Genomic DNA, 144179 nt, shown 5'->3' with positions numbered 1-144179 from the left:
GGACGTTACATTTCAGATGTGTTACAACCCGTGGCTCCACCCTTCTTTCGATCCCTGCGAAACCCTACATTTCAGCAGGATAATGCGCGACCGCATGTTGCAGGTCCTGTACGGGCCTTTCTGCATACAGAAAATGTTCGACTGCTGCCCTAGCCAGCACATTCTCCAGATCTCTCACCAACTGAAAACGTCTGGTGAATGGCGGCCAAACAACTGGCTCGTCACAATACGCCAGTCACTACTCTTGATGAACTGTGGTATCGTGTTGAAGCTGCATGGGCAGCTGCACCTGTACACGCCATCCAAGCTCTGTTTGACTCAATGCCAAGGCGTATCGAGGCCGTTATTACGTCCAGAGGTGGTTGTTCTGGGTACTGATTTCTCAGGATCTATGCACCCAAATTGCGTGAAAATGTAATCACATGCTAGTTCTAGTATAATATATTTGTCTAATGAATACCCGTTTATCATCTGCATTTCTTCTTGGCGTAGCAATTTTAATGGCCAATATGTTCGTCTCTTTTGTTATTACTACATCTGGTGACGTCAAACAATGGAAAATTCAGGATGGACTGTAACAATATTATGAAGAGGAGAATTGCTACTCACAATATACGGAGATTCTGAGTCACAGACAGGCACAACAAAAAGAGTCACGAAATGAGGGTCCGGGCGCCGCAGCTTCCCCCTCACCCCCACCTGGTTGCCTCTCCCATCATGCGCTACTGTTCGTAGTCTGTCTTCAGCTGCCATTTGCGTTGTTGACTGAAAGCTCATTTTGTGACAGTCTCTTTGTTGTGCCTATCCGCGACTTAGCATCTCCACTATATGGTGAGTAGCAACTATCCTTTTCCTAATATTGTTAAATTTGGTGATACTTGTGTAATATTTTATTTAGAGATGGTTGTGAATATTTTTCACAACTTACTGTATATTTTATTTCTTGTCTACATCTGTTTTATGTTTACAGTGTACTGCACCAGTTATTGGCTGCAAATATGTCTTCTGTTTTGATTATTAATTAACGACTATTTTTGAAATGTTGTTCAAGATGCTGCCAAACGATGCACATTTCAAGCTGTTAGAATGTGAGTTTATCTTCTATAAAAGTAGCATAAAAGTATCTTTGCCAGATTGTTCGCGAGCTTCTGACCCATAGTTAATTGCAATACATGGTTTATTGTAATGTAACTCTTTGATTTTCTTTCTAGCGCCACCTGCTGGCCTTCGCTTCCTTCTTTGATAGCTTAATCAACACACTGTTTGGCTCTGGTTCTCTTCCAACAGACAACGGCACTGTCAAACACGCCTACATGAGATGAGATCTGTGTTATGTTCAGTCAATGTGCTCACTTTCGTGAGCTTCGTACTAAAGTTTGATTTAAAAGTTAGGACTGTACTAATTTAAATTTCTGTATATGGAATACTAAGATGCATACTTAAGTTGTTGTGTACAGTCATGCTCAAAGTATCCGAACGACGTGAATTGAATTTAGCGTTATTCGCATGCACCCCACATAACGCAGCTGTCTAGCAGGTCCTCTAATCGCTCCTTGGTACAGTCGTTTGACTATTAAAAATGGTTCCAACAAGTCACCACTAGAAAACACTGCTCTGTACCGCAATAACTCAAGATGTAAAGGAATATCACGATACTACAAATATCAGGGAACACCTTATCACAGATAAAACTGTCCTTAAGGCTTGTAAGCTCACATTTATTACAATAAATGACAAGCCTGAAATGTTACCACTCGCATTATCACGCTAGATAGGTACTGCACGTAGTAAGTTCGTCGTATTCATGATTCCCTCTTCAAAGTAACATACTGTACTTATTATTTAACACAAAATGACATTAAAAATTAAGTTAATCCCGATCAGCTAGTTGAGAATATGTATGAACTTCAAATGACACGACGAACTGTCTCGTTCGGCATATGGATTCAAACCCAGCTCATACAGACTAAGCAGAGATTTCGTGACTGTCGGAAACTAACAGTCATTCCTGATTAGGCATACAGAGAGTGATATACCTCGATTTTAGATAGTATCAGTTAGCAAATATCAACTTTAAATTGCATAACGTAAACATTTTTAACGGACGCAATTCCTACCCAGCATCTATTGTCCTTGTTAACGAACTACGCGAGATGTTAAATATTGCTTCTTCACAAGTAACTTTCTTGAAATGCCGTGAGGTAAAGCTTTGTGTTGGACAGGAATTCGAACCCAGAACCTAATTGGATTGTCATCGAAGCACAATCAACTGTGACATATCGGATTTTCTCGGCAGTAGCTAGATGTTTTAACTGAAATGACGAGACGAAACATTAGTTTTTTCTTTCCCCGGACTCCAACCCGGCACCTATCGCTGTTATATTCTAGAGAAAACGAACGTTAAATATGGGTTTGTTACACCAGCAGTGACATGTGAGCATGTTTGAACTAGAAATAATATGACGAAGAGTTCAGTGTTGACTGGGAATCGAGCCCCACTCATATCGTTTTTGACTTCTCACAAAGATACGCCAACTACCGAATTTTTCTCCACCAGCTGCTCAGAATAACATCTTGAACTTACAGTCATCTCGCAAATAGTTCTGTGTCTCGCTGGGAGTTAAAAACGTCAGATATCGTTAGTGTTGACAACGAATGAAAATACATTAAAAATCAAAATTGTCATCCACCAGCAGATAGGTGTTCTCATGCTAGAGTTTGATAATACATAATTAAATCTTTAGTGCCGGGCCAGGATTCGATCCCGTTGGGGAGATGTTGAGGAATCTGCAGTTTTGAACATACAACAAATTGTAGTCGAACTGTGTTGTCATGAAGGGATCAAATTCCCCGTTAATGGCGGTCTGAGTTGCATTCCCAGTTCAGAACCAATTTTATGGACATACAGAAGCTCAAATAAACGATCGAGTAAGTGTCCTGTGGCCCTACATAGCGTTTGTTTCGTCACTAGAAATAAATAACTAGTATAAGAAAGGTTACTGGTGACAGAGTTTCTACATGTCGCCACTCCTGAATGAAAATGGACTTTGTCTGTTTTCGTGGAAAGAGGACATTCAGTATCGTCGTGAATATTTTTTTCCCTTTTTTAATAGTTGCTTTATTATATAAGCCGACTTGATGTTAAATGGTCCAGCACAAAACAGTGGGCGGATTCTCTACGAGACCGCGGCTCTCCCCCAGTGTCAGCTGGAGCGTCTTATGTGACGTTAAACAAAGGTGTTTTCCATCCCAGAACGAGACACCTATTTGAGGTGTTGAGGACCTGTCTATCTGTGACAGTCTGTCACCACAGCTGCGCCCCCTAACCATCAGTGGCTGCTGTGTCACTATACTGTAGACGACCAAGATGCATTTGCGACATCCGTTCTTTTATCTCCTACTGTTTAGTTAACTATACTTACTTTTGTGTTAGCGAAGGACCATCGTCTCATGGTGGACAGTGGACAGCACATGTTGCAAGGCTGCTGGTGGAGCAGCTCCCTCCCTCCCTCCCTCCATCCATCCAGCCCATAGGTGGTTCGCGGGTAGAGGGCCTCGATTTTCAGCAGTTTGTGATTTACATGTTATGTACTTGTACATTGTACATGTTATGTTCGAGTATAATGATTTTTCTGGAGACTAGAAATCTACTCTGTAGGAATCAGCACGGGTTTCGAAAAACACGATCGCGTGAAACCCATCGTCCACGAGACTCAGAGGGCCATAGACACGGGATCCCAGGTAGATGCCGTGTTTCTTGACTTCCGCAAGGCGTTCGATATAGTTCCCCACAGTCGTTTAATGAACAAAGTAAGAGCATATGGACTATTAGACCAATTGTGTGATTGGAGTGAAGACTTCCTAGATAACAGAACGCAGCATGTCATTCTCAATGGAGAGAAGTCTTACGAAGTAAGAGTGATTTCAGGTGTGCCGCAGGGGAGTGTCGTAGGACCGTTGTTATTCACAATATACATAAATGACCTCGTGGATAACATCGGAAGTTCACTGAGGCTTTTTGCGGATGATGCTGTGGTATATCGAGAGGTTGTAACAATGGAAAATTTTACTGAAATGCAGGAGGATGTGCAACGAATTGACGCATGGTGCAGGGAAATGCAATTGAATCTCAGTGTAGACAAGTGTAATGTGCTGCGAATACACAGAAAGAAAGATCCCTTATAATTTAGCTACAACATAGCAGGTCAGCAACTGGAAGCAGTTAATTCCATAAATTATCTGGGAGTACGCATTAGGAGTGATTTAAAATGGAATGAACATATAAAGTTGTTCGTCGGTAAAGCAGATACCAGATTGAAATTCATTGGAAGAACCCAAAGGAAATGCAGTCCGAAAACAAAGGAAGTAGGTTACAGTACACTTGTTCGCCCACTGCTTGAATACTGCTTAGCAGTGTGGGATCCGTACCAGATGGGGTTGATGGAAGAGGTAGAGAAGATCCAATGGAGAGCAGCGCGCTTCGTTACAGGATCATATAGTAATCGCGAAAGCGTTACGGAGATGATAGATAAACTCCAGTGGAAGACTCTGTTGGAGAGACGCTCAGTAGCTCGGTACGGGCTTTTGTTGAAGTTTCGAGAACATACCTTCACCGAGGAGTCAAGCAGTGTATTACTCCCTCCTACGAATATCTCGCGAAGAGACCATGAGGGTAAAATTAGAGAGATTAGAGCCCACACAGAGGCATACCGACAATCCTTGTTTCCACGAACAATACGAGACTGGAATAGAAGGGAGAACCGATAGAGGTACTCAAGGTACCCTCCGCCACACACCGACAGGTGGCTTGCGGAATATGGATGTAGATGTAGATGAAGACACATGGAGGAGAATGCACATTCAACTACCACCCCTTACCGGTCTTTTAGGCCGACAATTTTCCACAGAATATGTGTTGCATTATTACCCATTCTTTACAAGTGCTGGTTTTTTCATGACAATTTCGAAGTGTAATGAGAACTGTGACGCATTTTTTCCATCAGCTGTGATTGCGTCTTTTGGCTTCGGTTAGCTGGGTCGTGGAGTGATTTTTGTAGGTGTCTGTAGTGAACTCCAATGTCGAACACTGATAGATGCTGTATGCTTACAGGTAATATACTTTTTCAGTTCCTCTCTGTCCAACACCAGCATCTCGTCAATTGAACATATATCCTGCCAAAAAGAATAAAGCTTGTAGGTGTAGAGTAGAGTTTGAGTATTTCTGTCACTAGTTTCGAGTGGCATTGAGAAACATTTTCCCAGCAGGATAACACTAGTTGTATAGTATCGTCAGTTTTTCCCGTCCCATGCATATAGTTGTGTAATTAGGCTCGATCTTTGTGATTAATTACGTAATTAGGATCGATATTTGCATCAGTTGCTCTACCAAAATAAATAAAGTACACTAACCTAACCTTCCTTTCCGGCATCTGGACAGTTTCCATGTGTTATGGGGTGTGCTTCGGCTTTCCACTCAGGAGGACCAGGGTTCAAGACGCTGATATGTTGCGTTTTTTGTGTGCACTGAGTGTTTGTGTACTGCATCATTTTCGGGTGTTAAATCATTGTGAGCATATTTTCATTGGATTACACGTGCAGTATTTCGGTGATGTACGAGTAGTTTGCACCTCTGTATGCTGGGTACTGGATTATTTCGGTAATTTATGAGTTGTTTGCATCTCTGCACAGCAGTGTGCTGCATTATTTACGAATAGTTTCCAGGTCTGTAAACTGTATATTGTGACCCCAAGCACATCAAGATGAGTGTTTTTATTTCAGTGCAATAAATAGACTACGTGAAATCCGTCGCTAAATAAATTGTTCCAAAAATAAATAAAGTACACTCCTTCCTCTCTCCAGCAGCACAGTCCTTTTTCCGCCATTTTTCCCTCCAGATCTCCATGGCGGATGAGGAGGCCGGGACACATGTGCAGCTAACAAAAACATGTGATGTCATCATGATGCTGTGCTCCTATTGACTGAACTGCATGACCATGTGACCTCTTGCCACTCCTTCTAGCTGTGAACTCGCAAACTAGCTCAGTTCTTTGGTCTGCTGGATCGGAGGCAGTTGTCTCTTGTGGGGTTGGAAATTATGTGTAGGTTTTAGAAATGACAGACAGTTCCATCAGAGACAGAAGTTTCCATGTGTTGTGTAATGCATCTTTAATGCATCTCGATGCAAAGAATTTATTTGCAGAACCGCATTCTCCTCTTTATATGTTCAAGCATTAATGCTCACTTCGATTCTTCATGCAGTGAGCTATGGATGCTCTCCTTGACTGAATGAGTGCCTGTAATGCAATTATTAAAACTCTTGCAGTCTGGCACCAATGTCTCGCTAGTTGAACACATGCTCCTTCCACACTGTCAGCTCAACAAGCACTGATATCTCAGCCTCTTGTGGTGGTAACCCCACACTAAGCCGCTGCTGCTGTAGGTAGATAATAAATTTTAAGCAAATTTCAACGAATTTGAACAAATTCAAACAAATTTATACAAAGTTAAACAAATTAGATTCCAATTAAATAATGTTTTATGCAATCTCTGGGGCGGGGGGCAACACCATACTAACTCCCCTCAGCTGCAGGAGTAAGCTCATAGAGCAAAATTCCCTCCAAAATTCGAGATTACGGCCTATTTTCCAAGAGGATAACTCGCCATCATGCAAAAAGTGGGAAAGGGGGGGATGGGGGACTGCCAGGTGACCTGTAGAAGCACATAATTCAATTTACCGCCAAAATTCAAACTTCCTGCCAGGGGGGTTGTGGCAGGGGGCGTGGCACTTTCCCTCCAAAAGCCGCCATCTTGTGTAATGGTACTCGCATCATCAGCTGACTTCACAGCAGCCATCCTGCAGGTTAAGTGCAGAACAAATGGTTAATTTGTATAATTTTATGTAAAATGCAGTACAATAGTTTAAAGGGACGGGTCTTGTGAAATTCGAGAAGTGTACCAAAAAATGGTGGGAGGACATAACTAATTACATAATTTGGTATCAAATGCGGTACAATAGTTTAAGGAAATGGGGGTGACATGGAAGACCATTTAACAGAACAGTAGGATAAGTGCCAACAAAGGGTCGAACATTAGGTTAAGACACCCAGAGTACAGTGGCAAACATTAGGTTATGCAATATGTTTCCCCTATGTAATTACTTCTTACAAGACCTACATGTTTCCAACCAGCAGAGAATAATGAGCAAGAGTAATCCAACCCCCACAAACTGAATTTTTCATAAATAAACAATATACCCTTGAAATTCGTGTTATGAGATCTTTCCTCTGCACCAAAGAGCCATCAATTTCTATATATTCCATACACTGCCTTGAATCCCCTAAATTGTTGAAATTAACAATACTCCACACATTGTCTAAATTGTTTAAACAATATTCCATGCACAGCAATCGATTTCCCTCCAAATGACCGATCAACTGAGTCTTTTTCCCGCCAATTTCCAGGAGGGAGGGTGGGAGTGGAGGTGGATCTGCTGAGGTGGAGAAGTTAATTAATTGATCAGTTTAATTAAGTAGTCGATCAAACTGATAAGAGTGAGAGGGGCTATTCCAATAACTCAGACCTGAAAGTGTACCTGTAGCAGCGAGGGGGAGGGGTGGGTTGGAGATTTTGTGAGGGGGGAGGGAATTGGGAGGGGGTGGGGAGACAATAGGTTAAGTGCCTGTCAATCAAAAGGAAGGATCCTTTTAGCAGAACAATAGGTTAAGTACCTGTCAATCAAAGGAGAACAATAGGTTTGCCCCTGAGTGCATAGCTGCCCCTGATGTAGGCAACCCGCACTAACAAAAAGCGCTGATGCCGGCCTTGTTCTACTACTGTTATCTGAGGCTCTATCTGCTTCTGGATATGCTTATAGGTCAGTATCTGATTACGGAATCTCTGTATAACCTTAATATAGTCCATTTAGCCTCTTTCAGCATCTCCATGCTTTCTCGAAATATACATCCTTTCCCTGTCATTGTTGAACAGTGAATACTGATGACCCAAAGCATTATGATGACCTGTTTCATAGCTTGTTTGCCCGTCTTTGATATGAAGTACATCACTAGTTCTGCAAATCAGGGATCCAACAGTTTGTTAGTAGGTTTATGCAGGTATATGGCATCAGATGTCTATGCACAGATCACGTGATCTGCGTAAATAGCGGGCCGCTGATTTGCGTATGCGGTGATGGCGCCCGGTAACGACCCAGATGGGTTCCGTAGGAGTTGCATCAGGCGAATTTTGTCGCCGAGACATCGACGTTGAGATTACTATAATGCTCCTCAGACCACTGTAGCACAGTTCTGGGTCCGACACAGGGACAATTATACTGCTGAAAACTGACATCGCATCGCCGTCGGGGAAGACATCAAGCATAAAGGCATTCAGGTCATTCGCAGCTGCCAACGTGTCTTCGATTACTGTCACAGGTCCCATGTAAGCGCAGAAGACTGTCTCCCACAGCATAATACTGCTTCCAACAGCCTGCGTCCGTGGGGTACTGCATGTTTCGAGCAGCTGTTCACCATGATGACGGCGTTTGTGAAGCTGGCCATCGACGTAGTGCAGCAAAAATGTGACCCACACGAACAGCTGATACGTTTCCATTGAGCTACAGTCGAATTCCGATGGTCCCGTGACCACTGAAATCGTAATTGTCTATGTCTTCGGATCAACATGTGAAAACTTGGGGGTGAACAGTATGCTCCGAAGCACTTTAGGCAGAGATGCCACAGATCACCATCTGTCCTACTTTACAAACAAACCCCCGATACCCACGTTCAGTGAAGAGTCGTGCACGTCCAGCCATTTAGCGCTTAGTGGTAGTTTCACTGTCCTTCTACGTCCTTCTGTAGATATCGCGACAGTAGCACGTGAACGTTCGACCAGCGTCGCCGTTTTCGAGATACTAGTGCACAGGCTCTTCGTAATAATAATCTGTCCTTAGTCAGAGCCGCTCATCTCAGCGGATTTCTCAATTTTCAGACCATATCTTCGCTAGGGTGATTTCCGTGTCTGCTCTGCTTACATACCTTACCATGTATTGGGCACCCAACGCCACCAGACGGCGTCCGGGGTCACGGTGGGCAGTGGTAATTGTGTTTTGGCTTATCAGTGTATTTGATATTATCAAGTGACATTTACTGTAGAACTCTAGCAACCTTTTGTTCACTCACTCCTACTATTGAGCCCAAAATCATCTGCCTTCTGTGTTTTTTCGTTATAGTAGTGTAATCTCTCACAACAATTACAGTTTCATCTCTCTTTACGTATTGAATTACCCTTTCAACGATATCATACTCTCTCTCCGTTTCTTTGTCTTCCGGTAGTGACTTCTGCATGTGTCCATGATCTATTGTATTTTGCGCTGTTTTGTTGTCGATTACGGCGAGAATAACTCTCCCAGTGAACTGTTCACAGTAACTCATTCTTTGCATTCATTTCCTACTCATAACGAATCCTACTCACGTTACTCTTTTTTCTGTTTCTTTTCATATTCATCTGACGAGAAATCCCTATTTTCTTTCAGTTTCACTTCTCTGACCCCTACTATATCTATAATGAGACGTACTATTTCGTTTTTCAGATTTTTCTATCTTCTCTACCACATTTCGACTTCTGACAGTCCTCGTTGGATAAATTATCATGGCACGCTTTCAATTAAGGTCACATTTGTTGTAGATTATGTAATTTTAAAGCAACGATTTCCATTGCCTTCGCTTACCGCCAACACTGTTATAAGCTTAAAACTTCTCCCCGTGTAGTGTAACGACTGGGACTTTGTATGCAGACAGAGATTTATTAAACTATGGTTTGATAATCGGAAAGTTAAGTGCTACAAAAATTGTAACGGCGTCTAAACAATGTTGCTTCATTCATGATGGCTGATGGGAAAACAGTATAGCTGTTTCTATCGAATCAACTTATTCACAACTGTGAAGAGTAGCATGTATCAGTTAGCGAGCTTCCATATACACTGTCCGACAAAAAAAGTCAAGCACCCACAAGACAAAGAGCAAAGGAAGTGGACCATAAGGAGAGAGGGTATGTAATGATATTTCAGGGATTAGAAATGTTGTTGTTGTCGTCTTCAGTCCTGAGACTGATTTGATGCAGCTCTCCATGTTACTGTATCTTGTGCAAGCTTCTTCATCTCCCAGTACCTACTGCAACCTACATCCTTTGAATCTGCTTAGTGTATTCATCTCTTGGTCTCCTCCTACGATTTTTACCCTCCACGCTGCCCTCCAATGCTAAATTTGTGATCCCTTAATGCCTCAGAACATGTCCTACAAACCGATCCCTTCTTCTACTCAAGTTGTGCCACAAACTCCTTTTCTCCCCAATTCTATTCAATACCTCCTCATTAGTTATGTGATCTACCCATCTAATCTTCAGCATTCTTCTGTAGCACCACATTTCGAAAGCTTCTATTCTCTTCTTGTCTACACTATTTATAGTCCATGTTTCACTTACATACATGGCTACACTCCACAGAAATACTTTCGGAAACGACTTCCTGACATTTAAATCTATACTCGATGTTAGCAAATTTCTCTTCTTCAGAAACGCTTTCCTTGCCATTGCCAGTCTACATTTTATATCCTCTCTACTTCGACCATCATCAGTTATTTCGCTCCCCAAATAGCAAAACTCCTTTACTACTTTAGGTGTCTCATTTCCTAATCTAATTCCCTCAGCATCACCCGACTTAATTCGACTACATTCCATTATCCTCGTTTTGCTTTGGTTGATGTTCATCTTATATCCTCCTGTCAAGACAATGTCCATTCCGTTCACCTGCTCTTCCAAGTCCTTTGCTGTCTCTGACAGAATTACAGTGTCATCAGTGAATCTCAAAAATGTTCAATTGTGTGTGAAATCTTATGGGACTTAACTGTTAAGGTCATCAGTCCCTAAGCTTACACACTACTTAACCTAAATTATTCTAAGGACAAACACATACACCCATGCCCGAGGGAGGACTCGAATCTCCGTCGGGACCAGCCGCACAATCCATGACCGCAGCGCTCAAAACCGCTCGGCTAATCCGGTCGGCGAACCTCAAAGTTTTTATTTCTTCTCCATGGGTTTTAATACCTACTCCGAATTTTTCTTTTGTTTTCTTTACTGCTTGCTCAATATACAGATTGAATAACATCGGGGAGAGGCTACAACCCTGTCTTACTCCCTTCCCAACCACTGCTTCCCTTTCATGTCCCTCAACTCTTATAACTGCCATCCGGTTTCTGTACAAATTGTAAATAGCCTTTCGCTCCCTGTATTTTACCCCTGCCACCTTTAGGATTTGAAAGAGAGTATTCCAGTCAACATTGTCAAATTCTTCTAAGATAAGTCGTAAGGTCAGTACTGCCTCACGTGTTCCAACATTTCTACGGAATCCAAACTGATCTTCCCCGAGGTCGGCTTCTACTAGTTTTTCCATTCGTCTGTAAAGAATTCGCGTTAGTATTTTGCATCTGTGACTTATTAAACTGATAGTTCGGTAATTTTCACATCTGTCAATACCTGCTTTCTTTGGGATTGGAATTATTATATTCTTCTTGAAGTCTGAGGGTATTTCGCCTGTCTCATACATCTTGCTCACCAGATGGTAGAGTTTTGTCAGGACTGGCTCTCCCAAGGCTGTCAGTAGTTCTAATGGAATGTTGTCTACTCCTGGGGCGTTGTTTCGACTTAGGTCTTTCAGTGCTCTGTCAAACTCTTCACGCAGTATCATATCTCCCATTTCATCTTCATCTACATCCCGTTCCATTTCCATAATATTGTCCTCAAGTACATCGCCCTTGTATAGACCCTCTATATACTCCTTCCACCTTTCTGCTTTCCCTTATTTGCTTAGAACTGGGTTTCCATCTGAGCTCTTGATATTCATACAAGTGGTTCTCTTTTCTCCAAAGGTCTCTTTAATTTTCCTGTAGGCAGTATCTGTCTTACCCCTAGTGAGACAACCCTCTACATCCTTACATTTGTCTTCTAGCCATCCCTCCTTAGCCATTTTGCACTTCCTGTCGATCTCATTTTTGAGACATTTGTATTCCTTTTTGCCTGCTTCATTTACTGCGTTTTTATATTTTCTCCTTTCATCAACTAAATTCAATATTTCTTCTGTTACCCAAAGATCTCTACTAGCCCTCGTCTTTTTACCTACTTGATCCTCTGCAGCCTTCACTACTTCATCCCTCAGAGCAAGCCATTCTTCTTCTATTGTATTTCTTTCCCCCATTCCTGTCAATTGTTCCCGTATGCTCTCCCTGAAGCTCTGTACAACTTCTGGTTTAGTCAGTTTATCCAAGTCCCATCTCCTTAAATTCCCACGTTTTTGCAGTTTCTTCAGTTTTAATCTACAGTTCATAACCAATAGATTGTGGTCAGAGTCCACATCTGCCCCTGGAAATGTCCCAGAATTTAAATCCTGGTTCCTAAATCTCTGTCTTACCATTATATAATCTATCTGAAACCTTCTAGTATCTCCAGGATTCTTCCATGTGTACAACCGTCTTTTATGATTCTTGAAACAAGTGTTAGCTATGATCAAGTTATGCTCTGAGCAAAATTCTGCCAGACGGCTTCCTCTTTCATTTCTTAGCCCCAATCCATATTCACCTACTATGTTTCCTTCCCTCCCTTTTCCTACTCTCGAATTCCAGTCACCCATGACTACTAAATTTTCGTCTCCCTTCACTACCTAAATAATTTCTTTTATCTCATCATGCATTTCATCAATTTCTTCATCATCTGCAGAGCTAATTGGCATATAAACTTGTACTACTGTAGTAGGCATGAGTTTCGTGTCTATCTTGGCCACAATAATGCGTTCACTATGCTGTTTGTAGTAGCTTACCCGTACTGTTGTTTTTTTTATTCATTATTAAACCTACTCCTGCATTACCCCTATTTGATTTTGTATTTATAACCCTGTATTCACCTGACCAAAAGTCTTGTTCCTCCTGACACCGAACTTCACTAACTCCCACTATATCTAACTTTAACCTATCCATTTCCCTTTTTAAATTTTCTAACCTACCTGCCCGATTAAGGGGTCTGACATTCCACGCTCCGATCCGTAGAACGCCAGTTTTCTTTCTCCTGATAACAACGTCCTCTTGAGCAGTCCCTGCCCGGAGATCCGAATGGACTATTTTACCTCCGGAATATTTTACCCATGAGGACACCATCATCATTTAACCATACAGTAAAGCTGCTTTCCCTCAGGAAAAATTACGGCTGTAGTTTCCCCTTGCTTTCAGCCGTTCGCAGTACCAGCACAGCAAGGCCGTTTTGGTTAGTGTTACAAGGCCAGATCAGTCAATCATCCAGACTGTTGCCCCCGTAACTACTGAAAAGGCTGCTGCCCCTCTGCAGGAACCACACGTTTGTCTGGCCTCTCAACAGATACCCCTCCGTTGTGGTTGCACCTACGGTACGGCCATCTCTATCGCTCAGGCACGCAAGCCTCCCCACCAACGGCACACGGCACGGTCCATGGTTCATGGGCGGGGGGGGGGGGGGGGGGGGTGATTAGAAAATCCAGTCAAATTTACAAGGAACTTGGTAGTACGAGTCCACATATCAGCATATGCTGCAGTCGCAACTCCATCCCCCCCTCCCCCCCTTCTTGAATGCATGCACTGATTAGGTTGATAAGGATGTCATAAAACCAGTGGATCCTCTCTTGAGGCAATATGGCTCACAACTGTTGCAACTGATCTTTGATATCTCGAAAACTGGGATGGAGTAGACGTTCGAGCTGGTCCCACACATGCTGTATCGAGGACAGATAATTTTTATTTTTTTTTTTTTTTGGCTATGGGAGTACCTTAACATCACCCTGGCAATTCATAGAGAAACGTAACATCGTGGATAAGCATTGTCTCGTTGAAAAATACCACTACAATACTGTCACATGAGAGGCAACACATAAGGATGCAGGATGTCTGTGACGTACCGTTGTGCCGTCATTGTTACTTCACTCACTACCAGCCGTGACCTGACGTCACAGCCAATGGATCACCGCCACACAATAAGGCCAGGGGTAACACCGCTGTGCTTCTCTATACGCTGGTAGAATGGGACCTCCGCCGCCGTACTCGCCGACGATGCTCATCCGGAACAGCGCAGAACCAAAGTTCATAACTGAACACAATGCGACGCTATTCATCAGCAGCCCACGCGTCCCGGTCAAGGTAAGCCTTTAAATACAGCCATTTGTATTGTCATGTTTCATCTACACCTACATATATACTCCGCTAGCTACCAAGCGGTGTGTGGCGGGGGGCACAATTAGCGCCAAAGTCATATTCCCCCCCCTCCCCCCTCTGTTCCACTCACGGATCGCGCGAGGGAAAAACGACTGTCTGAACGCCTCAGTACGAGCTCTGATTTCCGTTACCTTTGAATGGTCATCATTGTGCGATATGAAAGTTGGTGGTAATAATATATGCTCTACATCCTCGGTGAAGATCGTATTTCGGAATTTAGTGAGCAGCCCCTTCCGTTTAGCGCGCCGTCTATCTGCAAGTGTGTCCCATTTCATACTTTTTATGAGATTTGTAACGCTCTCGCCATGGCTAAATGTACCAGTCACGAATCTTGTCGATGTTCTTTGGACCTTCTCAATCTCTTGAAACAGACCCAACTGGTAAGGGTCCCATACAGACGAACAATACTCTAAGGTAGGACGAACTAACGTATTGTAAGCCATTTCCTTTGTTGAAGGACTGCATCGCTTCAGCATTCTACCAATAAACCGCAATCTAGAGTTCGCCTTACCCGTTACTTGTGTAATCTGATCATACCATTTGAGATCATTTTGAATAGTCACACCCTGATACTTGACAGATGTTACCGCTTCCAAAGACTGGGCATTTATTTTGTACTCGAACATTAATGGGGATCTTCGCCTTGTTATATGCAGTAGATTACACTTAATAATATTGAGAGATAGCTGCCAGTCATTACAAAAATGGCTCTGAGCACTATGGGACTTAACTTCTAAGGTCATCAGTCCCCTAGAACTTAGAACTACTTAATCCTAACTAAGCTAAGGACATCACACACATCCATGCCCGAGGCAGGATTCGAACCTGCGACCGTAGCAGTCGCGCGGTTCCAGACTGTAGCGCCTTTAACCGCTTGGCCACCCCGGCCGGCCCAGTCATTACACCACGCATATATTTCCTGCAAATCCTCATTAGTTTGTTCACAACTTTCGTGTGATACTACTTTCCTGTAGACTACAACATCATCGGCAAACAGTCTAATGCCGCTGTCAATACCATCGACCAGATCGTTAACGTAAATCGTAAAAAGCAGCGGACCTATTACGATGCCCTGGGGAACACCTGAAGTTACGCCTATTTCTGTTGAAGTCACCCCGTTCAGGAAGACATACTGTTCCCTGTCTGTTAGAAAACTTTCTATCCAACCGCATATGTCATCGTATAGACCGTAAGCGCGCACTTTTTGGAGCAAGCGACAGTGCGGAACTGAGTCGAACGCCTTTCGAAAGTCGAGAAATATGGCATCAACCTGGGAGCCGGTACCTAGAGCCTGTTGTATACCATGCACAAAGAGGGCCAGCTGTGTCTCGCACCACCACTGTTTCCTAAAACCGTGCTGGTTTCTGCAGATCAGCTTCTCAGAGTCTAGAAAGGTCATTATGTCTGAACACAAAATATGTTCCATGATTCTACAACAAATCGTGTTAACTACAGCCCACGCATGGGACGCTAGTTCCCTAGTCCTGTTGCTGCTAGTCTCGGACCAACGGAGCAGCTGACACAAAACGCTGCAGGGAGTCCGATACTGTACTCAGATAGATGTGAAGGGGTTGCGATGTGCTTGATGCACAGTACGGCGCTACTCTCTTGTGGTCACACGTTGCCGACCGAAACCTTGTCAACAAATCTGTCTACCCTCTCGTTCATATTCAGTTACCATTGGGTCACGTCAGAAAGACGCACAAATCCCGATGTACGAGGGGCATTCAATAATTAATGCAACAGATTTTTTTCTGACAGCAGGTTGAGTTTGTTCAGGATTCCAGTACACCATACTATTCCTCATTCTTTTAGCTACAAAACCTTATTTTCGAACATACCCTCCGTCCAATGCGACAGCTTTACACCACCTTACTGGGAGGGTCTGTATGCATGCGTGGTACCACTCTACTGGTCGACGTCGGAGCCAATGTGTTGCTGCGTCATCCACGTACTGCTTCCCGTGGAGTGCACAGGCTGTCCTTCGCTGCTCTTTTTGGTATTCTGTTGAGCGGCGAAGAAGCCAGTGGGCACACACCTGTGAGTACCCCAACTGGTGAATGAGTGTGTCAGCACTAACATCAGAGACGTCCAGTTCTGTACCCAGGTGATCCGTCGATCACCTCGAATAACAGAGTCCGCCGTTCCGACATTGCAGGAGTGACAGCTGTGTGTGGTCGGCCGGCACGCAGGAGATCAGACAGGTCTGCGATGAAGACAGATGCCTCGCCCAAATATTCACTGTGCCTTTGTCCACTACCAAGTCTGTAGACATTCTGCGAGCGCCTACGAATATGTGCGACGCTTTAGTTTTCCGCCAAAAGAAACTCGATGACAGGTCTCTGCTTGGGACTCGCCTCCGTTACAGACGCCTATTTGAAGGGATACACTGCCGACAACTATCAGGACTTCATAAAACTACAGAAGGCTGAAGAGGGAATACTCCACAATGTCCCACAACAAATTCCTCATTTTTTTCGACCAAAATTAGCGGTTAAAAAAATGTATTACATTTCTTACTGAATACTCCTCGCAGCATGATTCGAGCAGCTTGCCAAAGGAAACCGAAATCAGGCCCTGTTCAGATTCCTGTCAAGTGCCAATAACATTGTCTCACACGAGTAAGCTGCATCTTTGGGTCGTCTTACAGTGACGACTCAAGATCTGACACTGTTCACGGCCTTATGCACCCTACCAAGTCTGGTGACAACACGAAACACGAACAACCTTAAAGCACTGTGGTGGCGGTTCTACCTGTCACAGAGGACTGCAACTCTGATCACTTAATACCTGCCTCTGGTGTGTACGTGTATCAAGTAAAACTGACACCCCACCATGTCTTCGGTGTACTTCACATTATTTGTCAAACAGCGTAATTGAGTCAGCTAACGACAATCTCGATGTGTGAGAGTTGTAAAGCTGTATTGCATTACATGCAATAAACAACGTTGGGACTACGCCTCCACAGTAACGACGATACCAGTCGCCATCGTTGAAACTGTGTCAAGTCCAACGTGGCAACATAAAGATGGGCGGCTTTTACAGCAGGATTTTCTGTAGCAGATATGCTGAAGTGCTCCTGAGTTATTCTCTTTGTCTCTTTCAGTTTGTATCACTTTATTGCATACTGAGTAATAACGTGATTGTATTATTTTAATGTCGCTTTTATAGAGCTCGTGGCTTCTTTTCGGAACTTCTCCATTCTTTCTCACATTTTTGCAACTCTGAAGTATCTGTATAGGGAATATTTTGATCAATATTATAATGGTGATAAAAAAACCACAAACATCTCATCAAGTAGTGCTACACTAACCGTCTTTGACGTGAGGGTAAATAACTGATGCATTACTAGCTATAGTCGCGCGGGATTAGCCAAGCGGTCTCAGGCGCAGCAGTAATGGACTGTGCGGCTTATCCCGGCAGAGGTTCGAGTCCTCCCTTGGGCATGGGTGTGTGTGTTTGTCCTTAGGATAATTTAGGTTAAGTAGTGTGTAAGCTTAGGGACTGATGACCTTAGCAGTTAAGTCCCATAAGATCTCACACACATTTAAACATTTTTTACTAGCGATACGCGTAATAACTGTGAACGTCATTATCGCTTTAAAGTAAGTCATGTCTCACAAGAAAATGGTACGACTGAATCAGTAAATCAGTTAGTAGTGGAGGCATATGCTGAATGATTCAAATCATGTGAGGGAGTATACAGCAATCAGAGAATTCGGCATACAGCTTGAAGAGAGTGATTACGGATATCTGTATGCATATTGCAGAATGAGAGTGGTCGGCGAGGCTACAATATTGTGATGGAAATCGGTTTGTCAGTTTCTGCTTGAAAATCTATAAATACGCACATTTATAACGGAAACTTAATCACTGTAACAGTTTAGAACTCTCCGCAGAGCGATGGCACTGCAACAGACGTCCGGCCCTGTCAGATAAACAGCGCCGACAAATTTTTCCTCGCTCTACACCGGAGCAGTAACACGTTCGTGCCCACGCTACAACGGCTGTTTATGGCAGCTCTTGTATATGGCTGTGAGTCTGACACTGACTATTTAAACGTTATCGTTTCTGTTTTATTTCCCTACCCGCAGTTTCCGCTGTTTCGAACTGCGGTCAGTTTTAGAGATGGAGTGTATTTGGTACAGAACTGAATTGGCGACAGGTGCATGCAGAAGCAGCTGGTTCTCTTTCCGCTTTACTATCCACATTTTGTTTCTTCGCTATGGCCGAGGACTCGCGTTAAATAAATATATAATACTGTTATAGCCGTCACAGCTATGTGCTTTTACCTGTGAATCGTTATCCGTTTCAACAGTTACTAAAAGGATGCATTATTGTCAATAAGATTTAAAAGTAGAATATGAAAGACAAATCGACATCAATAATCAGTCACAATTATTTAATGATACAATCGAGATGTTAACTCAGATAGTTTACATCTACAGTTCATCCACTCCATCTAAATCAGCGCTCCTCTGGATGACGTTACTGTAACTAGGTTGGTACTCCGCCGCTGTCCGGAACGTGTCGAAACACCTCTTCGCTGGGCATCAGGGCTTAGTTCGAAGCTGGACTCATAACTGGAGACAATTCTACTCCAGTCAAGGAAATTCCACGTCGAAGACGTGTCTGGATACTCCCCGGGCAGCAGCGAGATACCAACTTGGCTGTCGCCTGTCATACGACCCTGTAATCTGGATTAATGATCTGGGCTGCCATTTCTTTCCGTAGTAGAACCCCTTTGATTGTCATCTGCGGCATCCTTACAGTACAGCGATACGTCGACGATATTCTGCGCCCAGTGTGTTGCCCTTCGTGCGAAGCCATTCGGGGTTTATGTTTCAGTAAGACAATGCCTGTCCGCACATGGCGAGAGTTTCTACTGCTCGTCTTCGCGCTGGTCAAAGTACACCTAAAGCGTCAATTGAACAGAATTTGGCACGATATCCCTCAATGCCAAGACGAATAACTGCTTGCATGGCGGCCAGAGTTAAACCAACGCGCTGTTGTCTTGTTCCGTTTGCGAAGTTGTTTCTCTTGAATAACTAATCCAATTTTTCTGAAATTAGGTACGAGTACATCACATCTACCGATTTCCTTCCCATTCAGATAATTTTTTCATGGCACATCGTTTTCTTTATATTAGCGCGTAAATCATTGTGAGTGCAGATAGGTGCAAGGAGTATGTCGAGGGTCTATACAAGGGCGATGTATTTGAGGACAATATTATGGAAATAGAAGAGGATGTAGATGAAGATGAATGGGAGATACGATACTGCGTGAAGAGTTTGACAGAGCACAGAAAGACCTGAGTCGAAACAAGGCCCCGGGAGTAGACAACATTCCATTAGAACTACTGACGGCCTTGGGAGAGCCAGTCCTGACAAAACTCTATCATCTGGTGAGCAAGATGTATGAGACAGGCGAAATACGCTCAGACTTCAAGAGGAATATAATAACTGCAATCCCAAAGAAAGCAGGTGTTGACAGATGTGAAACTCGCTTCCCACGCCCGGGTTCCCGGGTTCGATTCCCGGCGGGGTCAGGGATTTTCTCTGCTTCGTGATGACTGGGTGTTGTGTGCTGTCCTTAGGTTAGTTAGGTTTAAGTAGTTCTAAGTTCTAGGGGACTGATGACCATAGATGTTAAGTCACATAGTGCTCAGAGCCATTTTACAGATGTGAAAATTACCGAACTATCAGTTTAATAAGTCGCAGCTGCAAAATACTAACGCGAATTCTTTATAGTAGAATGGAAAAACTGGTAGAAGCCGACCTCGGGGAGATCAGTTTGGATTTCGTAGAAATGTTGGAACACGTGAGGCAATACTGACCTTACGGCTTATCTTAGAAGAAAGATTAAGGAAAGGCAAACCTACGTTTCTAGCATTTGTAGACTTAGAGAAAGTTTTTGACAATGTTGACTGGAATACTCTCTTTCCAGTTCTGAAGGTGACAGTGGCAAAATACAGGGAGCGAAAGGCTATTTACAATTTGTACAGAAACTAGATGGCAGTTGTAGGAGTCGAGGGACATGAAAGGGAAGCAGTGGTTGGGAAGGGAGTGAGACAGGGTTGTAGTCTCACCCCGATGTTATTCAATCTGTATATTGAGCTAGGAGTAAGGGAAACAAAAGAAAAATTCGGAGTAGGTGTTAAAATCCAAGGAGAAGAAATAAAAACGTTGAGGTTCGCCGATGACATTGTAATTCTGTCAGAGCCAGCAAAGGACTTGGAAGAGCAATTGAACGGAATGGGCAGTCTCTTGAAAGGAGGATATAAGATGAACATCAACAAAAGCAAAACGAGGATAATAGAATGTAGTCGAATTAAGTCGGGTGATGCTGAGGGAATTAGATTAGGAAATGAGACACCTAAAGTAGTAAAGGAGTTTTGCTATTTGGGGAGCAAAATAACTGATGATGGTCGAAGTACAGAGGATATAAAATGTAGACTGGCAATGGCAAGAACAGCGTCTCTGAAGAAGAGAAATTTGTTAATATAGAGTATAGATTTAAGTGTCAGGAAGTCGTTTCCGAAAGTATTTCTGTGGAGTGTAATGTATGGAAGTGAAACATGGACGATAAATAGTTTAGACAAGAAGAGAATAGAAGCTTTCGAAATGTGGTGCTTCAGAAGAATGCTGAAGATTAGATGGGTAGATCACATAACTAATGAGGAGGTACTGAATAGAATTGTGGAGAAGAGGAGTTTGTGGCACAACTTGAGTAGAAGAAGGGATCGGTTGGTAGGACATGTTCTGAGGCATTAAGGGATAACAAATTTAGTATTGGAGGGCAGCGTGGAGGGTAAAAATCGTAGAGGGAGACCAAGAGATGAATACACTAAGCAGATTCAGAAGGATGTAGAGCTGCATCAAACCAGTCTCAGGACTGAAGACCACAACAACAATTTTATATTCTCATAGTAGTCCTACCCTTAAAAAGCATGCTTTCAAATAGCACTCGCCTGCACCGCTATATCTTTGGTAAGCATGAATTTGCAATAAAAGTTTCATAATGTCTATTATGAAAAACCATCTCGCCAACAAAGTAGGCCTTAACACAGGGGAGTGCAATGATCTTTCATCTGGAAGTAATCTGTTCAAATCATCGTGATACGACAAATTTTAGTCGCGTCTAGAAGAGATAGCGTACAATTTGAAGTCATCAAACTATTTGTGAATGCCCATCCATAAATCCGGAATTTCGTCGCAGTGCTCAGCGCTGTTGCTGTTTATGCATACGTCATATAGGGACATGGCGGTCCCCATGATAAAGTTCGTGATGAGGAGGTTATGTAAGGTACTGCACTGAGGTTTCAGCTACATTCTCGCTTTCGTTTCTGTTGCTGTGAATATTACCACAAACATAAAACGATAATGTGCAATCACTTAACATTCTCGATCTACTGCGCTGATGAAAAGGACACCGACGATGACTCAGCATTTAAGTTTGTCCCACTTAATTCTACAAAAATCAGACACAGCGTTTATGTTCGATTTAACAAATGGGCGTTATCTAGACGTACGTCTGTACTCGTTCACTTTTCGGTCGAGAATACTTAGCGTACTGGAATAATCTCCCCCCTCCCCTCCTTCACTTCCCCCGATCAAGTACTGTTCGCCGACGATTCACTAGCTTACGATGGTACATTTAATTTCGAAAGGATAGTCGTGACATGTTTGGTGTGGTATGCAACATTGCTCGGCCTTTAGGTATGGGTCTATAATCCAAGTACCTTGTGACTGGATGATGCTGACAGCAAATAATGAGCGCTTACCTTCTTCCTGCGTGGACGTCACGGATTTCCTCGCATTTCTCGTACAGGAGAGCAAACTGTGATTGTAAAATAATTTTCTAAAAAACCTGACGAATGTTATAAAACTTTCTGGAAGTTTAGGATCTAATCATTGATACTTTCGCCGTTCTCTTTCGTTGATAACGACAATAATACCAAAATATCGTAATTTGAAAACAGAAAAAAGTTTTTCAGTTATAAGAGAAAGGAAAGGAGTATATCACTATGGGTTTGCTGCCGGATCCTAAAATCAACTCGATTCAATATTTCGGCGATCCAACTAGTCGCCATCTTGAGAAGAACGCTGCTTCTGCTGGTGAGTCCCGCTGACAACAGTTCTCAGAGGGACTTATCAGCGTTCTCCTCAAAATGGCGAAAACTTATATCGTAGAAATATTGAATCGAGTTGATTTTAGGATCCGCCACCAAATGCGAAGAGACTTTCAAGGCTTATTACGCCGGGAAAGCCTAAGAAGTCACAATGTATCATTACGTTAGTGACTTCATTAATTCTTATTGCAGTGAGTCCTTGCGTCTATGATAGATTGTCGGAAATATGTCCTACATAACAATAATTATTTTAAAGATAAAATCTGTATCCATAGAAACAGGCCTATATAAGAGCTAAACGGGTGTATTGCAAAGAGCGGAAGATATTTCATGACTGTTAGGCCCACACTCAGTACATACTTGTCGCAGGTTGCCCACTAACCTTTTTTTCAGGGGAAAGGCAAATCGATAAACAACAATCAGTGTTCTTTGTTCTCTAAATGTTCCTTTGATATGTTATGTGGGAAAAAAAGCACAAACGTAGTTTAACGTATCAGTCTTTCATACTCGTAGATTTTCATCGGAAATTTTCGTGTCAGACCTGAAATATGTACACTGCTGTTATTATTTATTTATTATTTTGAGTTTTATGTTTATTTTTCTTGGTAAATAAGGCTCACTCTAGATCTTGTTAGATGGTAATGGACAGAGCTGTTTGTGTAATAACTACTAGTGTTATTTTTCATTTGCAGAACTGAAAATCCCAAGTGTTTTGAACAGATCTTTATAATGAGCTCTCCTACTGCGAGGGCTGTTCAGAAATTTTCAATCAGTCACGAAATAGAAACTACTCTGAAAAACCGATGACGCTTTGCACAGATGTGTTGGGCAGTGTCTTTAGTATGCCCGTCGATCGCATGTCCCTCTTTTCAGTTGTGAGCGCACTTTGAACACATAACGATGCCTAGAGAATAGTCTCTCTCTCTCTCTCTCTCTCTCTCTCTCTCTCTCTCTCCCAAGTTTGATGTCATGCGGTCCACATAACATGACTGTCATAAGGTTCCTTCTTCGTGAAGGATACTCCCGCAGCGTTTTCGGCGGAAAGTGTTTGATCACTTACAATACAGCCCGTAATTGGCTCCTGCTGAGTTCCACCTCTGCTGGAAGGTGAGAAGAGCATAGGGTCTGGACCAACGAGGAGTGAGGTCACTTTCTCCTCTAGGAGGAGAACAGACTCCGTATAATTAGTGATTCTGGACTTACTCTCACATGGCTAGACGTGGTTACACTTAGTGCTACTAGAAACATTGTCAAACATGGTCCTTTGGTGGTCTACGTGTTATGTTGGGGGAACATAATGTTGCTTGTGTGTACTGACATCCAAATCTTTGCTTGGAAGGAGAGGATATTCGGTGAATGGACTTGCCTGCCCGTTTACATCGAGAACGTGAGGAGTGCGTTAGGGAGACGCATTGTAACTCATCCACATGCGCTAACGACCATCCAGCAATTGTCAGCAGCGTTTGTGAGGGGATGGAATGCCCTACCACAAGAACTCCGTGCCAACCTTGTGGCCAGCATTGGAGGACATTGCCGAGCAAACATTGTCGTTCGTGACTATGTAACGCCCTATTAATAACCATGCCTCGCAGTTTTTAATCTCCGAATGACAATCATAAAACACGGTAGCTTCAGTATAATTATTCTCTGTTAGTAGACGTGTCGATTCTGTACGTCTCATTACGTATGTCTTTCAGTTACCTTCTCTACTAGTTCTTTCTATGCATGGTCAAGGTTCATCGAGACACAGTATTTAGCAGTGACACGTCATCCGTAAGTCGCTTTCGTCCTCGAGTTTTACACACCAGTGTGCACGCGGTGATGCTTGTCGCGTCCGTGGTATTCAATAAGCCACACCTGCCTCCTGAGTCGCATGATGGCTTGGCCGATTCGCGATTCCTGAGCTGAGGATGGTAAGCGCAGCCAGTCGTCTGTAACCGTAAGCTTTGGGGCATGCTTCAGCCACCTCCGTGCAGTCAAAGAGGAAGCGGGATCTTGGATTAACCTCCCCATCTTGAGGTGGTATAAATCTCACATAAGAAACTAAGTTCAAGGTGTACTCTTGACGATGGATGTCGAGGTCAAGCAGTCTTTAGTAGGCTGTATCTGGGACACTTGCCACACTGTAGTTGAGTAAGGCCTACCCAGGCAATTGGGATTCTGTCTGCTTGAACGCTTATTTTCCTAGCAGTTCGTGGGAGCGAAATTGCTCATGATTTCCAAACAAAAATCTTCTCCAGTGAGTCGGTTGACCACTCTTTGTATCTACCACCAAGCCATCAAAGAGAGCTTCACAGGGTAGTCCAGAGTTATCATTAATGAGAAAAATGGACTGTAATAGGGTACATCTGCCACAAAATGTGCTTACGATTATCAAATGGGACAAAGAGACATTCGAGACAGTCCCTGCTCTCTATATTCAGAGAGCACTAGAGTGTATCGCTACATCCTTAAAATCAGTAAACATGCTTGAAAATGGGATATTATTAATAGAAATAAGCATACATAAACAAGCTGACTAGTTGTTTCAATGCAAGACTCATTGCCAGACGGTGTCCAAGTACAGCCTCCTGATTGCACAACGTCCAGTTAACCATTTCTAACATCAACTTTCCTGGCAGGCGTTCTGACACTTTTTGCTCTGCTGTACATATCCATGCGTGGATAAGCTCACTGGAATGTCAGTCGCCGACCACTTTCCACTGACCAATACCGGCGATGGCAGCAGAGCATATCGTAGGATCTGTAGCACAGTCTGACCCCGTAGGAATGCCGAAGTGTGTGATCTGCCCCGTGTCCAGAAGACATAATGTTTCTGAAGAGATAAGATTCTACATAGCTCTACGTTGGGGAAAGGAAACGACGGCGTAAACTCAAGGGCCGGCAAGCAAGTCGGCAACAATAGAGAAGAGATGACTGTGAGAAGACGTCAGCCAATCGCACACTTACCGACCCCTCTCCAGAACGACAACACGACAGCAGCGGTCCCTATGTGAACAGGACATAGCGCCGCGACCGACTGGCGACGCCCAAGTTGAATAGCAGCTTCAATACTAGTTACTTCGCTTGTACTTCTATGTAGCACAGACTTGAGGTAGTTAAGTATTTTAACTGTTCATTTTGTAATAAAACTCATTAATACGATTGTTTCAATGTTTGTCTAGCGAACCTAGTAACCAGGCTTCCTACACACCACCTATTTGACGACAAGCAAGGAGACATATTACAGCAGATCGTAGATCACCACACCCCATTACCCGAATCGAAGTTCTAACAAAGGAATAATCAATGGGCGACCTGCGGAATAAGGTCTCTAATAGCATCTGGAATTCTGCATATGCACTAAAGCATCAACTGTTTGCAATATGCTTTTGAAGAGGAGATGAGAGAGTGGTATTCGTCTTTGACGAGTGTGGCTACACCACCTTTTACATCTTCCCACTGAGACCATCCTCTTTGTGGGGACTGTATCCCCTTAACACACAGGTGGCAGACTCTCTTAAAAGGGTCTCTTGAGGACATGGCCACATGGATCTGTCACGTCTCTAGACTCACCACGTGACCCCTGAACCCATTCAGATTCCGGTGTAGTACTGGAGCCATTTTATCGGCGAGGTTCTTGCAGATCTGCCTTTATTGCTTGCTATCAACATCACCGACGTAGAGTAGCTGAGGGTAGAGAGGAGGGATTCAGTAGTTCTGTCCCACACAGTTTGTAATCCAGTACCTCCATGGATGGGTCCTCTTTGGATTAATAGGTCAGCACGAGTGTTGTTTGGTCTTATCGCTTTGCTTTCTTTTTTAGTGAGACGTTTCTCTTTCAACGACAACATTGGCGGTCATGGGCGTTCTGGCATGCTATTTGTAGTATTTTGTGGCTTGATTGTGGTGTGTCTGCCCTTTTGGTTCTCTCGGTGCTCTGTGTAGCTGCTTTGCATATTACTGAAGTAAGCAGTAGTTGATATGCAGCTACACTTGCAGCAGCATGATTCGTGCTTACGCCATTGGTGTGCGATGCGTGGACATGTCGACCTTCGAGGAGTGTTTCGTAACCACTGAGATGAAGTATATCGTTAACGCGGTTGTATCGCTCTGTACAACTTTATTGCCTCTGGATAAAGTATCTGCTTTAATATTTTAATCTCTTGCATCTCCTTTTCATTCTGTAATATTTTGCCGCTTCCATTCCGTGCTTCGTATTCGCAACAGCTATTGACATAAAATTCTGGAGGGAGCAGGTTACTCCATTTTCATGGGCTGCCTTACCACATCTGTTCGTTACATGCCACACTTGTGTGGCCAGGCCGTATAAAGGCACATTTGCATGCCGTGCGTGAGTTTCCTCGGAAACGCGAAATCTTAATTAAATAATTAATCTCTGACAAATAAATAAAGCCTATGGCACAGAACTGCAGCGCTATGCCGCTGATAAAACAAAATACAATTATGACACTCTTCTACATCTACATCTACATTGATACTCCGCAAGCCACCCAACGGTGTGTGGCGGAGGGCACTTTACGTGCCACTGTCATTACCTCCCTTTCCTGTTCCAGTCGCGTATGGTTCGCGGGAAGAACGACTGTCTGAAAGCCTCGGTGCGCGCTCTAATCTCTCTAATTTTACATTCGTGATCTCCTCGGGAGGTATAAGTAGGGGGAAGCAATATATTCGATACCTCATCCAGAAACGCACCCTCTCGAAACCTGGCGAGCAAGCTACACCGCGATGCAGAGCGCCTCTCTTGCAGAGTCTGCCACTTGAGTTTATTAAACATCTCCGTAACGCTATCACGGTTACCAAATAACCCGGTGACGAAACGCGCCGCTCTTCTTTGGATCTTCTCTATCTCCTCCGTCAACCCGACCTGGTACGGATCCCACACTGATGAGCAATACTCAAGTATAGGTCGAACGAGTGTTTTGTAAGCCACCTCCTTTGTTGATGGACTACATTTTCTAAGCACTCTCCCAATGAATCTCAACCTGGTACCCGCCTTACCAACAATTAATTTTATATGATCATTCCACTTCAAATCGTTCCGCACGCATACTCCCAGATATTTTACAGACGTAACTGCTACCAGTGTTTGTTCCGCTATCATATAATCATACAATAAAGGATCCTTCTTTCTATGTATTCGCAATACATTACATTTGTCTATGTTAAGGGTCAGTTGCCACTCCCTACACCAAGTGCCTATCCACTGCAGATCTTCCTGCATTTCGCTACAATTTTCTAATGCTGCAACTTCTCTGTATACTACAGCATCATCCGCGAAAAGCCGCATGGAACTTCCGACACTATCTACTAAGTCATTTATATATATTGTGAAAAGCAATGGTCCCATAACACTCCCCTGTAGCACGCCAGAGGTTACTTTAACGTCTGTAGACGTCTCTCCATTGATAACAACATGCTGTGTTCTGTTTGCTAAAAACTCTTCAATCCAGCCACACAGCTGGTCTGATATTCCGTAGGCTCTTACTTTGTTTATCAGGCGACAGTGCGGAACTGTATCGAACGCCTTCCGGAAGTCAAGAAAAACAGCATCTACCTGGGAGCCTGTATCTAATATTTTCTGGGTCTCATGAACAAATAAGGCGAGTTGGGTCTCACACGATCGCTGTTTCCGGAATCCATGTTGATTCCTACATAGTAGATTCTGGGTTTCCAGAAATGACATGATACGCGAGCAAAAAACATGTTCTAAAATTCTACAACAGATCGACGTAAGACATATAGGTCTATAGTTTTGCGCATCTGCTCGACGACCCTTCTTGAAGACTGGGACTATCTGTGCTCTTTTCCAATCATTTGGAACCCTCCGTTCCTCTAGAGACTTGCGGTACACGGCTGTTAGGCTCTTATATTTGATTAAGAAGAAGGAGGTCTAGGAGAATAGCTGAGGCTGGAAGCACGTATATTTTATTAACTGGCACACCGCCACATTTGATGTTATATAAGAACACTGCGAGTTGCAATCTTACTAGGCACTCGATTCTGTAAAGAATTTATTTTTATGAAAGTAAGTAGAATTATTTAACTGTAGGCTTATTCGTTGAATATATCTGATTTAACTAACTGTGTAAACTTTTTATGTTCAGTAGACAGTCACCTCTGTACGACGTATTGACATGGCTGGCAAATTATTCTAATATTGAGATTTAGATTTGAGTCCGCACCTACCGCAGCAGTCTTTGGAAACGATTTAAATACGAAGTCCGATTATTTGAATCACATTTCACGGTCAACTACGAATAACATTGCATTTACGAAAAAGCCATTGTCAAGCGTCTGATACCAAATAATTAAACGTCCACGTTCCAGATAAGCAAATGTTAATTAGATCCAATCACTATCATACATATACAATAATTAATATTTTATTTATTTATTTATTTTATAAACGCTGTCACTTAAAAAAGTGCAGGCGGTTTTCATGTACGGCGACACTTTCAGTTGGAAGAAGCCTGCCCTTATATACTCGACAGTTATTCAGCAAAACTGGTGTTGCAGCTATACAAAGTCTTCTGGGCATCTACGAAGATCGCCCGTGCCCTGGTGGAATGAAGAGTGTTGTCCTGCAACCAGTTCAGGCAAGTAGCAGTGTGCAGATTCAAAGACTAACCAACTGCAGAGAACCTCGCGGTTTGCAAGTGTTGACAGCAAGATGTCGTCGTGTTATTAGGAAGAGCAGGAAGAGATCATGGCAGAAATTTATGAATTCACTAAATCGTTCTACTAGCTCAGCAGAAGTATGGAAAACCATCAGAAGAATTTTCGAAAAGCATAGTAGGCCACTAATAGCAGCTGCAATGAAGGAGGGGCGTTTCCAGACAACATACATAGACATCACCAAGATAATGGAGCAGCGTTTCGGCAAGGCTTCTTATACTATCAGGCTAGCTCCAGTATCCCGCCATCACCACATGGAAATGAAAATGGGTGGGTTGGTCTTCAGATCGCTGAGTTCTATAACAACCCATTATCCACGTGGAAGCTGGATTCATCACTGTCCAAGACTCGTGACACTGCATATGATGGCGACTGAATGAAGTACATCACGCTGCGGCAACTCGGAGCAAAATCAAAAAAAAGTTCTTCTTGAACTTTTTAATTAAATATGACAGGAGGATTTCTCAACTCGTGGAGGTAGGTATTTTTTCCGCTCCTCAAAACAGGAAAGAACTGAACAAACCCAAGTAGTTGCCGAAGCGTCGTCATAATTGTATGGGAAACACTTTGCACCTTATGGTAAACCGTCGCCTGGTCTGGGTCCTTGAGGCCCTCCTTAGCAGCTCTCAATTTGGGTTCAGCATGTATCGATCCATTATTGATAATCCGAGCATACTGGAGACAGCCATACAACAGGCTTTCCTACGAAGGTAGCACCTAGTAGGCATATTTTCTGATACAGACAAGGCGTGTGACACTGCTTGGACGCACCATGTTCTAAAATAACTTCATCAATGAAGGTTATGTGTACTCGATCGGTCCTTTCTGTACCAATGTTTTTCTTAATACCGGGATGATGAAGTTCTGTCTGACAGATTCTAGCAGTAGAATGATGTCCCTCAAGGCAGTATTTTTGTGTGTAACTCTATTCTCAGTTGCCATTAATGGTATAACGTCCTCACTAAGGAGCGCAGAGCAGTGTTCTTATTTTTGGAAGATGTTGCTCCTCTTCCAACCCTGCGACAGCATCTTACTAGATGCTGCTTACCGCCAGAAGAATGTTGAAAAATGGTTTACTCATAGCAATTTTAAGTAAGTGTGTGTGTGTGTATGTTGATATGAACCATTTTTGTTGACTTCTTAAATTTACGTGAGTTGCAAATAAGGGACATAGTTCTGAATTTCAGAGATTCGCTGATGGTTCAGGGCCTCATATTTGATTCATAGTTTTCTGCCCGTTATACCTAAGGGGCTTAAAGGCAAGGTCCCTCAAACCACTGAACATTTTGGAGTGCCTTAGTCACAGGTCTTGGGGAACAGACAGGGCTGGCCGAAGTGGCCGAGCGGTTCTAGGCGCTACAGTCTGGAACCGCGCGACCGCTACGGTCGCAGGTACGAATCCTGCCTCGGGCGTGGCTGTGTGTGATGTCCTTAGGTTAGTTAGGTTTAAGTAGTTCTAAGTTCTAGGGGACTGATGACCTCAGAAGTTAAGTCCCATAGTGCCCAGAGCTATTTGAACCATTTTGAACAGACAGGGCATGTGTACAACCCCTGCTAGATTACATGTGTACACACAGTCTATCGATCAGTGACACCTAGTTATGTCAGTGTTATTGATATTACCTGCGATGAGGGGATTAGGCTAGCCCCGGGTGCCTACAGGACGAGCCCAGTACTTAGCCTCAATACTGAGGCAGGGGAGTTGCCACTTGCCATCTGGTGGCAGATTCTAATGGTCTGTCAGGCATACAGGTACTCTGCTGTTCTAGATTTATCAGCATACCAAATCGTTGCCTGCCTTTCAATAGAAGCATTTTTTTACAAATCGTCCGCAAGCAACGAAGCCTTTTTGAACTGTGTATAGCTCAAGCTGGTGGCATTTTGTGTAGGTTAAACACCACTGAGCCAGGATCGAAGTCGAGTGCCAATAGGCCACTGAAGAATAATTTTAGATTTAATGAGGAAGAGGAGGGCCTGCACTCCTGTATAAGTTTTTAATAAGTTTGCTTTCCGGAAATTTTAATTGTACACCACACCTATATACTTGTAGTTACAAGTGGGTCTAAACAGGGGCACTCTCTTGGTTACTGAGTGATTTTCCCAGAAAGTGTCCCAGCGATTCTTTTACCAAACGAACTTACGGTTGTTGATGCAGAACTGATTGCTGTTTTGAAGTCACGGGGGCGGACGTGACGTAACTGTGCTAAGAAATTTCTCGTCTGCTACGGCTCTGTAAGTCCCACCCTATCTTTTCCAAGAATGTTCCCAACGGACAGATACGTTCGGAACATTCAGGAATCTGTCTTAACGCCAGTAAAGAGGAAAGACATGGAATTCTGCTGGATGCCAGGGCACACGGGACTTCAAGGAAATAGCTTAGCGGATCTGGCAAACAAGGAAGCATGTCTTCTAAACCAGGTGACTCAGAACGCTGTCCTTCTACATGCTATATCTTCGCTGTCGAGGTGCAGGATCATGTGTCGTCGGGAAGAAGAGTGACGGGAAGCGATCTACAACAAGCTGTGACTGCCAAACCAGCAACTCGGCCGTTGTGTGTCTCCATTCGGGCACTGAGGCGAGATGTAGTACTTCTAACTCATCTTTCGGTAAAGCACGATCTAAGGACGTATGAGTTTCTGTTCTGGCGGCGGGAGGACCCTCCAGTGTGTGGTCCTCGTGACTGAAGGACTACAGTACGCCACATGTTATATTCAAACAATTGAGCAGAGATTACTTTACCGACAGATCTGTCCTCTATTCTAGCAGACAATGAGAGCAATCTGGTGCAACTTTTAAGATTGCGTGAAATATCTGATTAGCTACCTAAACTTTTAGGGAGAATGTTTTAATGTCTGATCACGATGGTTGGCTTACCCGGGTTTTTTCTTCTTTTTTTTTTTTTTAAATAAGTGATCAGCCAGCCGCTGTTGCCTGAGTGTTCTTAAAACTTTTTTTTGTGGTTCAATCAGGATTTTAATGACACATTTTAAAATTGGCAGAGTTCGAAACTGTCATTTTTCTTGATTCGGTATGAGTAGATAGATGAATGTGTGTGAAATGAGAGAGAGTGATTGTAATTTTAAGTAAAATAACATTTTCTGCATATTTAGTTTTAATTGTTCTTAAATTGTTTTAAACTACTTTCACCATTTTTTTTAGCACAGACGTTAACAATTCATTGTTGAGCGCCCTAAATCCACAAACACACACACACACACACACACACAGACAGACATATAATAGAATGTTACTACATGAAAATTCAGGTTTGTAATGTATAAGCACTTTTTTTAAAATTTTAACCTTTCGTCTTCAAATGGCTGTGTGTACCTACAAGCTCAGAAAATTAATAATGGTTTTCATCTAAATACTTTTAAGCAGTGAGTGATTACTGGATTTTTCTGCAGAGACCAAGATCTTGTTCACATTTTTTATAAGGTTGCATCGTACGGTTTGAATAATAAATTGTTAAGTTGTTGGCTTGATTGAACTGAGATGAAATGTGTAGTTGTAAATTAACAATGATCAACAGTGGGCTCTCATGACCTGTCGTTATAAAAAAATGTTAACATAGACATCCTGAACGTGAGAAACTGCGAGTAAATGATATATTTTTTTCTGTTGAAACAAGGGCCTATTATCTTCACTGTCCAGATCTGATGTACCTCACAGAATTTGAAAATCACTGTATTCTTCAGCGAACAAAAAGCAGAAAAATTGTGAACGATGAAATTACAAATAAATTGTGCTTCATTTAGTGTTAGTATGAAGTCCGACGTCCCTCATTCTCCCACACCTCTTTGATTCTTCAAGGCGGGGAGAAGACGATGGAGCTACATCGTAGAACCAATGCTGAGATCGCTAAATACTCTCCTACATGGCAAAAATATGACTTCGTAGAATCTGTCGCGTGCATTCCCGACATAGCTACTGGTCTAGAACTGTCAATGCCCGAACATGCTCGACAGAATTTGAGGTTGCAGACTTTGCACGTCCATTCTATCGCCGTACACTTTTTCAGGCGACTTCCAACAACAGACATATACTTAAGAAAATGCACAACCAAGAACTGTATTAATATTTCTTCATTATTACTACCGGTTTCGGTAACATCATGTTATCGGTATCTATATTAGGCACAAAAACTACAGAAAAATATGCGAAAATATCATTAGGTTGAAGGATGAAAGTAGAATAATATTTACCAGAAGAGAGTAATATTACTTACATGTGATTACAATTATTGACATCGAAAACACATTTTAGCTATATACTCTTGATACGTTGTCTTGCTCTAAATGTTCTCTTTTTATATTTGGTTTTGATTGCTATGGGACGTTTTTGGGATTCGGGAGTGGTTGCACAATTTGCCTGCCACACTCACAGACTCAGAAAAAAGGGCAACTGTCTCAACGAATTCACACTTTCAAAAAATTATTATTTTATAAGGAATATAACAACCAAATTTTTTCACTGAAAAATACTGAAATTGATCTCAGAGGGGCACTTGTATCGCCCATTGATTAAAACATGCCAATGTGGTGAGCATACTCATAAGAGAGTCAATAATGAAAGGTCTCCTTTTCAAAGTCGTGAAGTTGAGAGGAGTAAGTTAAATGGATCACTTTTAGCTAATCTAGTTTACTTCATTGATCTAGAGTAGACAATATAATCAGAGATCAATGATACTCATAAAAAATATAATTTGTTATAAGACTGGTATAGTAAGAAAAAGGTAGCTTGAAACTAAAAATCGTGGAATCTTAAATATTCACAAAACGCTAAAAGACGGCTAAGCTTGGGCGTGCAACACTGTTAAACTGATTATTAACAAAAAAACTCTTCACGAACAGATCGATTTACCACATCCAATTATTTATGGGCAATTGAAACTAGTAACAAGGAAGACTGCTAGCGGACACACGGGTGGTGTTCGAGCGGCTCACAAATGCAATTAAAGGAAACTGTTGAATAGTAAATCCTAGCTCTGAATTAATGGAAATGCCATACAAGTTGCGATTTAAGGGCACGCAAGTTGCGAATTACTAAGAGGAAAAAGGACTGCGCGGCTGCAAAATTGCGACCCTTACTCGAACAGTAAATACGTCCAAGGTTTCAGACCAGCGTCTCGGAGATCGAAAATCGGACCTCATGGACCTTCTCGCCGCTCGCCGCCCTCGCTACAACCACACTCTCTCGCTCCAGAGCACCACGCCCTCGAGGGAAGAGTCTATCACGACTTCCATCCTCACAACCCAGGATTTTTCTTTCCAGCATAATCAGCAGGGGAGAAACTGATAAAATTCTTGAATAGCAGTCACTGTGTATTGCTTAGTTGTGTGGAGGCTGGCAAACTGATCTCTGTTTCGCCACTCATTGGGTAAACTAAAAAAGGGGTTGGCAATTGCTGGAGCTCCCAGAATACGAAAAGCTGTGGATGCATAAAAGGGTGGAGATGCATGCTTCAGTGCCCTACAGGGGTAGCAACGAAACTTCCTGACTTCAAAGGGAGCCCTCTGTCCTGCCGACAAACAAGAGCGATTTCAGGCACTCCTGTAGGTTCTTAGTTTCTTGGCCCTTGAGAAACTGAGGGAAAGAGCACTGTATTCCAAAGTGACCAACGCTCCCAGACACAATGCCGACTCCCCTGTGCTGTTTTACACAAGAGAAGACTGTAAATTGGCTCCCATGTAACCTAAGTGTGTCCGCTCTTTCAGGACAGTCAAGGAAACACAGATATTTTCAGATAGTATAATGATCGTATAGTACACGTAACACATTTATGTTACGTAACCCCTCTCTCTTCCTCCCTTTCTTTGTAACAAGCTCTCTTGGTAGTCATCCGCGATTGTCAAAGCGTAGGGACACTAAAAAGAAGTATAAATCTTCTTCTTAAGAAATTCTAACGCTAATAAAAGAAAAAATCCAAAATTAAAATACCCTTAACAGTCTTCCTTGAGGCAACAAAATAGGTGGGAAACTTTTTTCCTGAATTACTTATTGGTTCCTGACTTACTTATTGGTCAGCCTAGGAATAACATTCAGGCTTACTTCTGAGCAAAAACTAACATCACATTAATATGTAATAACTAATGTAAAGTACTTATTGAGATAAAAATGTCTATGATGAGTTATCAAAAGTGCACATCACAAAAATTTATAACTAATGTTGGCAAACATAAAGAGAGGTGGCTACCTCGTTTGGACAACCACAGAAAGAAAAATCGCCAACTATTATGTATTCAGTGAATCATCTTTCCGTGTCGAGCGTTGTATGTGTCATGTGTTTGGGTAGATGTGCATCAGAGATAATAGGCTTCTCACTGTCATAAGACGGATTAGTATTCCCACTCTGTCCGTCACATGTGTTGACAGCCCAGCCGCTGAGGCCTTTGAGCGAAACGGCAGACGGCGCCGCAGACAGAAGCCGCCGACAGACAATGCTCAGATTACAGGTCTTAGGCATTGTCTGAGACTATCGGAAGGATTTTCTTGGAATGCTGGCTACCTGCTTTACGCTGTTCAGGCGGCCGTCGGCCCGTCGTGATTCTAACAGCAAGCTGGCGCAGAAGGCGCTGAAACACCGGAAGCTCGTCTAGAAGCCCCATTCTCAGTCCTTCTCTCTATACAGATAGACAAAAATCTTTGCAAGTTCCTTTGCATGAATTTATTGTTGAACTTTATTATTGATAGTTTTATTGAAATAGCGAATCCGTGGAAAGATACGTTAGAATCTTTATTTTAATTTTTAAATTGTTTGAATTGAAATTTGAAAATTATTCGTCACATTTACGACTGGTCATAGGAACGTAATAGAAATGTAGAACACTACAATGATAAGATAGCAACTGGAATGACAGTTTCAGCAACAATCAAATACTGTTAAATTCTCCTCAAAACAATTAAATTAAAAACAAATTTTTCTTTTAAAATCAGCCCATTCGACTGTCGTTTGTGAGAAGGAAATTCTGTACGCTCCATTGGCGACATGGAATTTCATTTGTACACGCCGCAATATGCAAACACAAAGGCGACGGCCAAAGTTACTTTATTCTAAAAGAAGCACATCGAAAGGGATCCCGTATGGCTAGCTCAGTTCATCAATGGCTTAAAGTATCTGCCGAAAAAAAATAAAATAACAAGAACTCTTGGCAAAAAAAAAAAAGAGCGGAAATTTCCCGGTCGAGCTCAAAGTCTCTCCCGGTGGGGCCTTTATTATCATCGCCTCAATACTAAAACACTCTACCGTCATGAATCGCGTGCGGCTCATACCATCCTGAAAGCAAAAGGACCGGTGGAGACAAATCTGTCTCCCACCACAGAAGCATTCCATACGTCTCAAAAAGTAAAACGCCGATTCATAAACGGATTTGACAACACAACACATAAATGAAGCACCAAATAAAAAATGTAAAACAGAATAACAGTGTGAGAAGGAGATACACAACATTTTTACCTCAGTTTCGCCGATGATGTTCTTGAAATGAAACGAGATAAACATTTTTCGGTTGAAACTGCCGCCTATTCCAGCACTTCATCGCACCGTAGGTTAATTTAAAACAGTCCATAATAACAGGTTAAAAACGCAGATATTGCTATTCATAGGGTGAAAAAGAGTCCATATAAGAAGAGAAACCGCGTGTTCATTGACATAATACATTCAGTCATACGCAAAGCGCGCTGCTAACACAAGTTTCCACATTCAAGCAAAAGTAGAAATCTTATTAGCACTCATAGAAACACACATATTCGAAACATACTCGTGAAATTCAATCTGTAACTAGGACTCGCTATATTTGAAATTTATTTGACACACACAAAACTCAAACAAACACTGGATACGAGGGTCTCTCCAAAAGAAATGAAACTATTTTTTTTTAAATCCATCTTTTATTCTACATGTTTGAAAGTTTTACAGTGTGTAGATACATCCTTTAGGAACAATATTTTCATTTCTCCACATAATTTTCATCCCTTTCAACAGCCTTACGCCATCTTGGAACCAGCGCCTGTATACCCGCACGATAAAATTCTGGACCAACCCGTTGGGGCACTGTTTGGCAGCGTGCACAAGGGAGTCACCATCTTCAAACCTTGTTCCACGAAGAGAGACTTTCAATTTCCCAAAGAGATGATACTCACATGGAGCCAAGTTAGGACTGTAAGGCGGGTGTTTCAGTGTTGTCCATCCGAGTTTTGTGATCGCTTCCATGGTTTTTTGACTGACATGTGGCCGTGCATTGTCGTGCAACAGCAAAACTTCCTGCTTTTGCCTATGTGATCGAACACGACTCAGTCGAACTTGAAGTTTCTTCAGTGTCGTCACATATGCATCAGAATTTATGGTGGTCCCACTTGGCATGATGTTCACAAGCAAGAGTCCTTCAGAATCGAAAAACACCGTGGCCATGTTTTTCTGCAGAAGGTGTGGTTTTGAATTTTTTTTTCTTGGGTGAATTTGCATGATGCCACTCCATTGATTGCCTCTCCGTCTCTGGTGAAAAATGATGGAGCCATGTTTCATCACCTGTCACAATTCTTCCAAGAAATTGATCTCCACCATTCTCATACTGTTCCAAAAGTTCGCTTCATACCACTTTTGTTGTTTCTTTGTGAGCCACTGTCAACATCCTGGGAACCCACGAGGTTCAAACCTTTTTTAACGCCAACACTTTCAGTATTCTGCAAACAGTTCCTTCCCCTATCCCAACGTAGCGTGACAGTTCGTTCACTGTGATGCGTCTGTCAGCAATCACCAATTCGTTAGCTCTCTGCACATTGCCTGGAGTGTGTGCAGTACGAGGCCTGCCGCTGTGAGGACAGTCCTCAATATTGCTGTGCCCAATTTAATCACGTAACCTGCTTGCCCACCGACTAACTGTGCTGCAATCGACAGCAGCATCTCCATACACCTTTTTCAACCTCTTGTGGATGTTTCCCACTGTCTCGTTTTCGCAGCACAGGAATTCTACTACAGCACGTTGCTTCTGACGAATGTCAAGTGTAGCAGCCATCTTGAAGACATGCTGTGACGGCGTCACTCACGGGAAAAGGTGGAACTAAGTTTGAAAACAAGCGGGAAGGATGTATTTACACACTGTAAAATTTTCACAAATGCAGAATGAAAACTGTATTTTTACAAAAATAGTGTGCATTTCTTTTGGAGTGACCCTCCTACATACAAAAAAAACTAAAACTGTGCACAAGCAAAAAAAAAAAGATAAAGCGTCTATATCTAACTTAAACTATGACTTACAGGAAAGAAACATTAGGTAACATGTCTAAAAACCATGGATCATCAGAAACTTAACGTTAAGAGCTGGAATCTACTGTGTAAAAGAGGTTAGAGAACTGGTGATTGCCAACGATTTTCTTTGTTTGCAATGTTTCGAGCACGACACTGTTTTCTAAAACCAGACGTTAAATGCGGTATGGTCCAAAATACAGGGGGGAAAACTTCTGCGTTTTGTTTTTCGCTTTGCAGGACAGCTTGTGATTTTTTGCTAAGACCATTTGGCCTACGAAGAAGAAGCGCTGCTTCGTATTTCTCTCACTCCTTCTCTGGCGTTGCTCTGCCGCTCTTTTGGTATTTGAAATGACCTCCTCGATAATCTCTCGACGCCGTACCGGCGACTGCGGCTGAAAAGGGACCACTTTTCCTCTCTCTCTATCTCTCTCTCTCTCTCTCTTTCCTATGGGTCAATATACAGTGATACCTTGGTTGGTAATATTTTTGTGGACACACGTTTCACATCATCCGAAGCAAAAGATACATCATTTTTCAGGGGTAGTTTGACATTTACAGCTTTTGACTTCTCAGTGCTTTGTAGATGAGCGACATCCTCTTGTCGAGTAGCTATTTACTGCTGCCACTTCTTCAGAATTACCATTTTATATGTTTCTTTTTCCTGTAGATTGTATTTTCTTCTTTTTGCTCCTAACAGACCAGTAGCTTCTTGTGTTGTCGAATTTTTGTTTGCTTGGGTAACAGACATCGCAATACATCTACATCTACATTTACGCGATTACTCTGCTTTTGACAATAAAGTCCCTGGCAGAGGGTTCAATGAACCACCTTCAAACTGTCTCTCTACCGTTCCACTCTCGAGCTGCACGCGTGAAAAACGAGCTCTTAAATTCTTCTGTGCGAGCCCTGATTTCTCTTATTTTATCGTGATGTTCATTCCTCCCTATGTAGGTGGGTGCCATCAAAATGTTTTCGCAATCAGAGGAAAAAGCTGGTGATTGAAACTTGATGAGAAGATCCCGTGCCGGCTGTTGTGGCCGAGCGGTTCTAGGCGCTTCAGTCTGGAACCGCGCTACCACTACGGTCGCAGGTTCGAATCCTGCCTCAGGCATGGATGTGTGTGATGTCGTTCAGTTAGTTAGGTTTAAGTAGTTCTAAGTTCTAGGGGACTGATGACCTCTGATGTTAAGTCCCATAGTGCTCAGAGCCATTTATTTTTAAAGATCCCGTCAAAACGAAAAACGCCTTTGTTTTAATGATTGCCACTCCAATTCACGTATCATGTCTGTGACACTATCTCCCCCATTTCGCGTTAATACAAAATGAGCTGCCCTTCTTTGCACTTTTTCGATGTCATCCGTCAGTCCCACTTGATGTGGATTCCACAATGCACAGCAATACTCCAGAATAGTGCGGACAAGCGTGGTGTAAGCAGTCTCTTTAGTAGACCTGTTGCACCTTCTAAGTGTTCTGCCAATGAATCGCAGTCTTTTGTTTGCTCTACCCACAACATTATCTATGTGATCATTCCAATTTAGGTTATTTGTAATTGTAATCCCTAAGTATTTAGCTAAATTTACAGCCTTCGGATTTGTGTGACTTATCGCGTAATCGAAATTTAGCTGATTTCTTTTAGTACTCATGTGAATAACTTCACACTTTTCTTTATTAAGGGTCAACTGCCACTTTTCGCAGCATACAGATATCGTATCTAAATCATTTTGCATGTCGTTTTGATAATCTGGTGACTTTATAAGACGGTAAATGACAGCATCATCTACAAACAATCTAAGACGGCTACTCAGATTGTCTCCTATGCCGTTAATGTAGATCAGGACCAATAGAGGGCCTATAACACTTCCTTGGGTAACGCCGGATATTACTTCTATTTTACTCGATGACTTTCCGTCTATTACTACGAACTGCGATCTTTCTGAAAGAAAATCACGAATCCAGTCGCACAACTGAGGCGATACTCCGTAGGCACGCAGTTTGGTTAGAAGACGCTTGTGAGGAACGGTGTCGAAAGCTTGGGTTTCTCTCAGTGGTAAGAACAACTCCTGTTTTTGAACAACTAACTTTTTGTTTCCTGACAGTATTTTTTGCTGAGGTGACTCTACAGACTGCTGACTCCAGTTTCGTCAGACAGGTCCTTCTTTGGAGATTATCATTTTTCTGAAGAGATGAAGGGAATTTTTTTACACTCCTTACATCTCTTAACCCCCCCCCCATGAACCATGGACCTTGCCGTTGGTGGGGAGGCTTGCGTGCCTCAGCGATACAGATAGCCGTACCGTAGGTGCAACCACAACGGAGGGGTATCTGTTGAGAGGCCAGACAAACGTGTGGTTCCTGAAGAGGGGCAGCAGCCTTTTCAGTAGTTGCAAGGGCAACAGTCTGGATGATTGACTGATCTGGCCTTGTAACAATAACCAAAACGGCCTTGCTGTGCTGGTACTGCGAACGGCTGAAAGCAAGGGGAAACTACAGCCGTAATTTTTCCCGAGGGCATGCAGCTTTACTGTATGATTACATGATGATGGCGTCCTCTTGGGTAAAATATTCCGGAGGTAAAATAGTCCCCCATTCGGATCTCCGGGCGGGGACTACTCAAGAGGATGTCGTTATCAGGAGAAAGAAAACTGGCGTTCTACGGATCGGAGCGTGGAATGTCAGATCTCTTAATCGGGCAGGTAGGTTAGAAAATTTAAAAAGGGAAATGGATAGGTTGAAGTTAGATATAGTGGGAATTAGTGAAGTTCGGTGGCAGGAGGAACAAGACTTCTGGTCAGGTGACTACAGGGTTATAAACACAAAATCAAATAGGGGTAATGCAGGAGTAGGTTTAATAATGAATAGGAAAATAGGAATGCGGGTAAGCTACTACAAACAGCATTGTGAACGCATTATTGTGGCCAAGATAGATACGAAGCCCACACCTACTACAGTAGTACAAGTTTATATGCCAACTAGCTCTGCAGATGACGAAGAAATTGAAGAAATGTATGATGAAATAAAAGAAATTATTCAGATTGTGAAGGGAGACGAAAATTTAATAGTCATGGGTGACTGGAATTCGAGTGTAGGAAAAGGGAGAGAAGGAAACATAGTAGGTGAATATGGATTGGGGGACAGAAATGAAAGAGGAAGCCGCCTGGTAGAATTTTGCACAGAGCACAACATAATCATAACTAACACTTGGTTTAAGAATCATGAAAGAAGGCTGTATACATGGAAGAACCCTGGAGATACTAAAAGGTATCAGATAGATTATATAATGGTAAGACAGAGATTTAGGAACCAGGTTTTAAATTGTAAGACATTTCCAGGGGCAGATGTGGACTCTGACCACAATCTATTGGTTATGACCTGTAGATTAAAACTGAAGAAACTGCAAAAAGGTGGGAATTTAAGGAGATGGGACCTGGATAAACTAAAAGACCCAGAGGTTGTACAGAGATTCAGGGAGAGCATAAGGGAGCAATTGACAGGAATGGGGGAAATAAATACAGTAGAAGAAGAATGGGTAGCTTTGAGGGATGAAGTAGTGAAGGCAGCAGAGGATCAAGTAGGTAAAAAGACGAGGGCTAGTAGAAATCCTTGGGTAACAGAAGAAATATTGAATTTAATTGATGAAAGGAGAAAATATAAAAATGCAGTAAGTGAAACAGGCAAAAAGGAATACAAACGTCTCAAAAATGAGATCGACAGGAAGTGCAAAATGGCTAAGCAGGGATGGCTAGAGGACAAATGTAAGGATGTAGAGGCCTATCTCACTAGGGGTAAGATAGATACCGCCTACAGGAAAATTAAAGAGACCTTTGGAGATAAGAGAACGACTTGTATGAATATCAAGAGCTCAGATGGAAACCCAGTTCTAAGCAAAGAAGGGAAAGCAGAAAGGTGGAAGGAGTATATAGAGGGTCTATACAAGGGCGATGTACTTGAGGACAATATTGGAAATGGAAGAGGATGTAGATGAAGATGAAATGGGAGATATGATACTGCGTGAAGAGTTTGACAGAGCACTGAAAGACCTGAGTCGAAACAAGGCCCCCGGAGTAGACAATATTCCATTGGAACTACTGACGGCCGTGGGAGAGCCAGTCCTGACAAAACTCTACCATCTGGTGAGCAAGATGTATGAAACAGGCGAAATACCCTCAGACTTCAAGAAGAATATAATAATTCCAATCCCAAAGAAAGCAGGTGTTGACAGATGTGAAAATTACCGAACTATCAGCTTAATAAGTCACAGCTGCAAAGTACTAACACGAATTCTTCACAGACGAATGGAAAAACTAGTAGAAGCCAACCTCGGGGAAGATCAGTTTGGATTCCGTAGAAACACTGGAACACGTGAGGCAATACTGACCTTACGACTTACCTTAGAAGAAAGATTAAGGAAAGGCAAACCTACGTTTCTAGCATTTGTAGACTTAGAGAAAGCTTTTGACAATGTTGACTGGAATACTCTCTTTCAAATTCTAAAGGTGGCAGGGGTAAAATACAGGGAGCGAAAGGCTATTTACAATTTGTACAGAAACCAGATGACAGTTATAAGAGTCGAGGGACATGAAAGGGAAGCAGTGGTTGGGAAGGGAGTAAGACAGGGTTGTAGCCTCTCCCCGATGTTGTTCAATCTGTATATTGAGCAAGCAATAAAGGAAACAAAAGAAAAATTCGGAGTAGGTATTAAAATTCATGGAGAAGAAATAAAAACTTTGAGGTTCGCCGATGACATTGTAATTCTGTCAGAGACAGCAAAGGACTTGGAAGAGCATTTGAATGGAATGGACAGTGTCTTGAAAGGAGGATATAAGATGAACATCAACAAAAGCAAAACAAGGATAATGGAACGTAGTCTAATTAAGTCGGGTGATGCTGAGGGAATTAGATTAGGAAATGAGGCACTTAAAGTAGTAAAGGAGTTTTGCTATTTGGGGAGCAAAATAACTGATGATGGTCGAAGTAGAGAGGATATAAAATGTAGGCTGGCAATGGCAAGGAAAGCGTTTCTGAAGAAGAGAAATTTGTTAACATCCAGTATTGATTTAAGTGTCGGGAAGTCGTTTCTGAAAGTATTCGTATGGAGTGTAGCCATGTATGGAAGTGAAACATGGACAATAAATAGTTTGGACAAGAAGAGAATAGAAGCTTTCGAAATGTGGTGCTACAGAAGAATGCTGAAGATTAGATGGGTAGATCACATAACTAATGAGGAGGTATTGAATAGGATTGGGGAGAAGAGAAGTTTGTGGCACAACTTGACCAGAAGAAGGGATCGGTTGGTAGGACATGTTCTGAGGCATCAAGGGATCACCAATTTAGTATTGGAGGGCAGTGTGGAGGGTAAAAATCGTAGAGGGAGACCAAGAGATGAATACACTAAGCAGATTCAGAAGGATGTAGGTTGCAGTAGGTACTGGGAGATGAAAAAGCTTGCACAGGATAGAGTAGCATGGAGAGCTGCATCAAACGAGTCTCAGGACTGAAGACCACAACAACAACAACAACAACAACATCTCTTAAGTCGTTATACAGAGATTGCTGCTGCAGCGGAGAACTTTGTTTATTCCTTTCACATCTGTAAGGTCATTTTCAGGTAATGCCCATTTCCTTGTTGATTTAAACAACACGATTGTTTGGAAACTCTTGTTCCATTCACTCATGGTACTTGTTGTTGACAGCAGTAAAGCCAGCATTCATTCAGCACCGTGCATGTCTGTGTCTTTTTTTCCGGCTGAGGTAGTTGTTCGTTAATAGTGATACACAGCAGTACGGATAGGTTTACTGATGGAGAGTCGGCCGAAATGCACCTCATGTTTGGGTCCAATGAGTACAGTGGACGAGCAGCGGAGTGATACCGTACTGCGGTGTCCTCCCATCGACGGCAGACCCATTACACTGCTGGTGCATCTGTTTGCACTGCTCTGTGTTTTTTGTTGTCCTGTTGCAGTCTTTTTCAATGCTATGAAGGTATTTTCTCATAAATAAAAGTAAAGTGGGTGACAAATTGAATAAATCGTAATTACATCATTATTATGTAACGACCCAGCGGAGACCAAGGGACCCTTACACCACAATTAAAAAAAATCCCCGAACAACCTCAAAATTTTTTCGATGGAGTTCTGGTTCATCCTGTACCCACTTCATGAAAACCTTCTTTGCAGTACGGAAAGAAATAAGCGCGCTGAGTTCGCTTTTATTGACAAATCCGAACCTGAGATAGGGCTGCCTGAAGTAAAGATTGCAGTCAGTTGTAACTGTTAGTGGTCAGCAGTGTCGATACTCTCCTGCAAAAGTCCGGATGTCCTAATTTTAGTCAGTATTCGTTATGTACTTTGTAGATAGTAATATGACTTTTCACTCGTACTGCAACGTTTGGTCTCAGAACTTTGATCCTCCGGTTCCCCGCATTTCACAGTACCTATTTTACAGCAGTGATGCCCTTACACTTACAGAAGAATTATGTATCGAACTAAGCACCTGTGCTATGAATCATCAGTTTATTTTACGTTCAGACTACTTGGGGTAGGGGTCTCAGCGACATGAACAATTCCCAAGAATTTCTTGTACTAGGATTTTCAAAATCGCCACTTTCATGCCTGAGTTAATCTTCCTATGGATTTTGCAGATAAATCACACTCCGGCATTCGATTCCACACTGCAAGATGTATTTGACTGTTATTTTGTAAGTCACCTGTTACTAGGTATTTGACGATTATGACAGTTTCCACTGACAGATGTTTGATCATACAGTCAAACAATACTGTTCCTTCTTGTCCAGTTTAGAGAACTACATTACATTTATTGATATTGATACTCAGCTATCAGTCTTTGCCATAACGAGGCTACCATCCTGTACACAAGTTTGCCCTCTCCGAGTAATCGCTGGGGCCGGGAAACTCTGTCTCTCCGATCATTCTATGTTTATCGTCCACAATTAGCGTCCATCAGATTTTTTGAGGAACGCTGGACGGAATTATTCTCCCATGATTACCTGTTGAGAACGAAAGCCCGAGTTTTGTGTGATAGCAAGTCTTGGCACTTCATTTAAGGGATATCATAACACTTTTCTGGTACTCTCATTCCTCATCATATTTCATGTTTAACTAGGAATTAGAACAGACTGATGAAATCATCACTTTTCTCGTTTGTTGAAAAACTTGTTTGCGTTGGACTTTGAGAGGAGAGCACTTAAATCAACTGCACTTAAACCAACTTTTTTGGATGTTGCTGACGACACCATCATAAATATGATGTTACAACGCCTGTCTTATTCTGATTACGATACAAAATTTCTTTGGACATTCTTGCGTGGAACAGGAACTTCGGAGACTACAGCCGCTATGAAATACATCAACTTTATTCACAGTTGCGAGTAAGGACAACTAACAGCTGTGTAATGGAATGACGACAAGTAAAATTGGTACCAGCCCGGGACTGGAACCCGGATTTCCCGCTTACCACGAGCAGTCGCCTTACCATGTTCTTTTCTTTTTTGGGTTGATCTCATTTTGCTCGTTATTGTTCGTTGAAGTTGTTGAGGCCAGACGTCCCATAACACTCGTTCAAGTTCGTTGTTGATCCATTCACTCAGTTTGTTTATTGCAGAGGGCGGCAGACCCTCTGACCGAACACACTGAACTACCGTGCCGGCAACCATTTGGCTATCCGTGCACAACTCACGGCGAGACCCCAACTTCCATATGTCGTCAGTCGTGCGTCTACACCCTGTACTCATACAGCCGTTATGTATATTCCTGTTCTGGTCAGACATTGTACTTGAAAGCTGCTTGCCTGGTATCGGCAGATACATACAATATTGCAGTGCCTGCGTTATTATAATTACGATGCAAAGTTGCTTTGGAGATGCAAGCATGTTCCACTTCTCCCCAGACCCCCTTCTATCCTTCCTCTCTCCCACCTCTCTGACCTCCCCACCCTTGGCAGGCCCTTCCAATTTTAGTTCAGTTAATGTGTCGTGTTTTGGTGCTCGCCGTGTATGTAACATCAGTGCGGTGTGTGTTCAATGTCGTCGTCCCGTGTGGCTCTCATGAATGTGACCGCCGTTTTCAATTGTGCTCTTCATGCCGCCTGTATTAATGTGCTACGTTCTTCATCGAGTATCATTTTAATTATATGTGGGTTTTATATAAATGTGCCTCGAAAAACTACCCCTTTTTGTGTATTTTAACTCCCACTGTTTTCCCTTCTCATGTGTAAACTCCATCTTTTATCCTCATCTTTTGTATGTAACGTTTTATTTTACATCGTCTCTTAGATGGAGAACTGCGAATTGTGCCGCTGCCAGCCCATTCGTGCCCACATGGGGCAGGGGTATGAAATAACAATAAAGGAAAAAAAAAAGAAAATACAGTGCTCACCTACTGTCGACTTACTAGACTGGGAAGGGCTGTGTGGTGCTCGTGTTCAACGCGTCTTTCATGTACTGTACGTATTGTCTGACCTACGTAAGTTTTGCCGCACTGGCAAGGGATTCAGCACAACTTAAACCGAGAGTCTTTTGGCGATATGTAGATGACACTCTAGTGTGGCCCGGTGGTGAAAAAGAACTGTCACGCTTCTTGCAACATCTTAATTCAATCCACAAGAACATTCAGCTTTCGATGGGAATAGAGAAGGATGGTTGCTTACCGTTTTTGCACGTTCTGGCTACTAGGAAAGTGGATGGGTCATTAGGGCATTTTGCCTACCGTAATCCCATACATAGGGACCTTCATCTGCAAGCGTCGAGCTGCCTTCACAAACTACTGATGTCCTTAGAACGTTGGTGCACTGGGCTCTTACTGTTTCTGATGTAGGTAGACTTACAAATAAGTTAGAACATCTACAGTCGGTGTTCAAAGACAATGGTTACTCTCACGTTAGAGCGATGCAGTACTAAGGAGGACACGTACAACATCAAGAAGATAGGAGCTGTTCAAGTCCAGGGTGCTCCCATGATTGTTCCCCACATGGGCAGCTGTGGTCCAGCAGCGGCACAATTCGCTGCTCTTCAGCCAAGAGGTTATATAAAATACCACAGGAGAACAGTAAATACCAAAAATATGGGGGAAAAAGACGAGGTTTACACATAAGAAAGGAAAACAATTGGCGTTAAAATATAGAAAAAAGAGGCAGTTTGAAGAGGCACGTTTACATAAAAGCCACACATAATTAAAATGACACCCCATGAAGACATATCACGTAAACACAGGGGGCACGAATAGCACAATTAAAAACGGCGTTCACAGCATGGGACGACGACACTGAACACACACTGCACATATGTAATGTACACAGTGAGCACCAACCCATGACAGAGAGTAACTGGATTAAAATTAGAAGTATCTACCAAGGGAGGGGAGGTCTGAGAGGAGGGACAGAAGAAAGAGAGAAGAGGAGTCGGCAGAGGAGGGAGCCAGGAAGGGGCAGAAAGGGGACCCAGTAGCACACCAAGGGGCAAGAGATGGGGAGGGTGGAGAGGGAGCGATCCAGCAATGCAAGGACTAGGAAAGGAGAAGTGAGAGGGAGATATCAGCATAGAGATAGCGGAAGGAGAGGGAGCCCTAGGGAGGAGGAGGGAGAAAGAGGAAGGTCAGAGTTGGAAGGAAGGATAAATATAGGGGCGAAGCATATAATCTGGAATGGGGAGACGTTGGAAGTTTCTTTGGGAGAGGAGGTGGAGGATATGGAAGTGGAGACAGAGTGGGACACATCTGTAAAGACAGAGCAACATGTGGGGAGTGGAGAGGAAAAGAGATACCAGGAGGTGAGGGGAATCAAGGTTATGATTGGTGTAGATGATGCGGATTTGTTCAACGAAAAGCAGGAGATGTGGGAAGAGGATGAGGTCATAGAGGATCCACATGGGGGATGGAGATAGACAAAGAAAGAGGGGCCGAGTGCATGGTGTTCAAGGATTTGGGGGGCTTTTAAAAATGTAGGAAGGGCAGAGATCTAGAAGACACTGGAATAGCACAGGATGGGGTGGATCAAGGATTTGTAGATACAGAGGGTGGTGGAAGGATGCAATCCCATGTCTGGTCAGACAGGAATTTCAGGAGTTGGAGCCTACAGTGGGCTTTGCATTGGATGGTAAGGAGATGGGGAGACCAGGTGAAGTGATAGTCAAGGGCGAGGCCAAGGTATTTCAAGGTGGGATTAAGTTGGATAGGACTGTCATAGATGGTGAGGCAGAAATCATGGAGCCAGAAGGAGGGGGTGGTATGTTCTATAATGACTGCATGGGTTTTGGAAGGATTGATTGGATGAAGCCACTGGTTACACCAAGAGGTAAACTGGTCTAGGTGGGTTTGGAGGGAGTGCTGGGACCGTTGATGGGTGGGTAGAGGGCAAAGAAGGCGGTGTCATCAGCATATTGAATGAGATGGGCAGGTGTGTGTGTGTGGAGAGCGGGGGTGGGGGGGGTGTGGTTTGGGCAAATCAGCAATGTACAGGAGATGTAGGAGAGGAGAAAGGACAGAACCCTGGGGCAGCCTTGTGATGGGGTAGGAGGTATGGGAATTGGTATTATGAAAGACGGTGGCAGAGGAAGGAGCAATGAGACAGATGAAGCTGATAGAAAGGGTGTAGGTCTGGAACTCGAGCATTGTATTACCACAGGCCGCTCTATGATTTACTCTTCCGCAAAAATCTTGGCCCCAGCGAGATCTTTTTGGGATTCACTAATTAAAGAACTTGTGGAAATATGTCTACCACAAAATGTTGTAAATCGTGATGGCGGATTTCAGCTGGACAAGGCTTGAGACCCACTGATCTCTATAATTTCTTCATAATGACATGTCTGGTGACATCTGACGTTTGTTTTTAGCAACACGAGTGCACATTCTGACAGGGGGCGGACATGTAGTTTTACCTTTACATACGCGCATGCACATTACAGATGGAACAGTATTTGCAGAGGGCGCGAACTTCGATAGAGGACGCTCCTGTGACGGCCGCCAATGCACGTGCGTTTCTGTACCATTTTCGCTGCAAAGTTGACACCATGAACCAGCAGTTTCCTAGAACGCCATGCTTTCTGCCTCACCTTCCGTATCCACTTTCCGCCCCCATGCGCATCCTCTTCACCTCATCCTCTTCCCCCATCTTCTTCTTTTCCTTGAACACATTCGCACCCTGTATATCATCCGCTGACTTGATCCCCCCCCACCTCCTGGTGTCCCCCTTCCTCTCCACCCCCAGCCCGTAGCTGCACCTTTACCACCATTGTTCCCGCCATCTATTCATCTCCACACATACACCACCCTTCCCAATACAACTTCCAGCACCTACCCCTCCTGGATGATGAGCTATGCGCCGACATTTACCCTTCCTACCAACTCTAACCCCACCTTCCTGGCCCCTATCCTCAGGGCTCTCTATCCTCCCCGCCCCTTCCCCAGAATGGCTTTCCCCTGCAACACCTCCTCCCTTTCCCATGCTCCCCCTCTGTGTCTCTGCACTCTCTCCTGCCTTGTCTTCCCTCTTCATCTCCTGCCCCACCCATTTCCTGCCTCTTGGTGCACCTCCTGCCCCCCTTTTTCCTCTTCCTCCTGCAACCCCAGCCCCCACCACACCTTCTTCCCATCTTTTTCTCTCCTCCCTGGGCTCCAGTCCCTCGGCAGCTCCAGCCCAGAGTTTTGTATTCCTCGTAAGTGTTCTGTCATTCCCAGTGATTTCTTAGGTGTCTCACTGTGTGTAATTTTTATACTGCGGCCGACTTTTAACTTGTGTTTGACTCCAGTGATTTTAAGTGCACAAAGAATAGCCAGCTGTGGTCTTTTAACTTTATTTCGACGTTTTAACTGTCCCCCAGTGCATGTCCCCGCATTAGTGTATTTTTAACTCCCATTACCTCCATTTACTGTGTTTTTTTATGTCTCCCTTTTTCTGTCAGAGTTCCCCTTTCATGTATTTCTGTAAAGCCATTTGGTTGAAGAGCAGTGGACTGTGCTGCTGCCAGCACTCCACTGCCCATATGGGGGCAGGGGCATGAAATTAAATAAAGAAAAAAAAAACTAGTAGTCTCCAGTGGCGGACACTCACCAGAAGGTGGCTGGACGTTTGCCAACCGAAATATTGTGTCAAGAAGTCAACATGACCCAGCTGCAAATCCGAAACCTCATAGACTAGAACAATGGATAGTGATATTAACAGACTAAAAGTAGGTTCAATTAGAATGTCAGCTGTGTTTATTGCAGGATTTTACTGCTAGCAGTTTACGACGTATTGTGTTTTGAAAAGGTCTGACACTGACGCTTGTACACTATCTGTGGTTGCACACACTAAAGAACAAAAGAAGTGCATGTACTAGTTATGTGGATTCTGACCAGTAACGAGACAACTGATCATCACAGGCTGTGTTAAAAATGAACATCGGCAGCGGCAGTGCACGCTTCCAGTCTGGTATGGAACGCCTGCTGCAAACAGCGCAGATGGTCTAACTGGCTGCAGTAATACTTCGCTGCATATCATCTGTTATAGTTGGTATATTTTTGTAGACAGCGTGTTTCAGCTTTTCCCACATAAAAAAGTGTACAGGCGTCAAATCAAATCGAGGGAATGGACCTGCCAAGGAAAAGTTCCTCTGCGTCCAATACAATGATTAGGAAACAGTTTGTAAAGACATGCTGTAGTACTTTGTGCCCCATGGGCTGGACAGTAATCATGTCAGTAACACAGGTTCCTCCTAGTCTGCAGAGGAACATCTGCGAGTATCCTTGGAAAATGGTCTGCTACGAGGCGGTGATACTTGTGAGCATTTAGTGTTATGTGTGTGAAAAACAGGCCTATGAGCTGATGGTTCACTATGCCACACCACATGTTTACATTCCATGGACGCTGACGTTCCACATGACGAAGCCAACTGGGATTGTCAACAGACCAATAACGCATGATCCGGCGACTTACTTGGGCATAATTGGTAAATGTGGCTTCTCATATTCGTTTAAATTCAGCTCTTGATGGAGAGAGATGTGATAGGGATGGAACCATGTTGCTGGAGAATGCATAGGACACTTGCCTGACTGGTGCCACTTCCTCATGCGACTGTACGGGAGCTAACGTGCGGATCATTCCCCCTCGTCTGTCGACACTTGTTTCTTTTTCTTACATTGTCTAGGTGTTGCACTAACACTTTCATGTAACTGGCTGAAGAGGTTGATAAATGACTGCCCAGACGTTTGACTTCTATTGCGATATTTTGCAGTATGTACCATACAAGAACGAACTGCAGTCTTCCTGCACTCTCCATACAACGTGAGCAGCTTTTTCTGCATTAGTAAATCCATCGTCCACTCACGACCTACTACTTGGATTGTCAATACTAATTGACTAGTAAGTCGCAATGCACTCAAGGAACACAAAAGCACTCTGTAACCAAACATAACAACTTCGTACCTACCAACTATGCATCTAGAATGGCTCAAACAACTGTCGGTGTGGGAACTTTTCAGAATACGATATCTCGCAAACAAAGCGCACTAGAATCCAGCAAAAAACACCACTGACATTCTAAATTACACTACTTTCAGTTTTTTAATGTCAGTGGGTACTGTTCCATTTAAAAAGTGTATGCTGGCACAAAAAATTCACTTCATAAGTATTATTATCTTTATTGGCAAACAGAACGAGCTCCTGACTATCAATGTATTCTGTGAAAACCGTATATCATTAGTACTTCCCATTTCCGCAGTATCTGTGACGCAAGTTTTAGGTAATTCACCCTTTATACCATTATACAGCATAAATATATGTTTGGAGGTCTGTGTATGCGACTTTTTATGGTTGTTAATATTACAGTAAAAGCCATATTATACAATTTAAGTTGTTTACCAAACCTTAAACATTTAATATGAGCTATCTGTTGCGACAGCATAATACTACGCACTGTATAGGAAGTTGCACACATGAAAAACACATTCAAATGGCGAAACGAAATTTTATGTTATTCAGTGTACTAAAAGAAGGAAGGTGTGAAAGTGAAAAGATAGAATACAGTTGACAGGACAGTATTCGCAAACGCAGAGTGACATGTTGAACATCGAAATAGTCAGTAGGGAAGAATATACAGTACAAGAGACTAGTAAGAATAAGGTACACGAAACAGTCATGCACATTACTGACGTTAAGTTTATTTAACCACAAAGACGTTATTAGTGTGATGGACATTAAATGAGATCTAAAGTACTAAACAGTCATCATGTGGAACGTAAAAGCTAAGACACCAGGCACATTCCGGAACCAGCAGGGATTGGATTCAGGGAATTTGATCAAAGTTTTCTAAAAAATCTTTTGTCCTTTAGCTATTCGTTGAGAACATTGACTGGATGTTTACGCAAATGACTGTGTATATCAATTTCTTCAAGTAAGTATGTTCATCACTGCGCTCTTGTCTGCTTTGTGTAAAACCTGAAGTGTACTATCAGTGTCCCGAGAGGTGCGATTTTCGGTTGCTAGGTGAACGCTAAAGGCAGATGTGTGTGCTGAATAAAGTATGATTTTTAAGGTACAGATCAGTGGAATAATGTCTATCTTCATATCAATAAAATATGATACAAACATCGTTTTGGGGCTCTGTCATTAAAGCGTCTTTGAAGATATACAGTGAGGAAAACGCGTCAACCGTGATAGCAGCTAGTTGGACAGTTAATGGAATCCGCTCTGGCGAATATTATTCAGGTGTCAAATACAACATCAGGTTTGTGACGATGGTTATTGAACCTTCGTTCCTGATAGAAAACAACCAGGTGAATATGTTCCTCTTTGGAAGATTCCGACAGAAAACTGGGGATCCAGCTGCCTTATTTCCATTCCGCTGGTCTCACCAAAAATGTAGGCACACTAACGTATTGCCCGTCTTTTTAACACATAACGTTCCAAATCCCTTTACCATTCTCTCTTTGTAGTTAAGCCTTCATTCTCAGCCTCTCCCTCTTACTGCCTTTGGTATACAGTATATGTTTCCCTCCAACTGACTCCTCTTTTCCCATTGATTTGCTACTATCTCCACCACCGCGGTAGCTCAAAAATCCTGGAGGCGTCCAACTTCCTTTTCCGCTATAAACGCGTTTTTAAAATTTCAGTCCAAGATGCGCCCTCCCCTATACCTACATATCAAAGTTTGCCGGACTGGGAGGTTCCGGGGGCCTACTCAACTGTATTTTTCATTTCTTCTGTCTCCTCTCTCTTTCGCTCGCACTGTCTCTATCTCCATCCATCTCTTTTTCTCTTTTTTCTGCCACTGTCTCTCACTGACCATCAATGTCTCGTTTCTCTTTGGCCCCCACTGCTATTGCCTACATCATTCTCTCTTTCTCTCTCATTGCCACTTTCTCTCTTCTGCCATCACTGTCTCCTCTTCCTTTCTCTCCCAGTGGTACTGTTTCCTTTCTCTTCTACCGTCACTGTCTGCCCTCTCCCAAAGCACTATCTCTCTGCTATTCTCTTCCAGCACAAAACGCGTTTTTGCGGTGGTTCCAGTCTTACATATTTTTTGGGAATCATTGTAAGTGCTTTTCATGTGTGTTAAGACCCTTTTTTCTCACTTCAGTATCCCTTTGGGCATATTTGTATAAGCCTGATGTACACATCATACAGCCACAGCACATCATAAACTTTTACTGGTGAAAAAAATGCTGATCAGAAACAGATTTGTGATATCACAACTTGTCATGTGTTTACTACGTCGGCTGAAACTTCATTTAAGCCTCAGACCGGAAAGCACGCGCATATTTTACGTGCATAAGTACGGTGACTTTGGAGCTCTGGATATCGGTGACGGATAGTTATGCCGAAAATGTTTCAAAGATACCCGAGAACATTATGTTAAGAAAATATGGCAAACACTTTGAAGACGAAGAGAAATTATAGAAGTGACCATTCCCAAAACTGGTAATTTTCGTACCCAAAAATCATGGTTTTCGTGTGTATTTTGATAGCGGATAAGGGTTTTCGAAAAGTGGGAAAATGCAGTTTCTAGGTGAATGTCTGAAAAATGAATAGTTAAAATTTGATCCATTTTCTGTGGTTAGTTATTAGATAGTTGTGGCCCACGTTGCAAAACAGCTGAAACGGGTGTTTTGGTTGTCTGTATAAGTACCGTAACTTCGAGCCTCTAGATATCGGTAACGGATGATATCAAAAAAAGTTTCGAAGATCCCCGAGATTATCATCTTAAGAACATACGGAGAAAATTAAATAGAAATTATAGAAGTTGCCATCTCCACAGCTGGTACCTTTCGTAGCCAAAAATGTTGGTTTTTTGGGATTGTCTCAGGAACCTCCTATGAAAAAAATGGTGCTTTTGTAAGACGTCTAGTGTCCACCCTAGACCACAACTAATACAAAAGAAGCGAACGATTTGTTCACTTTGCCTGTGCTGGGGGAATTATGTAACGTTTAAATTTTGACCCTGTAGTGCAGGATAGTTACAGTACGCCCGTTCTTCCTATAGGTATAGAAATGGTCGCTAGGCCAAGGACTATTCAGAACATTTCAACCCTTACCTCTGTGATCACTAGAACCCGAGATTCGACCCCCTGAAAAATCAGATTTTTGCCTGCGGATTTTTGGAACGTATTGGTACCGTGCGTTGTCGTGCACGTGTCGATTTTATAATATCGATATCAGTTCCGCTGTCATAACCCTTGCTCCCGGTACTGCTCTTATATGTGTTGTCAGCCACTGCAGTATGTTGGGCGTAGGTCTTAGAATGAAATGATTACTGAATGTTAGCGAAAAAGTCATGTCCGATTACCGTACCTTACCGTTTACAGCTGTCATCTTCCTTAATGATAGCAGCAACACGTCTGAAGCATTGCGTGACTTCGTTTCCGCACCACTCAGGGTGTGACATGGTTTGCGGTAGAACCAGCAGCCCACAAGGCGAAGGGTGTTGCGGGAGACGGCCGTTCAATTGGATGAAACGGCCCTAAGGGGAGAGAGTGCGCTGCGCTGGGAAGCTGTCGTTGGCAGGTCACCAGGGAACAACGCTGAAGCGCGAACCTCCTAATAGTTTCAGTTTTTCTGAGTAATATTTTCAAACAAAATGCCGTATTTAGTCTCAAATTACGAACCTTTTTATTTATTTTACTCAGATAACTTTTTTTTCAATCGAAGAGTTTCACATTAACTCCTGGCCATTGACTAAAGAAATAGAAACACATCATACTTAAAGCATAATCACTCGACGATTCTTAACGTCGTATTTTACAAAACGGTACATCTTTACTGATGCTGTGTCAGGGTACGGAAGAAATTCCTGTGATTGACACAACCTTGATATTAATGGAAATTTATTTTTGTTTGTGTTAGAACATGCAACTCAAGTCACATTCTTCAGACAGGTTTAGTTTCTGAAGTAGTCGTGTTGACTGTATGTCATTGAAATGGATAAACTGGAGTACGGTGCCGTCATACAATTTTATATTTTAGAAAATTTGTTGTTACTGGAAATTCTTTCAGGTGATGATGACGATGACGACGACGACGACGACGACGACGATGATGATGATGATGAAGATGACGACAAGGTTTTGTAGGCGCACGACAGCTAGGTTTTTAGCGTCCGTAATCCTTTCAGAGACGATAACAGTCTGTAATAACCAAAGTATATGAGGAGTTAACTTCGTCATACACAGCACTTAAGAACTGGAAATTTAACATCAGGGGTGGTCGTAATTCTCTTCAACACAAGCCGCGTAAAGGATGTCGCGATTCTATGGTCGCAGGTGGAACTGACAAGAAGTACGCGGTACGGCACAGGTCGATTTGGGTTTAAGATGTGCGAGATAGTCAGGCGACAGGTTTGTTGGGAAAAAGAATAAAGCAGATCATACGAGAATTATGCGTGCGTACTATTGCGCAAAATGGGTGAAAAAAAAGGCTTTGAGCACTATGGGACTTAACTTCTGAGGTCATCAATCCCCTAGAACTTAGAACTACTTAAACCTAACTAACCTAAGGACATCACACACATCCATGCCCGAAGCAGGATTCGAACCTGCGACCGAAGCGGTCGCGCGGTTCCAGACTGGAGCGCCTAGAACCGCTCGGCCACCCCGCCCGGCTGGGTGCTGCATTTCTTGAATACGGATCGAAAATTGTGTATCTTAGGTCACAACAATTACATCTAAATCTACACACATTCTCCGCAAACCATTTCACGACACATGGCGGTGGATGCCTTGTGCCGCTGCTAGTCATAGGCTTTCCTGTTCCACTCGTAAATGGAGCGAGGGAAAAACGACTATCTATATGCTTCCGCACAACCTTAATGTGTTTTATCGTGTCTTTGCTGTTCTGACTCGAGGTCTTACACGTTGGCAGCAGTAGACTCGTTCTACAGTCAACCGCAAACAGTGGTTCTCTAAATTTTCTCAATAGCGTTTCGTGAACAGAACGTCTTCCTCCCTGCAGGGATTCGCGTTCGATTTCACGGAGCATTTCCGCAATATTCGCGTGCTGATCGAACCTACCGTAACAAACCTAGCAGCAAGCCCCTAAACTGCTCCGAAGTCTCTGTTCAACCAAGCCTGTTGAGGGTCCTATACACTCGAGCAATAGTGAAGAACGGGTCCCACTAGTCCTCTATAGGCGCTCTCCTCTATGGATGAACTACACTTTCCACGTATACTGCCGGTAAACCGAAGTCGACCACTCGTCTTCCCTACTACCGACTTCACGTGCTCGTTCCAGTTCATATCGCTTTGCAACGTTGCGTATAGAGATTTGAAACGACGTGACTGCGTCACGCAGCACGCTACTAATACTGTGTTCGAACATTACAAGATTGTTTTTCCTACTCATCTGCATCAAATTAAGATTTTCCACAATTTGAGCAAGCTGCCATTTATCACACCACTAGAAATTCTATCCAAGTAACCTGCTACAATTACTCAGTGACGACACTTTATCGTACGTTACAGCATCAGCGAACAGGTGCAGATTTAGTCTTGCTAGGCTATATTTAGCCGGACATTTTGCCCTAAAAAGCCGGGCTACCGACTTTCTACATCTACATGCGCATCTACGTGGCTATTCATAAATCACACTTAAGTGCCTGGCAGAGGGTTCATCGGACTACCTTCATACTAATTCTCTATTATTCCACTCGCGGACATCGCGCGGAAAAAACGAACACCTATAGCTTTCCGTACGAGCTCTGATTTCCCTAATTTTATTATGATAATAGTTTCTCCCTATGTACGTCGACGTCAAGTATTTTCACTTTCGGAGGAGAATGTTGGTGACTAAAATTTCGTTAGAAGATCCCGACGTAACGAAAAAAGCCTTTGTTTTAATGATTTCTACCCCAAATCCTGTATCATGTCCGTGGCACTCTCTCCCCTATTTTTCGATAAAGCAAAACGTGCTGCCTTTCTTTGAACTTCCTCAATGTATTCCGCTAATCTGGTAATGATTCCACACAGCGCAGCATTGCTCCATGAGAGGATGGGCAAGCGTAGTGCTGACAGCCTCTTAAATAGGTCTACTGCATCTTCTAAGTGTTCTGCCAATAAATTGCAGTATTTGGTTCGCCTTCCCCCACAAAATTTTCTGTGTGTTCTTTCGAATTTAAGTAGTTCCTAAGTGTACTCACTACATATTTATGGCTTTTCGATTTGGTTGATTTATAGTGCAACCCATGTGTAACGGCTTCGTTTTAGCATTCATGTGGATGATCACGCACTTGCCATAGATTAGGGCCAATTCCCAATTTTCACACCATACAAATATCTTACCTAGATCTTTTTCAATTGCTTTAGATCTTCTGATGACTTTACTAGACAATAAACGATAGAGTGATCTGCAAACAACCTAAGACGGCTGCTCAGATTGTCCCCTAAATCGTTTATATAAATAAGGAACAGCAGAGGGCCTATAATACTACTTTGGGGAACGTCAGAAATCACTTACGTTTTACTCGATGACTTTCCGTGAATTACTTCGAACTGTAGCCTCTCTGACAAGAAATCACGAATCTAGTTGCATAACTGAGACGATATTTCCATAAGCACGAAATTTGACTTCAAGCCGCTGGTGAGGTACGGCGTCAAAAGCCTTGTGGAAATCTAGAAATAAGGAATCAATTTAAAATCCCCTGTAGATAACATTCAACACTGCTATTTTCAGTAGAAACAGAGTCACTTGCGTATTTTCGATCGTTTGTTATTGACAAATTGAAGTCAGTTTTCTGCCGGATGAGTCTTAAACGTGATTAAACTAAGAAATCTGTAAACAGGCTTATAATTCGGCAGTTATGATAGCAACCATGTGCTCAGTTTTCTTAGATCCTCAGTCTTTTTCCTAAGACAATCTTACAGAGTCACAATTGTTGAACTATATGAAATAAAATCGTCACAACGTCTGAACGGTTTGCTAGGGCGTTCAAACTGCACGGCTGGCAGTGGGGCATGATGGCAATTAGTATGTTTCGGTTTAGCGACAAAGCCTACTTTCATTTGGATGGGTTCGTCGATAAGCAAAATTGGCTTATTTGGTGGACTGAGAATCTGCATTTCGCCATTGAGAAGTCTCTTCACCTTCAACGGGTGACTGTGTGGTGTGCCATGTCCACTCACGGAATAATCAGTGCGGTATTCCTTGATGGCACGGTGACTACCGAACGGTAGGTTAATGTTTTGGAACATGATTTCATCTCCATTATCCAGAAAAGCTATGATTTCGACAAGATGTAGTTCATGCAAGACGGAGCTCGACCTCGTCGAAGCAGGAGAGTGTTTGATATTCTGGAGAGGGTCTTTGGGGACCGCATTCTGGCTCTGAGGTACCCAGAGGCCACTGTCATGGGCCTCGAATGGTCGCCAAATTCTCCGGATCTGAACACATGTGACTCCTTTTTGTGGGGGTATATCACAGACAAGGTGTACAGTAATAACCCCACAAACATTGCTGAGGTGAAAACAGCCATTCAGGAGGTCATCGATATCATCGATGTTTCAATACTTCAGCAGGTGATGCAGAATTTCAGTATTCTTCTGCGTCACAACATCGCCAAAGATGTCAGGCATATCGAACATGTCATAACATGAATCTGAATATCTGTAGTGAGGTTTACATGTTGAATAAAGAGTGTGCACGCCGTAGTTTGTAACTGATTTAGGTTTGTTTTCATACAGTACAATAACTGTCATCCTGTATGTTAACACGTGTAGGAAAGACGCACGAGTATCGGCTGATCATCACATCTTCCTCACTTGACCTGAGCCTAGAGTGGATGTGACACTGTGTGTTAGGTTCCTTCGATTTTAAAGAAAAACGTAGGACAAGGACGTAATAATAGCTTTCGTTGGTGTACCTACTTTTTTTTTTCTTTATTGATTTTCAATTCCCCCTGAAGGGGGCGGGCTGGCAGCAGCTTACTACGCTGCTCTACAGCCTACAGACTTTTTTTAAATAAAGGAAGAAGAAAGAAACAAGGAAAAACAGGCGATAAAATGGTGATTTAAAGTGTAAAATGGCGTAAAATTGCGGAAAGTTAAAACAGAAAGCAAAAGGGGATGGCAATGTAGATAAAATACACAGGAATCAGACAAGTAACATAGTAGGCCCACAATTAAAAAACATGGCGACAGTCTGGTTTCTGTTCACAAGAGATAAAAGGCACACCCAGCGAAAGTATGATGGCCGTTCGCAACAAGTCCCAAAAAACACAACACTCACTGTAAAACACGCTCTGTAGAACACTCACTGTAGAACACTGCACGAAAGTGGCAGCACAAAGACGACACTCCCAAGCCAAAGGCAGATGGGGGGGGAGGGGACCTGCAGGAGGGGGAAAAACGAGGAGGCAGGAGAGGAAAGAATGAAAAGGGGGGGGAACCAAGGAGGGAGAGAACTAATGAAGGGGGAGAAGGGCAGACGCGAGAGGGAATGAGAGGAGGCAGAGGAGGGAAATAGAAAAGGATGCGGGGGAGAGAAGGGGGCAAAGAGAGGGGAGGTGGGGAAGAGAGAGGATGGAAGGGGGGGAGAGGGAGCCCGGGAAAAGGACAGAGGAAAGGAGGGGGAGTGAGGATCAGAGTTGATAGGAGGGGTAAATGGAGGGAGAGAGGGCATCATCCAGGAGGGGGAGTTGATGGAAGCCACCTTGGGAAAGGAGATGTAGGGTGTAGAGATGGAGGGTAGGGGGGACACAACGGTGAAGACGTGGCAGGGGGTGGGGATCGGAGAGGAGAGGAGCAACCAGGGGGTGAGGGGGTTCAAGACGGCGGGAGGTGTAGAGGATGCGGATATGTTCGAGGAATAGGAGCAGATGGGGGAAAGGAATGAGATCATAGAGGATCCGCGTGGGGGACGGGAGGCGTGTACGGAAGGGGAGGCGGAGTGCATGACGCTCAAGGATCTGGAGGGACTTATAAAATTTGGGGGGGGGGGGCAGATATCCAGGCAGGACTGGCATAACAGAGGATGGGACGGATTAAGGATTTGGTGTATCTACATGTCCTTACGATATTTCTCCTTAATTCTGCTCGTAATTGTTCCTCATGCTTAAGTCATTAGATGGGAACGCGCATTAGTTGTGCGTTCTCTACACCATCGCTAAAAAGCTTAACAAAAGCCGCACATGCCGGACATGTATACAGGGTGGTCCATTGATCGTGACCGGGCCAAAATCTCACGAAATAAGCGTCAAACGAAAAAACTACAAAGCGCGAAACTTGTCTAGCTTGAAGGGGGAAACCAGATGGCGCTGTGGTTGGCCCGCTAGATGGCGCTGCCATAGGTCAAACGGATATCAACTGCGTTTTTTTAAAAATAGGAACCTCACTTTTATTACATATTCGTGTAGCACGTAAAGAAATATGAATGTTTTAGTTGGACCACTTTTTTCGCATTGTGACAGATGGCGCTGTAATAGTCACAAACATATAGCTCACAATTTTAGACGAACAGTTGGTAATAGATGGTTTATTAAATTAAAATACAGAACGTAGGTACGTTTGAACATTTTATTTCGGTTATTCCAATGTGATACATGTACCTTTGTGAACTTATCATTTCTGAGAACGCATGCTGTTACAGCGTGATTACCTGTAAATACCACGTTAATGCAATAAATGCTCAAAATGATGTCAGTCAACCTCAGTGCATTTGGCAATACGTGTAACGACATTCCTCTCAACAGCGAGTAGTTCGCCTTCCGTAATGTTCACACATGCATTGACAATGCGCTGACGCATGTTGTCAGGCGTTGTTGGTGGATCACGATAGCAAATATCCTTCAACTTCCCGCCAGAAAGAAATCCGAGGACGTCAGATCCGGTGAACGTGCGGGCCATGGTATGGTGCTTCGTCGACCAATCCACTTGTCATGAAATATGCTATTCAATACCGCTTCGACCGCACGCGAGCTATGTTCCGGACATCCATCATGTTGGAAGAACATCGCCATTTTGTCATGCAGTGAAACATCTTGTAGTAACAGTGGTACGACATTACGTAGGGAATCAGCATACATTTAACGATAAAATGGGGGGCAATTATCCTTCCTCCCATAATGCCGCACCATACATTAACCCGCCAAGGTCGCTAATGTTCCACTTGTTACAGCCATCGTGGATTTTCCGTTGCCCAATAGTGCATATTATGCCGGTTTACGTTACCGCTGTTGATGAATGACGCTTCGTCGTTAAATAGAACGTCTGCAAAAAATCTGTCATCGTCCTGTAATTTCTCTTCTGCGCAGTGGCAGAACTGTACACGACGTTCAAAGTCTTCGCCATGCAATTCCTTGTGCATAGAAATATGGTATGGGTGCGATCGATGTTGATGTAGCATTCTCAACACCGACGTTTTTGAGATTCCCGATTCTCGTGCAATTTTTATCTGCTACTGATGTGCGGATTAGCCGCGACAGCAGCTAAAACACGTGCTTGGGCATCATCACTTGTTGCAGGTCGTGGTTGACGTTTCACATGTTGCTGAACACTTCCTGTTTCCTTAAATAACGTAACTATCCAGCGAAGGGTCCGGACACTTGGATGATGCCGTCCAGGATACCGAGGAGCATACATAGCACACACCAGTTGGGCATTTTGATCACAATAGCCATACATCAACACGGCATCGACCTTTTCCGCAATTGGTAAATCGGTCCATTTTAACACGGGTAATGTATCACGAAGCAAATACCGTCCGCACTGGCGGAATGTTATGTGATACCACGTACTAATACGTTTGTGACTATTACAGCACTATCTATCGCAATGCGAAAAAAGTGGTCCAACTAAAACATTCATATTTCTTAACGTACTACAGGAGTATGTAATAAAAATGGAGGTTCCTATAAAAAAAAAAAAAGCTCAGTTGATATCCGTTTGATCTATGGCAGCGCCATCTAGCGGGCCAACCATAGCGCCATCTGGTTTCCCCCTTCAAGCTAGACAAGTTTCGTTCTGTGTAGTTTTATCGTTTGATACTTTTTTCGTGAGATATCTGGCCCCGGCACTATCAATGGACCACCCTGTATAATAGATAAATTTAAAAAAAAATAGTAACATATATTCTTCCAAACGTTTATTAGAGTAATGTGTGAAACATTAAGTAAGTCTGTCAAAGCTTTTCGAAACTTTTGCTAACAATCTTTATTTTAAATATTAAAATATGTAGCCTTTGCTTGTATGAACGTTCGTTAGAGTATCGTGCAAAAATTTGAAGTAAATCGGTCAAGAGCTTTATGAGATTTTTGGTAACGTCTCCCCTTTATACACTACACTACACACACACACACACACACACACACACACACACACACATACATACATATATATATATATATATATATATATATATATATATATATAATTGGTGTTTTGCCCTTAAAGAGCGCATTTGGACTAAACTACATGGCCAGTTCCTTTTGCTGCCTTCCTTGCTGCCCAAACTTCCCTCATTCGCTCGCTGTGTTTCTGCTTCCGGTCCTCTGTCCATGCTTTTTGTCGGCTTTGTGTCTTCGGCTTCATCTTGATTGCCTTTTTGGTTGCCCATATTTCTTTCATCTTCTGGCTGTGATCTTGCTTGTGTTCTTCGGTCCATTTTATGCCTGTTCGTTTGTCACATTGTATCTCATGTAGTTTACTTTTCTTAATGATGTTTCTGAATTTTATTCTGTCGTTTATTGTGTCTGCTGTTATGTTGAGTTGGTTCAGGTCGTTTTCTACCTCTGACACTCATTTTTTGTTTCTAGTGGTTACCCAGTCAAAGATCTGTTTGGTCAGCCTGTGTGATGGCATTCTGTATAGGTGTCCATAGAATTGTAGTCTGCGTTTTCTAATCTTTTCTGCGATTGTCTCCGTATGTTTGTACAGTTCTTCTGTAGGTTTCTTGATCCATATTCCATTGTTGTTAGTTGCGCCAAATATTTTCCTAAGTATTTTCCGTTCTACTTTTTCTAATTGTCTGATACGTGTATGCCCTAGGATTAGTGTGGTCTCTGCTGCATATAGTATCTCGGGGAGTACCACCGAGTTTAATGGCGTAATTTGGCTTTTTGTGAGATAGACTTCTTGTTGTAATGATTCCACACTACTTTGTACGCCTTGTCCAGTTTAGTCTTTCTTTCTTCGTTTGAGTCTCTTTTATGTCCACTCATTTGTAGTGTTTCACCAAGGTATTTGAAGTTTGCCGTTTTGTAAATCGTGCCATACTTTGTGTTCAGAGATGCGAGTTTCTTTGTGTTCATAAACTGTGTCTTTTCGTAAGAGATCTGTAGTCCAGTTTTGGAAGCGATTTCGTGCAGTTTTTCAATAGCGTCTTTTGTTTCCTTTATACCTTTCATGACAATCGCCAAATCGTCTGCAAAAGCCAGGCATTTAATCTGTAGGTTTCCTAAGGTTATCCCCTGTTGTGATGTTCCCATTCTTCTAACACCAGATTGAAAAGGAGAGGTGAGAGGCCATCGCCTTGTCGGACACCTGTGCGAATTTCAAAGGGCTCTGATAGTTCCCCACAGAACTTTACTTTGGAGGTTGTGTTGGTTAAAGTTTGCTCTATGATAGCCCGTGTTCTGTTGTCTACTTTGTATTCTGCTAGAATTTTGAAGAGAGTTTTCCGGTCGATAGAGTCGTACGCCTTTTTGAAGTCAACAAAGGTAATGATCAGGTTCTGTTTGTGTTGTAAAATCATTTTCAGGTTCCAAATTTGTTCCGCACAAGACCGCCCTTTACGGAAGCCTGCTTGGTATTCCCCAATCAAATGGTCGGTCTGGCATTCTAGTCTGTTCAGTAAAGCTTTAGAGAGGATCTTGTATGTGACCGCTAGTAGGGATATTCCTCTGTAGTTGTTCGGGTCAGTCTTGTCACCTTTTTTGTGTAGTGGGTGTATCAGGGCAGTTTTCCAATCGTCAGGAATTTTCATGGTCTTCCAGATGTCTTCCAATATCCTGTGGATGTCTTTGGTGAGTTCTGGGTCTTGTAACTTCCAGATTTCCGCGATTAACTTGAAATTTTGTCACAACTTTGCATTCGAATACGTGCGTGCCATATATATATATACGAGGCCTGTTCAGAAAGTAAGCTCCGATTGATTGCCAAATTGAAACCACAGTGAACATCAGAAATGTTTTACTTGTAACAATTAGCTACACCTTTCAGCTACTTCTCTACGTAGTCGCCGTTCTGACTTAAACTTTTGTCATAGCGTTGTACCAACTTTTCAATAGCCTCATCATAGACGGCAGCCGCCAGTGCTTTCCGCCAATTCTCCACGCTGGCCTACACCTCGTTGTCAGTGTCAAAATGTTGTCTTCAAAGACAGTGGTTCATGTGACCAGAGATGAAACTCAGGGGGAGACAATTGCGGACTGTATTGTGGGTAATCTAACATTTCCATTTAAAAACGATGCAGGAGCATCTTCATTGCCCCTGCAGAATGCGGCTGAGAATTGTCGTGAAGACGAAACAGCACGACAGTTATGTAATGTTAGTTGCATAGCTTCAGACGAAATTTCTCACCAGGCCCTCGTACTTGGCGGCAGACACTATTTTCTAGACATCTTTACGCACTCACTGCGAGCTCAGAAATGAGAAGAGCGACGTGATGCTAACTGGGGTTATACTAGAGACACTACCCAACACATCTGTGCAAAGCTTTATCGGATTTTCATAGTCGTTTCCATTTCGCGACCGATCGGAGCTTACTTTCTGATCGCCCCTCGTATATAGTAATTAGTCGATTAACTTGAAATTTTGTCACAACTTTGCATTCGAATATATATATATATATATATATATATATATATATATATATATATATATATATATATATATATATATATATATATATATATAGGCACACACGTATTCAAATGCAAAGTTGTGACAAAATTTCAAGTTAATCGACTAATTACTTTTCGAATTTTGCGAGCAAAAATGAACACTGGCTGAATTTATACATACAACATAAAGATGAAAGATGACCGAGATTTCTGTATTTTGGATTATGTTTTGGATTGTTCTTAGTAGGACAAATTTCTTTCATCGACGACATGCGCTGTGCTCAAGTGTTGGTTTATGATGCACCGTTCACTGCGGGGTCTCTGTCATTACCAGTTGCCCAGAACTATCTTGCTACTCCTTTGGTTGTAGATTAGCTGTCTTCGCGATTGTAAGTTCATTTCCATCCACAAAAGTTACACACATTACTGTTTGTCCACAATAAGTTGACGACTGGCGCGGTGGCTGTCGGGAACGGCTGTGCCCCCGCATTTAGGCTGACGAGGGGAGAGGAGGGATGAGGCGAAGGCAGCGTCAGCTGCTTGCAACAGTGCTGGCACCACTACCCACGTTCTGCGCTTAAGGCTGCGTTTACAGTGGCACAGACAACAGTCGTCAGATTGCCGTCGCCAGAGGTCGCCCGATAAAATCGGCTGACAGCTTGGTTCACAATGTGTCCGATCTCTTTCGTCAGTCTTTGGTGGGGTCAGTAAGGTTAGGTTAGGTTAGGTTAAAATCTGTTCTATGTAATTGCAATGTACGTTTGGTTTTAACACTCAAGGGTTTTGTGGATACCACTGCGCCTCTGTGCCTGGAGACGAGAGCTACAGTGCAGCATTTACTATTAAAAAGATGCAGAATGTATGGAATCAGCGATATCTGTCCCAAAAAGAAGGTGCTGAGTACTGTATAACCTGTACTATGTTATTGGAATTCCAGACAAGTCTTATGAACCGATGAAATGAAGAGAGATACGTTCTGCTACATACTCGAGATGATTGGTAGCGACCTTGAAAAGCAAGATTACAAATATTGTGTTGCTGAATTTATTTGGAGTTGTGCAGACACACGGCAGTTAACTTTGAGAGTGGATAAGTTACTCTCTCACCTATTTTTCGTAAAGATTTTGTTACAACGTTACGCAACTTGAGCAAGACTATTTAGAAAGTTAACAGCCTGAGTAGGCATTGATGGAGCATGGTAGGGCGCTAAAAGCATGAGGTGTTTTTATGGCTGTTTGTTCGTAGAAACAGCATATTGGAAGTTGAAAGCAAGTGGCGGTGAGACCATGCCTTAGTAAATCTTCCTGGACAGGCTCACAGCTGCACAGGGCAGCCCGAGCACCCCCTAGTCGAGACAGGAGCCACTATACCTACATTATCGCCAGCCGAAGGTTGGGCTGGGGCCGACGGACTGAAGGGACGCGTCTACACAGTCGAGACGTAAGCCGGGCATTGTGTGCAGCGCAATGCCTAATAAAAATTCCCAAGTTTTCATGTTCGCCGATACTGCAAATAGGCCTGTAACCCATTTCCATCTGCCGCCTCGGTCATATAGGAAACTCTGGCGTCTGACAAATGTTTACAGATAGACTCTTTATTACACCTCATAGCTAGGACTAACATGCTCCAAAGCACAGGCCATTTAGATAAAGATTTTTAATATTGTATCTGTTCACTTGTTGCCATGGTAAGCAACGCGACTTCGAAGAAAAGCATCTTCCTCCTCCGCAAAATCTTAAAAAGGCCAGTAATTGGCGGATTCTTTTTTTTTTCCAGAGACTCAGGTTTCTTAACTCTTTCGGTGGTTCGACATGAGTTTGTGCTGACATGTAGGAGGGGAGATTTAGAGCCTCTAAAGCCCTGTGATTGACTCAAGACGGGGTGAAGGCGATGTCGTTCGCGCACTTTGCAGAAAAACCTTTTTATCTGGAGAGGTACGAGGCATTCGGGTTCTGGACTTCAATCTGGAAGCAACTCCTGGTCGAAGCTCTGGCATGTTTTGTTGGTACTTGGGACCTGTCCTGAGACTGACTTTACTTGCAAGTAGGTAGACTGGGGAGCCTCTGGTGAAGTTCTTACTGTACCGGCAGTGTGACTTCAAACGTCTCGGACTACTCGTTTGCCGAGGGCACGCATATTTGTTTTTGGTTTACCAGTCTTGATGTTAGGTGTCCTTGTGCGGTCTGTCATATAAGTGAGCCAAATTGGTCCTTTGTACGACCAGCAAACGGGTGTGTCACACACTGAAATCTACTGTGATTTCAGGGCTCTGGTAGAGAGTAAATTGCGATCTGTCGCCTGATCGCTAGACCATGAGATTTTGCTTTTCTTTCATGGCCGCGAACGAGTCACACGTGCCGCCTTACGCCTCGCCTCCGCCGCACACATCACGCCAGCTGCAAGTTACATCGCTGCACCAAGCAAACAAGGTAACTTACTGCTGCTCCGGCCTTGTCAGGGCGTAAAAATCCCAGTCGCGACTTGCTTTCAGCTGCACCAATATGAACTTCTGTAGATTTGAACAGTCAGTTCAGCGTCAGATTAATTCAGATTGCGTTATCCGACTTTTTTAGGGTCAACGTACTTGACTCACTTTTGCCACCAGTATCCTTGTCCTCTGTGGTCTTAAACAACCTGTATGTTATTTACGATATTCTATCATAACGTGTTTTGCATAAATTACGTTAGTCTTCGATTTTTGGGAAAATAAATGTTGTCAGTAAAGTACATTTTGCATACATTCTCAATCACATTTTTTGTATATAGTAACCCCAAGTGTTAACTTTCAATTTCACTGATTGTTATTCAGCTTATATGCTTGCGAAGGACGAACATAAAGCTTAGAATAAAATACTCTGAACACCTAAAGCACTGATAGTGGAAAAACATACACCACATTTGCAAACAATTGCATGTAACAGGATCACCACCACACTGGGATTAAAACGAGAGTAAGCAGTAAGAAGAATTTGTAGACAGCTAATGTCTATCTACCACAACCCAAAAAAGATCCACTAGAATACCTTTAAGCATAATATACTCCATCCTTCTCAATGAGACAATTTTTTTTTGCTTTTAATTTACATCTAAAATTTCCGATACAGATTTTGCCTAATTTTACTTTGCAGTAAATCTGCAGTTTCATTCCATAGATTCCATACTACATCCCGATAATACAGGGTGAGTCACGAGGTTTTACCCAGGTTTCTGGAGGGTATTCCTTAGGTTATTAGGAACAAAAAATGTAAACAAAGTAATGGGTTCAGATCAAAAATTAAATAGCTACAGTTATACAAAAACTGAGGAAAATGGCAGAAAAAAAATTTTACAGTAGGGTTTCACTATCAAAACTGTACATAATAATTTATTTAAACAATTTTGTAGCAGTCTCTTGCATTCAGAGTGGATTTAAAGCAAATATTCGAAATTTCCTTCATGCATTTGAAGGCAAAGATTAGGAGGGTAGTGAACCACGCGAGTAGCATTTCGTAATTTCATATGCTCATTCCTTATCGACGTTGCGGCATCGAAAACGGGTTGTATCAATTTTTCTCGTGTTTCCACCTTAACTTCGTATACGACGTCTTTCATCCACCCCCAGATGCAGTTATCTAGTGGTGTTAAATCTGGGGATCTGGCAGGCCAGTTGATAGGGCCCCCGCGACCTATCCATCGATGTGGGAATTGCTGATGAAGACAAGTTGTTACCACAGGGTGGTGTGGTGCTGGTGCGCGACATGTTGGACGTATATGTAGCGTTTTGTTTCCAGAGGAACATCTTCAAGAAGTTACGGTTAAGTCTTTTCGTAAAAAGTTACCGTACATCTGACCATTTAAATTTCCAGGAAGAATAAACGGCCCCAGTAACTGGTCACACACAACACCACACCAGATATTTACACTGAATTTGCTTTGAAATTGAGATACTTCCGCCGCATGGTGATTTTCGTCTGCCCAGACATTTCCATTTAACCAGTTACATAAGTGTAAACGGTTGGCACAATCATGTTGCTCTAAATGCTGAACTTTCTGCACATGAAAAGGATACAGTCCATTCTCATGAAGAATCTTACGTACCTTGGATTGTGAAACGTTCAGTCGGGTAGCTAGGAGTCTTGTACTTAACGAGGACTGCACTCTAGTGAATTAAGAACGTTTTCCTCCTTTTGAACGTCACGAAGTCTTCCGGAGTAAATACGAACACTGGAAAGAGTACCAGTTTCTAGCAGTGTTCAATATGTTCCACTAAATTTTTTGCCACTCGGAATCCTACGATTAGGATGCCGACGATGATATTCGCCAACAGCAGCTTTCGTATTAACATCACAGAAGCCCAAAATGTACACCGTCTCTCCATACTCCTGCGACGAAAACTTGTACGGCATCGCAAAGTATAGTGCACACAGGTGACTGCAGTATCAACAACGTGGTTGTTATGCACTTGTCAACCTGAGACTGATCGTGTGTCCTGTGAACACAAGTGTAGCTCTCCACACACCGTGGCATGTTTCGGAACTCTGTTGTAGCTCCTTAATTATGGATCTGATCACATTACTGTATATATACTATTTTGATTCCAAATAACCTACGAAATAACCTCCAGCAACAAGGGGAAAACCTCGTGACTCACCCTGTATTTTCAGTCTTCGGGATACCACAAACTCCTTATTTGACTAAACTCCTCAGTTACTCACACAGTTCGTGTTTCGTGTCGTGTAGGCCAATGTAACCGAGGAAAACAAACTGATTTGAGTTTCACCGACTGTCTTCCATAGTCTGTACGTTCGATCGGCTGCATTTTGACCGTGCACGTAGTGGCGATCTGATTTGAAAAGATCGGACGTCTTCGGCCCACGTCGGTAGTCGGCGGAAGCCAACGAGATAGGTGCCAGTGCGGCTGCAGCCTACCACGGAACACGGAGACGCCACTCGCGGACATATTTCACGGTTAAGTGACGCTTCCTCCAGATCGGAAATCACCTAATTTGTTGACATATTCACGCTAGAGTTTTACTCACAATTTATGTATTAAATATTTATCGAAAACAATGAAAATGAAAGTTGATGAATGTTCAGCTTACTACACTATGAACCGAATGTCAAAAACTGACTTTTGGAGTCTGTACATTTATTAAACGCAGCACAGCAGTGATGTTTACAAAGTTTAATTAATTGTGCCTGTAAGAACTGTCAAAATGATGTTCATTAAAGATGACTGTCATCTGTGTTTCGTTCAAGATCATCGGCGTCATCGCTTGAGGGTGTGGTATTGATGATAACTTCACCGATGGCCATTTCCATTATTCCATCTCGTGCCCAATGCTCTTGCCCCAGCTGCTGAACATTCCTGAAGTAAGCTTGCCAGTCCCGTGCAGTGACAGAAAGGAAAGCTGCGTTAACAAGACTCTGCGATATTTCCTTCGACATGTCACCAGTGATATTGTTCTCCCTGGAACTGTGTTTTATTTTGGCCTACGTCAATTCTACCGGATATAGATCACAGTTTTAGGGCTGTAAACGCAGTACTTTGTGGCCTCTGCTCTCAGAAATTTTACCCATACCTACACTTTCGCGGTTGGTTCATTTTCCTTTATTGTAGATAACAGTGCAGCCTTCCTCACTATGACGTTGCAGTTGATTTGCACATCTTACAACCACTGTAGCATCGTAATCCTGAAATCATATTTATTAGGCATTCTGTCGCACTCTCTGCTATGGTATGGTACATTATCCATACAGTCACAGAATAGGATGGAATTTACAAACCACCATATCTGTAACCACCGCCCCTACCCTTTCCAGTCGACGTCCGATAGTTCCGTCAAATTCAAGAAGTTAGCAATTTAGTGGAAACAGTTTCTAGCGTGAAACTTACTGACAAATTAGAACTGTGTGCCAGATCGGGTTGCCCGATTCGAGTCTCGGTCCAGCACACAGTTCCCATTTGTCAGAAAGTTTGGGATCAACACACACTCCGCTGCAGGGTGAAAATTCGCTATATATAGGTTCTTGCATCTTGCTGCAAGTACTTGCCCAGATTGTCTTTTCGTGGAAGTTCTTCTGAATCTTACAGGAGCTGTGAGTGTTCAGTACCGATGCGAAAATATAATTGTCGAAAAGGAGAATGACGCAAATACAGATGGGCCGAAACAAATGCACCGCTGGAATCCCTAAACACACATAATTGACACCATCAGTCAAGGAACTGTGAAATGAGTTTGGCAATCAATTTGTTTCACCATAAGAGAAATTCGACTGGCAGGACAGACGCCTTCAAATTTTATCTGATTTTTTACTGCTCCCGTAAACATAACTGCATTACTTTTGTTATAAAATCAGTAACTACTGCTTTCAAAATTCGAAGAGTAATTAAAACGCAGTTTCTTGGTGAGATCCTGCGCCGCATTTTTATTTTTTGTTATGGAATATTTGATTATATAACAGACAAGAGATGTTCGAAATTTGTTTAAGACATCCTCAAAGTTTTTAATCTGAGTGAAGTCCTGTGATTTTAGTTAATTGAATTGTCTTTCTTGGTGACACTAATAAATACTTCTCTAATATTTTTCCTACTTTTTATTTTTGTGTTTAATCACGATTTTATTCATTAGTAATAATGCAACAACAGTGGCGACTGCTCTGATTTTTAAGAAAAACTACACTTCTGCAACAGATACTTGCTGCGACTTCCTGAAATAAATTTGCCCCAGTGGCTTGAAGAAGTAAACTTGAGTAAGTTTTTGTTCTAATGTAAACACCTCAGAAAGTGCTTACAGAAGTTACTTGCTAATGGACGCTAGCCTTTTGTAAAAGTTCGCATCCAGGGGCAGCTTGACGTTGGCAGCGCTCGGAGACAAATTAATATCTTTCAAGTAGTGCCGATTTTCTCCGCTTCTAGCAGCACTAGAGAAATCGTCAGGTTATCGTGGCGAAACAGTATCTTTTAGTTTTAACGCTTCATTTTTTCGTGCTGCCGATAACGTGACGTTACACGGCTGAGAAGCTATACCCTATATCATTGAGCAACTAGACGCTGCAGTTGAAGGACGAAACTACACAATCGTAAGCAGTGTGTATCGCAGTTTCACATTAACATTGTCGATGCTAGCGCTATAAAGCGAACATGCAGTTCTGAGTCAGGTTGCTCGAGGTCAATCCCTCCAAAACCCAGGCGATCATTGTAGGCAAAACCACCCCTTCCTTTCGCCTCCTCGATTTCTACATCACCATCTATGGCCGCCCTATCACCCTCACTCCCACCCTTAACTACCTTGGCGTCACCCTCGACCGTCGCCTCTCCTGGACTCCCCGCCTCCGGACAATCCAAGCCAAGGCACGCTCCCGACTCTGTCTCCTCAAGCTCCTCTCCGGCCGTACGTGGGGTCTGGACCCCTCCACCATCCTCCACACCTATAAGTCCCTCATCCGCCCTATCCTTTGTTATGCCCATCCGGCTTGGATCTCCGCCCCCCCCCCCCCCTACCTTTTCCCTCCAAATCCTTGAACGTCATGCTCTCCGCCTCGCCTATCGCATCCGTCTCCCCTCCCCCACGCGGATCCTGTACGATCTCATCCCCTTCCCCCACCTCCTCATTTTGCTTGAATGGATACAGATCCTGTACACCTCCCGCAAACTCGATCCTCCTCACCCGTCTCCCCGATCCTCTCCCACCCCCGCCCGCTGCCGCGCCTGTATTACCACGTCCCGCCCGGTCTCCAAGTCTCCACCCTCCTTACCCTCTCCCAAGGTGGCTTCCGCCAGCTCCCCCTCCCTGATGACGTCCTCCTCCCCTCCATCTACCCCTCCTACCAACTTTAATCCTCCCTCCCTCTTCCTGTATCTGTTCCTTTGGGCACCCTCCATCCCTCCCCTCCCCTTCTCCCCACTTCTCCCCCAGGCCTCCCCTCCCCTGTCCTTCTACTCCTCCTCTCCTCTCCTCAGCCATTGGCATCTCTGTTCTCCCCTCTCCACCCTCTCCACTCGCCCTCACCCTTCTTCCCCTCTTGGCAGGTCCCCGGACTCGCACATGCTACGTGGACTTTCGCGTGCCAGAGATCATCGCCATCTGTGTCTTGTGTGTGTGACATCGTTTAGTGTTTTTAGTGTCCGCCATCATGCTTCTCTGTTCACTTGTGCCATCGGATTCATCAGTGTTCTGTGCGCCGTGTCAACGTGTTTTCAGTGTCTTTCTCGTCGAGTGTGAACGGCTCCGTGTTTTTTGTGTGACTGTGACCACTATTTTTTGCCCGTCACTCTGTTCATTTTCATTCTCCATTCTTGTACTGTGATTGTCAACTCTATGGCTGAAGAGCGGCGTAGCATGCCTCTGCCAGCCTCCCTGATTGTTCAGGTGTTAAAATAACAATAAACTAAAAAAAAAAAAATTGAGTCAGGATCTCGACTATCGATTCTCAGTGCCTCATGGAGTGAGGGCTCCGTTTAAACAGATTCACTTGTGAGGTGGAGCCTTTAGACTGGTGCTACGTCTGGTGCTGCCTGTGAGACGCTGGTTACGCACCGACATGGAATTTTATTTGAGTAATCCCCCTTTTTCAACGTTCACGTAATAATGCTTCAAACAAGCACTCGTCACAGTGATTCATACGAGACAGTTACACACGTGACGCAGGAAGAGATTCCCTACCTGAATATTCCAGTATGAGCCACTAGCTAACCTGAAAAAGAATCATAACGTACAGGTACGAATGGGTAACAGATCTAGAACAAGGGCCCGTTCTCTTCTCCTCGACAAAACAACTCATTAAATGATTTAGTAGCCTCTCAGCCTTACAATAGACGCTAAAAAAAGAGGACACATTACAATATCTAACTGTCCGCTATAACATTTGCATCCCTCTGTTACATTTAAAGCCTGTTTTCAAGCAGGACTGTATAATAAATCAGTTAAGCGACGTAATCTAACTCTTTTTTAATTTTCATCTACATTTAAAACGCAGTCCGCCGTTGCACACGCCGGACCTGGCTGGCGATTTCGAGCACCGCTTTGCCTCTTGTACGGCCGTCGGTTCGCCGCACAAAGAGAGATTAAACTAGAGTAAACAGCTCCATTGTCTCATGTATCTGGCCATATCTGGCCCCATTATAATTATATCGCTGAAAAGGAAACTTGGTTAGGGCAATAATTTAACGTCGTAAGCAGTCTTTTGTTCCATAAACGAACAGTTTGTACAATACGATGAATGACCTTTCGCTTTGTTACAGGAACACAGTGAATCAGAAGACTGGTGGAGCGCTCCACGTACTTAAAAAAAGGGTTTCCGCGTTTTATGTGGCTTAATACGATGTCTCGCGTAGATGAGAGGCGCAGCGTACTCTCGCGGAGCAGCAGAGCGTCTGCACGCAGTATAGGTGCTCTGTATGTACCAAGATGTTCTCGCATTTGCTAGCATTTCTGTTATTTGGACAACGCATTCGGTAAAAAATGGTTCCACATCTTTTAACATAGAAATATTTGAAGTGTGGAAATGTTTAGCCCCAGAATGGGTTACCAGGCAAATGAAGCAATGTTACGTTAGCAAGTTACAGTGCGCGTCATTTACGACGGCGGCCGAGTTTAGGTTCGTTCTGCGCACCTGACGTCACGAAACACAGTCAGCCAATGAACAGAGAACGACGTTGCCAGAGCTCGACTGCAGTGCAGAGCACGGACGAGTGTCTTCAGTTTTAGAAACATTCAGTCATAAATGAAGTAATTGAACAAAAGCAATGTCTTGATAGCAGAATTTCTATAAAAGAAAGTTTGGAAAAAGCATTCTTTATACCAACTGTTTCATATTCTATTAATTATTTAAACCAAACAAGCAATAAGCCTCCTAATTCAGGCGATAGCAACGAAATTCATTCTCACTAACCACTTTTTCGCAATAAAGAACAGCGGTAATTGTTTATTTCCTATTGGACTTCGACGAAACGTGAGTAATTCACAGTCATATCAACAGTGTTTGTCGGTATTTTGCTTGATTTCTTAAAGTACTCCAGGAATTCTTTTGAACATCGAGCTGCGTTAGCATAACGCTTAGCCGACATGGTAACTCAGCGTGTTCGGTCAGAGGGTTGGCTGCCCTCTGTAATAAAAAAGCTGAGTTAATGGATCAACATCAAACTGAAACGGGTGTCTTGCGACGTCCGCCCTGAGCAGATACAACAAACGAAAACGAACAAAATGAGATTAAAAAAAAAGAACGGTTAAGGCATTTGACTGCTAAGCAAAGGATTCCGAGTTCAAATATTGTTCGGTGCTTAATATTTTCTTTATTTAAAAACAATATCGAAGTGTCTTACTTCATGAATTTTATTCGTCTGACCATAATTTTTTTGAAATTTTTAGTGGCAACCTGAATCGACCATACAGAAAGTATACGCTGTGGTCTTTTACCTCTGCAAACTCTTTAGAATTTCGTGCAATGGTTTACTGCATTTAATGCTGCACAATAACTGCGTTGAACATCGAAACAAATTTAAGTCATTTATGGGGGGAAGGTATCAGTCAAGAAGATGTGTAAAAATCAAATTTTTGGGCCAAATAGTTTTTGTGAAATCGAATGATAAGTGTGTCAAAGCAGTCGGAACACGATGTGTCTGCACAGGCGAGTAGTGCAGTGATGACAAAATCGCGCACAGCGCGGAATGCGAGGAGCACGTCTCTGAAGCAGCGAAAGGGTTAATGCGGCCGTGGTGGCTTTACTTCATAAACTGCGCGCTCCACCCTAAACGTAAGTTTGCGAACTATACTATACTATAGCGCAGCTTCTCTTGGCGCGTGCAACTGGCAATGCAGCAATCTCCCGCGCCTGGGCTGGCATGCGCGAGCCGCCACGATAAAACAATTGAACTTTAGTAATGAAAGTTCATTATGTTTTGAGACCATTTTTTCGGAACATAGTAAAATTGTGTGCTGCATTCCATGTGGAAGCTTGCTGTGCTTGATACACTTACGAATTATGAATTTACATTAACCATACCCCCCCCCCCCCTCCCCCCATGAACCATGGACCTTGCCGTTGGTGGGGAGGCTTGCGTGCCTCAGCGATACAGATAGCCGTACCGTAGGTGCAGCCACAACGGAGGGGTATCTGTTGAGAGGCCAGACAAACGTGTGGTTCCTGAAGAGGGACAGCAGCCTTTTCAGTAGTTGCAAGGGCAACAGTCTGGATGATTGACTGATCTGGCCTTGTAACAATAACCAAAACGGCCTTGCTGTGCTGGTACTGTGAACAGCTGAAAGCAAGGGGAAACTACAGCCGTAATTTTTCCCGACGGCATGCAACTTTACTGTATGATTAAATGATGATGGTGTCCTCTTGGGTAAAATATTTCAGAGGTAAAATAGTCCCCCATTCGGATCTCCAGGCGGGGACTACTCAAGAGGATGTCGTTATCAGGAGAAAGAAAACTGGCGTTCTACGGATCGGAGCGTGGAATGTCAGATCCCTTAATCGGGCAGGTAGGTTAGAAAATTTAAAAAGGGAAATGGATAGGTTGAAGTTAGATATAGTGGGAATTAGTGAAGTTCGGTGGCAGGAGGAACAAGACTTCTGGTCAGGTGACTACAGGGTTATAAACACAAAATCAAATAGGGGTAATGCAGGAGTAGGTTTAATAATGAATAGGAAAATAGGAATGCGGGTAAGCTACTACAAACAGCATAGTGAACGCATTATTGTGGCCAAGATAGATACAAAGCCCACATCTACTACAGTAGTACAAGTTTATATGCCAACTAGCTCTGCAGATGACGAAGAAATTGAAGAAATGTATGATGAAATAAAAGAAATTATTCAGATTGTGAAGGGAGACGAAAATTTAATAGTCATGGGTGACTGGAATTCGAGTGTAGGAAAAGGGAGAGAAGGAAACATAGTAGGTGAATATGGATTGGGGCTAAGAAATGAAAGAGGAAGCCGCCTGGTAGAATTTTGCACAGATCACAACATAATCATAGCTAAACCCTGGTTTAAGAATCATGAAAGAAGGTTGTATACATGGAAGAACCCTGGAGATACTAAAAGGTATCAGATAGATTATATAATGGTAAGACAGAGATTTAGGAACCAGGTTTTAAATTGTAAGACATTTCCGGGGGCAGATGTGGACTCTGACCACAATCTATTGGTTATGACCTGTAGATTAAAACTGAAGAAACTGCAAAAAGGTGGGAATTTAAGGAGATGGGACCTGGATAAACTGAAAGAACGAGAGGTTGTACAGAATCTCAGGGAGAGCATGAGGGAACAATTGACAGGAATGGGGGCAAGAAATACAGTAGAAGAAGAATGGGTAGCTTTGAGGGATGAAGTAGCGAAGGCAGCGGATCAAGTAGGTAAAAAGACGAGGGCTGGTAGAAATCCTTGGGTAACAGAAGAAATATTGAATTTAATTGATGAAAGGAGAAAATATAAAAATGCAGTAAATGAAGCAGGCAAAAAGGAATACAAACGTCTCAAAAATGAGATCGACAGGAAGTGCAAAATGGCTAAGCAGGGATGGCTAGAGGACAAATGTAAGGATGTAGAGGCCTATCTCACTAGGGGTAAGATAGATACTGCCTACAGGAAAATTAAAGAGACCTTTGGAGATAAGAGAACGACTTGTATGAATATCAAGGGCTCAGATGGAAACCCAGTTCTAAGCAAAGAAGGGAAAGCAGAAAGGTGGAAGGAGTATATAGAGGGTCTATACAAGGGCGATATACTTGAGGACAATATTATGGAAATGGAAGAGGATGTAGATGAAAATGAAATGGGAGATACGATACTGCGAGAAGAGTTTGACAGAGCACTGAAAGACCTGAGTCGAAACAAGGCCCCGGGAGTAGACAACATTCCATTGGAACTACTGTACTGACGGCCTTGGGGGAGCCAGTCCTGACAAAACTCTACCATCTGGTGAGCAAGATGTATGAAACAGGCGAAATACCCTCAGACTTCAAGAAGAATATAATAATTCCAATCCCAAAGAAAGCAGGTGCTGACAGATGTGAAAATTACCGAACTATCAGTTTAATAAGTCACAGCTGCAAAATACTAACACGAATTCTTTACAGACGAATGGAAAAACTAGTAGAAGCCAACCTTGGGGAAGATCAGTTTGGATTCCGTAGAAACACTGGAACACGTGAGGCAATACTGACCTTACGACTTATCTTGGATGAAAGATTAAGGAAAGGCAAACCTACGTTTCTAGCATTTGTAGACTTAGAGAAAGCTTTTGACAATGTTGACTGGAATACTCTCTTTCAAATTCTAAAGGTGGCAGGGGTAAAATACAGGGAGCGAAAGGCTATTTACAATTTGTACAGAAATCAGGTGGCAGTTATAAGAGTTGAGGGACATGAAAGGGAAGCAGTGGTCGGGAAGGAAGTAAGACAGGGTTGTAGCCTCTCCCCGATGTTGTTCAATCTGTATATTGAGCAAGCAGTAAAGGAAACAAAAGAAAAATTCGGAGTAGGTATTAAAATTCATGGAGAAGAAATAAAAACTTTGAGGTTCGCCGATGACATTGTAATTCTGTCAGAGACAGCAAAGGACTTGGAAGAGCAGTTGAATGGAATGGACAGTGTCTTGAAAGGAGGATATAAGATGAACATCAACAAAAGCAAAACAAGGATAATGGAATGTAGTCTAATTAAGTCGGGTGATGCTGAAGGAATTAGATTAGGAAAAGAGACACTTAAAGTAGTAAAGGAGTTTTGCTATTTGGGGAGCAAAATAACTGATGATGGTGGAAGTAGAGAGGATATAAAATGTAGACTGGCAATGGCAAGGAAAGCGTTTCTGAAGAAGAGAAATTTGTTAACATCGAGTATAGATTTAAGTGTCAGGAAGTCATTTCTGAAAGTATTTGTATGGAGTGCAGCCATGTATGGAAGTGAAACATGGACGATAAATAGTTTGGACAAGAAGAGAATAGAAGCTTTCGAAATGTGGTGCTACAGAAGAATGCTGAAGATTAGATGGGTAGATCACATAACTAATGAGGAAGTATTGAATAGGATTGGGGAGAAGAGAAGTTTGTGGGACAACTTGACCAGAAGAAGGGATCGGTTGGTAGGACGTGTTCTGAGGCATCAAGGGATCACCAATTTAGTATTGGAGGGCAGCGTGGAGGGTAAAAATCGTAGAGGGAGACCAAGAGATGAATACACTAAGCAGATTCAGAAGGATGTAGGTTGCAGTAGGTACTGGGAGATGAAGAAGCTTGCACAAGATACAGTAACATGGAGAGCTGCATCAAACCAGTCTCAAGACTGAAGACCACAACAACAACAACAACATTAACCGTACGATCGTTGTGTCACAACAGGACACATTTCAGGAATTCTTGGCAAATTTCACCATGATGTAGTTTTTATTCATTCTACATTAGGACATGGAATGAACGTTTGGGCAAGCACAGGCACAACTTGCAGTGACTTGGTTGTTCCACCATTGTTTCAGTTGCCTGGTGTCATTATTTCTCGTGATTTTTGTCAGATGTTTGGTCATAATTCCCATTGTATATTCTCCGACTGTTGTTTTTGCATTTGAAAACGACGACGTAGTTCGTTGAGACCGGTGATGTAACTCTTTCCTTTTAAACAAAAAAAATTTGTACTGTGGCTATGGCTTTACTATTGTAGTGTCAAATAAACTTTTAAATTATATTTCAGTCACACTCGTTGCGACAATCAGATCAGAATAAGGAAGTAGTTAAAATTGCTCAAGGTTTCAAGCGTTGACAATAATTATGGACAAAACTATGCATAACAAATCGCTTTTCCGGAAACTGACGCTTGCAACTGATTGTGAATCAAGATACTCTGTAGGAATTTGGACGAAAACAATTTCAAATTGTGGTATGCTCAGATAAAACACAACAAAAGTTTGCGACTGTTGGTACCAGAAGTACCGTGGACGTCCGCCCGCAGCAGGAACACCGCTGCACGCAAACCAGTCACGCCGCCCGCGAGAATCACGCCCCCTGGAGCGGCACCACCACCAGGGAGAGAGGCGCGCGCTCCAGTGACGTGCACGAGCTGCACGTTGTTAAGTCAGTCCGAGTCTTGCTGCGGAGTTCCTGCTCAACTTTCGTCGTGTCTTCAGGTCGTTGAGTGAGTTGGAAACGGTGGCCGACAGATAGACTGTTGTCAGCATTATCGCGCACGTACAGAGACCGCCTGCCTAGAGATTTAACTTCTGGTTTGTTAGTCTGGAACTGTTCTTCGAATAGCACATCAAGGCAGAATATCAATGTTCTTCCAAATTTAGTTCAGATATCATAATTTAGTTTGTGTTCATGGAACTGTACTCAACGCAGTACAGATAGGCTAAATGGTTCAAATGGCTCTGAGCACTATGGGACTCAACTGCTGTGGTCATAAGTCCCCTAGAACTTAGAACTACTTAAACCTAACTAACCTAAGGACATCACACACATCCATACCCGAGGCAGGATTCGAACCTGCGACCGTAGTGGTCGTGCGGTTCCAGACTGTAGCGCCTTTAACCGCTCGGCCACTTCCGCCGGCACAGATTGGCTAAACCTGCATTCTACAACTGCTGTAAGTTGAGTAATATATTTTACTATTCATTATTCTCGTTCCTTTCATTGAGTGTGTGTGACTAGAATCAACGCACCGGTCCTACCAGGACATCTTTATTAGTATTTTCCAGCAATAGCGGGATTTTAGTCAAAGTGGACGCTCAGTCCACTACCCAAATACTTCTCTCATTTATTCTTTTTAATTCATTAATCTGACGTACAGTTAGGAGACGAATAAGGACACCATTATATCACTATACACTGGTAAATACACTGAAGCGCCAAAGAAACTGGTATAGGTATGAGTATTCAGATACAGAGATATGTAAACAGGCAGAACACGGCGCTGCGGTCGGCAACGCCTGTATAAGACAAGAAGTGTCTGGCGCAGTTATTAAATCGGATACTGTTCCTACAATGGCAGGTTATCAAGATTTAAGTGACTTCCAACGTGATCTTACAGTCGGCCATGAGCGACGGGACACAGGATCTCCGAAGTAGCGATCAAGTGAGGATTTTCCCGTACGACCATTTTACGAGTGTACCGTGGGTATCAGGAATCCGGTAAAAAATCAAATCTCCGAAATCGCTGCTGCCGGAAAAAGATCCTGCAAGAACGGGACCTACGACGACTGTAGAGAATCGTTCAACGTGACAGAAGTGAAACCCTTCCGGAAAGTGCTACGGATTTCAATGCTGGGCCATCAACGAGTGTCAGCGGGCGAAAAATTCAACGAAACATCATTGATATCGGATTTCAGAGCTGAAGGTCCACTCGTGCACCCTTGATGACTGCACGACACAAAGCTTTATGCCTCACCAGGGTCCACAACACCGACATTTGACTGCTGATGACTGAAAACATGTTGCCTGGTCATTTGAGACTCGTTTCAAATTTCATCGAGCGGATGGACGTGTACGGGTATGAAGACAACTTCATGAAACAAATGAATGAATGTGAAATCTTATGGGACTTAACTGCTAAGGTCATCAGTCCCTAAGCTTACACACTACTTAACCTAAATTATCCTACGGACAAACACACACACCCACGACCGAGGGAGGACTCGAACCTCCACCGGGACCAGCCGCACAGTCCATGACTGCAGTGCCTAAGACCGCTCGGCTCTCATGAAACCATGGACTCTGCGTCTCAGTAGCGGACTGTTCAAGCTGGTGTGATGGTGTGGGGCTTGTGCAGTTGGAGTGATATGGGACCCCTGATACGTCTAGATACGACTCCGATAGGTGACATCTACGTAAGCATCTTGTCTGATTACCTGCAACCATTCATGTCCATTGTGCATTCCGGCGGACTTGGGCAATTTCAGCAGGACAATGTGACATCCCAGACATCCAGAATTGCTACAGAGTGGCTCGAGGAGCACGCTTATGAGTTTAAACACTTACACTGGCCACCAAACTCCCCAGGCATGAACATCATTGAGCATACCTGGGATGACTTGCAACGTGCTGTTCAAAAGAGGTCTTCACCCCCTCGTTCTCTTACGGATTTATGTACAGGTCTGCAGGATTCATTGTGTCAGATCGCTCCAGCACTACTCAGACATTAGTCGAGTCCATGCCACGTCGTATTGCGGCACTTCTGAGTGCTCGCTGGGGCCCTACACGATATTAGGCAGGTAGTGTATTTGTATAGTAACTTTCTACAGACATGTGTGTATAAATTAAAAACAAACATAAAAGTAACAATCGACTTTCGAACATAGCCAAATTAAGAAGCCACCATTTCGTCTGAGAATAGTCCGCCCCTGGTAGATGAGTGGTCAGCGCGACGGAATGTCATACCTAACGGCCCGGGTTAGATTGCCGGCTGGGTCGGAGAGTTTCTCCGCACAGGGACTGGGTGTTGTGTTGTCCTTACCATCATCATTTCATCCCCACCGACACGCAAGCCGCCGAAGTGGCGTCAGCTCGAAAGACTTGCACCAAGCGACCGGTCTACCCACCAGGAGGCCCTAGCCACATGGCATTTCCATTTGTCTGAGAATACCGCATGCTAAAAGGCACATAGAGTACATGGAAAACTTTGACCGTCGATTTTTCAGAAACGGTCAAGTATCTACGGATAAGTCAAGACAGAACTGAGCTTATTTTGATCCCTCTTCTGTTGTGCGAAATTTCTGGGAAATCAGGTTATGGAACTTGCCGTGTTCTCCTCTTCGGTAGCAGAGATCCTTCGCTTGGCTTAAGTACTTTTCCTTTGGACTTCGCTCACTCCTGAGGAAGTACATTATGTGAACAAAAGTATCCGGAAATTGTGATGCCAGGTACACCATATCAGCGACCTTAGTAGTCATTAGACATCGTGAGAGAGAACTCACGGACTTCGAACGTTGTCAGGTGACTGGGTGTCACTTGTGTCATACGTCTCTACGCTAGATTTCCACACTCCTAAACACCCCTAGGTCCACTGTTTCCGATGTGATAGTGAAGTGGAAACGTTAAGGGACAGCTACAGTACGAAAGCGTACAGGCCGACCTCGTCTGTTGACTGACAGAGATCGCCGACAGTTGAAGACGGTCGTAATGTGTAATAGGCAGACATCTATCCGGACCATCACTCAGGAATTCCAAATTGCCTCAGGATCCACTACAAGTACTATGACAGTTACGCGGGAGGTGAGAAAACTTGGATTTCATGGTGGAGCGGCTGCCCATAAACCACACATCACGCCGTTAAATGCCAAACGACGCCCCGCTTGGAGTAAGAAGCGTAAACATTGGACGATTGAACGGTGGAAAAACGTTGTGTGGAGTGACAAATGACGGTACACTGTGTCGATCCGATGGCAGGGTGTGGGTGTGGCGAATGCACGGTGAACGTCATCTGCCAGCGTGCGTAGTGCCAACAGTAAAATTCGGAGGCGGTGGTGTTATGACGTGCTCGTGTTTTCCATGGAGGGCCTTGCACCACTTGTTCTTTTGCCTCGCACTATCACAACAAAGGCCTATGTTGATGTTTAAAACACCTTCTTGGTTCCCACTGTTGAAGAGTAATTCGGGGATGGCGATTGCATCTTTTAACACGATTGAGATCCTGTTCATAATGCACGGCCTGTGGCGGTGTGGTTACACGACAATAACATCCCTGTAATGGACTGGCATGCACAGAGTCCTGACCTGAATACTATAGAACACCTTTGGGATATTTGGAACGCCGATTTCGTGCCAGGCCTCACCGACCGACATCGACACCGCTCCTTAGTGCAGCACTCCGTGAAGAATGGGCTGCCATTCCCCAAGAAACCTTCCAGCCCCTGATTTAACGTATGCCTGCGAAAGTGGAAGCTGTCATCAAGGCTAAGGGTGGGCCAACACCGTATTAAATTCCAGCGTTACCAACGGAGGGCGCCACGAACTTGTAAGTTATTTTCAGCCAGGTGTCCGGATACTTTTGATCACAAAGTGTACGTTATGTCGTTCGCTGGCCCGAATGTGGGTTCTTTTATGCAGGATGAATAGGAATTCCATTCAGACAGTTTCGGAGGTTGTTCAGGAATATTTTCCAAGTAATTTGGTACAGTGGACCCGTGGTCTCCACAGGCTCGTTTAAGAGTAATTACATTTCTTTTCATTGCTTACCCCACTTGTCTTAGTATCAGTTCGACACAGAAGAGATCTGCGCAGCAGTGCAGATGTCGACGTTTGTATGGAACCAAACTCAATCGCCGTACTTGCTGTTGACAGCAGCAATGGCGCTCTGCTGTTCACCCATCAGCTGGCATTCACTACTGCTCGGTTCTGTCTGAGGAACCAGCCACGTTTACCAGTTGCAAAACAGAAAGACCTTTGGGCGAATTTGCATTTCTTCTTTAAGAACGCAGGGAGTCCTACAATGAACCCAAGAATGGAGCTGTGTAATGAACAGAAGTCGATACTAATAAATTTCTCTTGACTTTGTTATTCTCTCGTAAAAAATTTAATAGTCCTGAGAATGTTTTTTTAGTACAGTGCTGGTAGTTCCAGTAGTTAAAACATTACTGCTGCATTTTTGCACTTTTTCTACCACAAATAAAACGCAGTACCTTGGTATTAACGACATTTGGAAAAAATCCTCTCCTATTGGCATTTTGAACCAGCCAGTTCTCTGATATGACACCTAGAACGTTCTTTATACCGGTAAATCATTTGTTTTCTAATTAGTCTCATTAATTTTTATCGATAATTACGTAATGGGATATTACTTTGTAAGAAAACAACTTCCCATTTCTACGTATATTACATCTTAAATGTCACGACGTGTACTGGGTATAACTTTATCTTGGAACTCTTCCATCTGGTCCGTGTTTGCACAGAAAAACAACAATATCAGAAACTGAGTCCACCTTGATGCAAAACACTTTGTTATTTATTTACTTATTTATTTTCCGAAACTAGTTTCGGCGATAAATATCAACATCATCTGTGGTTTTTTTTTCAGTCTAAAACATGCAGAAATAGCATAGTTATACAAACATGGTAGCACATTATTACATTTTTACTGTTAGTTTTACGAAAAATATAGCTTTGTATGGATACTTTCATACTACGTTATTTATTGTATGTTATGTCATGTTTATAAGAATTATTCTCGCTGTTTGCGGCATATTTCTGTGCTTTTTTCGGTTGCCGTTTTTTCTCAGTGTACACCATGTCATCTTCAACTGTATGAGTGGCTGTTAGTAAACAAATACTAGAAGGTGAACTTAGTATGTCAGCAATATGCATTTGGAGTTGCGGTAGTGTTATGGAATCCAGAGCAGGTTTTGCTGAGGAGGAAGGCAACCACGCGGTGGGTTGTGAGGGTGTGCAGGAGGAGGTTCTTGTTTGCTGGAAGGCATCAGATGTTATTGAACAAGATACAGTGCTGTCGCGTCATGACAGGAATTTAGACAGGGGTATCAAGATGGGAGAAGGTGAAGTGGGCTTGGTTATGCGAATAGGTGCATAGGTGTTAAGGTGGAAGACGGACTGGGCAGCGAGGGATATCTGCTGGAGGGTTTGGGGGTGCTGGAACAGGTGGACATTCTGGAGGGCAATGGTGACAAACCTGATGACGTCCTTGGCAGTGGGGGGAGGGGGGGGCGAAGAGAGTTGCCAGGAGGGGTGGGGGCATCCAGAGGGAGGACGGGGACGGTGAGTTTGGGAGTGGTGGGGAGGTCAGGCCTTGCACTTCAGGGAGTAGGTAGGGTGCGGGAGGTTGCAGGTGTTGCAGGAAGGAGGGGACTGGAGGTTAGGACACTGCCGGAGGAAATGCGCCTATTTGTAGTGTGGGCAGACGGGGGCCTCCCAGCACTCAGATGTTGGCTGTGCATTGGAACGCAGGCACCTCTGGCAGTGGAGGGATTGAGGAGGGGAATGGGATGGGTCTACTTTGTACTGGCGATGGAATAGGAGGACACCCTCCTTCAGGAGCAAGCTGATGGAAGGGGCATGTTCGGAGAACACCTGCATAAGGTGGGTGGGGCTGACTGGGTTGAAAATCCGGTGTACCGCCCGTATTTCTAGGGACAGGTGTGCCTTAAGCTCTGCAACTCCTCCTCCTCCGTGATCGTCGGACTAAGCTGAGTGATCATGGCAGTGAGGGTCGGCGGGTGACGTGGGGGTTGTGGCTGGTGGGAGGGGGATGAGGAAGGAGCAGGGGTGAGGGAGGCATTGGGGCCAAAGCGAGTGATGGGGATTCTGGAGAGGATGTCAGAGTGATGGGTGGGGCTAGGGGAGGTGATAAGAACAGAGTTGCGGCAGGGAGTGAGGAGGGAGATGGGGGCTCCGGGAAAGTACTGGCAGAAGGGCAGGGTGAGGTTCTGGGCCTCGAGGGGTGAGGGATCAGGACAGAACAGGAGGTATTTGTAGGAAGTGGGGGAGGAGGAAGAGGAGGTGGTAGAAGGGACAGGTGGGGAGACATCCATGGCATCCACGGGGGTGGGAGGAGGAAGAGGCTGGGATTTTTTGGGAGTGGAGGAGGCGGGGGTACTGTTGGGACATTTAACTGCTACAGAGGGATGAGGGGGCGTGGGGGACAGGAGCAACAGGGAGATGGCGGGAGGTGGCAGGTCCTGCTGTGGGCGCTGGTGCTGGTGTTGGCGATGGTGATGGTGAAGGCGACAGCAGTGGTGATGGCGATGGGGATGGAGACAGTTGTGCGTGGACCGTGGCTCTCCGGGCCACCACCCTGGTGGGTGATGCAGGGACAATGGCAACAGGGTGAGGGAGGGGAGGGAAGGGATCAGAGGAGGAGGCTTAGGGGGAAGGAGCCGGGGACTGCAGAACAGGAGAGGGTGAGGAGCGGGGGGATGGAATGAGAGGGGGGAGGGTGACTGAGCACACAACGTAATAGTGGTGGTGGCGGCAGCGGACGGTGAGGCGTGACGATTGTGGTGGTAGTGGTAGTGGTGGTGGGTGTAGTCATGATTACAACGGGAAAAGAAGGAAAAGAACAGAAGAGGACTGAACAAAACTAAAGAAGAAAAGAAGGAACTCACGAAGGTGGACGAAACGCTGACTGGGGCCGAAGCCCCACTCTGCTGCTGCTGGCGAGAGGCGACTGCAGAGGCTGCTGGACTGCTGGGCTTCTGTGCTGCTGGGACCGCTGCTGCTGCTGCTCCTGCTGCTGAAGGGACCGCTGGATGGTTAGCTGGCTGGCTGGCTGGAATGCCTAACACTTCCATAAGTGGCTTTGCAGTTATCGAAGGGCGGTACTCTTTCGAGGTATCACCAGAGATGACAGGATTTTTCCTCTATGCGCGAATATACTAGCGATCTGTAGGACAGGGTAGGAAACAATCTGGATAGTGTTGCGAGATGTCAGGCATTAGCCAGGCACGTCCGGCATGTGTCTGGTCTAATATACAGGGTGGCCCATGGATAGTGACCAGGCCAAATATCTCACGAAATAAGCATCAAACGAAAAAACTACACAGAACGAAACTCGTCTAGCTTCAAGGAGGAAACCAGATGGCGCTATGGTTGGCCCGCTAGATGGCGCTGCCATAGGTCAAACGGATATCAACTGCGTTTTTTTTTAAAACAGAAACCCCCATTTTTATTACATATTCATGTATACGTAAAGAAATACGAATATTTTAGTTGGACCACTTTTTTCGCAATGTGATAGATGGCACTGTAATAGTCACAAACGTATAAGTACGCGGTATCACGTAACATTCCGTCAGTGCGGACGGTATTTGCTTCGTGATACATTAAAATAGACCGTTTACCAATTGCGGAAAAGGTCGATATCGTGTTGATGTATGGCTATTGTGATCAAAATGCCCAACGGGCGTGTGCTATGTATGCTGCTCGGTATCCTGGACGACATCATACAAGTGTCCGGACCGTTCGCCGGATAGTTACGTTATTTAAGGAAACAGGAAGTGTTCAGCAACATATGAAACATCAACCACGACATGTAGCAAATGATGATGCCCAAGTACTTGTTTTAGCTGCTGTCGCGGCTAATCCGCACACCAGTAGCAGACAAACTGCGCGAGAATCGCGAATCTCAAAAAAAGTCTGTGTTAAGAATGCTACATCAACATCGATTGCATCCGTACCACGTTTCTATGCACCGGGAATTGCATAGTGACGACTTTGAAAGTCGTGTACAGTTCTGCCACTGGGCACAAGAGAAATTACGGGACGATGACAGATTTGTTGCACGCGTTCTATTTAGCGACGAAGCGTCATTCACCAACAGCGGTAACGTAAACTGGCATAATATTCACTATTGGGCAACGGAAAATCCACGATCGCTGCGACAAATGGAACATCAGCGACCTTTGCGGGTTAATATATGGTGCGGCATTATGAGAGGAAGGATAATTGGCCCCCATTTTATCGATGGCAATCTAAATGGTGAAATGTATGCTGATTTCCTACATAATGTTCTACCGATGTTACTACAAGATGTTTCACTGCATGACAGAATGGCGATGTACTCCCAACATGATGGACGTCCGGTACACAGCTCCCGTGCGGTTGAAGCGGTATTGAATAGCATAATTCATGACAAGTGGATTGCTCGTCGAAGCACCATACCATGGCCCGCACGTTCACCGGATCTGACGTCCTCGGATTTCTTTCTGTGGGGAAAGTTGGAGGATATTTGCTATCGTGACTCACCGACAACGCCTGACAACATGCGTCAGCGCATTGTCAATGCATGTGCGAACATTACAGAAGGCGAACTACTCGCTGTTGAGAGGAATGTCGTTACATGCATTGAGGTTGACGGACATCATTTTGAGCATCTATTGTATTAATGTAGTATTTACAGCATGCATTCTCGGAATTGACAAGTTCACAAAGCTACATGTATCACATTGGAACAACCGACAGAAAACGTTCAAACGCACCTACGTTCTGTATTGTAATTTAAAAATCTACCTGTTACCAACTGTTCGTCTAAAATTGTGAGCAATACGTTTGTGACTATTACAGCGCCATGTATCACAAAGCGAAAAGAGTGGTCCAACGAAAACATTCGTATTTCTTTACATACTACACGAATATGTAATCTAAATGGGGGTTCCTATTAAAAAAAAACGCAGTTGATATCCGTTTGACCTATGGCAGCGCCATCTAGCGGGCCAACAATAGCGTCATCTGGTTTCCCACTTCAAGCTAGACAAGCTTCGTTCTTCGTAATTTATTCGTTTGACACTTATTTCGTGAGCTATTTGTCCCATATATATAGCGAAAACTTGTTAGCAAAAACCTCGAAAAGTTCTAGATCGATTCACATCAGTTTTGAACGATACTCCATGAAACATTCATGCAGACATAAATCAGATCTTTTAAACAAGAATGTGCAGGATTTCTGTTAAAATGGACTGCGAGAAATTGATCTGCTGTCCTCCGCCGGTGTACTCCAGGGTTCCATCCTCTCCCCTCTTCTGTACCTCTTGTATACGGCGGACATGCTGCCGCCTTCACCCCCCATTCACCTTCTCCAGTACGCCGATGACACTGGCTTCCTTGCCCTTGCCCCCATCCTGCAGCGCTCCCAACACCTTCTCCAATCCCATCTTGACCGGTTCACCGCTTGGTGCAACCAGTGGTTGCTTAAGGTCAATCCTGCCAAATCCCAGGCGATCATAGTAGGCAAACCCCTCCTTCCTTCCGCCTCCTCGATTTCTACATCACCATCTATGGCCGTCCTATCGCCCTCACCCCCACCCTTAAGTACCTTGGTGTCATCCTTGACCATCGCCTCTCCTGGACCCCCCACCTCCGGACGATCCAAGCCAAGGCACGCTCCCACTTCTGTCTCCTCAAACTCCTCTCCGTCCGAACTTAGGGTCTGGATCCCTCTACCATCCTCCATACCTATAAATCCCTCATTCGCCCTATCCTTTGCTACGCCCACACTGCCTGGATCTCCACTCCCCCTACCTTTTACAAATCCCTTCAGATCCTGGAACGCCACGCTCTTCGCCTCGCCTATTGCATCCGTCTCCCCTCCCCCACGTGGATCCTGTACAACCTAATTCCCTTCCCCCACCTCCTCCTTTTGCTTGAATGGATACAGATCCTCTACACCTCCCGCAAACTCGATCCTCCTCACCCACTGGTCTCTCCCATCCTCTCCCGCCCCCATCTGCTGCTGCGCCTGTACTTCCATGTCCCACCTGCTCTCCATATCTCCACTCTCCACACCCTCTCCCAAGGTGGCTTCTGCCAGCTCCCCCTCCCTGATGATGCCCTCCTCCCCTCCATCTACCCCTCCTACCAACTTTGATCATCCCTCCCTCTTCCTGTGTTTGTTTCCTTTGGGCACTCTCTCTCCCTTCTCTCCCCCTTCCCTCCCTCTTCCCTTTCTCCCCACTCCTCCCCTGGGCTTCCCCTCCAGCCCTTCCTCCGTTCCTACTTCCGTCTCCTCCGCCATTGGCATCCTTGCTCACCCCTCTCCCTCCCACTACCCCTTCTTCCCCTCTTGGCAGGTCCCCGGACTTGCACACGCTATGTGGACATTCGCGCGCCGGAGACCATCGCCATCAGTTTCGCGTATGTGTGCCGTCGTTTTGTGTTTTTTAGTGTCTGCCGTCACGCTCATACGTTCACCGTCGAATTCATCAGTGTTATGTGCGCCGTGTCAACATGTTTTCAGTGTTGTTATCGTCGAGTGTGAACGGCTTCGTTTTTTTTTTTTGTATTTCTGTGTCCACTATTTTTTGCCCGTCACTATGTTTATTCTGGATCTTCTTTCTGTGTTGTATCATTGTCAACTCTAAGGCTGAAGAGCGGCGTAGCATGCCACTGCCAGCCTACCTGATTGTACAGGTATAAAAATAACAATAAAGGAAAAAAAATTGATATGCTGTGCTATGCTGCAAAAAAAAAATCCTGCTTCGGTTCGTTTCTCGTTGACGGTTACTTCCATAGCGGGGCATTTGATCCCTTAAATAAACTGTTTGTTCCATATATATACCTTCTCATTATATACAGTTTCAAGCATAAGTTGTATACACAGCAGTGTGCTGTTTTGTTTTCTTCCGCACAAAAGGTTTCCACAGAAAACGGGAAACTGTACTTCTGGCTTATCGGTTAATAATTGGTATGCTGCTGTAGAATCTGTATTTGCAATAATACAAGTAATAAACAAGGTTCAAGATCAGAGAGATGATAAGGGGACGAGTGGAGGGGGGGGGGGAGGTGAGAGGAGTGGAGATGGACAGAGAGGTGGGATAAATGAACAGAAGAGAGCCGGAAGTAGGAGATGGATGGAGTGGGCAGAAGGACAGAGAGAGGGGGAGGCGGAGACAGAGAGCAGGGAGAAGATGATGGACAATGAGAGCGGGAAAGAGGAAAAGACGGACTAAGAGAAGAGGCGGAAGAGCTGGACAGGGACAGGGGGAGAAGGAAATTAGAACGTGTATCCAGTTCCCAAACACATCAGAAACGTGTTCTTTCTCTTTTCTTTCCTTCCCATTTAATCAGACTGAGCCGCAGAAACTCGTAGCCGAGTAGAGCTATTACGTAGATAAATACGTTGCGTAACTGTTAGCTTCGTGAGGCCGCCGCTGTGCGCCGCGCTGCCTCTCGATGTCGTAATGCCAGGGGACACGCCCTTATCGCAAGGGCTGTGTGCTACCCTTGAGCGCTGCTGGATTTCAGCGTAGTTGGAGAGATCGAATATCTCTGGATGAGGCCCGTATCGTTATCCATGTCCGCGTTAAGCACAGATACAAAAGAAGCATCAGACATGTGTGGAACGTGCCGTTAGGTGTTGCATTGTAGCCGGCCGCGGTGGCCGTGCGGTTCTAAGCGCTGCAGTCCGGAACCGCGTGACCGCTACGATCGCAGGTTCGAATCCTGCCTCGGGCATGGATGTGTGTGATGCCCTTAGGTTAGTTAGGTTTAAGTAGTTCTAAGTTCTAGGGGACTGATGACCTAAGATGTTAAGTCCCATAGTGCTCAGAGCCATTTGTTGCATTGTAATAACGCAACCGACTTCAGTGACTTTCGCCTTCCTGCAGCCTCCTCTCATCCTCCCTCTCCAACTGCAATGGCACCAATAGAACAGTCGAGATGTCCCATAATTTCTTAATTAGTTTTAAATTACATGAGTAACTGGTATTTTTGGTAGCCTGTATCTGTGTTCAGATATGCCTGAGAAGAGCGAAACGTGTCACCACGTAAAACATCAAAGAAATGATGCGAATTTTATACACATCCATACTTAAGCACGGAGTGACCGTCTAAATCCAGAACTGAAAAGTAACGTTGATTCTGTGGAAACGTCAGGATTCGCCTGCCGCTTTGTTTAAGTGTTCCTACCTAGTCCAGAGATAGTGTCAGAGTCAAATACATTCCCAGGTATCACCGACGTTACTGCCTGCTTCCGAAGCTGCAGTAACGGCGATCTGTAACTTTAATTTGTATTTTCACCTGCGTAACTTCTTCAGTTTTCGTCTTAATTCATTCGTCTTTTTATTTTACGGTATAGTGTACTTTTATCCATTTTTGTAATTTTGTTACCTACTACATCCTATCTGAATAGCAACACTGCGACTGTTGACAGATTATCATAAAAATAAAATGTTGTCTACAGATGTACACAGGGGAATCATCTACATCTAAAGAAAGGGAATGAATAAGATTACAGTTTTATTATGCACTCTCTTGGTTGCAATAGTTGATCAAGAGACCAGTCTGATTGTAGTTCATATCATAGGACAAACAAAGAACGTTATATAATGAATATCACGATCGCTCTATGCGAGTCTTATTGTCACACTAGTTTTCACTTTTCATCATTTTACTATCTGTTTTTGCCCTATGTCTTTCGCTTGAATACAGGACTTGGACAAAAATATCGGAACACCGTGAGAAATGCGTGCTTGAACATAAATGCAGATGCTGGCCAAGCCTGCAGATTCCGCTGTTGTGTTTGACTACGAACGGCACCTGTGCGTTTGTCCTCGATACGTTGTAAGCGTCAGCCGTGGTCAGAACAGCGCTCTGTGTAGTTACGAGTGTATTATACTGGAGCTAAGTGAATTCGAACGTGGGCAAATTGTTGGTACTCGTATGATGGGATCTTCCGTAACCTAGGGAGCCCGAAATATTTGCTGTTTCAAGAGGCACCGTGTCGAAGATTTATATTGCGTGCACGGAAAGCGGTAAAACGTCATCCGCTAACTCACAACGATCACGAAAGTGTGTGCTGAGTAATCGTGATGGACGGTATTTGAAGAGGATTGTAACAAAAAAAAAAAAAAAAAAAAAAAACAGGACGACAGCTGCAAAAGTCACTGCAGAACTCAGTGCTGCACTTGTGTATCTTCTCAGAACAAAATCAACACGAAGGTAGCTTCAGAAGCAGAGACTTGCAGGGATAGCTAAAATTCCAAAACCACTCACCATTCATGTAAATGCCCTTAACAGGAAAATGCGGTGTTGAAGCGTTGAAGCCATAGACCGTGCGACCGCTACGGACGCAGGTTCGAATCCTGCCTCGGGCATGGATGTGTGTGATGTCCTTAGGTTAGTTAGGTTTAAGTAGTTCTAAGTTCTAGGGGACTGATGACCTCAGAAGTTAAGTCCCCTAGTGCTCAGAGCCATTTGAACCGCTTTTTTTTTTGAAGCCATAGAACTTGGACTGTGGATCAATGGACGAAAGCTATTTGGTGGGATGAGTCTTATTTAATACTGTTTCCGTCTTATTTCCCAATAGTGAAACATGACGGTTGATTGGCACTGATTTGGACAGACATATCGTGGTATTCCATGGGCCTCACCGTTACTCTGCAGGGCTGCGTTACTGCCAAGGAGTATGTGACCATATCGGCAGGTCATGGCCATCCCATGGTACAGTGTTTGTTCCGCAAAGGTGATGGTGTTTTCCAAGACGACAGGGACCATGTTCACAGGGCTCGCATCGTCCAGGACTAGTTTTACGAGTATGAGGATGAATTATTATTTTCCCCTGGCCACCATATCTGAATGTTATTGAGTCTTTATGGTTTACTTTGGAGAGAAGTATGCGTGATCGCTATCCGCCTTCATTATCGTTACCTGAACTTGACAGTTTGTTTTCAGGAAGTATGGTATAATATTCCCTTTACAATCATACTGGAGCTGCATTTCTCCATTCCGAGGCGACTGGAAAGTGTTTTGAATGCCAACGGTCTTCTTACATCGTATTAATCGTGGTAATGTGTTGTGTTTGTGGTCTTTCTATATTTTTGACCAGACCTTCTATTTACAGCTTTAGTCATCACCAACTGGATTTGGGGTGGGGGGGGGGGGAGGTGGGCATGTATTAGGAATTACCCTACGGTAGCAGAACATATTCTGAGTCATGTGTGAGGTATGTAACATAAAGGAGACTCTGTACCACGTGTTGTTCTCATGTACGTTGGATAGCTACAGTGAGTCCAAAAAGTATTCGTCCAGATGTAATTTTTTTAAAAAAATCTACATATATGTCACATGAAAGGAAGCCAGTCATATGCAATGAACCTTGGTAAGTCACTTTTATTGATGGACAAGCAAATAAATACATCCATACCGATAACAGATTTGACAAAATGAAGAAATTATTCAAGGGCTACTTCAAAAAGTATTCGTCCACTCATTTTTTTAAATTTACTATCTGAAAATATCATTTCAGTTACAAAAATTAATATTTAGTGGGGTTTCCCTTTGCAGCTATTACTGCTAGTAGTCGTCCGGGCATCGACTTAACTAAGTTTGCGGTCAGAGGAGCTGGAATTTCTCCCAATCGTCTTGAAGTGCTTCTTTTAGGTCTCTCCTATCACAAATGTCTTCTCCTGATGCTATCTTCCAGTACCTTACAAAGGTGTTCAATAGAATTAATGTCTGGGCTCTGAGGAGGGGTGTTACGTTGCTTTGGGGTATTGTAAAGGAGCCACAGCCTTGTATTTAGAGCCGTATGCAACGGGTCGGTATCTTCTTGAAAAGTGTAATTTCCTTGCAGACCTTATTTTTCGGCGCTAGGATTCAGATTGACCTTTAAAATGTTGATATACACATGGTGATCCATTGTACATTTATGAAATATAATTTTCCAACACCTACAGCACTCGTACAGCCCCACACCGTCAGGTAGCCACCAGTATGTTTAACCGTTGGTACAAGACTGCGTGGCAACATCTCCGCATTCTTCTTACACCACACTATTCGCCTGCCGCCCGACCCGAATACGTTATATTTACTCTCATCAGAAAATATTACTCTATTCCAGAAGTCTTTCTTTTTGGATCTATGTTCCATCGCAAAATGAAGACTTTCCTTTCGATTCTGTTCACTGACCCAAAATTTCTTGCGCGCTATCCGGCCGTGAAACCCATACGGTTTGGAGGTATTTTTGATTGTGTTGGCACACACCTTGTTTCCCCTAGACTCTAACTCCCCAGCCAACTTAGGAGCGCTGTTTGTAGGTTTTTTCTTCATTTCCCTCTTGATAAATCTCACGTCTGCATCAGTCAAAGTGTGAGGGCGTCCGATATGTGGTTGGTTTCTTAATGATTTTGTTGCGCAAAATCGATCTATTATCGACTGAACCATCGATATAGGTCTACCGACTACTTCAGCAATCTCGTAAGAAGATTTGCACTCATTATGTAAGCGCAGAATAAGTTTCCTTTCGATCACCGTCGTCTCACTACGCTTACGCTCCATGCCGCTACTTGCACTTTATCGGCGCCGTTCAGAATCACAACAGGCGATAGAGCGGGGCCGTGCACGGTTGACTCTAATGTGATCCGTGGGTCAGCGTTATAGGTTAATCACTGCACGCAGAATTTCGGCATGTTCAGATGGTGGACGAATACTTTATGAATTAGCTTTTATATTACATTTTCTATTTTGTTAGACTTGCTGTCGATTTGGATGTATTTCTTTCCTTGCTGTTCAACAAAAGTGACTTACCGTGGTACTTCTTACATGACTGGCTCTTTAGATCTTCTATACATTTCTTTTCAGGTTACACAGATGTTGTTTTCCAAAAGACATGCAACCAGACGAATACTTTTTGGACTTATTGTATGTCTCCTCACAACGACGAACTGCGGGAGCGTCACGTTAACGCAAAAAAATACATTAAAGTCCAGTACACGTAAGAAGATGTAGAATGGTAACGTTTCAAACATGTCGGTTTTGGAATGTCCACTGTAAAAGAAACATTACAATTTGACATGAACATAATGTAGGAAAGATGAATTATCAGTGGTGAATATTAAGTACGATGACAAACTATAATAGTTATTCCTAATAATTTCCTGAGAGCAAAGAGAACGTAATGTTCATATCGACATGGAAGGACCTATCAGAATGGATGTGAGCCGTGGCGCGGCTGGCGCCAGTGTTATCGCACTTAGAATGGCATCGCTGTCATCGATTATAGGGTCACCATCTTTGCCTTCCGCGACTCAGACCGGTGGTCGGGTGGTTAACGGAGAGAGAAAAGAGACAACGGAGTGGATATTCGTGGGGTCGGAGGTGGCTTGTTGACGTTTACCGTGAGGCCTGTGGTACGACGCCTGTACGCTATGGGCAGGGTCAACGAGAGATTCCGGCAGTGATTTGATGGGACCTCGGGTTTGGTATCGCGGTGGTTCACTGTTGTGTTTTGGGGTTTTTCTGCTGCGTGGACATTTATAGGTTCTTGTTACTGGCCATTGAAATTGAGATGTGTCTATGGCGTGACGGAGGAAATGTGTGATGCTCGCCGCTGGTGCATGTGAAAACGCTTCGTCTGCCTTGTGTCTGTGCAGGAAATTATGTGAAGTAAATAACTGATTCCACGGCGACGTCTTACTCTCACTCGTTGTTGAATATACTTCGGAATTAGTGAATGGTGAAGATATCCCACGTGTAAAGCAAATGAAGCCATTTGCGCCATACTAAGCTACTGTTTTATTCTGCTTAAATCTGTGTCAGTTATATATGCATTTATATGTCCTTCTTTAGTTGCAGAAGTTATAGAAGTGTGTAAACAGAGAGATATGTGGAAAGGGATGTAAAGTTGAAACCCTTCCAATAAGTGAATACACTCGAACTCTGTATTACTAAAGGTGCCTTTCGATACCAACACCTACCTTGGGTAATAAGAGTTATTCGGAGCTTTTCATGGTACTGTAAGTAACTACTATACACAAAATTGTTTATTCTGATTATACTAAATTGGAGATGTAAGGTCGGTTGTGTGCCGCTGTAAATTACTATTGTTTCCTCTGTGTGGCAGCCTAGCATTGTCAGTGGCTTCAATCATTATTCCTGTCATATTTCGAGTTTTGTGTTCACGGGTTTGCTTAACCCTAGGATGCATGGTGCCGAAAACACACATGAATGCATATGCACGGCCTCCAAGGCCCTGCCCTAATTTAAAATGTTCCTCTTTTCACATAATCATTCTCTGGAGTTAAATTTATTTCTGTCAAATTTATTGTCATAGTGAAAGATTCCTAAGATACAGTAACAGGATCTGGTGGGCCTGATTAACATTTTATTAATTAAAAAAAACTCTAAGAGTGAATTTTTATTAGTTACATCCATTTACATACAACATATACAAATAATTTTATTAATACACTTATAAGCTGCAGTTTACATTTTATAACATTTATTACAACCAATTTCTTCAATTAAAACACCCATTATTCACAATATTATGTATATAGGCAATATTTTGACAAAAGTTATTATTCATTGTTCACAGAAAATTGTATTTTTCTTAGTTTTCAACATGTGACAAACAAGAAGCACAAAGAACGCTACTATGTTCCTTAAAAATGTTGGTTTTACACTTAATGCATGTCATAGCACTTTTTCTGTGTTTATTATATGGAAAACAATTGCATCTCATTCTTTTTCCTGAAACAGATAGTTGGTTCCGCAATATGACATCTTCTTGAACACCACATCTTTTCATGGCATTAACGATTTTCTTTGGAAGATTAGGGATCAGAATACGAAGTTCCATTAGTGTTCTTACCATTTCCTCTGCTAAATCTCTTAGGAACAAACGCCTTTTATCACTTCTTCCACTGTGGTATGTCATATGTTGGGCGGAAAATAAAATTTCACTGTTCATTGTTGCGACGTCCATCATATTCATCCATAATGCAAATGGCCATCTTCTTGTTTGTCTCTTGCAAGTGTAATAACGAATTTTCTGGTCCATTTGATCTACTCCACCCTTCATAGAGTTATAGAACTTTATTATATCTGGTTTCTTTTTTGCATGAGTTTCATCAATGTTTCTGTCGTGATGCATTGTGATAATGAGAACGACAGACTTTTTCTTTTTGTGAACATAACTCACCATTGTAATGTCACCTCTAAATGCAAACAAAGAGGAATGAATCGCTCTTGAGGCAGATGATTTCATCTCATTAGGAATTTCTGGTTTATTTTGTTTGATTGTTCCCACCTCTGTAATTTGCTTCTGAAGCATCTCTTCTGCCAGCTGCACACTAGTAAAGAAGTTGTCAACAGTAATATTTTTTGATGATCCTTCAATGCTTTTAGCAAGATCTTTCACCACATTCAGTCCAAGATTTTTCTGAATAGGTTCATGGGGCTTCCTTCCCGTGTAAACAATTCCGTCTAAAGCATATGCAGATGTAGCATCACATAACCAAAATATTTTTATGCCATACGAAGCATCACATAACCAAAATATTTTTATGCCATACTTGGCTGGTTTAGAGGGCATATACTGGGTGAAGCTGCATCTTCCACGGAATGGGACTATCTGTTCGTCAACTGTGAGCGAATCATTGGGAATCATTCTATTTCTACATTTGTCAAGAAACAGTTCCCATACATAGCGAACAGCTGCAAGTTTGTCATCAGAAGATCGAGCTTCACGGGTACACTTGTCATCAAATCTAATCATTTTCCTTATATCCTCGAATCTATTTACTGACATGGTGGCCTTATATGTAGGATTTGCCTTTTCATCCAAGAATAATTCTCTCATAGGGACATCCCAACTCTTCTCAACACCAGAAAGCAGTGAAAGACCAAGAAAACCCTCCATTTCAGCAAGCGAAACGTTTTTCCACGTTTTACCACGTAATGCAGCCACTCTTCTGCCTTCAATATCTGTGCAGTTGATGATTTCCTCTAGTATTTCCTTGGAGTTGAAATAGACCCAGGCATCTTTAGGTTTACAGGTTTTCGAACCACGGGCTGGACCAGGTGCCTTCTTTACGATATTATGGACAGGCGTATAAAAAGTTGCAGCAGGATCTAATTTCCAAATCGTTCCCTTCCAACTAATGTATGTGTGGTCTTCTGTACCTTTTTGTGGTGGTTCTTCATTTTCAGACTCTGATGAAGTAATATTATCAGAAGGACTGTCATCTGCCTCAGTATTCACATCTGCAGGCTCATTGGCTGATTCTTCACTACTTGCATTTTAAAAATATTTCCTTCCTCGCAAGAATCATCTTCTTCAAACCACTGAGCCACAACACTTTCAAAATTAACTGCATTTGCACGTACTGACTCTCTTACTCTGCGTGTCGAAGCCATAGCAAAAGGCGTGTCTCTCAAACAGCAGCTTGTGCAGCACTAAACTAGTCATACTCGTAACATATGGACCTTGCAGCAACAAACAAACTGCAGTAACAATGAGGCTCACAAGAGCAGCACAGGATAACAATACTATGCAATAATAAAACATTTGATAGCAAAAAGATCAAATATACACCAACATCGCCAATATGTGAAAGCAGTGTGTATTATTTTTTAGTTATACTATTACTACTACAGCTACTGCTGCTGTTAGCACTCCTGTTGCTGAAAATACCACTACAGTTATTGTTGAATTAATAACTGCTCCCAAACAAATGCTGAAGACAATATAGGCTAAACAACGTTTATATATGTGTGAGGGCTTCTGAAGCCCTGCTTATGCATTCACGGTGTATGGGTAAACATATGGAATTACACAAAAAACTTAAAAAGGTATCTCGTTTAGACTTTATAGGAGGAATGTCACAGTGATAGTGAAAGAGTACTGGAAAGCAGTTTGAAATCAAACAAAAAATTACAGGAATTTTTTAAAAATGAAGACATACAAGGGCCTCGGACGCCCTGTATATGCATCCTAGGGTTAAGCTGACACTGTTGAGTTGTAAGACCTATAAACAGGCAATTATGTGAGCTCAATTACGTGGTATCTTAGTTTGTTATAGGTTAGAAGTATTTTACGTGTTATTAATATTTTGCTGTTTGCTTTGTCTAAAGAGGAGCTAGTTCTGTGAAGTAGTCGTTTATATTTTATTAGTATGTTACGCGTTGTGCCTTTTCATGTAAATTTTTTTTAAGAAGCCACAAATGACTGTTTATGTAGCAGGTAGCTGAAACTGACGTGTTCATGGGGGTCGCGTTCTGACGGGGTTAATAGTGGCCCGTTTCAGTACAGCACATCCGGCTATCGTCCTTTAGTACATTTGTCTCGCTTATATTGTTACTAAGTTTGTCGAGTGGAATTAGGGCTTACTGTAATCACCTTATATGTTGAAGTTAAGTATCTCCCTTACCAGGGCACGAACCTTCGTGGATATAGTCGTATTCTCATCTGTAAAGATTGATAGTGTTATTCATTTGTTCTCATCACATGCATGATTACTTATCTTGTTATATTTAATGTCAATAAAACGTAAGTATTAGCGAGGTCCGAATTGGGACGTTGTATTCTCCTCTTGTGGAAACAAATTTAAGTGATTTTATTCCTTTTTTAAGTAGCCTTTAGATGCGTACATTTTGCTTCCACGTTCGGTGTTTCTATGGCTTCCACGTTAATTAAAATTACAATAAAGGTAAACTTGGCAATGGAGGATTTCGTGTATTTATTAGTTGCTAAGTGGATCCTAAGTTAAGTGCAGGAACCCTACCAGGATGGTTATTTTGAAGTAAATAAATTAGTACTGGTGTTTTACATTACACATTATATGATACTGATTTCTTCCATGTGTCGCATGAGATGCCATGCAAGCGGTCACACATCTCTTCACGGACTGCCTCATTCGTATGCTCCAGAGTGTAGCCGAATATCATCACAGCCTGTACGGAGACGTCATTCGAGGATCTGCAAAAAAGCAACGGGTGCAGCACTTTTCACAAACCTGTTGTCCCGGGTCCACCTAGATTGTTCATCTCTCTGAAACGACCTATGCGCCCACAAACGTCGAAAGTGGATGCAAATGATCTATGAGTTGCCTGGTGCTGTCTGTCAGGGTGAGTGGATCGGTAAATCCGTGTAGCCTCTCGGCCTCTCCACAGAGAGAGTGTGCAATATTACATGGCCCTAGCCGCGCAGACAGTGCGGTAGAGAAGGTGCAGTTGTACAGCTTAAGCCCTCACACAAACACCTGTCTCGCAGAACTTGTAAGCTATAGCTAGTGAGTCTGCAAGCGATCCTATTAACAGGTTATGCCACGACGACAAATAATTCGACTAGTCGAACGTTTATTATTAAAAACACAATGGGTACATGTGAGCCGTGCTGCGGCTCACGTTGGTGCTGCTGTACGTTTCCATCCTCTGTAGGAGGCCAGACCGTATCGTTTAGTTGACATGGTTGCGATTGTTTGTCTTCTCCTCGTGTTGACTGGCGCCACTTGATTTCGCAAGCGTTGCCTGTCCGCTAATGGCAGCAGCGGCGGTTATCGATATTGTAGTAGCTGTCACCCTATATTTGGGGCGATGTCGTAGTTCTTCCGGAGCGAGTGAGTGTGCGGTTTGCTTGGGGACTGAGGGGGAGACAGGTCTGCACAGTGCCAGAACATGCGGGGATTGTTAGCGGCACACATGGACTGCCGGATGGAAGGGCTGTGGTCGCGAGGGTACACGACCTAGTCGTTAACCGGATCCAACAAGCCTTAAGTTGAGTGGATTTTAATCCGAGTAGTGAAACCTCCACCATTATGAGATCTCACGATTCTCCACTGACTTGAGTTCGTGTTGCTGCTCGCAGTGTCGCCGAGACAGAGAACAGCGTGTGGAGTGCTTTGGGAAGGCGGATGTAATTAGCTTTCCTCTAGCTCTTGTTACTAATTGCTGCATTCTATGTGTTACTGTTTGTTGAGTTCAACCAGCGGTATTTTTCCTGCCTGGTGGCCGCTAACGCCCTAGTTACCTGCCCTTGAGGTTAGTGTATGTAACGGCAGTGTACGTTTCCTCGCCTTGCCGCTGCTGTGCGGTAAGGCGTGTAGTTTTGACAGTTTCCTTGATTTGTAGGTCGGTTGGTGTTTCTTCTGCTTTGGTATTAGTGGTTCCTTTCTCCTTTCGGACGTTCTAAACACTGCAGTCTGAGGACGTAGTGCTGACCGCCGGTTCCAGCCATGGCCTATTGTTCCATCGTTGCATTGGTTATCAGACGTTAGGTAGCTTCAGCAGATTATCATTAGTCATTCGTTAGACTGCCACTAGTCTGAGCTACCATCTTTTCATGTGAATGCAACTCTTGGCTGCCTTTCTCATTGCTCGCGAAAGTGTTTTTGGCCTCATCTACTTAGAGGTCGATTCCTGGAGCACTATCTGTGACTGGCCCTTGTGTTTTATTATTGTGTTATTATTTGATTATTGTATTACCAAGTTACTATCATTTGTCTCCCCTGTTTGGGGATCAGTTGCTTGTCTTTTGAATTAACCTTGTTATTATATTTGCTTTTTTATTGTATGTTCTAAATTTTTTAATATAATTGCCACTCTTGGCGTTACAGCAAGTCAAACGGTTGTGCTACCAAGTTTATTATCATTTTGTCTCACCTGTTTGGTGATCAGTTGCCTGTCTTTTAAATTAACTTTTGCTATTGCATTGCTGTTTGGCAGTATCTTTCTTAAATTTGTTTTTAAATATTTGCCATCCTTGGCGTTTCGTGCCTTCAGCTGTGAAACAATTCTTAATTTATTGCCATTAAGGGCCTCAGCTGTGAGCATGGTTACTTGTTTTAAAATCATAATTTGGTAATTGCATTTCAGCAGTGAGCTGTAAGATCCTTGGTGATATGTCTTTTATATTTTAATAACTGAGGAGCGCCGGAACCAAAACCGATAAATCCGCATTTGCTGTTAATACAGAAAGTAACAAATAGTGATCTCTAAATGGCTCCACAAGATATAAAAAGAAGAAACACACCATAAAACACTTGCTGTCGCGTTGTGCTGAAAATTATTTTGTGGCAGCATGTATTATTACTCCCGTATCTCCCCCCTACAGCTCAAACACGCGAATACAGCAAAAGTGGATACATCGGGTTTTGTTCCAGCGCTCCGCAACTGTAATTGTAAGTTACAACAAGTTTAAACAATCCTTAATTTATGCCAATTAAGGCTTTCAGCTGCGGAACAATTGCTAATTGTTGACATTATTTTTATTTGATGCTGATTTTGAATAAATTGTGTACGATAAAAATGCCAACCAATAGTAACTGATTATGGCCCCGTCCACAATCGTAACCGAGTCCTGCCTTTCTTGGCTACCAGGTTTCAACAGGATAATGCAGGAACTGCAACAGATGTAGCGATTTATTTTCGCCTGTCTTCTGCATGTTTTCTTCTTTCTCTTGTTGCCATGTTAAAATTAGATTCTTTTCCAAAACACAGCGAGGTTTACAAACTTTCGTCTCACTAACATGCTAATGCAATTGAAATTGCGACAAAATCCTGAAACAGTTTACTATTAATCAAACAACTGAGGACGCGTAAGTTCAATAGCTTACGGGAAGCTCACGGTCAGTATAAAAATGAAAGCCTGATTCCTTCATTTATGTTGCTACAAACACATACCCCCCAGGGGCTCAGCATTCATTTGCTGAGTACGGGCTTGGCGACCCCGGGGTCCTGAGCTGGGGACTGGTCAGCGCCGCCAGTCTCCTGTCACCGTAACCCCCGGACATGCTTCAGCGACCACCGCATGGCGCGGCGGTGGAATGTTGTGTGCTGCGGGGAATGGTAATCTTGGCTTGACCGCCTGGATTGCGAGGAAGGTAAACCTCTATAAAAACCCCTCAATCTTACGGTGTGCTGCGCGCCTATAAGATGCATGGCTGTTGGGGTGGAACAGTCGCAAGCGGGCAACCTCTGGGGCACCTGCCGCGCCCCAGTTGTATAAGGCTTACCTAAGCACGCGGGGCTCTGTCTAGGTGGACTTCTAGTTCCCTAGCTGCTCGTGGGACCGAGATGGAACCCTCGAACTTTTATTCTTCTCCTGCCAGCGGAAAGGGTGGACCGCTGGTGGGTTCTAACACCCAATCCAACAAGAGGGCTCGTGTAGCCAGTCCTCCTGATTCAGGTAGTAGTAACAGAACGCATGCTGCTTCGCAGAATGTGTTTTTCATAATTAAAAGAAAAGATGGGAGTTTTGAAAAAGTTTCGCCATTTTATATACAGAAGGGCTTAGAAGGTATTGCTGGTACATTAAAATCTGTAAAGCGCTTGCGAAATGGCACCTTGTTGGTTGAGACATCTAGCTTCCAGCAAGTCCAGAACCTTCAGAAGGCACAATTTCTTGGGGAGTTTGCGATAGAGACTGAATTTCACAACACCTTGAACTACAGCAAGGGTGTTGTGACTTGCAGAGATCTCGTTGACATTCCCCAAGACGAACTGAAGGCTGAATGGTCCCGGGAAGGAATTGTCGACGTGAAACACATTATGAAACGGGTGGATGGTGCTCTCATAAAGACTGACTCATTTATCCTTACATTTAACACCACCAAATTGCCAGAGCATGTGAAGGCAGGTTTCCTACGTCTCAGTGTACAGCCTTATTACCCCAACCCCATGCGGTGTTTTAAATGCCAACACTTTGGACACACTACTCTCGGCTGTAGAGGGGAAGCCACTTGCGGGAATTGTGGTAAAGCCGCCCATGAGGGAGTTGGTTGCTCCTCTCCTCCCAAGTGTGTCAACTGCTCTGGGGATCACCCTGTGTGGAGTAGGGAATGCAGAGTTTTCCTTGAGGAACCGAAGATCCAGGAACTAAAAACTACAAAACGCATCCCGTATGGTGAGGCGAAGAAAATCTACAAGTCCATGCAGCCGCCCACGTTCGCTGCTTCCTTTTCTTCCGTTCTCAAACAACCAGTCTTGAAAACCGATGCCGCTACACAAACGGAGGTTGCTACAGTCAGCACTAGCACCTGCGCTTGTCAGTGTACGTGTGCTGCTGCCGTTCCTGTGAAGCCTGCTGCTCCCCCCCCCCCCCTCCCCCGGCCTTCTGACCAGGCCGTGGTAGCTGACATCATGGAACTTCCTGCCCCTTCCCAGGTCCAGTCTTGTGCACTGCCCAGCACTGCTACACCCCCTACTGCTTCTGAGGTTTTGGCTGCAATGCCACCTCAGGCCAGAACATCTAAGCCAAAGACAAAGTTGAAGACTCGCCCACTAAAGGAGACTGCAGTTATACAGTCTCCTGATGTGGATGTCATTCTCTCTGGCGTCTCTCTCGACTCCTCTTCTGAGGCGACGGAGGTTGATGTCAGACTGGGGCAATCATCTCGCCCCAAAACTGAGCCTCCACCTGTTGTGGGCTCTCCTCCCCAACAGAAAGTGAGAATGAAGTTACTCCCACCCTGATAGATGGCTCCCATTATACAGTGGAACATGAATGGATTCCGGGCACATGTGGAGGAACTGAACCTCCTAGCACGGCAACGCCCCCTGTGCTTGTGTTTACAGGAAACGCATTTAAAACCATCTGATGCTCCTGTACTAAGGGGCTATACGTCATATCGCAAAGATGACCTGACTGGAGAAAGGGCCCAAGGCGGAGTCGCTGTGTTTGTCAATAATGACCACCACTCCTCTGCCCTCCCCCTGGATACTGACCTGCAAGCAGTTGCAGTTGAAATTCATTCACCTCGGAGGCTTACCGTTTGCTCCCTTTATTTACCCCCTCTGGATGCAATGACCTTAGACGCTCTCACAGATCTTATCGACCAACTCCCTCGCCCATTTCTTCTCCTGGGAGACTTCAATGCCCATCATGTCCTGTGGGGCTCCACTTCTCTTTGCGCTCGAGGTCGAATTTTGGAGAGCCTCCTAACATCTCAAGTGTTGTGCATCCTCAACACAGGTACTCCGACTCATTTCTCTACTGCTACAGGGTCATTCTCAGCCATTGACCTATCTTTCTGCTCTCCAACCCTCACCGACTCTGTTCACTGGGAGGTCATTGACGACCTTCATTCCAGCGATCACTTCCCTATCCACATTCATCTCCTGGATGGTGTATTGCTGGAGCCGGGGCCACCATCGTGGATGATTGGCAGGGCTAACTGGCCACTGTTCACTCGGTTGGCTGTCTTTGACCGCCACAATAACGTACAGGAATGGGTGGATCACATCACGCTTGTGGTCCATCATGCTGCTGACCTGTCCATACCACAGTCTTCTGGCCCTCCTAAGCGGCGCCTTTCGAATCACGAGAGCCAGGGCACGCCGTGTCATTAAAGAGAGCAAGAAAAGGTCATGGCAGGAGTTCCTGGACTCCATCAACCGTTCCACCTGTTCCACAAGAGTATGGGAAGCCATCCGGAGGATTTCCGGTAAACATAGCCGTTTACCAATAGCTGCTGTCCTGAACCAGGGATGCCTCCAAACGACACCCACAGCCATTGCTCAGACGCTGGCAGAGCATTTTGCACAAGGTACTGCCACTGCAAATCAGGATCCAGCGTTTCGTCGCTACCGTGCGACTGTCGAAAGAGCGACCTTGGACTTTCGGTCGAACAGTTCTGAGGCCTACAATTCCCCTTTCTCAATGTGGGAACTTGAATCGGCACATACTGTGACTTCTGACGCTGCACCAGGTTACGACCGCATCCGGTACTCCATGCTTCGACATCTGCCAGCGGCGTCAAAGGAAATCCTCCTCGAATGTTGTAATCTCATATGGCAGACAGGAGTGTTCCCCACCTCGTGGAGGGAGGCAATTCTCATCCATCTCCTCAAACCAGGAAAGGACCGCACATGTCCCGGTAGTTATCGTAGTATCGCCTTGACAAGCTGTGTCGGAAAGACCCTGGAACGGATGGTTAACCGGCGTCTGGTCTGGCTGTTAGAGACCAGACAGCTCCTTAGCCGCTTTCAGTGTGGATTCCGAAAATATCGGTCCACGGTCGACAACCTGACCCTCCTAGAGGCGGCTATTCAGCAGGCTTTTCTCCGTCAGTATCACTGTATCGGTATCTTCTTTGATATCAGTAAGGCATATGATACTACTTGGAGACACTGTATTCTTGCACAAATGCATCAATGGGGCTTTCGTGGCCGCCTCCCGATTTTCATTCGGTCTTTCCTGTCTCAGCGGTTTTTTCGGACCCGCGTTGGTAACACACTGTCTGATCGCTTTGAGCAAGAGAACGGTGTCCCCCAGGGCAGTGTTTTAAGCGTTATCCTCTTTGCCATAGCCATCAACAGTATAACGTCTACAGTGAGGAGTCCAGTACAGTGCTCCTTATTTGTGGACGACTTTGCTGTTTTCTGTTCCTCCTCCAGTGTTGCAACCGTGAGCCGTCAGTTGCAGCTAACAGTGCGGCGGTTAGAGGAGTGGGCTGCGAAGACGGGTTTTCGGTTTTCTGCCGAAAAGTGTGTTTGTGTTCATTTTAATCGTTCTCGTCATCTTTTTACTTTGCCTGCCTTGCATATGGGGGATACTGTCCTACATTTTAGAGACACAGTGCGGTTTCTGGGCCTAATTTTTGACTCCAGGTTGTCATGGCTGCCACACCTACGTGACTTGAAAGCCAGAACGCTGAAGGCACTGAACATCCTCAAGTGCCTCAGCCACAGGTCTTGGGGCGCTGACAGGGCGCGTCTCCTACAGTTTTATGGAGCTTTTGTGCGTTCACGGCTGGACTATGGGTGCACAGTATATGGGTCAGCGAGGCCATTTTATTTGCGGATCCTTGACGCTGGTCACCATGCTGGGATCCGACTGGCCACGGGTGCTTATCGGACCAGTCCCGTACCCAGCCTCTGTGCTGAGTTTGGCGAACCGCCACTTACCATCCGGCGGCAGCTCCTGCTGGTGCGCCAGGCTTGTAAGTTTCTTGCAGCTCCCAGATCGCCTGCTCACCATCTTGTTGCCCATCCACCTCTGGACCGCCTTTTTCCCGCCGTCCCCGGGCTACGTTGCCGTTTGGGATCCGTGTGCAACGTGTACTAGAGTCCCTCGGTGTGGAGTCTGTACAACCCCAAATCCAAGGTTTTAACCGCCTGCCACCCTGGTTACTGAAGAGGCCCGGAGTGATTTTAGATTTATTGCAGTACAAGAGAGATTGCACTCCTGCCACCGTTTTTAATGCAGCATTTTCTGCCATTTTATCTGAGCACCACGACTATGTAGCTGTTTTTACGGATGGGTCGAAACAAGGGGATTCTGTTGGTTGCTCAGTTGTTTTTCCATATCGTGTCCTCAAGGTCCGACTGCCTCAGACTTTTACTGTCTTTGATGCAGAATTGTTTGCGATCTTGCAGGCACTGGAGCACATGAGACATTCTTCCTCTCCTAAATTTCTTGTCTGTTCCGATTCACTCAGTGCCATTCACTCATTGCAACGTTTGTATCCGGCACACAAAATTGTCCAGACCATCCAGGATGCCCTCCTCCGACTACAGCGACTGGGGAAGGTTGTAGCTTTCTGCTGGGTTTCGGGGCATGTTGGCATTGCTGGGAATGGAAGGGCAGATCTCGCAGCCAAGGAGGCGTGTCTCGCCCCACAAGTATCTCAGTGTGCTATCCCCTTGCACGCACTCACCTCGCTGTTGAGCTCACGGGTCATGCGTCGGTGGGAGGATGAGTGGCTGGAAGTGACTGACAATAAGCTCCGTATAGTCAAGCCCACAACGCGTGTGTGGTGTACTTCCTTTCAGCCCCATCGACGGGACGAGGTTCTCCTCACTCGGCTTCAAATAGGCCACAGCCCTATGACGCATGGCTTGCTGCTCCGGCGAGAGGACCCTCCAATGTGTGGTGCTCGCGGCGTCCAGGTCACTGTGCGCCACGTTTTATTGGATTGCGTTTTATTTTCTGACCAGCGGGTCGCGGCTGACTTGCCAGCGGACCTGCCATCTCTTTTAGGCAACACTCGGACGAATGTGGTTAAAGTTTTAAAGTTCTGTGCCCTGTCAAATGTTTTTATAAAGATTTTAGGGAGAGGATTCTAATTTTCTCACTGTGTGACAAGCTCGCCCATATTTTATGTAAGTGGTCAGCCAATAACAATTTCCTGTGACATTCTTGTTGCTATGTTTCCCCTTTCGGTATGTTTTACTTTCTTATGTAGCATTTTCCCTCTTCTCCTGCTTTGTTTGAGTGTGTGCTTTAGTTTTCTTAGGTCTGTCCACATTCGTTCCTTTTAATGTGTGTCAGGGCGCTGATGACCTCGATGTTGAGCGCCCAAAAGCCCCAACACACCACCACCACCACCACCACAAACACATACTAATTCCCATATCACCGGCTATCGATGACCTTTAGAAGAATTGCATTGTTTCGTTGAAAAAATCTGTAGTCACTCATCTATCGCAGTAGATAAGGAAGTTTGGCATGTTAGCTAAGAGCTAAATGCGCTCCGCTTTCCATCTTTGCCAAAAATTCACGATATGCAATCCATTTTCTCGAGACTGGCGATATATAGATCTCGTTTCAAGTTTAAAGAAAAATTCAGTATGTTAGCCCCATGTAAAATACACCAAACGCCAACTCATAATAACCACTATTTTCCATTTCAAACTACCAATTTCGCGCAGTCTTTTGTTAAATACAGAAATATCACAATAATTATGTCGCTAACGAAATGATAGGTGGTTCATCTTAAAGCTCACGAACGAGGCTATTAATGCGTGAGAATCAATTTTTTACCTCACAGCTTTTTTAAAATCATTCGAGAAAGAATTCAGAGCAACCGGTATACACAAGATTCCGTTTCTGCAGTGTAGCCGAAGCGGGCAGAGAATGTTTCGTTTGTAACGGAAGAAGCACAGAGCTCACAAGGGAAACTCCCCATCGCAACCCCCTCAGATGTAGTCACAAGATGGCCCAGTGTACAGCCCGTCTAAAATTGAACCCAGATCAAGCATGGAAACAGGAAGAAGGTGTACTGAACTGTGAAAAAAGAACCAAAATGGAAACAGCCAATTGTATGAACCACGGTGTTGTGGTTGTGTGGTAATGGTGTTAGACTCTTCCTCGTACTTTTTTTTGTCACAAAATTATGAACTGTCCGTCTGGTCATTTACGTGTCTGTTAGAAGTATTCAAATTTGTGTCTGTGTCGTGGTGTAACGTCCATTTCGAACAGCGATTTGTGTGGAAGGGACCTCCAGATGTACGTACCTCCTATGTGTTCTACACAAACATCACATGTTGTGACTCTTGCGTTCTGTTTAGGAAGTTTTGACTCTTTAATTCCTGTGATGTAACACAGTTCACACCCGTTTATTTGTCGTTTTCATTCCTGTGAGATGTTTATGCGGCATCTCGCCTGCTCTCACTATTCATCACATTTACTGGCGATGGTAATGCACTCTTACACGTGACTCACGCTCTACAATCAATTTATAATATGGCAGAAGGAGAAAAGACGCGTCAGTGACCGGACGGACAGTTAGTCATTTTGTAAGAGAGAGACAGAGAAGAAAAGAAAAGAAAAAAAAAGAAAAGAGAATGGGCGCAAGCGAGATTGGAACGCGGATCTCCCACTTTGCAGCAAAACATCTGCCCAGACAATCAATACGCCGTTGTCCTTACAATTCGCTTGATGTTGCAGATCTTAAACTTGCACTGTCCACTGTTTCTATTTTGCTTCTTTTTTCATAATTCAGTACAGGTTCTTCCTGTTTTCATGCTTGATCTGTGTTCTGTTTTTCACGAGATATCCTCTGGGCCACCCTAGCAATAAATCTGTGGGGGTTGCGACAGGAAACTGGTACAGTTGCCCCTTCGAAACAGAGGGGCGGATCCTCCCAGTGCTGGGAACAAGAACGCGTTTCTTCACACGGGTCAGGTAACTTGCATGACTATAAACTCCTTGGCTTGCTCCTGGACAGAATGAAGTCCATTATATTTTGACTGAGCTAAGACCATACATTCTGTAACACAGAGAATAGTTACAATGAAATGAACACCGTTAGCTGATTACAGGCGTTGATATACGTCAACGGGGACAGATGAAAATGTGTCACCCGACTGGCACTCGAACCCGGGATCTCCTGCTTACATGGCCCCCATAAATGAAAGTCTGAGCCACCGAGGACACAGAGGATAGCGTGACTGCAGGGATTTACCTCGGGCACGCCTCCCGCGAAACCCACATTCTCAACGTATTGTCTCGCACTACATTCGTAGTGCCCCCGCCCATTACAGGGTGTTACAAAAAGGTACGGCCAAACTTTCAGGAAACATTCCTCACACACAAAGAAAGAAAATACGTTATGTGGACAAGTGTCCGGAAACGCTTACTTTCCATGTTAGAGCTCATTTTATTACTTCTCTTCAAATCACATTAATCATGGAATGGAAACACACACCAACAGAACGTACCAGCGTGACTTCAAACACTTTGTTACAGGAAATGTTCAAAATGCCCTCCGTTAGCGAGGACACATGCATCCACCCTCCGTCGCATGGAATCCCTGATGCGCTGATGCAGCCCTGGAGAATGGCGTATTGTATCACAGCCGTCCACAATACGAGCACGAAGAGTCTCTACATTTGGTACCGGGATTGCGTAGACAAGAGCTTTCAAATGCGCCCATAAATGAAAGTCAAGAGGGTTGAGGTCAGGAGAGCGTGGAGGCCATGGAATTGGTCCGCCTCTACCAATCCTTCGGTCACCGAATCTGTTGTTGAGAAGCGTACGAACACTTCGACTGAAATGTGCAGGAGCTCCATCGTGCATGAACCACATGTTGTGTCGTACTTGTAAAGGCGCATGTTCTAGCAGCACAGGTAGAATATCCCGTATGAAATCATGATAACGTGCTCCATTGAGCGTAGTTGGAAGAACAAACTAAAATGAGCTCCAACATGGAAATTAAGCGTTTCCGGACACATGTCCACATAACATCTTTTCTTTATTTGTGTGTGAGGAATGTTTCCTGAAAGTTTGGCCGTACCTTTTTGTAACACCCTGTATACTAATGTTGTTTATCAGTGCCATTTACACTGGCAAATATGCTTAAATAACATAATAAATTAATATCATGTAATGTATAATGTAATGTATCAGTATCACCTGCTTCATTACTGACTCAGGGCACATTTCCTGTCGGATATCACTCACTGAATTTTGTCCTTTACTTAATACTCTGTATGATAACGGAGTGCCGGCCGTAGTGGCCGAACGGTTCTAGGAGCTTCAGTCTGGAACCGCGCGACCGCTACGGTCGCAGGTTCGAGTCCTGCCTCGGGCATGGATGTGTGTGATGTCCTTAGGTTAGTTAGGTTTAAGTAGTTCTAAGTTCTAGGGGACTGATGACCTCAGATGTTAAGTCCCATAGTGCTCAGAGCCATTTGAACCAATTTTTTGATAACAGAGTAAATAGTAGCACGACGACTCTGTCTGAATCTGCCCAAGCTTTGTGTTCCAACAGTAATTTCAGCGTATGGGGTGTATACCAGCAACGTACCAATAAAAGGCGTTATATTTAATGTCTTCTTCGTAGTGCTAACAAAATGTGTACTTTCCCCGCTACATAATGATTGCGTGATAGTAGCACTGTGCTTGACACAATCACATTGATTAAATATCTAAGCGTAATTTTATAAAGCCACACGAAATGGACAAACATATAGGGGCGGTTGTAGGGAAAAAGAATGATAAACTGAGAGAATTTTGCGAAGGTGTAGCTCGTCTATAAAGGGAACTAAGTACAGAACACATGGGTGGACCATTCCTGAGTACTGACTGAGTGTTTGGGATACCAACTGGTCACGTCAAAGGAAGATATCGAAGCAACTCAGAGGTGTGCCGCTAGATTTGTTAGAAGTAGGTTAGAGCACCACGCGGATATTAGAGAATTCATCTGTGAACGCAAATGAGAATCACTGAAGGGAGGAAAAAGTTCTTTTCGCGAAATATTTTGAGAAAGTTTAGAGGACGGGGATTTGCGACAGAACGCAGGACTAGTCTACTGCTGGCAGCATACATCTCGCGCAAAGATTGCAAAGACAAGATAAGAGCCGAGCGGTTCTAGGCGCTTCAATCCGGCATCACGGGGCTGCTACGGTCGCAGGTTCGAATCCTGCCTCGGGCATGGATGTGTGTGACATCCTTAGGTTAGTTAGGTTTACGTAGTTCTAAGTTCTAGGGGACAGATGACCTCAGAAGTTAAGTCCCATAGTGCTTAGAGCCATTTGAACCATTTGCGAGTGGAACAGAAAAAGGAATGTCCGACAGTGGTACAAGCTACCCTTTGCCACGCAGTTTATGGTGACTTGCGAGCACGCATGTAGACTTAGATGTAGATGATATATAGAGGTGGAATGTCCGTAATATTTCAAGGAATGGTTAACTTGTCCGCTTGAAGCTGTATAACAAGATGGGAAAGAAGGATTGGAGCGTAACTCCCTGCCCATAGTGGCCTATTCGAAGTGACTATTGTGGTGTCACCGCCAGACACCACACTTGCTATGTGGTAGCCTTTAAATCGGCCGCGGTCCGTTAGTATACGTCGGACCTGCGTGTCGCTACTATCAGTGGTTGTAGACCGAGCGCCGCCACACGGCAGGTCTAGAGAGACTTCCTAGCACTCGCCCCAGTTGTACAACCGACTTTGCTAGCGATGATTCACTGACAAAATACGCTCTCATTTGCCGAGACGATAGTTAGCATAGCCTTCAGCTACGTCATTTGCTACGACCTAGCAAGGCGCCATTATCAGTTGCTATTGATATTGTAAATAATGTACAGACAAGAGCTACATTCAACATTAATGGATTAAAAGTTAAGTATTCCACCAAGTACCACCTTTTTTCTGAAGTCTAATTACCTTGTCATGTTCCAGACCTCACGCCAGCCTGCGTGAGCTTAAACGCGTGCCTCTCGGTTTCCTCCAAACCCCGTGGGTTGGCTCCTGCGGAGCAACGTAAATTACATCTCTAGTCGTACGACTTTCATTGACATTGTCTGGTAATGTTCTTTATCTAGGTGAACGAGCTATTCGTTAATTCTTCTAGGGTTAATGGTTATTTCAGCGGAGAGCTCTTTGAACACTGAAAATCGTTGCGAGGGCCAACTAGGCGGAACTACAATGTCAGCTTTGATACATACGACTATTGTCTGATGCGTGTAATCTTTCTTCACTGCGTTCTTTAACCGTCCATCAAGAGCAGTGTATGATATGTGGATGAATGTGACAACAGTGCAGTGGTACATGTTTGTCGTGGCAGAATTCTCAACCTGTGTAGCAGCACTGAAAGATTCCTCTTGGCTTCTTGCATGCGAGATCGTTCTATCTCGTATGAGTCAAAGGACGGCTTGTAACCAAATTATCGTGTCTGACGTGGAGCGGATGGTCGATTTATGGGCATAGGGTTTGGCGTGTAATGAAGCTCCGCTCCGCTAAGAGTGTTATGTTACTACAATAATGTGTGCGTTGAAAAGAAGATGAAAAGATAATATAAGCTTTGAAGCCACCAGTTGAGTGCGTAATGTAATTCTAGCAAATGGAAAACTGAACCTTACGCAATTCACGGACAGTCCGCAGAACTTTATCGACTGCAGTCAATGCCGACGGTTATTGCTCTGTGTATCTAAAGGTATCAATTTCTACATCCCTTAAGTTTCAGTACAGCGTGTATTCGTTTGCATGTAATTATAACAAAATAAAACATATCGCTAAAGAGGCTAACATCTAGCGAATTAAATGCCCCAGTCTATATGAAAACGACTAAAAACGTAACGATTCTATGTACTGGACGAATAGAACAGTTCTTCTAACAAATAAAGAGGAATATTATTAGTGCAAATGCAGAAATTACGCAAAAGTCGTAAGTATAATTTGAAGCATTTGTCACAAAGAAGAGGACAAAGGATGCTGCATCTAGGAAGGAGAATTAGAAAGGGTTTTAAGAGAGATGAATAATCATAAAGTAAGTACAAGCGATGGATTACCAGCAGAGTTGTTTAAAAGCCTTAGAGTAGTGGTGTGAAAGAGTTAACATATCTACGTAATAAGATATATGGAAAAGGTAAATGGGTGGATGACTCTCTCGGTAGTAATGATAATGACTAAGAAAAAACGGAATGCCAAGAAATGTGAGGATTTTAGAATATAGTCTGATTTGATCCATTATAAATGGTTCTGAAAGCCTGTGACTGTGAAAACAATAGGTTTGTTTATGAATAACTCATCTGCTACCAGTCACGATTTTCTTCATTTTATTTTTCGCACGACGCGTTTCGGGAAATGATTCCCATTTTAAATTGCGACAAGATCGACAACCAGCTAAAAAAATCGCGCGTTTTCTTATATATTGCAGTAAAGTCAACGAAATGAAGCAGAATCTCATACATCGACATCACATAGGAATGACATACACAAAAAACGCACTTGAAAATGGGAATCATTTCCCGAAACGCGTCGTGCGAAAAATAAAATAAAGAAAATCGTGACTGGTAGCAGATGGGTTATTTGTAAACAAACCTATCATTAGAATTATAAGTTTGATTTCTCATGTAGCAAAAGTCTTACAGAAGAGTTGGTAAAATTTATTGCAAAGGAACAGTATGGATTTAGAAGAGGAAAAGGTACAAGAGATGTAGTTGGACTGCTGGGAATTATAAGTGAGAGACGAAGTGGAAGAGGAAAATAAGTTTATACTGTTTTTATTGACTTCGAGAAAGCCTTTGACAAAGTACAGTGGAATAAATGAACGGAAAGGAAAACGGTGTCAACTGGAGGGATAGAAGGCTGATTAAAAACCCATACCTACAACAGAAAATACGAGTACAGATTATATTGGGAATGGGATGACAGAGGAAAGCACACTTGGGAGTGAGGCAAGGCTGCTGTCTGTCCCCAATGCTGTTTACAGTATTATATTAAATTTTGGAAATTCCTCTTTTCCGCGCCGAAACGTTTTTCTTGCTATAGCCAGTCTGTTTTTTTTCTTCTATGCTTCAGCCATCATCAGTTACTTTGTTGCCCAAACAGCAAAACTCGTCTACCTCTAGTATTTCATTTCCTTATCTAATTCCCTCAGCATCGCCTGATTTAATTCGACTAAATTCCATAATTCCTGCTTTACTTTTGTTGCTATTCATCGTGCAATCTCTTTTCAAGTCGATGTCCATTCCGCTCAACTGCTCTTTTGCTGTCTCTGGGAGAATTTCAGTGTCATCGCCAAACTCCAAGTTTTTCTGTCTTCTCCATGAACTTTAATTCCCTTCGCAAATTTATGCTTGGTTTACTTGACTGTTTCCTCAATGTACAGGTTAAATGACATCAGAAATAGGCTACAACCCTGTGTCACTCACTTCTCAGTTACTGCTTCGCTCTCACGTTTTTCGATTCTTAAAACTGCAGTCTGGTTTCTCTAGTTATGAAAGATTTTTCGCTTCCTGTATTTTATTTCAAAAACTGCAGTCTAGTCAACATTGTCAAAAGCTTTTTCCAAAACCATAAATGCTATAACTGTTGGTTTGGCTATTTTCAATCTGACTTATAAGATAAGATGTGGGTCAACACTGCCTCGCATGTTCGTACATTTCTCCAGGACTCGAAACGACGTTCTTTGAGATCGAGCTCTACCAGTTTTTCCATACTTACGTAAATAATTCGTGTCAATATTTTGCAACTATGACTTATTAAACAGGCGGTTTGATAATATTCACACCTGTCAGCAACTGCTTTTTTCTGGACTGCAATCATTAGATTATTTTTGTAGTCTGAGGGCATTTCCACTGTCTCATACATTTCGCACAGAAGCATAGTACTTCTGTCATGGGTGGCTCTCTAAGTATCTCAGGAATTCTGAGGAAATTTTGTGAACTTCAGGGGCCCTGTTTCTACTCAGTCAGTCAGTGCTCTATCTAATTCTTCTCTCAATATTATATCTCCCATGTCATCTTCAACTACTTCCTGTTTTCTCCGTAATATTGTTCACAATTTTTTTTTGTAGAACATCTACATCTACAGACATACTTCTTTATTTTTTAAAAAAGTTGTTTGTGTTCTTTAGACTGTTATAGGATGTTAAGTGTGTCGGTGGATATCCAGTTTTATTTAGTTTGTCCTCTTCTGACGCCCGACTAACCGTGGAATGACTGTTTTCCCTATTCTTGACCCTATATTGCCACTTCTTACTAAATGAGCATTCCTTGTTACCTCTGTAATTACTGTTTGTGGGTCTTGATGTAATATTTCACATATCCTACAATTAACTTTCTCGGTTATGTTTATCCTTATTGATACATAACTTCTATCAATATATAGTCATGTTATTAGGACTTTCTCCTTTATGTATTTTTAGTCTTTTTTATTATTTTGAATGTATTATATTCTATCATTGTTTCAACCACTATTGTCCTCTGTTTTGTTCACAGCACTGTAAATCATCACGAAATTATTCTACTCTTTTATGCTCACAAATTTTCTATTAGATCCAGTTAAAATAGAAAATTTCGTACTTTCTTTTTCAGTTATCGCTTCAGGTGTTATTAGTTTAGTCGAAGTTATTATATGTTTCAAGTAGCCTATCTTAAACATTTTTGTTTCAAGTAACCGTTTACCATTAATGAGTACTGATCATTGTGCCGGGAGTTTCATGTGAGAGAAGTAATGAGAGTGATATTTTATATTGTTGTTGTTGTGGTCTTCAGTCCTGAGACTGGTTTGATGCAGCTCTCCATGCTACTCTATCCTGTGCAAGCTTCGTCTCCCAATACGTACTGCAGCCTACATCCTTCTGAATCTGCTTAGTGTATTCATCTATTGGTCTCCCTCTACGATTTTTACCCTCCACGCTGCCCTCCAATACTAAATTGGTGATCCCTTGATGCCTCAGAACATGTCCTACCAACCGATCCCTTCTTCTTGTCAAGTTGTGCCACAAACTCCTCTTCTCCCCAATCCTATTCAATACTTCCTCATTAGTTACGCGATTTACCCGTCTAATCTTCAGCATTCTTCTGTAGCACCACATTTTAAAGGCTTCTATTCTCTTCTTGTCCAAACTATTTATCGTCCATGTTTCACTTCCATACATGGCTACACTCCATACAAATACTTTCAGAAACGACTTCCTGACATTTAAATCTACACTCGATGTTAACAAATTTCTCTTCTTCAGAAACGCTTTCCTTGCCATTGCCAGTCTACATTTTATATCCTCTCTACATCGACCATCATCAGTTACTTTGCTCCCCAAATAGCAAAACTCATTTACTACTTTAAATGTCTCATTTCCTAATCTAATTCCCTCAGCATCGCCCGACTTAATTCGACTACATTCCATTATTCTCGTTTTGCTTTTGTTGATGTTCATCTTATATCCTCCCTTCAAGACACTGTCCATTCCGTTCAACTGCTCTTCCAAGTCCTTTGCTGTCTCTGACAGAATTACAATGTCGTCGGCGAACCTTAAAGTTTTTATTTCTTCTCCATGGATTTTAATACCTACTCCAAATCTTTCTTTTGTTTCCTTTACTGCTTGCTCAATATACAGATTGAATAACATCGGGGAGAGGCTACAACCCTGTCTCACTCCATTCCCAACCACCGCTTCCCTTTCAAGTACCTCGACTCTTATAACTGCAATCTGGTTTCTGTACAAATTGTAAATAGCCTTTCGCTCCCTGTATTTTACCCCCGCCACCTTCAGAATTTGAAAGAGATTATTCCAGTCAACATTGTCAAAAGCTTTCTCCAAGTCTACAAATGCTAGAAACGTAGGTTTGCCTTTTCTTAATCAAGCTTCTAGGATAAGTCGTTGGTTCAGTAGTGCCTCACGTGTTCCCATATTTCTACGGAATCCAAACTGAGCTTCCCCGAGGTCGGCTTCTACCAGTTTTTCCATTCGTCTGTAAAGAATTCGCGCGTTAGTATTTTGCAGCTGTTACTTATTAAACTGACAGTTCGGTAATTTTCACATCTGTCAACGCCTGCTTTCTTTGGGATTGGAATTATTATATTCTTCTTGACGTCTGAGGGTATTTCGCCTGTCTCATACATTTTGCTCACCAGATGGTAGAGTTTTGTCAGGACTGGCTCCCTAAAGGCCGTCAGTAGTTCTAATGGAATGTTGTCTCCTCCCGGGGCCTTGTTTCAACTTATTGTCTTTCAGTGCTCTGTCAAATTGTTCACGCAGTATCATATCTCCCATTTCATCTTCATCTACATCCTCTTCCATTTCCATAATATTGTCCTCAAGAACATCGCCCTTGTATAGTCCCTCTATATACTCCTTCCACCTTTCTGCTTTCCCTTCTTTGCTTAGAACTGGGTTTCCATCTGAGCCCTTGATATTCATACAAGTGGTTCTCTTTTCTCCAAAGGTCTCTTTAATTTTCCTGTAGGCAGTATCTATCTTACCCCTAGTGAGGTAAGCCTCTACATCCTTACATTTCTCCTCTAGCCATCCCTCCTTAGCCATTTTGCACTTCCTGTCGATCTCATTTTTGAGACATTTGTATTCCTTTTTGCCTGCTTAATTTACTGCTTTTTTATATTTTCTCCTTTCATCAATTAAATTCAGTATTTCTTCTGTCACCCAAGGATTTCTACTAGCCCTCGTCTTTTTACCTACTTGATCCTCTGCTGCCTTCACCACTTCATCCCTCAAAGCTATCCATTTTTCTTCTACTGTATTTCTTTCCCCCATTCTTGTCAATTGTTCCTTTATGCTCTTCCTGAAACTCTCTGCAACCTCTGGTTCCTTTAGTTTATCCAGGTCCCATCTCCTCAAATTCCCACCTTTTTGCAGTTTCTTCAGTTTTAATCTACAGTTCGTAACCAATAGATTGTGGTCAGAGTCCACATCTGGAATTTAAAACCTGGTTTCTAAATCTCTGTCTTACCATTATATAATCTATCTGATATCTTCTAGTATCTCCAGGGTTCTTCCATGCATACAACCTTCTTTCATGATTCTTGAACCAAGTGTTAGCTATGATTAAGTTATGCTCTGCGCAAAATTCTACCAGACGGCTTCCTCTTTCATTTCTTAGCCCCAATCCATATTCACCTACTATGTTTCCTTCTCTCCCTTTCACTACTCTCGAATTCCAATCACCCATGACTATTAAATTTTCGTCTCCCTTCACTACTTGAATAATTTATTTTATCTCATCATACATTTCATCAATTTCTTCGTCATCTGAAGAGCTAGTTGGCATATAAACTTGTACTAGTGTTGTAGGCGTGGGCTTCGCGTGTATCTTGGCCACAATAATGGGTTCGCTATGCTGTTTGTAGTAGCTTACCCGAACTCCTATTTTTTATTCATTATTAAACCTGTTCCTGCATTACCTCTGTTTGATTTTGTATTTATGATCCTGTATTCACCTGACCAAAAATCTTGTTCCTCCTGCCACCGAACTTCACTAATTCCCACTATATCTAACTTTAACCTATCCATTTCCCTTTTTAAATTTTCTAACCTACCTGCCCGATTAAGGGATCTGACATGCCATGCTCCGATCCCTAGAATGCCAGTTTTCTTTCTCCTGATAACGACGTCCTCCTGAGTAGTCCCCGCCCGGAGATCCGAATGGGGGACTATTTTACCTCCGGAATATTTTACCCAAGAGGGCGCCATCATCATTTATCCATACAGTAAAGCTGCATGCCTTCGGGAAAAATTATGGCCGTAGTTTCCCCTTGCTTTCAGCCGTTTGCAGTACCTGCACAGCAAGGCCGTTTTGGTTAATGTTACAAGGCCAGATCAGTCAATCATCCAGACTGTTGCCCCTGCAATTACTGCTACTGCCTCTCAACAGATACCCCTCCGTTGTGGTTGCACCTACGGTACGGCTATCTGTGTCGCTGAGGCACGCAAGGCTCCCCACCAACGGCAAGGTCTATGGTTCATGGGGGGGGGGATATTTTATATACCAAAGTTTTTTTCCCCTTGAAAGTAGTTCTCTTCGGAACAGTACACAAGCGGAGTCGTTGTTCCCAATCTTGGTAGCAATGGTAAAAGGCGTCAGGCTGGTACGACCTTTAACGTGTCGGACACATTGTTTTGCATGTTGTCCTGAATCCCAATATGACGTCCTTTTAGGACACTCAACAGTTTCGGGAAAAGAAAAGTCACAACGACTCAGATTAGGTGAATATGGGGAGGAGGTTGTGGAACAACAGGAATGCTTTTGAGGTCAAAAATTCTGTGACCGAAGTGGCAGTGTGACATGGAGCATCCTTATGATGCAGCGTCCACTTGTCTGGAATGCCCTGTCCTACTCGACTCGCCCTTTTTCTGAAACTTTCGAGAACATTTTTTGTAAAGTACTTGATTGAAAGTGTGCCCTGAAAGAACAAATTCTTTATGCACGAGACCCCTACTGCCAAAAAATCAAATCAGCGTTGTTTTGTTCTTTGATTTGCACATTCGAGTTTTTTTCGGTCGAGGAGATTTCTCAGTGGGCCATTCCTCACTTTGTCGATTTGTCTCAGGATCGTACTCAAAAAAACAGAATTAATCACCCTTGATCACACAAATCTGAAGGATATGAACGTACACGTTCCTTCGAACGTCCTTCTGCACAATTGTGAGACTTTCTGGAACCGTTTTGATACAAACCTTTCGCGTCTGTAAAACTCTGATTAAAATTTGATGTATGGTGAAAGCATTTAACTCGTCACCCATCATTCTTACTGTTAAACATCGGTCTGGTCTCACGAGAGAGGCGTTTTCGTCGGTTTTTCAAGCTGGAAAGTCTCCCTTAGCGAGGTTCATCTTCAACGTGTTCTCGGCCTTCCAAAAATGATTTTTGCCAGCGAAAAACTTGTGATCTTGATGAGGAATGTTCCCCCTAGACCTGTTTCCACGTGTAGAAGGTCATACTCGAGGATTCCCCACGATTAACACAAAACCTGACGGCATAATGTTGCTCTAAATTTTGCTATCCGCTTTCGTAACACGCAACAAAAACACAACTTCACTGGTGGCGCTCTCAAAAATCACGTGACGGCTGTACGGAGCTGACACACGGACGGAGCATCTAGGAAGAATGAACACACCGGCCTACACAAGCAGAACAACACAGCGTTGCCAGATAGCTCGCAGTGTTGTCAGATTCATTACTTTTTTCACAAACCTCGCCATCTTTGGCTAGCGATTGGAGTTAACTACATTCCACGATATTTCGACTAGCACCTGCCACCTTCAATTAAACTATCGAATACTGACGATGACGTTTCCGCCATTTTTAGCTCGCCATGGGTTTGCTTACACGCATGCATGGAAATCGTGGTGATGAAATGACTACACTACCTGTCGGCAGCGCCCATGCAGGTAGGACTGCCGAACTCAGCTAAGAGAACCTAAGAGGTCTAAGATTGCCAACCTTCTGGAATTAGCAAAGGACAATTTCATTGCGGAAGTCTGGAATTTACAGATACTTTTCCAGTGTTATATGGATTATATAGAACACACTGCACCGAACATCAACGCTATACTCTCCTTTTATGGCGAAACAAGTATATTATTGCCGAAAACTGTAGCTTCACAGAACATCCGATGGAGTATGATAAAACAAAGCAACATGTTTTTGGAACTCCATTGTTAAAGAACCAGTTGAAACATGCATGGTGGGAAATCTGATGAATCGTTATAGTGGCTTTGGGTAATGCGTGGAACGTGTCGGTTTTAACCGCGGAGTTGTATGCCATTAATGAAGATATTACTCACATAATCGACATGCAAGTGCATGAAGTCGTATTAGGTAGGGTCTGAGAACTAGACGTGAGCGCTTCAGGTTCATAAGAGGGCAGCTCAAGGGAAACTGTGACTCTTATGGTTCAATACAGACCAATTACAGAAAATGATGCAGCATCCACTTCCCACTGACACACCCCTACCATACAGTGATATTCGCAGTAGGCTCGTCAATGAGACAAAAACTCAATGAACAAAGTTGGTGGACGTGGGGCGTAACATCAAAGGCACATGTACTGGGCGATTCAGCAACAGATTCCACTTCATCTTGTGTTTCGAGTTCGCCGCTTATGAGAAGAGAAACTGTTCGTATATATTAACAAACCTAGAGGAGGACACATGAATACTAATCAAACGAGATATTACTCCCCACTCCAAGCTGTGATTCCTATCTCACTGACGAAAACACTACACATGTATTAATACAAAGTGACGAGTATAGTCATCAGACAACTGCTCTGTTAGATGTTTTCAGAATTAAGGACTTCTTTTTCTTAGAGTAGCTTTTAGTTCCATGAATAGAGCCGTTGCCAAACGGATTTTCGATTTCATCCGTTCCGTCTTTGTAAAAGGAAACTTTAAAATTTGAGGATCTTTGCTTATGTTTCAATGTAAAAACGGGGGGGGGGGGGGGGAGGGGGGAGGGGGGGAGGGGGGAGGGGGGGAGGGGGGGCAGGTGTTAATCCATGTTAACTTCTAGTGGTCGGGAAATGACTTCTTCTAGTGGTCGGGAAATGACTTGAACAAGGTCCCAACCTTAAGGGTGGTGGATTTGAATAGGCTTTTACTTTGTGGTTACAAGAGAGGGATCGCCCAATATGCAATACGATGTCAATACGGAAAGTTTAATTCACACGAGATTATGTACGTATCAATCAAGTTGCGTGTGGTGAGCGGATAAGTAAAGGATCTGAACATCTTCCAGTAGGATTGGGCTACATAGATTTTATATGCAACGGATAACGAATTAGCTCTCGTTTCCAAGTTAAGGCGGGAGTGCATTTAATTATAATTTTGTTTTATTAGCATTCATTGTCAGTCCATTGCCATATAGTCTTCTAAATCCCGATAATGGTAGACAAAGTGGTGAAGTTTCAGGCAGCAACAGCTGTGAATATTTTGTCGCTGTTCTAAGCCCGGTCTTGTTCTTAGCGAAAAGGGGAAGGGAAAGAGGAAGGGAGGACGGAACACGTTTCATTTAACCGTAGTTTCTGCCTGTTACAGGCTGTATTCTGTTCGCGTGCTGGTAGAACGTGTTACTGATGTGTAGTTAGTGTGTGTGTATGGTCATTGCAGTCCTTGTGATTCAATATGCCTCGCAAAAGCGTAAAAAGTGTTAAGAATTTTTGCTACATTTGCTGACAGGCTACAATGAAATCACAAAGGACGCCAATAACGCCAAGATTAGGAAGGCGTACAGGCTGTGCTTTGGCTGTAAACCCGGCGACCAGGCAATCTCTGGGCTCCTGATGTATGTTGCATATTTTGTGTCTCGAGTCTTCATTCGTGGCTGAATCGTAAAAGATCTTTTAGGGATTTTGCTATACTCGATGATCAGATGAGAATCTCATCAAACTATTATGTGAATGATTGTTACTTTTGTATGACAAATCCATCACCACTTAGTATTTCTAAGAAGAAAATGACTTCCTTGACATATCCTGACATATCGTCGGCCATGCGACCAGTGCCTCAAGGAGAGGAACTGCCTGTTCCTGCCCCTTCTGAATGTGATAGTGACGAGGGCGGTAGTGAAACTAATGCTACACCATCACCCTCAAAACCCAGTTTTTCGAAAGATCCTTATTTTGCGTGTGACGATGAGTGTACAGAGACTCACAACGTAACACAGTGTGAACTTAATAACCTACTGAGGCATTTGGAATTGCCAAAAGATAAAGCTGAACTGTTGGCGTCGAGACTGCAACAGTGGAATTGACTTCATAAGACGGTAAATGTGTCTGCGTTCCGTAACCACCGTATGGCATTCCTTTCATTTATCGAAAGTCAAAAGAACTTCATATTCTGTAGTGATATACATAGACTAATGGCAGGCACAAGCATTGACTATAAAACTGATAAGTGGAGGTTGATCGTCGATTCCTCCAAAGTAAGTTTCAAGTGTGTGCTACTGCATAATGACAATGTGTTACCTCGATTCCGATGGGGTATGCACCTTAAACGAAAGAAACATGTGATAACATGAAACAATTGTTATTGCTATTGGACTGTAACAAGTTTAAATGGCAGATTTCTGTGAATTTGAAAGTCAAAGGCATTTTACTTTGGCTACAACACCGCTTCAAAGCACTTCATTATAAAAAGAAAGATTGGCCTAAGCGTCAGTCAATTGAACCAATGTTATGCACGAAGAACCTGTCGAATCCAAGAGCATAATTCTCCCAGCTTTTCGTGTAAAATTGGCCTAATGAAAAACTTCGTTAAGGCAGTGGACAGTTCTGGAGAAGCATTTCTCTATTGGCGCAAGAGATTTCCATGTCTTAGTGAGAAGGGGGGACTTTCGTGGGTCCCCAGATACGCAAACTATGCAAAGAAGAGTATTTCAACAGCAAACCTGACAAATGATGAAAATTTAGCTTGGAATGCCTTTGTTCAAGTGTCAACAAACTTTCTAGCACATAAGAGGGCAGAAAACTATAACGATCTTGCGACAAATCTTCTGAACCGCTACAGTAGACTGGGGTGCAATGTATCCTTAATCTTCTAGATTCGCACTTAGGATTTCTTTCTTGAAAACTGTGGCGCTGTCACCGAAGCACGGAGAACACTTTCACCAGAAATATCGGAGACAGAAATGAGGTAGCAGGGAAAGTGGAGTGCATCGATGTTAGCCGATTACGCTAATCAGGGAATTACCAGTAGAAAACTATAAACGACAGGCAAAGCGGCTGCGCCATCAATGACTTTCGTCCAAGGAGGTAACACCAAAATAACTAAATGCATAAGCTTATATAGGCAGTAACGGAAAGCTATCATAACTTTAAAACGAAAGCTAATCTTGCATTTTAATTAACATCTACATCATCATCAGCACACCCGAAAACCATAACGGTTAGCTGTTATGGTTTTCATGTCTGTTAGAGAAAAAAAGAAAATTTTTGTATGTTATCGTACTAGCATTCAGAGATAGATGCTCTGAGGAATCACTAGCGATCAGTTGCTACAACCAAACGGACTGCGATAAAAACAAGGCGAGTACACGCTTGTTACTGATCAGATACCAAAATGGTGAAAAATCTACAAACTCGAAGATCGGACTTCGTGTCAAAGTTTCTCTGAGTTTCTCAAAAGTTGAATCTTTTTTCAGTAACTGCATCAGTGGTCTGGCAACATCTGAAAATCCTTTTACGAATCTTTGGTAATAAATCACGATTCCAAGGAGTGATTGTAGTTCCTTCAAAGACTCTGGCACACAAAATTCACAAACAGCTGTAATCAGTCTCGGGGAGGGATGGAGTAGGGTGGGGAGAGGTCTGTCTTAATCTCATACTTGCTAATTATGTGTTAAAGATATGCCACATTTTCCGACACAGAATTACATTTTCTATACTCTATGTTAAGTTCGCTGCACTCAAAGCCAGAAATATTTCTCTCTAGCGTTGAATGTGATGTTACGCATCAGTCGCATAGACGATTATATCATCGAGATACTCCAAGAACTGATGTGGTTTCAGTCCTCTGAGAACCCATCTAACAATTTCTGAAACGTCGTGCATTCTCCTGTACTGGTAATGATTCCACAGTGAACAAAATGCTGCTTTTTGGTCTATCTTCCAGAACGACTTCCCCTGATGGTAGCCACCCCTTAAGCCCATTGACGAAAACTATTTTTACTGGCCAAGATAGTTTATAGTTTCCATGATGTTCGGCAAACTGTAGTTACCAGTTATAGTTCTTAGTTATTTTTGAATACGTTTTGGGAGTGAACAGTGATCAATGTTGTTACAAATATTTACTATCAATAACAGTCTTGATCACAATTTATTTATTCCGGTGACCGGTTTCAACCACTACTGTGGTCATCTTCAGACCAATGAGTACGAACCTCCTTCTGGTGGTAAATCGTCAGATTTACTTATTGGTCTGATGATGACCACAGCAGTGTTCAAGAATGGTCACCAGAATAAATAAATTGTGATAAAGACTGTTTTTGATAGTAAATATAGTTCTTAGCATTCAGGTGTCGATATCGCAACAAAACGTGATCCATTCGCTGATTTCTTGGGTACGATGACATTCGTGGCCCTCCTTCGGCTATGACTGCCCTCAGTAACCCATACTTCTGCTGCTGATCGATAAATTCTTCTATGACCAGCTGTGAAAATCTCAGTTACCTATATGGTTAGCAGTAAACTGTTGATTCATTTCCTGATGGTATCCAGTGCCGCGTAATATGCGTAGATGGCAACGGCCCATTTGGGAAAACCAAATCCCTAAATTCCAAAAGCAACTCTTCCATCTGTTCCCTATCACTTTACGTGTTTAACCTTCCCTCGCAATGTAGTTTCAATGGCGTTTGGTGATTGTCCGTAGCCAGCTCACCTTGTATGCCACTCTTCCTCCTACAGGATATCCATGTTAACAATCAACAACCCCTTCGTTAACCATAAATCCTCGATGCTGAAATTATCCACAAATATAGGTACCATGTTCTCACCATTTGTCTTTCATACATGTATAACACTTCTCCTCACTAATCAACCTGCGTGATTCAATACTTCACTTACTTCCAACGGTTCCACCACACGAAACATTCTTGCCAGTAAGCTGGACTCAGCATTAACCATAAGCAACCTTTATGTACTGAACTGAGTCTTGAGCCGTGGCGTTTTGCTGGCGCGCCGGCGTATTTGCAAGTACCTCGCCTTCGCGCTCTTACCTTTGCTTGTGACGCGTACTCAGTCTTGGCTGCCTTATCTTTGTCGGAGGAGTTAACTGGAGGATCTCCGGAAGAAAGTGACGGTGGGGCGTTCGATGTTACCTGAGGCCAGAGTGCGCTTGTGGTGGAGCGGGAACCGACCACGTGTATGGGGCTGCTTGGTGGAGAGCCTTTCCTGTCGCCTGTGAGCAGGCTTGTTGCTGCCTTGGGTCGCGTGCTGCTAATTCTGGAAAAGGCTGCTTACGGTCATCCGCTTCATTATTGCCGCCTGCTGTACCCGATGCAAGCCATATCGGACGTCCAGCTATAAGTTAAGTGAATTTGTCCGTGATATGTCACTGCCATTTGTCAGCATTGCGTAGTGCTTTAAAATATATAGAACAGTTTTCTTTTGCCTTATGCCATAGTAAACTTCCTGTGGTGTGAATGCATTCTTTGGATCCACTATAGGGTGTTTTGCTGAAACTTTGGGTGTATAAGTTCTGATGATGTTCAGTGTGATATGCTATGTAATAAGCCTTGTATGTAGGGATCATTCATCTAGTGAGGTGTGTAATTCTTCTTTTACCATCAAATGTGTATGCTTCATTGTATTGCCACAGTTAATCCAAGATTCAGTATTTTTCATTGAAAGTAGATGCACACATTTGTTAAAACTGATTTTGTGCCTTCATCTATCAGCTAAGTGATAAGACCTGTTGTACAGTGTATTTATACTTGGAAGCTGATTGGCTATGTCTGCATGGTCGTCATTCCGGAGGAGAAATGTTTATACATGTTAATCGAAACATAAAGTACTTGATCTTAAAGAAGGCACTGTGCCGTTTTATTAGTGAATAATTTAACCTGTAATTTAGTATATTTTGGTTGTTGTTTACATTGTCCCTGAGGACCTGTTCTGTGCGCTTGTTAAATGTTACAGCTGGCTGGCTGAGTGGTGTTTTGGAGTAAGCGCTACCTTTCCACCTACGCGTACCGGGGCTGTGATATTCTGGGTAGCGGGAGGTGACTCCAGGTCGAAGCTCGAGAAGTGGCTCTTGTACGAACTGCCGGCTTCCGGCTTCCGCCTTCCGCCTTCGCAAGTTTTCGTTCCGCCTTCGAGCGATCTGGCGTCACTCCTCGCTAATTAATTCTGGTGCTAATTATGTTTACTCGGGTATTTATTATCTTTATTAAACCTTGTCTGAAGAGCAACATACAATTGTGAATCAATTTTAAGCCGTCAGGTGCATAATTGTTAGTGGTAGTAAAATTTTCTTATATATGAGATACACCATGTTTCATAAAAGACATTGGTAGCAGATTAAGATGTTGCTGCTTTAAAGGAATTTGTTTATATGATTGTTAAATGAAACGAGTGATAAAAAAAGGGGTCCAGTCCTTCCTATTTGTTTCCCTATTCCCTAGTAGATTGGTTCAAATGGCTCTGAGCACTATGGGACTTAACTTCTGAGGTCATCAGTCTCCTAGAACTTAAAACTACTTAAACCTAACTAACCTAAGGACATCACACACACCCATGCTCGAGGCAAGATTCGAACCTACGACCGTAGCGGTCGCGCTGTTCCAGACTGCAGCGCCTAGAACTACTCGGCCACTTCGGCCGGCTCCCTAGTAGACTAAGGTACCAAGTCTTAATATGATTCACTCCCTTTTAAATGGTTTGTCATTCTCAATAGACTCACTTGCAACATCGCTGCACTGGCAGTAGTTTCACCCAACTGGTTTTCCCATCGAGCTCCATTACACGCTGTCGAGGACCGATTTTAGCACAATGCTGATGCAAGAAATCCAATCCCAGAATCATGTCATGGTCATCACTTAAGTGTGGCACAATCTCTGCACATTGATTGAACTGTACACAGACAAAAATCTATGTCTACCAATCCCAATGGCGTTACATCTTTATTTCCCACTCCGTGTGGTCTGTACCACAGTGGGTTCCATTGCTTGTGTTCCATCAGATCCCCACTGGCAGCCGACATATGTTCACCTGTGTCCAACAGTATTCTGCAATTTCTCTTCCCTACTAGTCCTCTGACCCTCACAGTCCACCTCTGCACATAACTTTGTAGCACCTAATCTTACTAGGAATGACCGTAGCTGGACCTCAGGTTCTTTTAGGCTTTTACCGTGCAGTCCTTTCCTGGTTCCCTATCTCTGAAACTAGTGTGATCTCTGCCTCTACTCACGCAGTCCCAATGCTGGCGACATTGCCTGCTTACATGCCACATTCGTTCACGCCTATGGCACTTTATATTGGTTGACAACATCGTCTGTCTAAACTCCACTCCAGTGGGATGTCAGTTTCTTCACATTCTATTGCTACTGAGACAGGTGCTTGCAAATCAATTGAACCCCCTGTCTGTGCTCTTCTTGACACCTATGAAGATAATCCTCTTAAAAATGTGTCTTCCGCTCAACCTCTCGTAAAATCACGTCATTCAGCATACCATTCTCTCCCAACTCGTAAGTATGCCCATTGATTTTCCTTATTTTGCCTGAAAATTCTTCCACTGATTCCACATGCTTTTTCGTTACCAAGTCGAACATTTCCCTAAAATGTCTAGCACTATTCTACTTCATATTCCTCTGGACTAGCCCCTTCTTAAATTACTCAAACCTTCTAGCTTTCTTGAGAACTTCTCTATGACCCACATAAGGTTTTGCACCTCCAGCGGTTATCTCAGCTTTGCTACCCTTCTGCATCAGATCGCCCTTCCATCTCTGCGAAATTCTTAAGATCTTCCACAAATGTCTGCACATTCTCAGTTGATTTACCAGAGAAAGGAGCAAGTAATCTTGTGGCCGATTTTGACTCCACCAGATCACGTAATTCCTTATTAACTGCTGCCAGCTGCGCTAACCTTTCCAACTATATGTGAACTGCATCCACCATGTGTCTCTGACTTTGTAGAAGCCTTGCTCTTCTCGACATCTGTTCTGAAACACCAATGAACACAAAACACACAGAATAAAAGATATTAACCTAGTTTTTACATCTAATCATTAACCAATCCGACTCTTGGTACTACCTGGTCATATGCTCACCGCATTTACATGTGAAACATAATAGTGATACTAATTCTGTACAAGGTGCTCAAAGATCTTCTAAGTTAAACTGTGTATATCTAATAGGTACTAGCCAATTGTGACTCCCGCCATCTCCGAAGTGCAACAGATCTACTGGCTCTTTACTTATAACAAAATTCACCTGACAAAAAGCCTGGCAGTCAAGCTTGTTTTCCATGACTAAAACACTCAACAAAGATTAAATTTTCTTGACTCATGGTACCGTAGGTTGTAGGTTCAATTATTGTTCTAAGAAGGCGACGTCAGTATTCTGACGCCAGTGAGGAAGGCTGGAGTCAGAGATTACTATGTGCTATTCAGATACCTTAATTGCGGCTGTCCTCCATGTTTTAGTACTTGGCACAAAATCCTAAGAAATTTTGGTCTTATGTCAAAGCGGTAGGTGGATCAAAACAAAATGTCCACACAATCTGTGACCAAAATGTTACTGAAATAGGGGATGACGGACTAAAGGCCGAAATACTAAATGTCTTTTTCCAAAGATGTTTCACAGAGGAAGACTGCACTGTAGTTCCTTCTCTAGAGTGTCGCACGGATGACAAATAGTAGATATCGAAATAGACGACAGAGAGATAGAAAAACAATTAAAATCGCTCAAAAGAGGAAAGGCCGCTGGACCTGATGGGATACCAGTTCGATTTTACACAGAGTACGCGAAGGAACTTGCCCCCCCCCCCCCCCCCTTCTTGCAGCGGTGTACCGTAGGTCTCTAGAATAGCGTAGCGTTCCAAGGATTGGAAAAGGGCGCAGGTCATCCCCGTTGCGAATACATAGAAAGAAGGATCCTTTATTGTATGATTATATGATAGCGGAACAAACACTGGTAGCAGTTACTTCTGTAAAATATCTGGGAGTATGCGTGCGGAACGGTTTGAAGTGGAATGATCATATAAAATTAATTGTTGGTAAGGCGGGTACCAGGTTGAGATTCATTGAGAGAGTGCTTAGAAAATGTAGTCCATCAACAAAGGAGGTGGCTTACAAAACACTCGTTCGACCTATACTTGAGTATTGCTCATCAGTGTGGGATCCGTACCAGATCGGTCTAACGGAGGAGATAGAGAAGATCCAAAGAAGAGCGGCGCGTTTCATCACAGGGTTATTTGGTAACCGTGATAGCGTTACGGAGATGTTTAATAAACTCAAGTGGCAGACTCTGCAAGAGAGGCGCTCTGCATCGCGGTGTAGCTTGCTCGCCAGGTTTCGAGAGGGTGCGTTTCTGGATGAGGTATCGAATATATTGCTTCCCCCTACTTATACCTCCCGAGGAGATCACGAATGTAAAATTAGAGAGATTAGAGCGCGCACGGAGGCTTTCAGACAGTCGTTCTTCCCGCGAACCATACGCGACTGGAACAGGAAAGGGAGGTAATGACAGTGGCACGTAAAGTACCCTCCGCCACACACCGTTGGGTGGCTTGCGGAGGATAAATGTAGATGTAGATGTAGATGAACAGGTGTGCAGAACTATAGACCTATATCTCTAACGTCGATCAGTTGTAGAATTTTGGAACACGTATTATGTTCGAGTATAATGACTTTTCTGGAGACTAGATATCTGCTCTGTAGGAATCAGCATGGGTTTCGAAAAAGACGATCGTGTGAAACCCAGCTCGCGCTATTCGTCCACGAGACTCAGAGGGCCATAGACACGGGTTCCCAGATAGATGCCGTGTTTCTTGACTTCCGCAAGGCGTTCGATATAGTTCCCCACAGTCATTTAATGAACAAAGTAAGAGCATATGGACTATCAGACCAATTGTGTGATTGGATTGAAGAGTTCCTAGATAACAGAAAGCAGCATGTCATTCTCAATGGAGAGAAGTCTTCCAAAGTAAGAGTGATTTCAGGTGTGCCGCAGGGGAGTGTCGTATGGCCGTTGCTATTCACAATATACATAAATGACCTTGTGGATAACATCGGAAGTTCACTGAGACTTTTTGCGGATGATGCTGTAGTGTATCGAGAGGTGTAACAATAAAAAATTGTTCTGTAATGCAGGAGGATGTGCAACGAATTGACGCATGGTGCAGGGAATGGCAATTGAATGTCAATGTAGACAAGAGTAATGTGCTGCGAATACATAGAAAGATAGATCCTTTATCATTTAGCTACAATATAGCAGGTCAGAAACTGGAAGCAGTTAATTCCATAAATCATCTGGGAGTAGGTATTAAGAGTGATTTAAAATGGAATGACCATATAAAGTTGATCGTTGGTAAAGCAGATGCCAGACTGAGATTCATTGGAAGAATCCGAAGAAAATGCAATCCGAAAACAAAGGAAGTAGGTTACAGTACACTTGTTCGCCCACTGCTTGAATACTGGTCACCAGTGTGGGATCCATACCATATAGGGTTGATAGAAGAGATAGAGAAGATCCAACGGAGAGCAGCGCGCTTCGTTACAGGATCATTTAGTAATTGCGAAAGCGTTACGGAGGTGATAGATAAACTCCAGTGGAAGACTCTGCAAGAGAGACGCTCATTAGCTCGGTAGGGGCTTTTGTTGAAGTTTCGAGAACATACCTTCACCGAGGAGTCAAGCAGTTTATTGCTCCCTCCTACGTATATCTCGCGAAGAGACCATGCGGATTAAATCAGAGAGATTAGAGCCCACACAGAGGCATACCCACAGTCTTTATTTCCACGAAGAATAAGACAATGGAATACAAGGGAGAACCGATAGAGGTACTCAAAGTACCCTCCGCCACACACCGTCAGGTGGCTTGCCGAGTGTGGATGTAGATGTAGATGTAGTAGAAGCAGCAGCAGGATGGTTGCCGCAAGTAGTTGCCTCCCGCATGTCTGATTGTTTGTGTGTAACGTCCAGCAATGCTGACAGAGTGCAGCGTTGCCGTGTGGCGACGTCCCAGGAATTGGCAACCAAGGTGGCGGAGCCGAGACGCAGCTCAGCCGGCGACAGCAGGTGACGCAGCCGAAGTGCTGTGGCCGACGCGCGGTGTCCCAGGGCCCGGCTGGCCCTGCTGCAGCTGCAGCTCTGCGTCTCGTGTCTCAGGGCAGGCTGCCCTGATGCGGGGACGAACTGCGGACCCTGTACAGCACTTCAGATGGCTACCTAAGTGCCACAGCACCATGGTGGTAGTGTTGTGACATTAAAACAAGATGATTCTAATACAAATGTGGCTAGGCAGTGGCATCTCGTAGATATACATTTTTTGGGTCCACACATTTTTATGTTCAGATTAATATGAGAGTGCGAAATTATTAGCATCTGCTTATAAAGAAGGAAGAGGCAACGGCCTTGGCGCAGTGGATACACCGGTTCCCGTGAGATCACAGAAGTTAAGCGCTGTCGAGCGTGGTCGGCACTTTGGTGGGTGACCATCCAGCCCGCAATGCGCTGTTGCCATTTTTTGGGGTGCACTCAGCCTCGTGATGCCAATTGAGGAGCTACTCGACCGAATACTAGCGGCTTCGGTCAAGAATACCGTCATAACGACCGGAAGAGCGGTGTGCTGACCCCATGCCCATCCCATCCGCATCCTCCACTGAGGATGACACGGCGGTCGGATGGTCCCGGTAGGCCACTCATGGCCTGAAGACGGAGTGCTTTATAAAGAAGGAAGAATTGCTTTTGTGGAATTTTGTTGTTTTGTACATAATTAAGTACAGTTTATGGTAAGGACGAAATAACGTTTACGTTTTCGCTACTCTCCGTTTCGCATTTGTGTGGTAGTTTTCGTGCTTTTTTATTTCTTCGGACAAACATACAAGATCCCTAATTCATGTATTATAATTCATTTATTTGTTAACGAATCAGGCATTCTCACGTTGCATGCACATAATGACTTACGCTTATCATTCGCTTATTTGTTAAATGCTCGCTTGTAGTCACGCTTATCTGATGTCGTCACTCTCTCAGACAACGAATATTATCTGGAATGCCCTATTTCTTTGTGGCTAACTTTTCCTGGTAATTTTCTTTTCTGTTGGCGCTCAATACAGGTTCAACAGAGTTCATGTTGACGCTCCACAGGAGTTTGGGGGGGGGGGGGGGGTGAGTAGAGGGAAGAGACCAAACTGCGAGGTCATCGGTCTCATCGGATTAGGGAAGAATAGGAAAGGAAGTTGGCCGTGCCCTTTCTAAGGAGTCATCCCGGCATTTGGCTGAAGCGATTTCGGGAAATCACGGAAAACCTAAATCATGACATCCAGACATGGGACTGAACCGTCGTCCACCTGAATGCAAGTCCAGTGTACTCCACAGGAAAACCAAATCCTGCACAGTAGACAACCAGCTCGAAACGCCGGCCGGATTGGCCGAGCGGTTATAGGCGCTACAGTCTGGAGCCGCGCGACCGCTGCGGTCGCAGGTTCGAATCCTGACTCGGGCATGGATCTGTGTGTTGTCCTTAGGTTAGTTAGGTTTAAGTATTTCTCAGTTCTAGGGGACTGATGACCACAGCAGCTAAGTCCCATATTGCTCAGAGCCATTTGAGCCAACTACAAACACAAACTGTCGTTTGTGGAAAAGATTAAATTCAAGTAGTACTGTCTACCAAAAAGGTCACTTGACTAGTATACAAATGAGGTGCTGAGAGCCATAAGGACCAAAAGGACACCGTCATCGACTCTCCCTGTCTCCCACCCCCCTGCCCCCATATTCAAGTGAATATCAGAGAAACCAGTGAGACAGCTTTTCTTGAGTGTTCAACTATATGTACTATGTGGGCCTACAGTACAGATAAACCATAAGATCAACAAATCTCAGAAGCACAAAAAGTGCTACAGTCTCACAATCGACGATGATGTGCTTTATAGTCATCAGTGCCTTAAATGGATTACTGTATGATAAAATTCAAAAAACTGTATGTACTACATCTCATTCAGAGTCTCACAAAATGGATTTTTCTCTCAATATAACTATAACATATGCTGAAGTCGGATTTAATTTTAGTACACAGTGTGTGAATTCGCATAACTGTGGAGTGTGCTACCACCTAGCGGAATTTATGGCGAACGTAGATAAAACTGTGCTGCAGTGTGCTACCACCTCGTGGCATTGACGTAAACTAATAGTTGAGTTTTAAGGGCTAGCGGTCAACGCCGTGAACCGTGCACATTGACAATCAAAGCTGTATGCATTCGACCCATAAGGCAATTCCGTCACGCCAGTTGCGCATGCTCAGAAGCCCCTTAAAACGTGCACAAGTAAAGGTGTGCTCACGAACCTGAGGCCAAGTTTCACCGTGTCTAGTGGAGCAATGTGTAGCACAGTGCGATAGATTTAATGCCAGTATTTCAGATTATCTCATCAACATTACGTTTAACAGCATTAAAAGACAAATAACCAATAAACCCGTAATGTGTCAAAAGTTAGGGTGTTCATGTGCTCTTACACAACAGCTGCTACTGTGGCTAGGTATTTCACAGATGTGCTTGCTTCGCTTTACTATATAGGCACGTATACTGAACACTTCCGCTGTTGCTGGTGTGGAAAGGCTTCCACCCTCTTCCGCTTAGGGGTTTCTGTGTAAACTGTTCCCACACCTCGCCTCGCAACCTGCAACGGCCGCATTGTGTTTTGCACAGCGTAACTTCCACGTTTGCCTCTAGCTGGCTCTGCTGTAATCTACATCCCACTGACTGCATATGCTCAGTGTGCTTCGTCTGCAACGCATATTACCATCACACAAATTTCACAGACACAAGCTGGATATTTATGAACTCACAAACTTTCTCTGCATACTGAACAATAATTACATTGCTTCAAAATTAAGCTGTAACACAGTTACGTACTGCCGGAGCTCTGCTTTCTTCATCCGGCTATTCGTTTTTAAATCATGGATGAGACATTCTTGAACTAGCAAACACCTGCCATAAAATAAAATTACGTGTGAATGATTAATGAAACTCGGACACCAAGGCAGTGGGACTGTGATTCGAAATGCAAAGGTCTCGCTGCCTTTTTACGTGCTTGCTGTGTACATAGTTCCGCGTAGTCAGTGCATACACAACTTTCCCACTTGAGCGCGCCCCGCTAAGCACAACAGCGCAGGTGTAGCGCTCGTCCGTCTCCGCACTACGAGATGGCGCTGCCTTAGAGACGGACCACATTCTGCTTCTGCCGATCCGCGTATTAATATGTAACGCAGCCAATGAGATTGCTGTTAACGCAGAACCTTTTCTCCTCGCGGATCACACTCGCGCAGTGATACCTGAACGCGCGAGGTATTATAACGAGTGTACAGACCTCCGATTAGTCAGTCTGCATTTGTCTGCACCAGTCTGTACTAGTCTGCATTAGTCTGTACCAGTCTATAGTTAAGTTTCAGTCTGCACCTAATAAGATTATCATATTCCTGTACATACACATGAAGATAAATGTATAGACACTTCGTCAAGTATCAGAGATATGTGAGAATAAGATTAACGTACCAAGACCAAAGGAACTTCAGATTGTCAATTGTAAATAGCATCCAGAATCAAGTTAAGTAATGTTTATGCTTGTTATTATTTTAATAAATGTGTGTGAAAATTAATCACGTTCTGTTTAAAGTTGGTCACTGTCAATCTGCTACTCTAAACGTGCAAGTGGCATTTCTGTCATCTGACCTAACAGCAGAAGAAAAACACGCCACGATAAGACCACGAGACATGACATATTGCTGACACTCGCCTACTTCGTTAGAGTGACAAGTCAAATAATCTGATGGTGTGTGTACCGAAGGACTTACAGTATGCACACCACAGTGCTGTATTCCGAACTAACATATTGACTGACTTATATCCGCTACGTCCGGTCCATCAAATGTATGATATTAAAATAGTAATACCAGCTACTTAAAATGTAGTAGGTAGGAGCCCGCTCTCTGACTGCGACTTCCCGTCTGCGTGATTTTGTGAAAGACGATTCTCTTTATGTAAGACCGGGATTCACAGAATTCTCTGTCAATATGGCGAAGTCTGTATGGTGCAAACTTGAGACAACGCATTAAATATCATTGGTGCACCTACTTTTTGCAACCCACCGTGTGTGCTACGATTGAGCATTGTATCAGTATCAGTTATTTCACTTATCATTACCATTAAAATCTTGCCCACAACGTTACCTTTAAAATCTATAATTGTATAAATTGCGATGAGCACAATGTCATTTGTAAGAACACTGTTAATTATGTATCTGTTTGGACAACAAAGTTAATTAACCAACTGACTAAACTCCGTCCGAAGTAACATATCGACTGACTCAATGGTAACCACCGAGCGCCGTATCATCCACAGCCAATAGGCGTCTTTGGATGGGGATTCGGAGAGGTATTTGGTCTGCACAACGCTCTCCCGGCCCTTTTCAGTTTTCGTGACCGGTGCTGCTACTTCTCAGTCTAGAAGCTCCTCAATTGTCCTCACATGGGCTGAGTGCATCCTGCTTGCGAACAGCGATCTGCAGACCTGAATGGTCGCCCTGACGGTTCAACTGGTTCAAATGACTCTATGCGCTATGGGACTTAACATCTGAGGTCATCAGTCTCCTAGACCTAGAACTACTTAAACCCGACTAACCTAAGGACATCACACACATCCATGCCTGAGGCAGGATTCGAACCTGCGACTGCAGCAAGAGCGCGGTTCCGGACTGAAGCGCCCAGAACCGCTCGGCCACTTCGGTCGGCCGCCCTGACGGGAACCGGTGTTACAACTACAGCAAGGTCATTGGCGGGAAGTTAATTACTTCCTATATACTGAATTTACATAATACATAATGTTTGCACTGACTCAGTTAACTATTTTCTTTTGCTGATGTGTTATAGAAGCTGATGCTCGTGGCAAGAGCTCCGTTAAACAGAAGTAATGTACATGTGCGCCACAGGCAGCCTGTACGGAGTGTTGCCATTGTTGCAGACAGTCTGTGTGTCCCGACAGGAGGTGATTACAGACTGTTAATAGCGGAATCTAGGTACTTAGCAGACGCTCGAACATCACGGCACACCTGTTTTATAGGCCGGCTCGACGAACACTGTTAATATGCGCGTTAAACAAGATAATTACCAAACTTGGTACAAAGTGGGGGCGTACATTATAAGCTCCGTATTTCTTGACTTTAACAGTTCTGAAAGGCAAACTATAATTTTAAGAAGTGTAAAGAAACTATTATTTTACACATGTTTTATGCACTGATCGACAAGCGCCTTACAAGCACTCATCTACGGAGAAATCAGCACGTCGAAAACACTTGTGTGAGATCGGGACTTCACATAAATGCTACGCAACGGCTGCCAGTAATACTGTGAACTCTATTTTTGCACTGGATTAGAGTAGCTGATGTCTTCATAAAATTTAAAACGTGTCACATTTCTACTGAAGGTTAGCTTTCTAAAGGATTATCACGGAAATGACAACACTTTACAGATTTTCAACAGTCCCCGTAATTAGAATCGTTGTAAGGCGAGAAAACTCACAATACTCAACACCTCGTACGAGAACATGTAAGCCAGAGACTCGTCCACTCTATGAACCAGGCCAGGCAGTGGTCTGCGAAGCGCAGCTGACGGCGGAATGCAGTGTGGGTGGAGGATGAGTACCACACGCTACTGCAAGCAGGGATTCAGCAAATTAACCGTGATTATGCCATCACCCACTATAAAACAAGACAGCGGACATAGGTTCATGGAGTTTACAATTAAATACAATTTAATACCATTTAATTTACATAATTCGCACAATGTACTGATGCATTTACACTCGCTCGTACAGTATGTACCCTTTACTCTGCTGCAGACAGTTCATGCCAGGCCACTACAGAAAGAGCCAGTTCTATGTAAACTGCTCAATCTGTCCCCCTAAATCATTTTTTCTTCTGTTCTGCAGATACAAAAACTGAGAAGCATGTAGAAGAGGGTGTATATTTATTGCACGTTTATGTAAAATACACTGAGGTGACAAAAGCCATGAGATACGTCCTAATATCGCATCGGAACTCCTTTTACCCGGCGTATTACAATACAGTTGCTACAACAACTCGATGTGGCATGGACTCAACAAGTCATTGGAAGTCGCCTGCAGAAATACTGAGCCATGTTGTATCTATAGCAGTCCATAACAGCTGAAGTGTTGCCAGAACAGGTTGTTGTGCACAAAGTGGCCTTTCGATTATATGTCATAAATGTCGGCTGATCTGGGGGGGGGGGGGGGGGAGGGGGCAAATCATCAGTTCGAACTGTCCAAAATGTTCTTGTGACACGGCGCATTGTCATCCGTAAAAATTCCATACATTAATGGCTGCATATGGTCTCAAAGTAGCCGAACATAACCATTTCCGGTCAATGATCGCTTCATTTGGACCAGAGTACCAGTCCATTCCATGTAAACACAGCAAACACCATTGTCCACCACATCAAGCTTGCACAGTGCCTTGATAACTTGGGTCCATGGCGTCATGGCGTCTGAGCCGTACTCGAACCCTACCAGCAGCTCTTACCAACTAAAATCGGGACTGATCTCATAAGGCCACGGGTCTGCAGTCGTCTAGAGTCCAACCGATATAGGGTCGTGAGCCCAGCAGAGCTGCTGCTGGCGATATCGTACAGTTAGCAAAGGCACTCGCCTCGGTCGTCTGCTGCAACAGCGCATTAACGCCAAATTTCGCCGTAGTGTCGTAACGGATACGTGATTTCTGCGATATTTCACGCAGTGCTGCTTGTCTGTCAGCACCGACAACTATACAGAAATATCACTGCTCACGCTCGTTAAGTGAAGGCCGTCGGTCACTGCGTTGTCTGTGGTGAGAGGCAACGGCTGAAATTTTGTATTCTCGGCATAGTCTTGACACCGTGGATCTCGGAATATTGAATTCTCTTAACGATTTCTGAAATGGAATGTCTCATGCGTCCAGCTCCAACAACCATTCCGCGTTAAAAGTCTGTTGATTCCTGTCGTGCGGCCAGAATCACGCCGAAAACTTTTTCACACGAATCATCTGAGTATAAATGATAGCTCCGCCAATGCACTGCCCTTTTATACCTTGTGTACCAGACACTACCGAATGCGCTTATCAAAAAATGGCTCTGAGCACTATGGGACTCAACTGCTGAGGTCATTAGTCCCCTAGAACTTAGAACTAGTTAAACCTAACTAACCTAAGGACATCACAAACATCCATGCCCGAGGCAGGATTCGAACCTGCGATCGTAGCGGTCTTGCGGTTCCAGACTGCAGCATGCGCTTATCGCTACCCCATGACATTTGTCACCTCACTGTAATAAATGTATTACAAATGTACTTCCTAATTCTGTATTCACCCAAATTTAATTGTGAAAAAAGCTTCACTCAGTGATGTTTGGTCTATTGCCATAGTTACAGTAATTAGACAGGTATCGGTATCAAATCAAATGGCTCTGAGCACTATGGGGCTTAACTTCTAAGGTCATCAGTCCCCTAGAACTTATAACTAACTAACCTAAGAATATCACACACATCCACGCCCAAGGCAGGATTCGAACCTGCGACCGTGGCGGTTGCGGGGTGCCAGACTGTAGCGCCTAGAACCGCTCGGCCACCATAAACGGCGTATCGGTATCAATTTCGCTTCTTCGCATGGAACAATAGTCATTTCTGCTGCTAGTATCTTTGTCATAAAAGAGACAAATTCAACGGATCTTCAAAATCCAGTTAGTGGTTTCTGAGAATTACATGATTCAGAAATTAGGATTTATCTGTTTTGAACATGAAATCGATTGCAGTCATAAGTGAAAGTTGTGATCTCATTCCCACATATGGAGGATGCATTGCGTCGGATAGCAATATATATATATATATATATATATATATATATATATATATATATATATACCGCGTGATCAAAAAGTCAGTATAAATTTGAAAACTGAATAAACCACGGAATAATGTAGACAGAGACTTACAAATTGACACACATGCTTGGAATGACATGGGGTTTTATTAGAACCAAAAAAGTACAAATCTTCAAAAAATGTCCGACAGATGGCGCTTCATCTGATCATAATAGGAATGATTAGCATAACAAAGTAAGACAAAGCAAAATTGATGTTCTTTACAGGAAATGCTCAATATGTCCACCATCATTCCTCAACACTGTAGTCGAGGAATAATGTTGTGAACAGCACTGTAAAGCATGTCCGGAGTTATGGTGAGGCATTGGCGTCGGATGTTGTCTTTCAGCCTCCCTAGAGATGTCGGTCGATCACGATACACTTGCGACTTCAAGTAACCCCAAAGTCAATAATCGCACGAACTGAGGTCTGGGGACCTGGGAGGCCAAGAATGACGAAAGTGGCGTCTGAGCACACGTTCATCACCAAACGACACGCGCAAGAGATCTTTCACGCGTCTAGCAATATGGGGTGTTTTTTTTTTCGAGCGGTTCTAGGCGCTACAGTCTGGAACCGCGCGACCGCGACGGTTGCAGGTTCGAATCCTGCCTCGGGCATGGATGTGTGTGTTGTCCTTAGGTTAGTTAGGTTTAAATAGTTCTAAGCTCTAGGGGACTAATGACCTCCGATGGTAAGTCCCATAGTGCTCAGAGCCATTTGAACCATTTTTTTGTTTTTTTTTTTCGTTCTAATAAAACCCTATGTCATTCCAAGCATGTGTGTCAATTTTTACCTCTCTGTCTACATTATTCCGCGGTTTATAAAGTTTTCAAATTTATACTGACTTTTTGATCACCTGGTATATTGTGTGTGTGTGTATGTGTCTTTCCTAGTGCAAGAGAAACTGTATGCGCTGCTTCTTTACGGAGAATATAGAAGCAATGTGAAGAGTTGACTTGTATGCACAAAGACAGCACAACAAACGCTGTCCAGCAAGAATGACATGCAAAAATTGTTATCGGAAAGGCACTGGAATACACCGCGGAAGGTAAGAAGAGAGCGTGCAATGACTGGAACTACCAAAATAGATATTCTGACAATTTGTGAAGAAACCGATTCTAAGAGATCCAATTTGCGAAGGTTTGACCGTGAATTTATCTGAAAATTCGACTGAAAAAACATAATGAAGTAAATATTATTTATACCTAAAAACATTCGTTTCGTTACAAAGTTACCAGAACGAACTGTTTCAAAAGTTGGTACACAAAATCTCAAAAGAATTCAAATTATAAAAATCCCATGACTAATAATGATGGAACAATTTGTAATGTCGCTCAATTGTATCAACAGAAGCACATAAAGTCGCTCATTGTTTTGAGAATGTTGTGATATGACGTTCGACAGACTGTAAACATAGTGTCCATAGATGGGCAGTTATCAAATTTTAACTTCCCACCTGTTCTTATGCCTTTCACGAGTGACAAGCGAATAACCTTGCTTCTATAGAACTGAGCCCGGAAGCTAATGGTGTATGGCACATCTTACGCGATTTATCACATACCACAGTCACATCATTACATTTGGCTAATGGAAACATTGGACACACATGTGAAACCCCCCCCCCCCCCCCAAAAAAAAAACATTCGTAAAAAAAAGTGTAATAACTGTTACAATAAAACAAAAGAGCAAGACAGAGGTGGTAAGTAGCAAAGACTAGTGCTAATAGTGAGATGAACCGTGCCAACACTGACTGCGAACACTCTTCACTGGAACTACATTTATTTATAGAAAGCGTAATGGTGACCAAAAGTTTATTACAAAGAAAAGAAAATTACAATTTGAGATGTTAAATTAGTTGGAGTCGGTGTAGAGTGA

Source organism: Schistocerca serialis, chromosome 2, assembly GCF_023864345.2.
Source record: "Schistocerca serialis cubense isolate TAMUIC-IGC-003099 chromosome 2, iqSchSeri2.2, whole genome shotgun sequence".
Classification (NCBI taxonomy): domain Eukaryota; kingdom Metazoa; phylum Arthropoda; class Insecta; order Orthoptera; family Acrididae; genus Schistocerca; species Schistocerca serialis.
The sequence above is the reverse complement of the archived record's forward strand: the minus strand, read 5'-3'. Positions refer to the sequence as shown.